Source organism: Emys orbicularis, chromosome 7, assembly GCF_028017835.1.
Source record: "Emys orbicularis isolate rEmyOrb1 chromosome 7, rEmyOrb1.hap1, whole genome shotgun sequence".
NCBI classification, from domain to species: domain Eukaryota; kingdom Metazoa; phylum Chordata; order Testudines; family Emydidae; genus Emys; species Emys orbicularis.
The window spans coordinates 46,270,201-46,378,531 of record NC_088689.1 but is presented as its reverse complement, the minus strand read 5'-3'; the positions used below and the strand labels follow the sequence as shown (position 1 = coordinate 46,378,531).

The 108,331-nt window shown below is 40.1% G+C and overlaps 2 protein-coding genes, 1 long non-coding RNA gene and 1 other non-coding gene across 5 annotated transcripts; 2 read left to right on the top strand and 2 right to left on the bottom strand.

Annotated features, from left to right (window-relative positions):
- Positions 1 to 34,981: 34,981 nt before the first annotated feature.
- TRNAS-UGA (transfer RNA serine (anticodon UGA)) lies at positions 34,982 to 35,063 on the top strand. The gene has a single exon. It is a non-coding gene; the product is annotated as a tRNA-Ser (tRNA).
- Positions 35,064 to 43,000: 7,937 nt separating this feature from the next.
- DNAJC12 (DnaJ heat shock protein family (Hsp40) member C12) lies at positions 43,001 to 61,483 on the bottom strand. The gene is given in 7 exon segments (XM_065408115.1): positions 43,001 to 43,405; positions 46,530 to 46,731; positions 53,699 to 53,800; positions 53,802 to 53,822; positions 55,664 to 55,803; positions 58,691 to 58,769; positions 61,406 to 61,483. Coding segments are annotated over 7 exon segments (717 nt in total). The 3' UTR covers positions 43,001 to 43,310.
- A 6,177-nt stretch (positions 61,484 to 67,660) lies between these two features.
- LOC135881454 (uncharacterized) lies at positions 67,661 to 76,500 on the bottom strand. Of its 2 annotated transcripts, none has more exons than XR_010561543.1 (3): positions 76,373 to 76,500; positions 69,319 to 69,350; positions 67,661 to 68,947 (listed from the first exon to the last, which is right to left on the bottom strand). It is a non-coding gene; the product is annotated as an uncharacterized LOC135881454 (long non-coding RNA). The 2 variants fall into 2 exon arrangements; XR_010561544.1 differs by having other exon boundaries at positions 76,380 to 76,500.
- A 203-nt stretch (positions 76,501 to 76,703) lies between these two features.
- On the top strand, positions 76,704 to 105,611 carry SIRT1 (sirtuin 1). Its single transcript, XM_065407801.1, has 9 exons — positions 76,704 to 77,109; positions 80,050 to 80,166; positions 80,925 to 81,166; positions 82,604 to 82,756; positions 87,765 to 87,912; positions 92,535 to 92,614; positions 97,865 to 98,051; positions 100,916 to 101,494; positions 103,433 to 105,611. Exons 1-9 carry the CDS (start codon positions 76,704 to 76,706, stop codon positions 103,747 to 103,749), a joined length of 2,229 nt encoding a protein of 742 aa, XP_065263873.1. The 3' UTR covers positions 103,750 to 105,611.
- The last annotated feature ends 2,720 nt before the right edge of the window (positions 105,612 to 108,331 follow it).

Sequence of the window (108,331 nt, the reverse complement as noted above, 5' to 3'; positions counted from 1 at the left end):
AGTTCCAAGTAATTTAACTATTCAACATTCCTACTGCGCACACACTAAACCAAAACCAAAAAAGAGTTCTAGGTGATCACTTGTTAATTTAAAATTTTTGACTGAGCTGTACAGGAGGAAGAAGAGGAAGTGGTTTCAATACACCTCACCCATTTGCACCCTTCACAGAAATTGGGCACGGTTCTCAAAAGACACGGGCACTTCCCCTGGCAAGTGCCCCCAGGGGTGATAGCTACCTAAAATGAGAAGGGGAGGGGCAGGGTAAAAGCAAAGCCATAATCCACAATAACCAATCAGCACAACTAATTGGGTGAAGTGGGGAGGGTGCATGCTCAACCCCTGGAAAGGGTGGCATAGCTCTTAGTACAACATGTGATTTCAGGATCCTCCAAGACAAGTTCTGGCTGGGTCAGGCAGAATTTTTCCTAGGGGCTCCTAGTGCAGCATGGCCCTTCAGCTCCTCTTTCAACCCAGGCAATGGCGTCAAAAAGCCTCCCTGTTTTGAGCCACATTGTGTTTTCTTTAGATACAGTAGCACTTCTTGTTTCTTCTCTTTTTTTTGAGTTAACATGATCACTGATATATATTGAAAATGGTATCACAACAACAAGCTATCACTTTACATTGTAAGTGGTTTTCTGGTCCTGCTTGCAGGCTAGTGGGTTCTGCAGGGAAGTATGTGATCTGGGTCTTCAGCAGTCAGTCTGCAAAGACCCAGCCTAAAGCAAGGGTGGGTTGAGTTGTGCCTAACTGCCTTAGGGAACTCCCTGCTTTCTGTCTGTCTTTTTTTTTGGGGGGGGGGGTCCTGGAGTCTAAGAAATAAAGGAGCATTACCTTACAGAAAGAGTATTTTATGTTTTTATCTAGCTTCTGTTTGCAGTGAACATAAATCTCTACTTCCAAATCCTGCCACACACATTTAAATAAATGATTGCTGATCATTGTTGCTTTCCATAGGAGTTGAATTGGGCCCTCACTAATTAATTGGGTCACAAAAGGAGCATTCAATCTGCTATTTCACACTTCTTCCTCTAAAAATCTAAATAAATTAAGAATATCCAAAGTGCCCAAATCTAATCCCTTCAGAGATTTTTCCTTCCCTAAATAGGAGTCTACAGGCACAATTCTTTGTTGTTGTAAGAGTTTGTGGCTTACATCAAGGGCGAATTTGGCGCTCCATCTTTTTAAAAGTACCGAAAATAGAGTAAGAAAAATATTCCAGTGCACACATTCACACTTGAACTAGAATCCATTCTGGAGAACTTTCTTAATGTGTACAAATAAGGGTGTTTTCTGAAGTATACAGATCTGCTTGTCTGCTCTTATTACTATTTTGGAAACAGTGCCTTCTATATTTAAATATCTAATGTATAAATTATCTTATAAAAGCTACCTTGTGCAATGATTCAATGTTTGAAATCCTAAACTCACAAATTTACATTTACATAAGCCTCCCCTGCACAGGAAGCAACTTCCAGCGAAGTGTCAGGAGATAAGTGCAGCCTTACTAAAGGGAACAGCATTCATGCACTATCTTATCGTCCTTGTACAATATTGTGATATGCTTTTTATAGCTGGAAAATATGTGACTGCACTGCACAACCCTGGCTAGTGGCTTCAAGTGACAAGATCATGTGATTTCTTATATCTATGGAACCAGCATGAAAATGCAGGTTTACAGGTAAGAAACATACTTTTTAGGAAGCTTGAAAAAAATTCACCTTATTTTTCCGCTGACATTTGAGGGGAGACTATTCAATTAAGTACCTGTAATTCAATTCACAACTCAATGTACTTTCAGTATAAACAAAATTCCCTTCACTCTACTTCAGTCTTACCTTTCAAATCAAGAAGCCAACTCTAAGACGACGACTAAGGGTTCCAGGAAACTGCTCTCTATAGAAGTCTTCTTGCAGAGTTCTGACTCCAGATCCACTGACAAGGACTAGCTTCTTTGGTTGCTGTCAATCACAAAGATTAGAAAAGGAAATAGGAGGGGAGAACAATGGAAAAATATAGGAAAGGGGAGGGTGGTATCCATCTGGTACCACCTTCTGAACTGAGAGTTACTGACTTCACTGACAACTTGTTACTGAAAATACCTCTTTGAAAAAGCCCAGACTAGTTCCTGTAAGACCTGAAAACACAGTCACTAAGCTTTCAGAGTCTCATTCAAAGCCCACTGAAGTCAATGGAAAGACTCCCATTGATGTTAGTGGGTTTTGGATTGGGACTTTAAGGAAGATCCTTAGAATCAGTTTTCCCTCTTCTATTTTCAAACTGCTGATCTGCATATAAATACACAAATTATAGCTGCAGGAACTACATAGCATGAGAGATCAAAGAAAAAGAGCAAAAGTGATAGATAGGAGACCCATGCCAGATATTGTAATTGAAACTCATGTTAGATATTGCAGCAATGTACAGACTAAAATTTCATCCAGATCAGGCCCTGTAATATATATTGTCCACATGCCAGACAACTCCAATAATACCTACATACGATGACAAACTGCAAAGTGGGAGATGTACACAGAAGGGCTGTTAGGAATTAATAAAGCAAATTAAACTTTTATCATTTAAATTTTGTTTATGCAAACAAATTTCAGTTTATTAATTATTTTTGTTTTCCCTGTTTTGCCCCTCTGATTCTGTGCCTTCCTCTTGTAATCTACCTTTTTCTTCCCTCCTCCAACTTCTTCACCTTCTTGGTCCTATTCTTTCTTACTGGATTCCTTCCTCTTTCTTTCATCCCCATTTATCTATTTGTCCCCTTGAGAATATGAAACAGCAGCATGTAGTCACTCCAGGAGTCAAAGATCCTATTTTTTCAATATTAGCCTTCCCACTTCATGTGCTTTAATGGTAAGTACATTTGGATGTGGTGTGATTATTTAAAAGCTTTTCTATTATTATAGGTAAGGCACAGTCTGATCCACTTAAAATGCACTTCTGATTAAGACAACTCTGAAGTTGCCTTGTTAAGCCCATACTGCAGCCCCCTGGGTTAGTGGCACATTAGAGTTGGGACTTGGGGAATCTCCATCTTCAAATTAGATCAGAACTGTTGTCGTTCAAGAAGAATGTTTAATTCTGGGCCAGGGCTGGCTCTACCATTTTTGCCGCCCAAAGCAAAATAGTGAGAGAGAAAAAAAAAAAGCCGCTCAGACTGCCACCCGAACTGCCAAAGCCAAAAAAGAAAAAAGAAAAAAAGCCACCCCAAGAATGGACGGAATGCCGCCCCAGGCATGTGCTTCCTCCGCTGGTGCCTGGAACCGGCCCTGTTCTGGGCCAGACTTGGAGACACTCTGGCCATGGAGGAATGGTTTGTTCAGCGTAAGCACACAGATAAAACCTTTTTACTGAGTTCTGGTCCAGTCACAGATGAGCACTCACACAGCAAGAGAGAGGTATCTTTCTAATGCAATCCAAAACATTTCCCGTTTACTCCACTGAATGATAGTTGTAATTGTAGGACACCGAGCCTAACTGAAGAGAATCTGAAATTCAGCAGAATACTAATTACCAATAGTTAAATTCCCACTGATTTCAATGGAGCAGGCCTTATATTTTGCTGATATGCTCAACATTTATCCTTTAATGAGTCTTACATACACAAATCAACTCTTAGTGATATAAGGCTAGAGTTATTCCCTCATTCCCTCAGGAGACAATCAACCAATGGGAATTTGTTCTCATGATATAACACTTGTAATTTTATTCCATGATGGAGTTTGAAGGAGTTGGGGATTTTTTGTGATCAGAAATTGAACCATCTACATATGTAATCTTAGGTACTGGTTCTGCAATGAACTCAACAAGGGTGGACCTATGTGACCACCAGGGATCTATCTTCCCAGAATTCATCGCAGGATCAGGGCCTTAGTTTTTTTGATGCACCACATGAGGAAAAGATTTGAGCAGTCAAAAAATGACTTTGCATATTGAAGGAACATCTGCAGTAATTTCTCCCAAAAAACTTCAAGTAGTATTTATAGGAACTAAACATATTGTTGTGGATGAACTAATTTACTGCGAGAAAGCAAAGCTGATGATTCATTAGATTATGATTTTATTCATAACTCATTCCTCTTAGAATTGGTGAGGCTCAGGGCTGAGAGATAAATGTTTGTTTTTTACTCTCTTCTAGCTCTTGAACTTAGAGGAAATGGCACAAATGACACTTCTCCATGCAGAAAATGTCTGGGCCTTGAAACATTTTGTTAGCATAGTACTATATTAGTTCCTTGCTCTGTAATTTCATACTAGATTCTGTTAATTTGTTAATTGTTTAAGAGTCTTACTTTTGATGCTCGGTTTTACTAATGTCTTCAAAGATAGTTTATAAAGTAAGAAGCAAAGAAAATGCAGTCTGTTTTACTGCACATTAAATCTTCAAGGTTGGCACGTACAACGTCCCCGAATGGACAGGCCACTGAGCCAGGGGAGCCGTGGCTTGATTTCTTTATGGCAGGGCCAAACCTAAGTGGCACTATGACCCTGCATACCAAGCTGCAACATTACTCATTCAAAATTGGAGGGGGTGGGCTGGTGTAGGAATTTACAGGCGGGGAGAGGGGGTGGTCATGCTGCTGAGGAAGGGAAGAGTGCCCGAGAGGAGAAGAGGAATGTTAGGCAGGGATGTATGGCAAACGTATGCCCCCACACACTTGAAATACTGCTCTGCAGCCCCTGCCTAAGTACTCCTTTCTATAAAACTAAAGAAATAAAAACTACAACTCTTTAAAGTTGTTTCAAAGCTATTTTTGGAAAAAATTACTACAGCTTACAAGATGACCCCGCAAATGTAATGTGTACACAGCATTTGGGAGGGGAGGGGGGGAAAGAGGCCACAGGAGGGAGAACTCCAGCCTTTTTGTATGCTTTTTTTTCCTGTTGTCTGAATTGTCTAATCCAGGGAGTGGAAAAAAAAAAATCTTAGTAATTCAAACCATGGAGTATTTAATAAGAAGATCTTCCCCTAAAGTGTCTGGTTGACAGATGATATGAACATCCAAAATTTCACCGGTAATTACAAGATAGCAACACAAAATCAGAAATTTGTCAGTTCTCTAAGTTACCACTAAAACATGCTGTACAATCAACGTCCTAAAACCTTTTTAAAACTCTATGGACTAATGTGAACTATTGTACTTTTTCACCATGATAACCTTCCAAATTTTCATGACAGCCTTCCTGTCACCTGGGCCAATCCTTCACTATTTTTAACCCCTTATCTCATGACTTTAGACTTCTCTAAATTTAAACTCATGACTCATGCTCCAAACCTCTCTTGTACATATCTCTGGATGGATTTGAGTGTTTTCACTACATTATTTACTGGTCAATCCAATTTGGTGCTATCCAAAAAAAAGGCCATTTCAGCATTTCCAATCCTTGCAAATTTATTGTGACTTGCAATAGTAGGTATTTTTCTGACAGCCCCTGCTCCTGGAATTATGTGAGAATCTCAACTTTCAATTTAAAAATTGTAAGTTTCTTCCCACGCTCATAGTTGTGAAGAAAAGCTTGAAAATATAAGACCAAAAAACTCAAATGAGAAGACAGAAAGAACTAAATATATATATATATATATATATATACACACACACACACACACACACAATCTCATGAGTTTCAACCCAGTAGCATGATATGGGGAGATGGGGCTTAACTCATAATTTTTGAAAACTTGGGGCTGGCCATACTGGCATTTCTTTCCATCAGCTTTTGGGATAAATTCTCATTGACTTTAGAGACAGTTCTGCACACAAGCTACTAGCAAGATAGGACCCTTAGAAACCATGGATACTATCCTGCCAAAGAGTTGCATGCAGAAGTACCACTATCTTTAGACTCTTTTAAAGTCTCTATGTGCAGTGTAACACATACTGGTTCCAAAACTGATTCTTGTATACTCTACAAGTGTTCCAAGGATGGTGTTCCAAGAAGAAGGATTGCTAGACAGACACAGGCTCCACCTAATGAAGAGAGGGAAGAGCATCTTCGCAAACAGGCTGGCTAACCTAATGAGGAGGGCTTTAAACTAGGTTCACCGGGGGAAGGAGACCAAAGCCCTGAGGTAAGTGCGGAAGTGGGATACCAGGAGGAAGCATGAGCAAGAGAGCGCAAGAGGGGAGGACTCCTGCCTCATATTGAGAAAGCAGGACGATCAGTGAGTTATCTTAAGTGCCTATACACAAATGCAAGAAGCCTGGGAAACAAGCAGGGAGAACTGGATGTCCTGGCACAGTCAAGGAATTATGATGTGATTGGAATAATAGAGACATGGTGGGATAACTCACATGACTGGAGTACTGTCACGGATGGATATAAACTGTTCAGGAAGGACAGACAGGGCAGAAAAGGTGGGGGAGTTGCATTGTATGTAAGAGAGCAGTATGACTGCTCAGAACTCCGGTATGAAACTGCAGAAAAACCTGATAGTCTCTGGATTAAGTTTAGAAGTGTGAGCAACAAGGGTGATGTCGTGGTGGGAGTCTGCTATAGATCACCAGACCAGAACGAGGCTTCTTTCAGGCTACTAACAGAAGTTACTAGATCACAGGCCCTGGTTCTCATGGGGGACTTCAATCACCCCGATAGCTGCTGGGAGAGCAATACAGCGGTGCACAGACAATCCAGGAAGTTTTTGGAAAGTGTAGGAGACAATTTCCTGGTGCAAGGGCTGGAAGAACCAACTGGGGGAAGAGCTCTTCTTGACCTAATTCTTCCCTGTTTGTGAGCAGCAGTAGGGGAAGCAAAAGTGGATGGGAACCTGGGAGGCAGTGACCATGAGATGGTCAAGTTCAGGATCCTGACACAAGGAAGAAAGGAGAGCAGCAGAATACGGACCCTGGACTTCAGAAAAGCAAATTGACTCCCTCAGGGAACTGATGGGCAGGGTCCCCTGGGAGAATAACATGAGGAGGAAAGGAGTCCAGGAGAGCTGGCTGTATTTTAAAGAATCCTTATTGAGGTTGCAGGAACAAACCATCACAATGTGTAGAAAGAATAGTAAATATGGCAGGCGACCAGCTTGGCTTAACAGTGAAATCCTTGCTGATCTTAAACACAAAAAAGAAGCTTACAAGAAGTGGAAGATTGGACAAATGACCAGGGAGGAGTATAAAAATATTGCTCAGGCATGCAGGAGTGAAATCAGGAAGGCCAAATCACACTTGGAGTTGCAGCTAGCAAGGGATCTTAAGAGTAACAAGAAGGGTTTCTACAGGTATGTTAGCAACAAGAAGGTGGTCAGGGAAAGTGTGGGCCCTTTACTGAATGGGGGAGGCAAACTAGTGACAGAGGATGTGGAAAAAGCTAATGTACCCAATGCTGCTTTTGCCTCTGTTTTCACAAACAAGGTCAGCTCCCAGACTGCTGCACTGGGCAGCACAGTATGGGGAGGCAGTGACCAGCCCTCCGTGGAAAAAGAAGTGGTTCAGGACTGTTTAGAAAAGCTGGATGAGCATAAGTCCATGGGGCCGAATGCACTGCATCCAAGGGTGCTAAAGGAGTTGGTGAATGTGATTGCAGAACCATTGGCCATTATCTTTGAAAACTCGATCAGGGGAGGTCCCGGATGACTGGAAAAAGGCTAATGTAGTGCCCATCTTTAAAAAAGGGAAGGAGAAGGATCCAGGGAACTACAGGCCAATCAGCCTCACCTCAATCCCTGGAAAAAATCATGGAGCAGGTCCTCAAGGAATCAATTTTGAAGCACTTCGAGGAGAGGAAAGTGATCAGGAACAGTCAGCATGGATTCACCAAGGGCAAGTCATGCCTGACTAACCTAATTGCCTTCAATGATGAGATAACTGGCTCTGTGGATGAGAGGAAAGCAGTGGACGTGTTATTCCTTGACTTTAGCAAAGCTTTTGATACGGTCTCCCACAGTATTCTTGACAGCAAGTTAAAGAAGTATGGACTGGATGAATGGACTATAAGGTGGATAGAAAGCTGGCTAGATCGTCAGGCTCAACGGGTAGTGATCAATGGCTCCATGTCTAGCTGGCAGCCAGTATCAAGCGGAGTGCCGCAAGGGTCGGTTCCGGTTTTGTTCAATAGCTTCATTAATGATCTGGAGGATGGCGTGGATTGCACCCTCAGCAAGTTTGCAGATGACACTAAACTGCGAGCAGTGGTAGATACGCTGGAGGTTAGGGATAGGATACAGAGGGACCTAGACAAATTAGAGGACTGAGCCAAAAGAAATCTGATGAGGTTCAACAAGGACAAGTGCAGAGTCCTGCACTTAGGACGGCAGAATCCCAAGCACTGCTACAGACTAGGGACCGAGCGGCTAGGCAGCAGTTCTGCAGAAAAGGACCTACGGGTTACAATGGACGAGAAGCTGGATATGAGTCAACAGTATGCCCTCGTTGCCAAGAAGGCTAACAGCATTTTGGGCTGTATAAGTAGGAGCATTGCCAGCAGATCGAGGGACATGATCATTCCCCTCTATTCGGCATTGGTGAGGCCTCATCTGGAGTACTGTGTCCAATTTTGGATGTGGAAAAATTGGAAAGAGTCCAGCAGAGGACAACAAAATTGATTAGGGGGCTGGGGCACATGAGTTATGAGGAGAGGCTGAGGGAACTGGGATTATTTAGCTTGCAGAAGAGAAGAATGAGGGGGGATTTGATAGCTGCTTTCAACTACCTGAAAGGGGGTTCCAAAGAGGATGGATCTAGGCTGTTCTCAGTGATAGCAGATGACAGAACAAGGAGTAATGGTCTCAAGTTGCAGTGGGGGAGGTTTAGGTTGGATGTTAGGAAAAACTTTTTCACTAGGAGGGTGGTGAAGCACTGGAATGGGTTACCTAGGGAGGTGGTGGAATCTCCTTCCTTAGAGATTTTTAAGGTCAGGCTTAACAAAGCCCTGGCTGGGATGATTTAGTTGGGGGTTGGTCCTGCTTTGAGCAGGGGGGTGGACTAGATGACCTCCTGAGGTCCCTTCCAACCCTGATACTCCTTGTCTGTAACTGTTGTAGAATATTTTTAGTTAGCTTATCAGTTCTCTGGCCATTCATTTTGGGTTATTCCCCTGCCCCCCATTTAGTAATGAAGTAGGTTATTGTGCAGTCTTTTTTCTTTTCTTTTTTTCTTTTTTTTTTTTTTTTGGTAGCTTTTAAAGTACAAGGAGTTTATGACCAATGTTTCATTTGGTCCCAATGATTCTGTGAGTCAAGCTGAACTTAACAGAAAGGCTGTGCACCGGTGTCCTTCAAAAAAAATTAAAAAGCCACACTGCAAACATCTTCCCAGTCTCAGGATTTTTCTTATTTCTCATAGCAAAAATATTTTAAAACAATAATATATGCATAAAGCTAACCAAACAATTTCAACAGGTTTCCACCTTTGGCTCCTAAACACAAAGTGTCATAAAAATTTAATACATTCAAAGTGTTTGCGTGGACTTGCATTTAAAATTTATTTTGGTTTAATTTTATACATTTTTCTTTTATGTTATGTTAAGTTAAAGGGACGCAGTAGTTGTTACTGTTTGGGCTTCTAAACAGTTAAGTGGAATTGGTATCACAAGCAAATTAACTCTAAAAATCTTGGTAACAATTATGTTACTCTTTTTGCTAAAAACAGTGTTCAGCAAGAGAAAGCAATACACCTTCTCATAGAAGGTTGTGAGCATTTATTTTAGCAGTTAAACATTATGTTTAGTATAAAATATTAGTAATGCACCTCAAATAAAAATAAATGTCTATACAACAATTGCAAAAGTATAGCTTGTGTTATAAGAGACTTGGTCCCTATTAGATTAACTTAATGTGTTTACAATGTATGTATTAAATCTGGGTTACTGAAAGCAAAAAGAAATGTAAAAAAAACCAACTTTATTATGTTAACTAACTAGCTGTTTAAGGCTACATCCTATGGACCAAATAAACCAGAAAATATTTTCTGGTGTTTTTGTGGTGTGATATCAGTATACAGTGAAGGAACCCCCAAGCATCAACAAAAAACAAACAAAAATGAACTGCTTTATTAATAAGAGACTGGTCAAATACATCTCAATCTACCATATATGGACAATTAAGCTGGCAATCAGCTAAAAACCACTGTCAGTTAATTTAAACTTAGCTACTATGTAAAAGCAACTGTATTATTGCTGTACTGTTGTATTATTGCTGTACATCATTTATAATGTGCATAATATTGCTAAACGGTTTAACCAAAAACAGTTTAAAAAAAACAAATAAATGGTAGCAAACAACATGAAGGCAAGGAAAAAAAGAAGTAGGAAAAAAAATTGTTACATTACCCACGAAAACTTATGCTCCCAATACTTCTGTTAGTCTTAAAGGTGCCACAGGACCCTCTGTTGCTTTTTACAGATTCAGACTAACACGGCTACCCCTCTGACACTTGTATCCTAAGTGAGGCACGTGTTATTTAAAACAATCTTGTCCAGTGTCTAAGTACCAACACTAAATCCTAACAGTAATATTTAATAAATTGGTTACTGTCCATTCAGTAGGTTATCTGGAAGACAGCATCCATAAGAAACAACTGAATCTATGTCAACTACTGGTGTATTACAGAGCAATGCAACCAATGGAAGACAGACGCTAGCCGTTCCTGTTTCCTACCCAGCAAAGCTTACCAGAGGGTAACCATCCATATGGATGGATAGTATTGGGTAATAACTAATTACAAAATATTTATATATAAAGGCCTCATTTGTAATGTCAATACTCCACATTTGTGTTTTACTTCTCATATACCTAGCACTGTGAGACACACTATAATAATGCCTATCCCAGTATTTCAAAACACTCAGACTTCTACAAATAATAATACAGGTGGCAACTGTAATTGTCCTAATAGGAATGAGTTGCTATCTGCAACACTAAAGTAAAAGGGCCAAACTGTAACACCAAATTGGAAAAGGATTATTACACTTGAATATAAGGTGGTGTCATATATACACACATATCTACCCATATACACTACGAATATATACATCATATCCATATTATTCATATGTATGGATTATCTGGGAATGCCCCCAAGGCTCAATCATAAAACTACATTCCTCAAAGTCCCAGGCCTAACATTCCCAGGCCCATCATAAGGGAACAACAACAATTGGAAAATAAAATCTGTCCATCAGTCGTATGAGGGAATGTGCAAGCAGGCAGATGGGACATGAATGAATGGATGGAAAAGTGAGGTGGCCAAATAACAGTGTTTAGCCCACTGGGTCATCTTCAGTCCATGCATTATGCTTTTCTGGGACGATGGTAAACATCCTTGCCATAAAAAGACAAAAAGTGGGGGAATGTAGTAGAAAGAGATTCTAAAATATAAGCCCTTGTATCAGAGGCCTGGTATGAGGCCTGAGCTAAAGTAGTGGGCAGGCTTTGCTGATACAAAGCAAAGTTAGCAAGAGTCAGGCTGTGAGCAAACATCAGGCTCTGCCTGCTTGCAAATTCACAGAATCTGGCAGGAACAGGGCTGATATTGCAAAAAACACACATTACTAAGAGTACACAGAGTACTCACACAAAAACATTCCAGAAAAATGGTGCCAGAAAATCCTGATATCAAGGATGGTACAAAAACATTCCTCAAAGATAACAGGAACACACTGACCCCTCCTAAAGATAAGGTCAGAATGACAGTATGATGAATAGAAATATATAAGGTGATGGGTGGTAACCGGCTACGTCAGAGGGTATCAACTAACCATGTCAGAGAGGCAATATGTAACTTGTTTATGTTGATGTAGAAAATGGAGTCTCAGATGGAGGGTCTTTGGCCAGCCTAGGGGGCAGTGGAAAGTCCCGCCACTGACTGAGTTGCGTCCATTGTCATGGGCATACTTGTCTTAGTATCCTCGTAGAGTCAGCCAGGTGCTATTACTGTGCTTCATCGACAACAAACCTGGCTGGGTGCCTTCATACCTTAACAGATTTTGAGGTCATTGGGTGGTTTGCTCGAGGTCTGCTGTGCCAGCTGTCTGCACAGGGCTGGGACAGCACAGGGAGCACACACACACATGCAGCCGAACATCTAACAACACTAACAACAAAGCAGAAGCACAGAAGCTTTGAACTTTAAAAGGAATTGTCTAATCTTATAAACATAATAGCAAGAGTTGCAATTTCTCAGCCGCTTTTTTCCCAAAAAATGAGCTTGTCTTACAGAAAGTCAACTACACATGGCTCCAAGAAAAGAGAAGACACAAACTTCAAGAGTGGACGTCTTTCCCTCTTTGGAATTGAGGCTGGATTATTCAGGTCCAAGACATTGCACCTTTAGAATTTTCATCTAGAACATTTTCCTTTAATAGGAAGTGGAATCTATAGATGGAAATGACCCATGATCTGTCAGAGCAGAAATGTAAAAATTCATGGAGATTTCCCTGCCTCCAAGAGGAACAAAGTATTCAAAGAAAGATCCATTCCCGCACTACCATATTCCTCCAAATCTGATATATATAACCCAAAGGGAGAAGTCAAACATCAGCAATGTAGCCTTGTAAATGCAAACATTTAGCATAACTGATGCTAGGCCTAGATTATGAGCTATGGGTGTGATTCCCAGTTTACGTACGTATGCTTATGCCAGCTTTTGAAAGCTAGCACAAGTATAAATAATAGTGTAGCCATAACAACACAGGCAGCATGTCCATGGGATTCAGGCATGTTTGTACTCAAATGGCTAAGCCATGCTGCTGCTGCCCATATTATCACAATTATACTATTTGTACTCATCGAGCTAGTGCAAGTATGTGTACGCAAACTAAGAATCACACCCCTAGCTCATAGCACAGGCATAGCTGTCCATTGCCCCTTCATGGCCTAGGAAGGTGGTGCTGCATCATGTCTCAATTTCCCCTTTTAAGACAAAAACTGACCAAACTCTCCCGTTATACTGGAGCCTGCATTCTCCTCTCCTCCATACACAGGATGCTGGGTTCCTCAGCAGCCTGGGGAATTATCAGCCACACCAAATTAGTCGTTAGCCCTTGGTTCAGGTCTCCATTTACTGTCCAAATGACCACACATTCACAAAAACAAACCAAAACTTCCAGCTGGGGTTTTCTACCCAGCCACTACTTTTCAGGTCTTCCTACATGCAGGGATAGAGGATGTCTTAGAGACTATTGCAGAAAACTATCCCTTCCTACAGCTTCTCCGGGCAGTTCCCCGCCTCCCGCCTCCTGCCCTCAATCATGCCACTTATTGGCTTTTATAACTACTTCTGCCTTCCCAGCTGGGTCTGATAACTGACCAAGGCTGGCTAGCCTTAGGGTTCTGACCTTTAAAGGGGTAGATCACCCTGTTTTATTAGCTATGGCCTCTAATTGTCTGCATCGATTAACAAACACAAAATCTACATATAATAGCTAGGGTGACCAGACAGCAAATGTGAAAAATCAGGACGGGGTGGGGGGTAATAGGAGCCTATATAAGAAAAAGACCCAAAAATCAGGACTGTCCCTATAAAATCGGGACATCTAGTCACCCTAATAGTAGCAGAAATAAAAATCAGCACACTGGCAGCAGTAAATGCCCAGTTGCCTGATTTGCGTGCACACAAACTTTGCATTCGTGTATAGACAAGTTTTGCGGGTGCAAAAGCTTGGTTCTAGACTAAGTGAAATTTGGCCCATAGAGACCTACTGTAGCTTTAGTTTAAGGACAATCAAAATTACATCCATTAACAGAAAAATTCTGCTAAAATGAATCTTTTCATGCTGTTCATTCATGAAATCCAGTATCTTCAGTGTTGAGCAACAGAGCTGAGAGAAAATTCAGAATTTCCATCCTTGAGGAAATTCTGACATTTCTGAATTTGTTTTCATCCCGAATCAGGATTGAACATTGAAATATCAACATTTGAGAACAAAAAGTTCCAAAATAAAAGATTTTGGAAATGTTTAAAAATTGTAGACATTCCTGAATCAAAACCTTTCAGTTTGTTGAACCCAATCAAAACATTTTATTTTGCATCAATTCAACATTAAACTGTATCTGCCAATGGTACCTCGTAGGAGATGTAGGTTAGGTTCCTCTCACTCCCATTCACCTCTATGGGCTGGGCAGGCTCCCTAGCTTGACTACATCTCTCACGATGCACCACATAGCTAAATCAGAGGGGCAACCATGGCGCTCCATGGAAGATAGGTCCAGCAAAGAAGCCTAGCCAATAGGAAGAATGGGAGCATGAGACACCCAAACTGCAGCTTCTATGAGATACCATAGCATCATAGGCAAGTAAAGAAATAAATAATGCCACCTAGCTCCTACATTGAGATCTACTGATGAAAAGCACTAAGTACTTTATAAAGGATGCCAGTAGCCTTATCCCCATTTTATAGGTGGGGAAATGGAGGCACAGAGAATGACTTACTCAATGTCACATAGGGAGACACTGGTGGAGCTGGAAATAAAATTCAGGTCTCCTGAGTCCCAATCCAGTACCATGTCCACTAGAGCATACAGTTTAGTGTTAATCTAACTCAAAACAAAAACATTTTCACTTAGTTCAACAAACCAAAAAAAGTGTTTCTAATTGGGCTGAATCAACTCCAAACACAATATCTTGTTTTGATTTTCTTGACAGAATATTGAATTATCTCAGCAGAACTGAAATTTTCCCACAGTGGGGATTTCAATTTTGCTGAAACTGCATTTTTCACCATAAAATCATTTCAAGCAAGAATTCCCAACTAGCTCTACTGATCAGGCAACACAATTTTAGGCATTTTGAAGAACTCCCCGCTCCCAGTATTAACTATTCTCACAAACCCAAACTACTGTGATTGTAATAACTTGTCTCCATTTTTCCATGCTACTGTTTTATGAGGTAAGATTTGCCTTACTCAGAAATGTGGTATTGACCCCAAAATTCTAACAAATCTTATTTGACATACTCTAGTGCAGCAGTTCTCAAACTTTAGCAACCCAAAGACCTCCATTTTTATTTAAAATGTTTCATGAGCCCCCAAGCTTCCCGCTCAGCCCCAGGCCCTGCCCCCACTCCACTCCTTCCCCAAGACCCCACCCCACCTCTTCCCACCCCCACTCCGCCCCTGCCCCTCCTCTTCCCCACCTCTTTACACACCCTCCCATGAGCGCACCCCATTCCCACTCCTCCCCCTCCCTTCCAGCACCTCCTGCACGCCACAGAACAGCTGTTCCCTGGTGTGCAGGAGGCACTGGGAGGGAGGGGGAGGAGTTGATCAGCGGGGTTAGCAGTCCTGGACATGATTCCGCCCCCTCCCCTTACCGCGCCCCGTCCCCACTCCTCCCCCTCCCTCCCAGCGCATCCTGCACATCGGGGAATTGTATGTCCACCCAAAAAGATCCACTCCAATGGGAGCAAGTTATTACTGGAATGTTGTTGGGGGTTTTTTTGTTTGTTTGTTTGTTTGTTTGTTTGTTTTTAAAAAGAGACTTTTTTAAAAAGACTTTCTGCTTTTCTGGGGTCTTCTGCAGTAAAGAAGTTGGAGGAAATATGCACTTTACAGTGAAGATGGATGGGGAAAGAATAATTATAAGAATGTAAATTTGTATAAGTTTGCCTGAGCCACAGCATATTTTATGTTATCTGATTTATTTTCTTTCCCCGTATTCACTGAGTTTTATTTTTACTTAAGGTTAACAAATTTAAAGCTTATCAAATGAAACATTTTATACAATGCATAATCTACTTGTGGAACTCATTACTATGAAATATCATTGAGGATTAACAGGGGTCAAAACAAGGTAATACATTTATCAGGAACAATTAGAATATACACCATTACAATAGTCAGACTTTTTAAAAGGGATATAGACTCATGTTTCAGGTACAAGCCAACCACTAATTTACAGGGGTTAGGAAGAAAACTTCTCTGTAAGAGAAGTTATTCTATGATTGTCCATTACAAGGTCTCTTATACCTTCCTCTGAAGCACCTGGTGCTACTGGCAGAGACAGGATACGGGACTAGATGGACCACTGGTCTGATCCAGTGTAACAATTCCTATTTCCTGTATTGATAGTAGTTGGGAAAATAGCCAATAAAAGCATCCATTTGGTGAAATGCAAGTTATTAAACTGTTAAGTAATTAATAGGTTCTGCATTATTCCACAAACTCTAGCAAAATTCTATCAGAATGGAGAAGTGTGATGCTGAAGAAATCTCAAATGCAAATGTTTGCAATATTGTATTATGTGTGGCTGCCAGATTTTCTGAAAATTCTGGTTCTCTGTGTCTTTTTTAAGAAAAAAAGAACATGATCAATGCAATTTTATGGATGAAATTTTAAGGACACAAAAGGCTCTGACACCCCACCCCACCCCAAACAAAGAAAACCAAAGGGACTCCACGTACATGGAAGAGTTGGCCCACGAAGATCCTTTTACAGGATGGGGACAATAACAAAATCAGAAATTCAAGGTATATGCCTCTTGGGCATATATTTTATTTTCTTCTATATGATAAGTATTATGCCTTAATCTATATTTCCAATGCAGCAGATATACAGTGGAAGGCCTAATTGATGTCCCTAGCATGAGCTAGTTCTCTGGCACTTACAGATACATTTTCATTTGGCCTCTAATTCACACACTCAAGTTTTAGATTTTGCATGCCCATCTGCTAGCATATAACACAGGTATCTGCATAATCAGTTACCTAGTTTGTGCTTTTAAATTCCCATGTAGGCATAAAAATTCAGTAAGTGTGTTTACAAGTGGAAATTTAGAGGCCACTTTTTGAGAAGTTGGCACAAACTGGTAAAATTGAATAAACACCCACTATTTAGGAGTTAAGGCCTTAATCCAGCAAAGCACTTAAACATAACTAAAATTTAGTGGGTCTATTCACTTGCTTAAAATTAAGCATGTGTTAAGTGTTTTGCTGGATTGGTGCCTATATTAATTCAGTGATACCCTTTAATTCGTTGGTTCCAAGAAACTGATAGAACTAAAGTCTGTTTTTTCCCCCTCAAAGAATGTGCTCTTTGAAATTAAGTTTGCCAAATAGAAATACATACAAGTTTTAAAGAAAGGTCCTTTACTAAGTACGTGTGGTGGAACACAGGGAGAAACATCTTGCTTCTGAATTTTTTTTTAATTTATGGGTCATATTTTCAAATAGCAAAGCACAATACGATATACAATGCATCCCTCTGTTTGTGTATGCAGGTCCCATGACTGCATGCACAAATGGATATTTCAGCACCTAAACGGTAATTTAGCAGCACAAACAACTGGTACCTAGCTGCACATACATTTTTGTCCACAGAAATCAGGCCTCCTTGTTTTAAAATTTTGCCATAAGACTTAACTATGTTAATTTAGTGTTTGTGAACAGTGCCAGATTGCATGCACAGATGGCTTCAGCCTCCAGTGCAGTCGAAGAATACATATGGCAGTCAGTCAGAAGCATCAGAAGCTTTATACACACTACCCTACCAAGAAACCAAATCTTTGAACACCAGGGACCAGCTCTCGAGGTAAAGAATAGTTTAGACTATATGCTCTTTCAGTTTTTGGCTTTTCTAGAGACTTCTTGCAAAAGTTCAGCTGGCATTCATGATGAAGAGGTCTTTCTTTTTAAATGGTGAACCCCTGTTTACTAGAAACTGAACTGAGGCACCAACTCATTTCACAGAAGCTGCCCAGCAACCATCCGAATGCAATAATTTAAACTGGTGAAAGGCTCCATATGTCACTGAAATCCCTGAGTCACCTTATCCTACACTTCTTGGCATTGTATGGTTTTGGTCGATGCCCAGGATAAACATAAAATATTCACAAAAATTGCAGCTATCCACCTTAGAGAAAGAACATCACGAAAAGCTTACATCCCATGATATATTATGTCAAGGATGAACAGGTTTAATTAGATATGTAGCTTTGAGAACCTATTGGTATTCTCTCTTCTTTTCTGATCTGGGGGGGGAGGGGGAAGAGAGAGAGAGGCAGAGGGAGGAAGATGCCAGAGCAGAGACATGAGATTGAGTAATAAAGACACTAAAATATTTAGAAGTGTTATCCCTCCCAACCCCCTCCCCAAAATCAATCTAAATATCTATAAGTGAACTTTTTATCTCTCTTCCTTTGCCCCTATAAAACATCTATAAAAATCCATTAAATGGCTTTTTGGTCTAATATATTGGGATTCCACTTTAACATTTCTAGTACCACTGCACAATTAGATCAATTCATGTCATGTTTTAAGTGCTTTGGTTGATTAAATTGATCCAAAAACATTCTCTGGGGTTTTATCCAGTACAAATACCATGACAGGCACATTTTTAGTAATAGGATTTGGTGTTCTAAATGCAGAGTCCAGTAAATAAAGCTGAACAAATAAAAACATTCCTCACCTTTGGAAACCCTTGATCTGGAATTTTAGTATGAGTGCTTTTTAGCAAGGGCAAAGGAAATTAGGGCAGCATGGTATCCTGTTTAGCAAAGGACTATATAAGAGCCACAAAACAGAGAGTAACACAAAAAGTTAAATTACGGGAAGTGCCAGAACATGCCTACTGGTGAACATGCCTACTGGTGAACATTGCGGTGGAGTGGGGAAATGTATCTGATTTTTTTTAAGAATAAAAAGAGCATTTTTAAAAAAAAGAAATTTTGGACCATTCCAAAGTACAGTATTACGAAATACAAAATATTTGGGTGTTAACCACTCTGTTGACCACTTAATCGTGCCGTATTCTCATGGAGTTTTTCATGCTAAATTAGTAACTTTCACAGTTGACAAGCGTTCACATCGCACTCTCCCTCAGTACTTGCCCAAGCTAGGGAAGCTAACGATCCAACCAGCGGACCAAGTTCAGTGATGAATCCTGGTCATGTGCCACCTGAGGCACATTACACATATGCCAAGAAGATTATAAAGGAAGAATAATAGGCTTTCATTTAATTAAGCAATCATAACTCGTGGCCCCTAAATGCCTTAATAAAAAAAAACTAAAAATAAAGATTATTGAAAGATAAACCCTTGAAAGGGAAAAAAAAGTATACAATGTAGCAAACAAAAACATTGCACCCCAAAGCAAGGCACTTCTAACCCACCACCCTTAGCCATAAATAATCCCCATCACCCCTAGACAAAATAAAACATATCTTTAGTCTTCCCCAGAATGTGACAGATGAAAACTCTTTTCTATTGAGAAGGAGGCAAATTTTCAGGCCTTCAATAGAGATCTGCCTGCCATCCTATCAAGGTTATAAGGGTCAGTGAATAGTTACACCTCCTCAAATCTCAAGTGCCATGATTGATGAAAGCAACAAATGGTCTGTTAGGTAAAGTCAGCATTTGCCAATAGTTATTTGTGGTATCTCAGATATCTCTGTGTGGTAACTCCCTATACTGTACTTAGAATACATTGAAGCCAACGTTTTCAAATATGAATGCATATTGCTGACAACTAACTCCATTTTTACACACTTCAATAAGCATGGCCTAATTTTCAGGCTTGCTCAGCAAGGCACGAACTAACAGATGGAGATTATGAAGAAGCTTCCCCTATGGGCAAGTTACTCAGTAATTGTACAGCACTGCTGAAATCAAGCCACTTTTATTTCAGTCCCTAAAGTCTGAATTTAGGTGCCCTATTTTAAGCACTCCCATTTAAAAGTGTTGGCCAAAGCAAAACAAAAAAACCCCACTACATGATCCACAGAAATGGCAGGTGGAATGTTTTTACAGAAACATTTAAAGCATTCAATGATTTTATACATTATCTTTCCACCAATAAACTGTAAATCAAGGCCTAGCATGATACAGTAATAGTCCATTGCAATGTGTGTGAGGTTCATTAATTCCTCATTCAGCCCTTACACTCTTCAAGGGAGATGTGGAATTTAGTACTGAATCCTCTAAGTTCCATATCAGTGCAGCATTATTTGTTCTACCAGCATCACTGTAAATGCTTGTTAACTTAGCAGACAAAATCTAAATTAAATTGTTTATTGAAATATTATAAAGGTTCGATGTATTGATAGCTGCTGTTAATAATGGTGTCTTTATGAAAATCAAGCATTCAAGGAGGAATAAGGCTGCCACTCTTTCATTATTAAAACTGTTAGCGACCTCTGAACTGCAATAAAGGGCCTGGTGTGTACATGTGAGTTGGGTGGGATAGGCATAGCAAATTAATCTTTAGCTTCAAATCCAAAGAAGAGACATAAGACAATTGAAAGTGTTATCACATTACGGCCCAATTCTGTGTTTCTCAATCGGGCAAAATTCTTACTGAAGTCTAAGGAAATATTGCCTGCACAATCTTAGGCCCTGAGAATTGTATCATCAGTGCGGGAGCATACATTTTCATTCTAATTATTATGTTTGTGTATCTTTCATAATGGTTGGCTATAATTAATCATCTCACAGAGGCATTAGAGCAAGGACATTGAAATTACATTTTCTCCTTACTTGCATAAGTTATTAAATAATAAATGGAAATGGGGAAAAAAATCTATTAGCTAGCCATTATTTTATTCAACTCTCCTGCTAATGCAGGATTTCTCTCTCCAATATTTATTCCAGTGCCCAGTTCTGTCTGGTTATAAATAAATCAAGGAATAGAACTTTAGCATTTTCCTTCTGAGACTATTCCAAATTCAGGTAGACTTACCCATTGGAAAATTATTCCCCATATTCAGCCTAAACTGTCCTTTGCTCATTTTCATCCTGTTGATTCTAGTTATAATCCAGTGAACTACCCCAAACTTCTCTTCCTCGTTTGTAATACCCTGAAGAAAAGTTCTGTGCAGCAGATAGTTTTAGTTACATTTCTAAAACAAGTATATTAAAAAAGCATTTGCAGCTCTTGACTTCAGCTACTGAAACTTTTGAAGCTTCTCATGATCCTGCCTGAAGGCTGCCAGCTGTCATCTTTATTCCCAGTTAAAGAGACAACCAAAACCCAGCCGTTGTAGTGTAAAAACAGGATAAAGGATGTTAAAATTACAGACTGACTATTTTCATGGTGCTGTGTTAAGTGCATTAAGTGCTGTTAATAAACTGACCAACAAATACTGTAGTCATACTGAAGTGAATATATAACACTGGTGAAATTCAAACAGCTAGTTAGCCTCTAAAATTCCCAAACTGCCTTGGACCAGATTTTTTGCAACCTCCCTTCCCCATGCATCATCTCGACACCAAAGATCAGATAGATTACTTGTGCTGTAAAATCTTAAAGTTAAATTCTAGGACAGATGGAAGATATATTCATTCAAGGGCCCTCATCTGTAAAACTCACACTCTGATAGTCATCAGAAATACACTTGGATAGGTTTTAAACTGTGTGTGCGCCAGCAGAGTTTTAATTAAGGCTAGTATTAGAGGCTTTAAATGATTTTAGAGGTCACTGAAGAGTTCCTTAGCTGCTAGCAAGGCAACTACTCAACTGCAGAATTTGACATTACTGCACAGTTTTTAGCTGAGACTTTTATTAGAAGGGTTTAATTGAATTTTATGCTGCAGTTAGGTAGCAGGTATTTTTTTTAGCAGTGTAGTAGCAGCACAGCTACATACTAGAATTCAATAGTATTCTGTAGATAATATTACTCCTCCCTACTCCTCTTACTATCCCAGAATGCTGGCTCCATATCTACAAAGATCAGTGTGTGAAATAAGGGCTTAGTACTGTACTTTTTGCAATGTAATACTTCCTTCCATGCCATGTTTTATCTACAGTTTTATGAAGACACACCAGAGGGCACTCAAGCATTGTACAAATTATTGTACAGCTAATTGAATTTGTTAGAGCTACATATCCTAGGCTGATTTTAAAAACATAATGTGGTCTGGTAGGCCTGTTTACCAACTTGGGGAAAAAACAGTCAGCCATGCCCAACTCTGATTTACCTTTCTACACTGGTTCTTTTATTGCTCTCCCACACAAATGCGGGGGGGAAAATGGAAAAGTGACAAAAAAGTTATAGTCCTAAATTGGACTGATACTATAGGGTCCTCTATCCCCCAGTAGCTAAGTTCAAGGGTCACAGCCCTCCCACTGCCTCAGTAGGATCACAAGACCTACCTGCTCTGATATATATGAATGAATGAATGAGTGAGTGAGTGAGTTCCTCCTTTCCCCCTCTTCCCCTTCTTATATGCCTGGGTGCCCATTTACATCTTCCAGCAGGGAATCAGAGCCAATCATTAGCTGCTGCTTAGCTAGATCAGCTGGCTCCCAGCATGTGCCTGCCTGACCTCTCTTTAGGCCAGGGCTTTCTGCTCCCTGGCAATGCAGGCACCCTACTACACATACTACAACTTGTTTATTACTGGTGAAATGAGACAGTTTGTGACAGTGTCGCCAATTCCCATGATTTTTGTCATAAGACTTAACAATATTTGGTGTGTGTCTTGAAGCCCCAGCTCCTGGATTCATGTGAATTCATGATAATCTCAGCTTTCATAAAAAAAAAAAAAACAGAAAATTTCTAGCTCTCTGTGTTGTGTGAATAACCTTGAAAACATAAATCAAGTGCTCCCTAAAGGATCAAAAACCAGAATAGAATTAAAAGAAACCCAAAATGTTAGGGTTGGGGGTTTGATCTCATTTTTAAAACAATTTGTGTATGTCTGACTCATGATTTTTGAATGCTTGGGGTTGTTAATGCTGCTTACTCTGCTCTTTGCTCTTTCCAACAATGGCTTTTGTAGACAAGGGGGTAAAATATAGAGGGGCACTGTCACCTATTAGAACTGCATATTATAAACAAGTTTTATTACTTTTGCTAATAATGCCAGTTTGGCTTAATAAACCTGAGCAAGTTTTAAAACTCCAATATGCTCTTCACTATGTAATGTTTATTTGTTGCATTTCTCACAGCTTGACCAGTCAGTTAAATCAGTTTAACTTTTGTTTATAGTCCATTTCACTTCCATGTTTCCAGTGGAACAATAGTTGGGTAGCAATATTTGGGCTGAAAACACTGGATGGAAAGTTTTGTTTTAAAGGCATGGGTTCCATTGTAATTAAAAATACTGTTACAGAAATCTTTCTATTGTATTGATTTTACATTTTGTAAATGTTTGTTTTTACAAAAAAATAGTAATGTACTTCTTTGGAATCTGTGTTATGAACTGCCTGGGTCCCATTTCCAAAAAAGATTCAAAAGGTTGGTTGGTGTTTCTTAGAATCATAGAATCATCATTCTGTTTTAGAATCATAGAACTGGATGGGACCTCGAGAGGTCATCTACTCCAGTCCCCTGCACTCAAGGCAGGACTAAGTATTATCTAGACCAGAGGTAGGCAACCTATGGCACGTGTGCCGAAGGCGGCACACGAGCTGGTTTTCAGTGGCACTCACACTGCCCGGGTCCTGGCCACTGGTCCGGGGGGCTCTGCATTTTAATTTAATTTTAAATGAAGCTGCTTAAACATTTTAAAAACGTTATTTACTTTACATACAACAATAGTTTAGTTATATATTATAGACTTATAGAAAGAGACCTGCTAAAAACATTAAAATGTATTACTGGCACGCAAATCCTTAAATTAGACTGAATAAATGAAGACTCGGCACACTACTTCTGAAAGGTTGCCGACCCCTGATCTACACCATCTCTGACAGGTGTTTGTCCAACCTGCTCTTAAAAATCCCTGATGATGGAGATTCCATAACCTCCCTAGGCAATTTATTCCAGTGCTTAACCACTCTGACAATTAGGAAGTTTTTCCTAATGTCCAACCTAAACCGCCCTTGCTGCAATTTAAGCCCATTGCTTCTTGTCCTATCCTCAGAGGTTAAGAAGAACAATTTTTCTCCCTCCTCCTTGTAACAACCTTTTATGTACTTGAAAACTGTTATCATGTCCCTTCTCAGTCTTCTCTTCTCCAGACTAAACAAACCCAATTTTTTTCAATCTTCCCTGATAGGTCATGTTTTCTAGACCTTTAATCATTTTTGTTGTTCTTCTCTGGACGTTCTCCAGTTTGTCCACATCTTTCCTGAAAATGTGGCACCCAGAACTGGACACAATACTCCAGTTGAGGCCTAATCAGCGCGGAGTAGAGTGGAAGAATTACTTCTCATGTCTTGCTTACAATACTCCTGCTAATACATCCCAGAATGACGTTTGCTTTTTTTTGCAACAGTGTTACACTGTTGACTCATATTTAGCTTGTGATCCACTATGACCCTCAGATCCCTTTCCGCAGGACTCCTTCCTAGGCAGTCATTTCCCATTTTGTATGTGTGCAACTGATTGTTCCTTCCTAAGTGGAGTTCTTTGCATTTGTCCTTATTGAATTTCATCCTATTTATTTCAGACCATTTCTCCAGTTTGTCCAGATCATTTTGAATTTTAATCCTATCCTCCAAAGCGCTTGCAACCCCTCCCAGCTTGGTATCGTCTGCAAACTTTATAATTGTACTCTCTATGCCATTATCTAAATCACTGATGAAGATATTGAACAGAACCGGACCCAGAACCAGTCCCTGCGGGACCCCACTCGTTATGCCCTTCCAGCATGACTGTGAACCACTACTCTCTGGGAATGATTTTCCAACCAGTTATGCACTCACCTTATAGCAGCTTCATCTAGGTTGTATTTCCCTAGTTTGTTTATGAGCAAGTCATGCGAAACTGTATCAAAAGCCTTACTAAAGTCAAGATATAACACATCTACCGCTTTCCCCCATCCACAAGGCTTGTTACCCCATCAAAGAAAGCTATCAGGTTGGTTTGACATGATTTGTTCTTGATAAATCCATGCTGACTGTTATTTATCACCTTATTATCTTCTAGGTGTTTGCCAATTGATTGCTTAATTATTTGCTCCATTATCTTTCCGGGTACAGAAGTTAAGTTGACTGGTCTGTAATTCCCCGGGTTATCCTTATTTCCCTTTTTATAGGTGGGCACTATATTTGCCCTTTTCCAGTCTTCTGGAATTTCTCCCGTCTTCCATGATTTTTCAAAGATAACACTGCTCTACAGCCAAAATGCTTCTGAAATAAATGTAGTCAAACTTTACTAATTCTGGGTCACTGAGAACGAAAATGATGCTTAAAATTGTTGATTGGCTCTAGTTTTCAAAATATGCTATTGGGTCAGTATATACGACCCTTGACGTGGGAATGGCGGAGGATAAGTGAGTTATAAAGGGAAGGGATCTCAATTTAAACCAGAAATGACTAAAATACATCTTTGACTGGATCTATGAATAAATCTACGACTGGGTTTGGACAGTACTTGCTTTTTAGGCAAAACAATGAATGATGCAATCTGAAGCTGGTATTGCGTCATACATGATATGAATTGCATCATGTTATTCCTAGAAGTCATGGATGATGCAATCATAACGAAGCTTATATCACTCTGCTGAACAAATTGCCCTATATCAGCTCTAGAAATCATACAATGTCGTGCTCTCTTATTTGTCAGTGTTTGATTTTGCAAAGGGACACATTTCTGTTTAGCCAAAGTGAGCAGAGATGCCTCGTACTTGTGTGAACAGTGCAGATAACTTCTGCTATGTTTGTGGTGAAGTGACTTTTGCATCACAAAAGCACAGTATAACCACTATGGTTAAGAAAGCCTATCACCTTTATTTTGGCTGCAAAATTGGAGATCAGGACAAGAGGTGGGCCCCACACATATGCTGCAACACTTGTGCAACAAATCTTCGCCAGTGGTTGAACAGGAAAAGGAAATCTATGCCTTTTGCAGTGCCAATGATTTGGAGAGAGCCAACAGATCATACCAGCAATTGTTACTTCTGCATGGTACCTCCAGTTGGGAAAGGTGTGTCAAAGAAGAAAAAGTGGACTGTGCATTATCCAAACATTCCATCAGCTATACGCTCAGTACCCCACGGAGAAGGACTGCCGGTTCCTGATGCACCAGAATCATTCTCACTTGAGTCAGACGAGGAAGAGGAAGAGGATGAAACTTCTGGTCCTGAACCATCAATGTCACAGGACCCACATATTCTCCCATCCTCCTCCTCTGAACCACACCTCATAACACAAGGTGAACTGAATGACCTTGTCAGGGATTTGGAACTACCCAAGAGTAAGGCAGAGCTGTTGGGCTCCAGACTACAGCAGTGGAATCTCCTGGCAGGTGATGTTAGGGTTTCCATGTTCCGTGACCGTCAAAAGGATCTTGTCCCATTCTTCTTCATGGAAGGTGATCTTGTAGCCTGCAACAACATCGGTGGTGTGATGGCAGCCCTCAACATCGTTCACGATCCAGATGAGTGGAGACTGTTCATTGATTCATCGAAGACGAGTCTTAAAGCTGTTTTACTGCATAATGGCAATGTTTTGCCATCAATTCCAGTTGGTCATGCAGTCCATATGAAGGAAACCTATGACAACGTGAAACAACTTTTGAGGTGCATAAACTATGACCAACATCAGTGGCAGCTTTGTGGCGATTTGAAGGTTGTTGCTCTCTTGCTTGGTCTGCAGACTGGATACACAAAGTACTGCTGTTTTCTCTGCGAATGGGATAGTCGTGCAAGAGATTCCCACTACATCAAGAAAGATTGGCCACTCCGACAGTCATTGGAGCCTGGGAGGAAAAGTGTTCAGCATCTACCACTTGTTGAATCAAGGAAGATTTTGTTACCACCCTTACACATCAAGCTGGGTCTGATGAAGAACTTTGTCAAGGCCATTGACAAAACACAAGCAGCTTTCAAATACCTCCGTGGAAAATTTCCAAGGTTAAGTCAAGCTAAGATAAAGGAAGGTGTCTTTGTTGGTCCTCAGATTCGTGAACTTCTTCGAGATGATGCATTTGACCATGCACTGCGTGGCAAGGAAAAGACGGCATGGAAAGCATTCCAGTTAGTGGCAATAAATTTTCTCGGAAACAACAAGGCAGACAACTACAGGTTGTTGGTGGAAAACCTCCTCAAGGCATACAAAAGCCTTGGTTGCAACATGTCACTAAAGATACATTTTTTGCACTCTCATCTAGATTTTTTTCCACCAAACTGCGGAGCAGTGAGCGATGAGCACGGCGAGCGATTTCACCAGGACATTGCAACAATGGAGAAACGCTATCAGGGCAAATGGAGCCCATCAATGCTTGCAGACTATTGCTGGACAGTGACAAGAGATGCTCCATTTAATGAATATAAGAGACAAGCCAAGAAGCGCCGAGTAGACACTGAATAGGATTAAACTATGTACATAATAGTTTTTTGCCTTTTGTTTCATAATAAATTGTATTTATATAACCCTTTTGCTGATTTTTAAAGTGTTACATAAACAGGACAGGTGAAATATTATCATGTAAAGCAACCATAAACACATGAAAAGACCTAGGTTTACAATTTATGATTAAAACTCTACTATCTACACAATATACATAGAGATAAAATGTAAAAACTTAAATATCTTAGAAACAGTAGCCAATCAGTTGTTTTAATTGTCATATTTGAATTCAGCACATCAAAATACATAATAAATAGCACATTTTATCTCTGAAGCAGACGACTTCTCAAAAATTGTAGACCAGTGTAATTGCTAACGGCTCAGATATCTCCTCAGTCACCTCCTTGAGTATTGTAGGATGCATTTCATCAGGCCCTGGTGACTAAGTAATTCTTGACTTGTTCTTTCTCTATTTTAGACTCTGATCCTACCTCATTTTCACTGTCATTCACTTGTTAGACGTCCAATCGCCACAACCCTCTTGGTGAAAACCGAAACAAAGAAATCATTAAGTACCTCCGCTATTTCCACTTTTTCTGTTATTGTCTTTCCTTACTCATTGAGTAACAGGCCTACTCTGTCCTTGGTCTTCCTCTTGCTTCTAATGTATTTGTAGAATGTTTTCTTGTCTCCTTTTATGTCCCTAGCTAGTTTGATCTCATTTTGTGCCTTGGCTTTTCTAATTTTGTCCCTACATACTTGTGTTATTTGTTTATATTCATCCTTTGTAATTTAACCGAGTTTCTCACATATCTTAGGCCAGATGGCAATTTCTCATTACATGTGGGATTTGATGTCATGCATTGGGGTTACTGTCATCCAATACTGCAAACTGGAACATGATGTGGTATAAAAATGCTATTGACATAAAAGCAGCTTATTTGTTAACTGGAAAATAGGGGTTTTTTTTATAAAGTTTTGTTTCTTCTTCTGAAACATCTGTTTCAGCACATTTAAAAGCATACCAGAGTATAAAATGTTAATCTGGATGTTACTTTTCTCTGCTATAGTTTGTAAGGAATCCTGCTAAAGAATGAAAGTTCCCTAGATTCAAATCTAAAGGTGAATCTTTATACATTGTCAAAAGTATGTAACACTGAGACTCTTCTAGTTTCCAGCTACTCGTGGGAAAGACCAGCACCAACTTAAATATTTAATCTCAAAAATATATTCAATATTATTTATTTAATATTTAAACCATATAATTTAGATATTCTTGGGCAGCCCTGCTATCATGTCTGCTGCGTACTGAATTACCATTCACAGTTCTAGATTCAAGTTTAGGTTCTTGGATATTAATTTATCTGATATGCAGAATGAAATATAATACTTTTGCACTCCTTGGGTTTTAGTACTGCCATAAAAGAGGAAAGAATGACCAATCATGGTTAGTGCATATACTATATGTTGTTCCTTGGGTTTGCTTCATTTTTGTAGTCTAGTCAATTGATTTACCTGGAAACATCCTACCACAATACCGCATGTTACTTGTCTCCCTGTTCCAAAGGTTTATGGTAATTAGTGTGTATGTGCAGCCCTGTTCTGGTTGAAAATAAACTAGTTTTGTTGAAAGCAAATAGAAGTAGTAGGCCGCAGTAACCACTTCAGGCAGAGTTTTTGCAGGCAGGTAATCCCAGAAGAGGTAGAAGGAACAGGCAGCCCCCACTGCTTAATTTATTTTTCCCCTCAATCAAGTTGGCTTTTGTGACAGTTTGGGGAACGTTTGTGTCAACCTATGAATTTCTTTGTTTTATGACCAGCATTTATGATTGTAACCTTCAATGAGGATTAGAACTTCCCTTTTGTAGCAGAAACAGCCTATCTCTGGGAAGCTGAAACACGGCCATCATGGGAACATCAACACTGGTGAGACAATGGAGTTGCTCTTACAAGAACCATTGATTTGTAATGACTCTCTGCCCAGCAACCAGCAGGGAGATTGGAGCATGGAAAATCCCTACCAGAAGAAGAGAAACAAAAAAGGTGTCAGAACCTGCTTTTAAAAGTGATATGCTCTCTAAGCAAGTGTGCCAGCCATCACCAGAAATAGAAGATACTGCTGGAGGAGTGAGGGCAAACGGGGCTTTGTCTTCCCCCCAAGGATACTGACCAAAACCCAGGGACTCTCAGAAGAGGAGAGGATTCTGAGGTGGGGATCATTCATGCATTTATTGTTTTGCAAAGATCTGTAACATGTGTGTGCATAATAAGTTTGTTTGAAAAGCCTGCGTTCCTTGCTTTAACTATCACATGGTTCCTGAGAGGTTAAACTGCAAGGGAATGTGCAAAACAACTGGAGAGTCTTGGGAAGTTTCTGCACTTTTCTTGGGGTCTAGGAAAGTTGGACTGCAGGGTCCTATGTTCCAAGGACATGTTTCAGACTGAGAGTCTGCACCACAGGAATGTGCCTTAGGGGCCCAGAGCTAGACAATGTCTGAATTCTGCCCAGACCCAGCTGGCTCGAACCACATGGGATCAAAAAGTTGAGCCTGATTAACACAAGCTGGTGACTGTCCACCACGGGGCTCAGCCAGGTCTGTGACATCTCCTCTCACTCCTCCCCTTCCTTCCACGTAAATGAAAATAATTTCTGATTGAGACCATATTGTAACTATCTTGTTCTGGATGTTGTTACACTTCCAATGGTTCCTGAATGTGACTTTTTTGTAATATAAATTTTCAAAAGATTTGAAACATGTGTCTTGGCACAGCAATCAAATATAAAATATAAGACCCAAAACATGGTTTTATAATGTAGTAATGATGGCAATTAACTTCATTCTTGAACTGCACGAACCCTGCTAGTCTAATGTGGGCTTTAACACAGTACTGTACGTGCTAATGTGGGCTCTCCCTAGAGCAGAGACCAAATAGCGTGCAGTGCTTTTGTGATCTGGGTATTTGTCTATTAGGAACTATAGCAGAACCTCAGAGTTACGAACACCTTGGGAATGGAGGCTGTTCATAACTCTAAAATGTTCATAACTCTGAACAAGATGTTATGGTTGTTCTTTCAAAAGTTGACAACAGAACATTGACTTAATACAGCTTTGAAACTTTACTACACAGAAGAAAAATGCTGCTTTTAACCATCTTAATTTAAATGAAACAAGCACAGAAACAGTTTCCTTACCTTGTCAAATCTTGTTTTTTAAACTGTCCCTTTATTTTTTTAGTAGTTTACGTTTAACACAGTACTGTACGTGCCTTAGCTCCATGTTCTTGGAGAAATTAAACAAAGTTGGTTCCTTACTTCAAAGAGTAAATAGTTCTTCTTGGATCCTAGCTGTAGAAACCAAGTCCTTTTCCTGTTCATAGCTGAGAAGTTATTTATTTCCTCATTAGCTGATGTGGTCTAACTGTGTGTATCCCTCTTCCTTAACAAGCTCCATCTGGATGGCCTTGGTAACTCCAGACAGTTTTTTTCAAGATGGGGCTGGTTCTCTTACTTGTTCCTCATGCAGGCTTTCTGCTCCTTCTTTGCCAGGTTGAGCATGTAGTAGATACAAACCCTCACGTAAGAATTTGATATAATAATAGGTTTTTCCCTTTTTCTAATATATGTAAAACAATGAGCAATGAACAATGTGGATTTATAAAGAATCCTGACAGACACATTATTATGACAGACTTACAAAGATACCCAGAAAGCAGAAACTATAATATATATGGATTTTAGTAAAGGTAATCTAAAGCACCTTGGATATGAGAATGTGCATGTGGAAGGAAAAACTGGCTGAAGAACTAAACAAAGACTATGATAAAGTATTAAGCTGGGTGAAATTCCTAGTAGGGTACTGCCAAAGACCTCTATTAGGTCCATTCTCACGAAATATCTTCACTAATTATCCACAACTGAGAGTAAACAGCACAGTAATGAATTCTTCAAAAAATACTAAATTGGGAGGAGTTGTGAATACCAATGAAGACAACAAAATAAGTCAAAGGGACATACTGTAGAGAGAGAAGAAACATGGGCAGAAGGAAAAATGAGATCCAACCCCATAAAATGCTAATACATCTGGGGGGAAATAACCCGACACATACAGCTAAATCTCCACATAATTCCCAATCCCTCATACCACTGCTCTAAGGAGATAACTGAAGTTTTATCTACCATGTGATGCCCCATGCAATTAAGAGTCCATAGCTGTTTTTCAAATAGTTAGGCCTTGTCTACACTAAGGGGGAGATCGATCTAAGTTATGCAACTTCAGCTACGTGAATAACGTAGCTGAAGTCGACGTACTTAGATCTACTTACCACGGGGTCCACACTACGCTATGTTGACTGGAGATGCTCTCCCGTCGACTCCCCTTGCACTTCTCGTTCAGGTGGAGTACAGGAGTCGATGGGAGAGAGATCTGCGGTCGATTTAGCGGATCTTTACTAGACCCACTAAATCGATTGCCGATGTATCAATTGCCGCACTTGATCCTGTAGTAAGTGTAGACAAGCCCTTAGTAACCCATTTAGGTCCCAATCCTGCTCCCACTTACATCAGTGACAAAACTCACATTTACTTCAATAATGCAGGATTGGACTCCAAGGGCATAGCAAAGATTCAAAAACATACTCCAACTTACTCACACTAATGACTGAGGGACATCTGAATAATAACTCCAATATTTCAGAAATGAAATACACTCAAATGAATTTTAATTTTAATAGTTTAAATTATATTAAAAGGATATGTGCATTTTAATGTCTCTCTTCCTTTTTAGTTCATTTTTTCCCTCCATTCAAGGTTCCCAAAGAACCTTCTTAAAGACTATGTTTATTAGGCTACTTTACCAGCTTTATTAATCCACTAATATTTTTGTTGCTGAGGAGAGTGTGAGATCATTCAAAAGACTTCTTGACAGATAGTTCTTAGGAATGAGGAAAAAAAGATAACTAATTAATCAGCACTACTTTAGCTGGAGTTGAAGAAGCAGGAAAAAAATATAGGAACAACTGGGAAGGAAGATAAGATTAAATTCCACCATCTCATAGTATATATCTCATAGTATATATAAACATGCCAGACAAGGTGAAAGCAAAAAAGAATGTATTACCCATTGCAAGGTGTATACAAGGCCAAGTAAATTTATCATATCAACTGTATTATAAAAGGGATTAAATCAACATACATGGATCTAAAAATGTCAAAAGTGTGTTAATTCACATTTAGCAGTCATGTAATAGCTGAGATTATTTTATTGCCAAAAAACAAAATTAAGAATCAGAAAATAATTAAGGCAGAGCCATTGCAAAAAATGAGTACATCTCCAAACAGACATATAGCTTATATATTTGGATCTATTTCTTGCCTTGTCTTAACCTCGATAAATCTAGACACTTAGAACTAAGTGCTTATTAGTCTTAAATTGGCTAAAACTCTAATATTCAAACACAATTTACTTGGGTTACTCTGCAAGGAAACAGAGTTACCTGTACCATTTATATTTTCAACAGTTAAAACATGTAGACCTATAAACACAGAATAGCATAGCATAAAATGCAAATCCTGTTTTACATGTAGTGAAATAAGTACAGTATTTAAATCACAAAAGTCCTTACTTTGTTGCCTGGATGGCTATTGACAGACAGCACTGGGAATGACTCTTGTGCCAATTGAACATTTTAATGAAAATAAAAACAAAACAAAAAATCACAAAACACAAAACCCATTAGACACATCCTGGTTTACAATTACTACTTGGTCAAAAAGAAAATGAGAAATAAACTTCATTTTGGCCAGGGCCGGCTCCAGCATTTCTGCCGCCCCAAGCAAAAAAAAAAAAAAAGCCGCGATCGTGATCGGCGGCAGCAATTGGGGAAAAAAAAAAAAAGCCACGATCGGCGGCGGCAATTGGAAAAAAAAAAAAAAGCTGCGATCGGCGGCGGCAGTTCAGCGGCAGGTCCTTCGCTCCTAGAGGGAGTGAGGGACCTGCCGCCCCCGAATTGCCGCACATGCCACCCCTCTCCCTTGGCCGCCCCAAGCACCTGCTTGTTAAGCTGGTGCCTGGAGCCGGCCCTGATTTTGGCTGTCATCTATGTAAGATGTTGTGTGATTGTGCGTGGGTAGGTAAGCAATAATTGTGGCGGATGGGTGCAAATTGTTATTTGTGATGGTGTACTATAGTTATGGCAGGGGTTTTGTGACGCACAATGTTAGTTGCAGCAAGGAGTGCAGTTTTGTAACTGATGTAGTTGTAGGAATGCTGCAATTAAAATAAAATAATAATAAATAATAATAATAATAATACCTAGCTACTTCTTATATAGGGTCTTTCATCTGTACAACTCAAAGCAATTTCCAAAGAAGGTCAGTATCTTTAGGTTGGGGGGCGGGGGTGGTGAGGAAAGGGTAGGGGGTGCTGTGAGTGTTGTAGTTGTCATGACACCAGGGAAGTGTAGTAGTAAGGGGATGTACCTGGTAAAGATGGGGATGTGTATGGTAGAGAAGTGCAGCAGTATATTGCTGTGGTGCAAGAAAGGTGTCAGGAAAGGACAAAGGTCTGGGTAGGGAACTGTTGTGGTTCTGTTTAGGGAGCAAATGTATCTGTGAGGAGGGTGTGCTGCCCTGATCTTGTGTGTGGGCCTATAGTTGTGGAGGCTGTTGTGATTGAATGGAGGGGGGAGGGGGAGTTGTGGGAATGGTGGCTCTGGGGAGCAGCGATTTTTTTAGTTGGACAGGAGTAGTGTGAGGGAGCTGATGGGGGGGTGTCAAGACAGTGTGGGGATGTAGTTGTATGAAGGTTAAGTGTTCCTAGGGGACAGGAGGCTATGATGGGTGTAGTTGTGTTGGTGGGAGAGGGAGCTATGATAGGGTGTTGCTGTGCTAGAAGCTGTGTGGGTGTAGCTATGCTGTGGGAGAGAGGCTGTGGGGGTGTAGTTATGTTGTGGGACAGAGGCTGTGATAGGTGTAGTGCTGTGGGGTGTAGCTGTGCTGAGGTAAAGGGGCTATAAGGGTGTAACAGTGTGTGGGGTTAGTGTTGAGGGAAAGGGGCTTTGATAGGTGTAGTGCTGGGGACTGTAACTGTGCTGGGGAGAGGGTGGGGGTGTAGCTGTGCTGAGGGAAAGGGGCTGTGACAGGTGTAATGGTGGGGGCTGTAACTGTGCTAGGGGAGAGGGTGGGGGTGTAGCTGTGCTGAGGGAAAGGAGCTGTGACAGCTGTAGTGGTGGGGCTGTAATGTAACTGTGCTGGGGAGAGGGTGGTGGGGTGTAGCTGTGCTGAGGGCAAGGGGCTGTGGTGGGGGCTGTAATTGCATTGAGGGCGGTGAGCGGTGTAGTAGTGCTCGGGGCTGTGAGTGTAGTTGTTGCTGGGGGTGGGGGGATCTTCTGGGATAGTGGTGCGTTGGGAGGCTGTTGGGGGCAGCCGGGCAGGTGTTTGTGTCTGTGTCAGACTCTCTGGTAACAGCTCCGGGGGCCCCCGCACCTGTCTCGCTGCCTCTGCTGCAGCACGAGGCGGGCGGGCGGCTTTCGTCTTTGTGGTTCTTCTGTGCTCGGCTCTTCCTCGGCAGCGTCCCCCCCTTTAGCCATGGCCCCTGCTCCCACAGCCTGCCGCGGAACAGCTGCACCCAGCTCTCTACTCGGACCAGGCCAACAGCAAAGCACGAGAAGAAGAAAAAGTCCTAGGCCGCTCTGTCTCCAACTCTGGACGGGGGCGGCTATGGGGCCCGCCCGCTCCTCTTTGGCTGTGGGAAGGCGGTGTGGCGCGTTTCTCATTGGTCTGTGGCCACACGACAAACGGAAGGAGGAAACCGCAGGCAAAGCTGTTGTTGCTAAAGTATCGTACCGGCGCATTGTGCTTTCAGTAGCAGCGATGGCCGAGTGGTTAAGGCGTTGGACTTGAAATCCAATGGGGTCTCCCCGCGCAGGTTCGAACCCTGCTCGCTGCGAAACTGAAGGGATCAAAATTTTCTTTTCATTTAAAACCCTTTCCCGTAGCTGAATAGGATTTTGTATCAACAGATAAGTGGCGGATCGTTACTCAGATGTTAGCACTGCCCCAACTCCTCCACCCGCCTCCTGCCCTGAATTAAGGGGTTTACAAATATTAAAATTAAGTAGACGAAGGAAGCTGAAATATGTCCCAGATGGAAAGGAAAGGTACCATCAAGCCAGGTGCACTTGGCTACCTTGATGACCATGGATCTAAATCAGGTGTGGGCAAACTTTTTAGCCCGAGGCCGAGGGCCACATCTGGGTGGGGAAATTGCATGCAGGGCCATGAATGTAGGGCTCAGGCAGGGGGTTGGGGTGTAGGAGGGGTACGGCAGGGGGCTCAGGGCAGGGGGTTGGGATGCAGGAGGGGTGCAAGGTGTGGCAGGAGGCTCAAGGCAAGGGGTTGGAGGCTCAGGGCAGGGGATTGGGGTGCAGAAGGGGTGTGTGGAGTGTGGTAGGGGGTTGGGGTGCAGCAGGGGGATGGGTTGCAGGAGGGGGCTCAGGGCAGGGGGTTGGGATGCAGGAGGGGTGCGGCAGGGAGCTCAAGGCAGGGGTTTGGGGTGCAGGGTGCAGGAGGTGTTCGGGGTGCAAGCTCCGGCACGGCACCGCTTACCTCGAGTGGCTCTGGGGTGGCAGCGGTGCACAGTGGGGCTAGCCGCGCGCCACTCCCAGAAGAGGCTAGTACATCCAGCAGTGGCTCCTGGGGGTGGGGAGCAGGCAGCTCTGCCACATGCTGCCCTCACCTGCGGGTACCACCCCCGAAGCTCTCATTGGCCGCCGTTTCCTGTTCCCGGCCAATGGGAGCTGCGGGTGCAGTGGTACCTGCAGATGAAGCAGACGAGGGCAGCGCACAGAGCCCTCTGCCCACCCCCCACCCCCCGCCCCAGGAGCTGCAGGGACGTGGTGTTGGCCACTTCCAGGTGCGTTGCAGGGCCAGGGTAGGCAGGGAGCCTGCCTTAGACCTGCTGCACCATGGGGCGGGCAATCCTGCGGGCCGCATTGAAAGCCCTGACATGCTGGATCCGGCCCGTGGGCCATAGTTTGCCCTCCCCTGATATAAATGCTTGGATACATAGGTGCCAACTCCGTGGGTGCTCTGGGGCTGGAGCACCCATGGGGAAAAATTGGTGGGTGCTCAGCACCCACCGGCAGCTCCCCGACCCCGCCCAGCTCACCTCCATTCCGCCTCCGCCTTCCACCTCCGCCTCCTCCCCAAGTGCGCCACGTGCCCGCTTTCCCCCCCCTAGCTCCTAGTGCTTGCGCCGCGAAACAGCTGTTTCGCGCGGGCTGGGAGGGATGGGGGAGGAGAGAGAAAGCAGCGCACTGGGGGAAGAGGCGGGGCTGGGGCGGGGATTTGGGGAAGGGGTCCGATAGGGGCAGGGAGGGGGCGGAGTTGGGGTGGAGACTTTGGGGAAGGGGTTGAAATGGGGGTTGGGCAGGGGTGGGGAAAGGGTGGAGTCGGGGCAGGGGTGGGGAGGTGCCAGCACCCACTGGCGCCAGGGAAAGTTTGCGCCTATGCTTGGATATGTTAGATGGGGGTGATAGAGCACTAGAGCTGGACAGAAAACCTGTGGGGATACTGCATTTTCCAAGTTTTTCAAAATGCAGTTCTGTTGAAATCCAAATGCTTTGCAAACGCCCTTGAATTTGGCCAAAATTTCATCTTGGAGGGAACAAAAGATGACGGGGGAGTTCCAACAATACTAGTGTCTCCATGCTCTGGAGCACACACCCTGCTATGAGCTTACTAACCTGTTGATATTTGTGTAACAAACAATGAGATTTTTCAGGTTGTTTAAAGTCATCAAAGGAAGAAATACGTTTGAGACTCCAAGACAGACAAACGGTTCAAAACATCCTTTATTTGAATTCTGCAGCCCAAACAGAGGCTTGGTCTACACTAATTATATCAGGGCTGGTCTACACTAAGGGGGGGATCGATCCAAGATACGCAACTTCAGCTACGTGAATAACGTAGCTGAAGTCGAAGTATCTTGGATCGAATTACCTGGGGTCGACACGGCGCAGGATCGACGGCCGCGGCTCCCCTGTCGACTGCGCTACTGCCGCTCGCTCTGGTGGAGTTCCGGAGTCGACGGTGAGCGCGTTCGGGGATCGATATATCGCATCTGAACGAGACACAATATATCAATCCCAGATAAATCGATTGCTACCCGCCGATATGGCGGGTAGTGAAGACGTATCCACACTAGAATGCTGCTTCCACCTAAGTGGCCTGCTACACCAACATAACTCCACCTCCACAAGAAGTGTAGCGCTTATGTTGGTGTAATTAAAGGAGGGTGACCAGACAGCAGGTGTGAAAAATCGGGACACAGGGTGGGGTGTAATAGGAGCCTATATAAGAATAAGACTGTCTCTATAAAATCAGGACATCTGGTCACCCTAAATTAAAGTGATGCAGTGTTCATGTAGATACTGCATTACTTACATTGGCTGTTGGCTGTCATTCTTATCAGTTTCAGGGCTGCCTCTGTCTCAGAGCAGCAGGGGGCTCACAGCTAGAGCCATGACACTGACAAGAAAGTCAATTTCACGGCTGGTAGGCTAGATGCTGTGAAATTGAGCCTGCCCTGGACTCAGCTTGGGCTATCACCCAGGATGGGTGGGGGGCTCCAGCTGTTAGCCCTATGTGGCTGTCAGTGTCCCACACTCAGCTGTCAGTTCCCCACAATGCCCCATTTAAGTTGGTACTAGGGTGACCAGATGTCCCGATTTTATAGGGACAGTCCCGACATTCGGGGCTTTTTCTTACATAGGCTCCTATTACCTCCCACCCCGTCCCGATTTTTCACACTTGCTGTCTGGTCACCCTAGTTGGTACAAGTGTTCCTGGTGAAGACACACCACCGGCAGCAGGGTTGTGGGGACACCAACAGCTGATTGAATTACTGCGGTGGCTGTAGGTCAACCTAAATTAAGTTGACCAATTTTGTACTGTAAACAAGTCCTGACTATAGTGTCTCTTTCACTATAGAGTGAGGTCCAAGTAACAGAAGCTTTGATTTTTTTTTTTTAAATGCATGGTATAACTTTAACAACTAACAGTGCAGCACTGAGAACTCAAGCATACTAAATTTAGCAAATTGAAAAGTTAGAGTTTTTAAAGCAATGTGATCTTAGCTCTATTGCACAGTCTCTGTCTCTTACAAAATGATTTTAACAAACTATTCATTATTAAGGTGTACATTAAGAAAGAAAACAAGAATAAAATTGTCGGAGAATAACAGAGTTCTCACTTTTTGTTTGGGTACAGCAAGTCAGATGCTTTATTAACTTTTACAATTGCGCAGAGGGAGAGAGCTAAGCAGGTCTCTCTACAGGTAAACAATTACAGCAAACCTTTATACCTTTTATTACAGACAATAACAAGCAACAGCTGCATTTTGTTTATACATAGGCCATCTTGATATTTTATTTTTTTCACTTGTTTTGACTTTAGCCTACATACAATATTTTCTACACATTATCTACACAAGGTCGCAACAACTTCTTACACAGTTTTTTCCCACTTGCCTCACACAATCCTCCCTTTTACAAATCTCGCGTTATTAGGGTTACAGTTAGCCTGACTTTTGCTAACGAACTGTCATGCATTGCAGGTTTTTTTTCTCAGTTTTTTTTCTGCTTCCACAACATGTAAGAGCAACATGACTCATTGTTCTTTTAGAAATCCTAACATATCAGTTTATTGATTTTTTTGTGTGCATTTATCTCACCCTTAAAATAATGACGTGTGTGTGCGTGAGAGAGAAAGAAAGAAATCAGACAATTAGCTGCTAAAGCACTTTAAGGTGCCTCACTGCTGATACAACTCTTCAGGAGCATCTCAGGGCTGCTAAATCCCTTTAGGACTGTTTTAATGCTTCTAAATTACTTTATATTAGTAACATACACATAAGTGACAGATCCTGAACTGCTTAAGTGGCGGTAAGGAAGAAACTGTTAAATAAGATATACTTAAACCAGGAAGTCTTAATTGATGCCTCTTTAAATGTGGAGGCCTTAGCCAAGCAAAGCTTAATTTGGAAGATTTACCTCAGCCAAGACATTCTTTTAACTCAGGAGCCTTAAATAAGGCCTTCATCTGGATGTCCTTTACTGAGGCATTATTTGTGCAATTTCTATTTGTGTCAACCTAACATTCTAAGGCTATATCTACACTACAGTGGCTACAGCAGACAGCTACAAGGCTGCAAGTGTGCCACTATAGCATAGACAGTTCCTAGAGAGGGAAGAGGTTTTTCCATTGAGGTAAGTTACCCACCTCTCCAAGAGGTGGTAGCTATGTCGACAGAAGAGTTCTTCCATCAACCTAGCTGCATCTACAGTGAGGGTCAAGTCAACATAATTACATCATGGTGGACACATTTTTCATAGCCCTGAGCAATGTAGCTAGGTAGATCTAATTTTTAGGTGTAGACCAGGCATAAGGCCTTGATGCTACAAGAATTTAAGCAGATACATAAATCTTTCTAGGACTGAGATCTAAATCACAGTGAGTATTGCAAGAAACCCAATAGAAAATATTTCAATGAACATTTTTAAAACAAATATGTGGATTGATTTTGCTTCCACTGTCAGAACTATAAATTAAGTCAAGGCTAGAGTTTCTAACTTCAGTCATTTTGAGTTATGTAACCACAAAATTTCAGCTGGAACATATGAGAAAACTGTAATTTGTGTAGTACTGTAATCATACAAAATTAATAAAACAATTTTTGAATTTTTTATTATGGACAAACTTTGCTATAAATCCTCATTTTCCACTGTGTGTGTGTGTGTGTGTGTATATATATATATATATATATATAAATAAAAGCAATTTTCTACTGACCACCTTACAGTCTGTATTTCAGAAAGGTATGTTTCATTGCTTTAATAAACCTGAAAAGAAAGCATCAAGTTGATAAGAGTTTTAAAATAAATATTATCACTGACATGTCACTTCCACTGTGGCGCTTATGGAGGATGTGAGGGGGAAAATAGCTCTCTCGGACAGAAGACGATGTTGAAAGCCAGAGTGCATCACAAAAACTGCTGAAGTCTTAATACATTCTCCTGTTTATTCCAGTAGATATTGGTACTCAGTGCAGATTTTCTCCCTGTAACTGATTTTTTTTTCCTTTCAAGCCTTCAACAGACAAGTGAAAGGGAAGTGAGTACCCAGGTACTTTTGTGGCCGAACAAATTTAAATGCTCCCCGCCACAGGTCTATAGTATAAGAAGAATCTCGTTTTACTTTTGATTATTCAAATGCAAAGGAAAAAGCAATTAAAGAGGGCCACTAAATTGAATTTAATAATGCTAATGTATCAATTTAGCAAACTGAAGACCTCTCTAGGCTGATTCTCTGCTGCTTTTGCTGTCATTATTTTCACTTGTGCAGTTAAGTATAAAATGATACCATTCTCATTTGGTAGTCTTTACATCTGTTTTGCAGAGGTGTAAATAATGACACAAAGTGCAAGACAGTGGAGAATCTGGCCAAATGTGTCCATAGAAGAGATATAAGCATAGAGAGTCCAAGATTCCTCACCCTACCCATTCCCCTCCACAAAGTTCCTTCAACTACCTCTAGGACTGAGGGTTCTACAGCAACTCTCTGATGAAGCAGTTCTGGCAAATAAGTAAGCAAACCATTCTTTGAAAAGCACTGATAGTCCTATTGTAGATCAAGCAGGACTGGAGGTCTGGTAAGCCCTGGCAGCAATTAGAGGTAGTACTACCCAAAATAAATATACTATTAGAAAAAAGCTATAGAGAAGAAATTATTAGATCCAAGGAGCTGTAGCCCCTCTAGGCTCCAACTGTAAGAAACTGGCCTTCTCAAACTACTGATTCATTATTTAACAACTCTGACACAGAAAGAGGCTATATGGCCCAACTAAATCTACCCTTTATTCATCTACTTGTGGAAATAAGATGCCATTGGTTGTGTACTGTAATTTTTGGTGAAAACAATGCTATACCTGCTCTTGCTGGCACTGCTCAAACACTTTGCAGTTGAACCCCTATTGCAGTAGTGCTATAAATCTGCCACCTGGACTGCTACAGATCACTCGTCAGTTCATCAGGAATGAAAATCAACATAGCTCCATTTACTTCAGTGGAGTGATGCCAAAGTACATCAGTCTTGCAGATTGCAGTCCTGATTCTCTGTTGACTTACTCCTTCTGTAGTCATTAACATGTTGTTGATGTGGTGGTAAATAGCTACACAGGGTGTAAGGCAGTGAAAAATCAGGCCCAGGAATGTCAGGAAGCAGTGGAGGGAGGAGGACTCAGCCAGTTGGTCACCACTGCAGTAGCCCAGAGACACACCCCCATGAACTGAGAGGGGAAAAACAGAGCAGCTGGTCTGGTCCATGTCAACACAGAAGAGGTAACAAACAAGGAAGAAGAGGAAATGGGCCAAATTTATGCCACTCCTGCTGCAGGTGAGACTCTTAATGGCTCTGATGACACCGATAGTATCGATACTGAGAAGCAATAATAATACCCAACACAGAACTAACTGATGCATATCGCAGCATCTGAAACTGAAAGACTGAAGCCTTTATTGTGAGTCATTTTATCATTTGCTATGTCATCGCATCAGCTTTATAACAGCTTCACTCACTGCATCCCCAGCAATCTTGGTTTCTCCTCATTTGTGGATATGAAAGTGGAAGGTAACAGTGTTTGCCTTCAGGAAATTAAAGCTTCTCAATAACCGTATTAGTCATCAGTGCCACTTTCTACTATTATTGAACATGTAGCTATCATCATATTCTGAGAACAAAATGAGCAAAAAGGAAACAATTGTGCTCACCCTTCAATTTTACTGAGACTGGAATTTTTAATGATATTATTTGCATTCAGCTTTAATCTGTTCATCAGATGACATTTTTTAACTATTAACTTGCCATTTATATCTAACAAGCTTTGGGACTATCAGCACGTTCCCAGTTCCATATATGTTTTTTCATCTGTGCCAAGACTACAGAGCTACAATGTGAATGGCATTAATGGTATTTTATTTTGCATAACACAAAAATAACTCCACAGTTGTATTGCAACTATTGGCCAAAGAATTATCTGATACAATAATCATAATATTTAGATAAGATTTCCTTGGCAGCTGCTAACCACAGGGTGGCTGAGCTAGCTGGTTTCCCTGTACAAGCACAGATATAGGAGACATCTTTGTCTCTGTTGATCTGGGGTTACCCTTCCCTGAAGCTCCCAAAGATTCATGAGTTTTGGGGAGGCTTCACACTTTCTCTTCCATTTGGCCCCCCGCAAACTTCCCTCCATTTGAAGAGATGGTAGGCAGAAAACTCCAGGGTATGATCTGGAGTCAATATTTATGTCTATATCCTACAGTAACTTAACTTTGTTGCTGTAAAGTTAGCTGGTCATCCAACAGACAAAACACCTTCAATCCACAAATCCATTTTAGCGCTATCATTATATCCTATATATAGGTCAGGTTATGACAAGGAAGTAAATAATGCAAAATAAATAAATACAGTCTTAAAAATTTGCAACATTGCCCAAAGAATCAAAGTGTTTCATGTTAATTGTTGCTCATGTTAAAACTGAATGGGCCTGATTTTCCACTATCTCATTTAGTCATTAACACCAGTGCAAAACATTACCAAGTCGGAACTCTCCAATTATTTACACTAGTTTTACATCCACTGTGCATAGGTCTGAATGACTGCACAATGTGCAAGGCAATGGAGTAAAATATCTAATTTAGAAATACACACAGCTATATTTAAAATTCATTGGCATTCAGGTTTGGGAGATTATTTTTTAATACCATGAGTTCTTCATCCTGCAAGAAGTATATACGCACAATACATTCTATATGTTTAATATGGACAGAAAAGCCTTCTGATTGTATACTAAAGAAGAACACAGGAAACTGATATAAAACACTGGACCACTTTATGCATATAATTGTTACTTATGCTACTACTGAATAAAGATAGTGCCTCACCCTCTCAAAAATTCTTCCACCTAAAATACTTATACAAAGTGTGATAACAGATCAGTATTACAAAGCCACATAATTGAACATTCAAATAATGATGAACAGGCACAAGATACAAACAAGTTTTAACCATGGACAAAAAATACTGCACTGTTGAGCAGATGATTCCATGCTCTCACGTATCTTGGGTTCATACTTTATATTTCATAGTTTCTGAACTTCCTCAGAAGCTCTGAAGGGGCATCACCTGACCAGCGGAAACGCAAGTGCGAGCAATTTGCATCTAATAATCCTATGAAAAAAGAAAAAAAGGGGAGAGGAAATTAATTATTAAAAGAAACATTTAAAACTGACGAGGCTAAAGTAGTTATAGTGTAGTTGTAGCCGTGTCAGTCCCAGAATATTAGAGAGAAAATGTGGGTAAGGTAATATCTTTTATTGGACTCTCTCTCACCAACAAAAGTTGGTCCAATAAAAGATATTACCTCACCCACTTAGGCTAAAGTAGGTCTTGATTACTGTGACTAAAATATAAGTCAAATGTAGGTCTTTAGCATGAAGTTTCAGTCCTTGATCGGGGGAGGGGGGAAGAGAGAGAGAGAGAACAAAGGTGTCATCTGAACAAAAACTATTAACAAACTGAGCAAATATGGGCAATGAGTCTGTTCTGTTCATTCCCTCTGAAGCATCTAGCACTGGCCACTGTAAGAAGACAGGATACTGTGCTAGATGGACCAATGGTCTGAGCCAGTATAGCCATTCTTATGTTCTCAGCTATATGAAAATAACTTGTGTGTATCAATATATATGGAAAACAAAAAACATGAGCCCTTTGACACTCCACAAGCATGTTACAGAGGAAGTCTTTCAGATATGCTTAACAATCCAAGTAAGTTCTAAAACATAACTGATGTGAAAAGAAAGCCTCATAGAAATTTATTATAGCATAATACTCCTCGATGAAAGAAAGCCGTGCAACTTATTTAAATCCATCTAATCAGAGCTTTTGTCAGAGACTACCTAATACAGGGGTTCTCAAACTGGGGGGTTGGGACCCCTCGGGGGGTTGCGAGGTTATTACATGGGGGGTCGCGAGCTGTCAGCCTCCACCCCAAACCCCGCTTTGCATCCAGCATTTATAATGGTGTTAAATATATAAAAAAGTGTTTTTAATTTATAAGGGGGGGGTCGCACTCATAGGCTTGCTATTTGAAAGGGGTCACTAGTACAAAAGTTTGAGAATCACTGACCTAGTACATCAGAAAAAGACAAACCTGAAATTATTTCAAAAAAATAAAAAAACCCAAAATTTGGAAATCAAAACATCTTTGCACAGTAATATATTAGCTTATTAAAGTCCAACAGCAAAATGGCAATGCAGACTTAATATGACTTAAAATGGCAAATATTTTAGTCTGCTAAACTTTTAAAGAGCATCATTTGTCTAATGTTAAAATGTAACTCCAGTTATACTTCATGTGTATAAAATTTTCTTATCATATTTGCTACATTCCAAAGATGTCTGGTTTTAAACAAGGGTTTAATCCCTCACAGCTCCACCTCACTTCCTATTTGATCAGGCAGTACTTCGTTACATTATAATCACTTGCTGTTCTATGATGGCCTAAACCCAGAATTATGAAACCACTGCAGGATCAAACAAAAAGTGAAGAGTCTGTATTGATCTAGCATGGAAGAGCCCCTCTAACAAAATAAACTCTTTGAGACAAGGAATAGGTCATCTTCTGTGTTTTTATACAGAACCAAGCACAGTCAGTATTTTAATAACTAAAAGATGTATTAAGTTTTGCAGTGGAGGAATTAATGGGGCTCAGAATAAGTTCAGAGTTGCCTAGCTCCAATTTATGCCTTTAGGTTTTTTTAAAAGTTTACAGACTGAGTTTTTTCTTTACACTAAGACCCCCTGTATACTTCTTCAGAAGTGTAAAAGGTCCTTGTAAAATGTCATTTATACCCACTTTAACACTCATGTACATTGCGAGAGCAGTGTAAAAGGGCCTTAGTGTAAATGAGAAATAGTTAGCCCCTAAATGTTTAGAGCAGAAAATACCACAAAACTAGATTATTAATTTATATTGCATGTAGCACTGAGGAGCCCTAGTCATGGACCACGACCCCACTGCTCTGTACAAAACACACAAGATGTCCTTGCTCCAAAGAGTTTACAATCTAAGGGTACGTCTATACTTACCTCTGGGTTCGGCGGTAAGCAATCGATCTTCTGGGATCGATTTATCGCGTCTTGTCTAGACGCGATAAATCGATCCCAGAAGTGCTCGCTGTCGACACCGGTACTCCTGCTCCGCGAGAGGAGTACGCGGAGTCGACGGGGGAGCCTGCCTGCCGCGTGTGGACCCGCGGTAAGTACCTTGTAGTTTGAACTAAGATACTTCGACTTCAGCTACGTTATTCACGTAGCTGAAGTTGCATATCTTAGTTCGAACTGGGGGGTTAGTGTGGACCAGCCCTAAGTATCTGACAAGAGACAACAGATAGATACAGACAGGGAAGAACAAGGAAACAATAAGACAATACTGATCAGCATGATAGGCAGTGATCTCAGAATACCAGCAGTCTAACTGCGGTCAAGTTTTTTTTGTAGCCATGACAGAAAAAGAGAGTTTAAAGGAGGGTTTTGAAGGAGAATTGTGAAGCAGCTTTGCAGATATTTGCCGGAAGCTCCTTCCAAGCCAGAGGGGCAGCATGAGAGAAAGCACAAAAGGTGCTTGTTTGAAAATTTAACAAGTGGGCAGTGGAGGCTGAAATAATGGGCCACCTTGAGAGAGACATAACTTGAACTTGGTCTGGGATTTGTAATATTTTATAGACAGAAGAATACCGAAATCTGCCTCTTTTGGATGAAAAAGTTGTTACACAGTTTTGTAATAAATTACATCAAAATCCAGGACACAAGTGGTATAAAACTGGGCCCTAACTGAGATAGCTAGTTAAATTAAGAGCTTGCAGCAATTGGAATCCTTAGTATTGCAATTTGCACCTCTCAGGCCCTAATTTTCAAAATTGTACATATGCAGTTACTTGAATGTGAAGTCATCTTAGTTATGCTTTATGCATACAAGTGGCCAACTGCATGAGCGATCACATTAATTGTACTCACAGTTCTGAAAATCACGTTCTCTGTCTAATATTCTTACAGGTGCACACCAAGTAATAAGACATATGCAAATGTACAGGAAAGTAAGGGAATGGGAATTACTGAAAAAATTATGTAGTCACCCATTTCTTATTCAGTTTATCCTATAAGGCCCAGTCCTGAACATCATACTCAAGCAAAACTCCCACTTAATTAGATGGGAGTTTTCCATGAGTAAAAACTTCAGTATCAGGTAAAATGCCTGGACACTGAAATCTGTCACATCACTGGTTCCACTTACTTGGAGAGTCTGGACTCTTTGGTGATTGTGGCTTCTCATCAGAAGTCTCAGCATCGTCTTGCTCCCTTCTCTTATCGGACAATCCATCTTTATTGTTTTCAGTCTGTTGGGCCCAAGTGTCATTAGTTATGTTGTTGCTATTATTTAGCTCAGGTGCTTCCAGCATTGGCTCTTTTTTACTTCTGATAGCCCAGTGCATTGACTAAAAAAAATTAAAAATAACAAATGGACAAATCTAAGTTGTATATTAGAGTTTAAACATAACATAGGCTAATTTTCTACTTTAAAGGATTCAGTGTGCAGTTACACAGATTTCTTCTTTTTAACTAACGGAAGTATGCTCTAGAACACGGATTCTCAACCTTTTTCTTTCGGAGGCCCCCCCAACATGCTATAAAAACTCCACGGCCCACCTGTGCCACAATAACTGGTTTTCTGCATATAAAAGCCAGGGCCAGTGTTAGGGGGTAGCAAGCAGGACAATTGCTTGGGGCCCCATGCCACAGGGCCCCCCGCGAAGCTATGTTGCTCAGGCTTCAGCTTCAGCCCCAGGTGGCAGGGCTCAGGGCCCCGGGATTCAGACTCATGTGGTGGGGTTTTGGCTTTCTACCCTGGGTCCCAGTGAGTCTAATGCTGGCCCTGCTTGGCGGACCCCCTGAAACCTGCTCGCGGCCCCTCAGGGGTTCCTGGACCCCTGGTAGAGAACCACTGCTCTAGAATGCTATAAAAAGGCTTTCTGGAAATTACAGATCATTAGGAAAATGAAACTGAATTTTGGAATTAGCAGTTGAGTAGCTTGGGTGATTGTGACGTTATTTACATAATCTGTAACCGTATAGATCATTGTTGCAACCACTGTTATATATTTGCAGCAAATATTATTCAAAGGTTGTCGTGTGAGATGTCTATGGGAAGGTTATGATTTGCTGGTTATGAGTATGCTCTCTGTATGTGTGTATCATTTTTGTAGTTGAAGTTATGAATATCGGTTCTATACTGTCTGTATTTCAAACTTATGCTATGCTTCTGGGTGACACCCTAGCCAAGTTGGTGTCAGCTCTGCCTAGCCTGCTTGATGGCCCATTAAGGACAATCAGTTATACAACTTACCCATTGAGAGAAGGCAGATACACCTTGTGACTCAGCAAAGTATGCAGGGACTTACCCATGTGACTCCAAACTCCATTTTGCTGTAATTTTCCACAGTAAGAACAAAGAGGTGTTCTTACACCTGGAAGCAACTATAAAAGGCTGAGGCCTCATCTCCATCTGGTCTTCAATCCTGCTTTTTACCTCTGGAGGGACTTTGCTACAAACGGAAGCTCTACACAAAGGACTGATGACCCATCCCAGCTGTGGATGTACTCCAGAGACTTGAGTTGAACCTGCAGTTTATTCTATCACTGCTTACAAGCCTGAACCAAGAACTTTGCCATTACTGTGTGTAATTGATTCCATTTAACCAATTCTAGCTTTCATCTATATCTTTTTCCTTCTGTGAATAAACCTTTAGATTTTAGATTCTAAAGGACTGGCAACAGCGTGATTTGTGGGTAAGATCTGATTTGTATATTGACCTGGGTCTGGGGCTTGGTCCTCTGGGATCGAGAGAACCTTTTTTTTTCTTTTATTGGGGTATTGGTTTTCATAACCATTCATCCCCATAACGAGGGGCATTGGTGGTGATACTGGGAAACTGGAATGTCTAAGGGAATTGCTTATGTGACTTGTAATTAGCCAGTGGGGTAAAGCCAAAGTCCTCTCTGTTTGGCTGGTTTGGTTTGCCTTGGAGGTGAAAAAACCCCAGCCTTAGGCTTTAACTGCCCTGCTTTAAGCAATTTGTCCTGAATTGGCACTCTCAGTTGGGTCCTGCCAGAACCAGCATTGTTACAGTGATGTTCATCTAGATTCTATAGTTAAATTTGGATAGGGATAAAGGAGGACGAGTGGAGATGCAGCAAATAATTCTAAGGTATTAATATATTTTGGCCACCATCTGCTCAGTAAAATTTTCAAGAGCACCTATGAGATTTAGAATCTTAGTCCCATTTTCAAAAGTAACATAGGCATTTCAGAGCTTAGTCACTTTTGAAAATGGGACTTAGGCATTTCTGGAAGCGTTACTTCCATCTAACTCCCACTGTAGTCACTGGAAATACTCCTACTGACTTTAACTGGAATTGAATCAAGCTTGGAGGGACTGATCCTCCAATCCTTATATACTTATGTATGGTGCTTTATAGGAAAATGGTCTCGGACATTTTTTCACAACATTTGTTTGCAGGACAATTTGTTTGCTCACCTCTAGTAGGACCCAATCGTGCATGGTACTATATATTTTCACATTCATGTTAATTAAATTGAGGGTGATCATGATATTGCACGACTGGGACCTAGTAGATGTATGCAAAAAAAATATCCCACCAGCAAAATTAGTGGAAAAATCCTGAGAATGTCTGTCTGCAAAGCACCAAGCATATCAATAGCTTTATATACATATATACATTCAAACATACATAATTTTTAAAAAAGTGTAGGTTTTCCTCAACTTACAAGGAAAACTTAAAGACAGTCTTTCATGGATACAGTTTTCTTTCCAGAGGTCAGGGCAGAGGGGGTGTCTACATAAGACCTTTCAAGGAAAATGGTGATATTTTGCTCTTCTGCTTCGTTAAAAAAAGAGAAAACGCAGATGAAATCCTAGACCCACTGAAGTCAATGATAAAATTTCCTCCTCTTGGTGGATCTAAATCCTGGTTTTCTTCTGGCCCTTTCAGACACTCCACCAAGTCTCTGATGGATGAGTAACGTAACTTGTGCTGTTTCCTGAGCCAACTGGTCTTCCTAGGATGGAGCTGAATTACAACTCCTGACAATCTGTGTGGCAATATGAAGCTTTGAGAGCTTAAAAGCTCTTAGGAGTTGTAGTTGGCTGACCAGGAATTTTGTTCTTTAAGAGTTAATCTATTGCTGTTACCTATCCCATACGTGAAGCAATATTCCCCTGGTTTGACATAACTATTAGGGAAATTATCGTGTAGAGAAGGAGAGTGGTGGTTTAATTTATTTTTATAATGAGATTTTAACATTGTGTATTCAGGGGAATTCTCTCCTTTATTTCTCTGAGAAAAAGGTTTCCAAAAAGTATTCATTAGAAAACTGCCATGTCTAGATCACTACCAAAAATACAAAGCACAAGAAGTGTCAGAAATAACCTCTGGATGATGCTGCTGATGTGGTTTTCAGACAAGAGGATACAGATTCACAGGGAGGCCTGCAGTGATTTTTTTAAGTGTCATCTCACACATCCAAACTAAATGTTCAAATAAATAAAATTTAAATTTGAGGTAGCAAATGCACCTGAAAAGTTTTTGTGTTCATATATCACTGTTGTTGTTGTTAAAATAATCTAAGTACCAATGGAAAATAATTCTCTCTCTCTTCTTTTCTGAAACTATGGACTGTTGATGGTTTCATAAGGGTCAGAAATGAAAACAGTGGTCACTTGGCAGCTGTATAATATATAAGATTTCAGGCCAAAGAGGCACCCCAAAGGATTTAAAATTTATCTCTGATTCTATGGTATGTAGAGGAGCAGAAAGGCAAGTAAACAGGCAGGAAGAGAACAACACTTCTTCTGATCTGTGAGTGATACCCACTTGGACTGATCCAATATCAGAGTCAAGTTGAAACAAACAGTCTATTTAGTAAAGCTCTCCATATGCTGGATTTAGAATTTTGGTCCATTTGTAAAGATGGGAATACGCTACTAGTTTACTTTGTTTTTGATTCTATCTCATCATGTTACTCTGTTGCCATTAAATATTTCCCCTTGTTTGACCTAAAAAGGCTGGTAACAGTTGGCATATGTCAACTATTTTAATGTCTTTCACTGTAAAACCAAGAAGGTGTTGAGGGGGTTGATAGGACCACTATATAATTTGTGGAAAGAAACCTTTCAAGGACCAATGAATTTGTTACATTAAGTAAATGCAGCACAAGACTGGAGGATAACTTAGAATGGGTGCCCTTAAAAACATGACATTTACCTCCTTATCATAATTTGTACTGCTTATTTTAGATCTTGCAGTAATAGAGAGTCTACTGCTGAAATGTGTTAATATTTCTGCATCTCAACTTATCTGTATCTTCCAAATAATGTATTCTTTACAATCCTTTCAAGGGATAGATGCTATGCCAAGCCCTGAATGTTGCACATTTTTTAATACTTTGCACTTGATAACTATAAGACATCTTCTGACATTTCATCATCATCATGTTCCTATTACGTTTAGGGCAGTGACGAAGCTCCTCCACTCCTGTCTGTTTCTGGCAAGTCTTTAATGGTTCCCCAGCTGTGCCCCAGGTTTTTCAGCTCGGCTTCCACAGCTCTTTGCCATGTTGTTTTCGGGTGGCCTTGTTTTTGCTTGCCTTCAGGTGTCCATCTTATTGCTACTCTGGTGATGAAATCAGTTTTCATCCAAAGCACATGACCCATCCATCTCTAACGCCTCCTGGCAATGATGGTGCTCAGATCCTCTTGGCTGCACTGTGTCAGTAGATCTTGGTTTGAGATTGTTCTGGGTCAAAAGATATGGAGGATTTTTCTGAGTCAGGTTGTATGGAATGAAGACAGTTTGGATGTGTCATACTTTCTCATTCCCAAGCATTCTGCACTATAAAGTAGTGTTGAAAGTACGTAACTCTGATAAATCTTGAGTTTGGTTTAGGTGCTGTATTTTGATGATTTCCAAACTGTATTTAAGCTCCTGAAGGTGTTCCTGGCTTTATTGATTTTGTTCCGGATGTCCTGGCTGATGGTGCTGCCCAGTATGTAAATGTTTCTACATTGGTGAGAACATAATCTCTATCCATACTGGTGATGGTGAGGCAATACTAAAGGTCATGATATCTGTTTTATTGCGGTTGATTTTCAGTCCAATTTGCTGGCTGAATGCGTTGAGTCGAGTTGTTTTTTCTTGTAGATGGTGTTGGTTATGTGATAGGAGAACGACATCATCTGCGAAGTCCAGATCTTCAAGGGATGAGAAGAGTGTCCCTTTAATGCCTCTTGGCATGTCTTCTGTTGTACACCACAGTCAATGGTAATGTTGAAAAGGATTGCAGACATGACACACCCCTCACATACTCCTGTTTTGACTTCAAAACTCAGCTCACTGTGATCAGCACTGCATGTAAAGTTGAAACAGAAGCTTTTGATGACGTTGATTATTTAAATGCAATGGAAAAAGCAATTAAAGAGGGCCACTAAATTGAATTTAATAATGCTAATGTGTCAATTTAGCAAACTGAAGACTTCTCTAGGCTGATTCTCTGCTGCTTTTGCTGTCATTATTTTCACTTGTGCAGTTAAGTATAAAATGATACCATTCTCATTTGGTAGTCTTTACATCTGTTTTGCAGAGGTGTAAATAATGACACAAAGTGCAAGACAGTGGAGAATCTGGCCAAATGTGTCCATAGAAGAGATAAAGCAATGAGAGTCCAAGATTCCTCACCCTACCCATTCCCCTCCACAAAGTTCCTTCAACTACCTCTAGGACTGAGGGTTCTACAGCAACTCTCTGATGAAGCAGTTCTGGCAAATAAGTAAGCAAACCATTCTTTGAAAAGCACTGATAGTCCTATTGTAGATCAAGCAGGACTGGAGGTCTGGTAAGCCCTGGCAGCAATTAGAGGTAGTACTACCCAAAATAAATATACTATTAGAAAAAAGCTATAGAGAAGAAATTATTAGATCCAAGGAGCTGTAGCCCCTCTAGGCTCCAACTGTAAGAAACTGGCCTTCTCAAACTACTGATTCATTATTTAACAACTCTGACACAGAAAGAGGCTTATGGCCCAACTAAATCTACCCATTATTCATCTACTTGTGGAAATAAAATGCCATTGGTTGTGTACTGTAATTTTTGGTGAAAACAATGCTATACCTGCTCTTGCTGGCACTGCTCAAACACTTTGCAGTTGAACCCCTATTGCAGTAGTGCTATAAATCTGCCACCTGGACTGCTACAGACCACTCGCCAGTTCATCAGGAATGAAAATCAACATAGCTCCATTTACTTCAGTGGAGTGATGCCAAAGTACATAAGTCTTGCAGATTGCAGTCCTGATTCTCTGTTGACTTACTCCTTCTGTAGTCATTAACATGTTGTTGATGTGGTGGTAAATGGCTACACAGGGTGTAAGGCCCAGGAATGTCAGGAAGCAGTGGAGGGAGGAGGACTCAGCCAGTTGGTCACCACTGCAGTAGCCCAGAGACACACCCCCATGAACTGAGAAGGGAAAAACAGAGCAGCTGGTCTGGTCAACACAGAAGAGGTAACAAACAAGGAAGAAGAGGAAATGGGCCAAATTTATGCCACTCCTGCTGCATGTGAGACTCTTAATGGCTCTGATGACACAGATAGTATCGATGCTGAGAAGCAATAATAATACCCAACACAGAACTAACTGATGCATATCGCAGCATCTGAAACCGAAAGACGGAAGCCTTTATTGTGAGTCATTTTATCATTTGCTATGTCATTGCATCAGCTTTATAACATCTTCACTCACTGCATCCCCAGCAACCTTGGTTTCTCCTCATTTATGGATATGAAAGTGGAAGGTAACAGTGTTTGCCTTCAGGAAATTACAGCTTCTCAATAACCGTATTAGTCATCAGTGCCACTTTCTACTATTATTGAACATGTAGCTATCATCATATTCTGAGAACAAAATGAGCAAAAAGGAAACAATTGTGCTCACCCTTCAATTTTACTGAGACTGGAATTTTTAATGACATTATTTGCATTCAGCTTTAATCTGTTCATCAGATGACATTTTTTAACTATTAACTTGCCATTTATATCTAACAAGGTTTGGGACTATCAGCATGTTCCCAGTTCCATATAAGTTTTTTCATTTGTGCCAAGACTACAGAGCTACAATGTGAATGGCATTAATGGTATTTTATTTTGCATAACACAAAAATAACTCCACAGTTGTATTGCAACTATTGGCCAAAGAATTATCTGATACAATAATCATAATATTTAGATAAGATTTCCTTGGCAGCTGCTAACCACAGGGTGGCTGAGCTAGCTGGTTTCCCTGTACAAGCACAGATATAGGAGACATCTTTGTCTCTGTTGATCTGGGGTTACCCTTCCCTGAAGCTCCCAAAGATTCATGAGTTTTGGGGAGGCTTCACACTTTCTCTTCCATTTGGCCCCCCGCAAACTTCCCTCCATTTGAAGAGATGGTAGGCAGAAAACTCCAGGGTATGATCTGGAGTCAATATTTATGTCTATATCCTACAGTAACTTAACTTTGTTGCTGTAAAGTTAGCTGGTCATCCAACAGACAAAACACCTTCAATCCACAAATCCATTTTAGCGCTATCATTATATCCTATATATAGGTCAGGTTATGACAAGGAAGTAAATAATGCAAAATAAATAAATACAGTCTTAAAAATTTGCAACATTGCCCAAAGAATCAAAGTGTTTCATGTTAATTGTTGCTCATGTTAAAACTGAATGGGCCTGATTTTCCACTATCTCATTTAGTCACTAACACCAGTGCAAAACATTACCAAGTCGGAACTCTCCAATTATTTACACTAGTTTTACATCCACTGTGCATAGGTCTGAATGACTGCACAATGTGCACGGCAATGGAGTATCAGGCCCAAAATGTCTAATTTAGAAATACACACAGCTATATTTAAAATTCATTGGCATTCAGGTTTGGGAGATTATTTTTTAATACCATGAGTTCTTCATCCTGCAAGAAGTATATACGCACAATACATTCTATATGTTTAGCTACAAGTATAGCTACATATAATTAGCCTGAAATAAAGTTTGTGGAAAAAACATCTAAGGTGCCTGACCAGAACAAATTAATACCTCTGATATCTGGCAGTCACATCAAAGACAAAATATCAAAACTTCTGCATAGTTTGGTTTGCTCAGACATAATTAGCACCTTCCAGATTATTTATCTTCATAGAGTATTTCTTCTCAAAATGAATTGTAGTACTCAGTGTTCAGGGCAGTGGTGACATCAACAGAATTAATACACAGCAATGACTCACTCATTTTCACAAGCATCAATAAAAAATATAAATCAGCAGCAGTTGATATAGACTAGAAAATAAACAAAAATCTGTTCTGAAAAGTAAAGAAATGACCAGAAAGGATCATTTGTTTATGAACTAGAAAAATATTAATTTAAATATCATTTGTCATATTATTTATTAGGTCAGAATCTATCAATTGTTAGGAAAAACAACTGGTTATACTAGAGATATGCAGTTTTTTCCAGTTTGTCATATTAAATCCTCGCAGCCAACAGGAAAAAAACCATAACAACTTCAGATACTACGGTATTACATTTTTTGTTGGTATGCTGGTTACTCCAAAAATCTATTCAATATTTTCATTAAAGAAATTACTGAAGATTTATTTTCCTAGGGTGAAATCCTGGCCCCAATGAAGTCAATGACAGTATGCTATTGACTTTAATGAGGCCAGGATTTCACCCCCAGTAATCATTCTGAAAACTAACTTAAAATATACGACGAGTCTTTTATCATAGTACATTTCTTTGGTTAACCAAGATCATATAGCCACTTCCAACCCCAAATACATTATTTTTAAATGACTGAAGTGTTTTGAAATGCTGAGAAAGTTGCTATGGGACTGACAGAAATACAAGATAAAACCTACCGCTATATTGTCCCTGAGAACAAAAAACAGCTATGAGAGTTTCATCACATATGTGTTCATAGATGTCTATATCATCTGACTGCCTTCCAGTTTGTGGCATTTGTTTTTTTAATGAATTCTGGGGTATTTTTCTGCACTATTGTTACATATTGCTATGCAGCAATTTTGGTGGAGTATTTTTGGTCACATAGCAGCACTGTTTCTAATTAGTGTCCTTTCCTCCATCAGATCAACACTGGGAAACTGATTAAAAAACAATAGAAGGCTGTTATAATGAACATTCCTTAATCTCTGACCCATCCAGTTTTGCCCAAGGGAGAATTTCCTTTCCCATAGACCTACCTAATCTCCTAATGCTAATGTATACCCAGGAAATTTAGGTAAACAAAAACCAACCGTTTTTATGGAGTTGCTCAGAGCCTCCCACTGCTGGAATGGAATGGTAATTTTGCTTCGTCGCCAGTAATCATAACAAGCTCGACTTTCTTCGTTAGTAAGAATCTCTTTAGCCTGCTGCAGCTTCTGAAAATTCTCCACTAAAACACAAACCAAAGGATGTTACATCAAATACTTATTTTTAAATAAATTAATTCCCTTGTGGAACAGGAATGATCAATAAATAGCTATGTAACAGCAACACAGGTTGGGGCAGAAAAAGAGAAAAAAAGAGTGATGAAGAGCTGTGGCAGTTCTGCTCACTGCTTTGAGGAAGTCTTAGCTGACTCAACAGCTAACACCTTTAGTGGACAATTGATGCCCTCTTTCAGATGAACAATTCAATGCAAATGTGGAGCCTTTTTGTCTCTTGGTTTAGAAGCTTTATAAACTTGAGGGCTATCAAAATTATGTGGTATTCAAAGCAAAACACATGAGGTGTCACCCTGTTTAAACACCAACATTGCAATAGCATGACAGCATTTCACAAGGAACATAGCATGATCCGAAGCAGCAAGGAAGTTAGAACAGAACACACCACCAAGGGACAGTAAGAAAGAAGCATAATGACATTATGTGAGCAGCAAGCAGAAGAATCTTAACATAGCATAGTACAGGTTAGCTAACGGCATTGCTTAACCTTGTGTAATAAGATATTAACTTACATTCCAGATTGTGTGAATAAGATCTCTTATTTCTCTTGAAGGAGCAAAAATTCTTTATAAAATGGTTGTTAAGGATGCAGCTGTGTGTTACTATTTGTGTAAAGGTTACAAAGATTTACATTTTATCTATGAGTCATCCTTATTAGAGTGGCTTATTATTATTATTTATTTATTCCGGTTTATAGTAGAGACTTCTTTTGAAATATGCTGAACTCAAACACTAACCAAAGCTGATAAGCATAAATCAAACAACACACAGGATTTTTTTTTCTTATTTCTGTTTCTTTTTTCCAGTGTGACCAGTTTTGGGGGTATAAAAAGCAGTCTAGTTTGATAGTTATTTTTTAATATGCTGGTATTGAAATGAATCAATGAGTCAATGTTTACTGCACTGTGAAAATGTAAGACATTTAGTAGACTGTTCAAGTAAATGAAGCATAAACTGTTTGCTCTTAATACACAAGACTGCTCCACTATTTGGGTCTTAGGCTCCCCCTTTTTTTTTAAATGATTTATTTTTACTTCAATTTAACACTAAAAATTCCAAGCAATGGACCAGATTTGGGTCTCACTTATGCCTCTGCCTCCTCACTGAAGTCAATGGGGTAGCCTCCGTTTATTTACGGAAGAATTTGGTCCTCTTATCCAGTTGCTCTTTCAAGTATGTTTAAATATATTTTGGAAAGTAGGATTTAAGATCATTTTGTAAAAGGTGGACTCTTCAACAAATTTTGGAGGGATCCCTCTCAGGCTCTCTCAGAATGAAGAATCACACCCCATTTTATTTTTTATTCCCCCATCAATCTACTAGGCCTCAACTCACATTTCAGAAAGCCAAGAAGAGCTAAGTGCAACTTAATACCACTCTCAAGACATCTGAAGGTGTCAGTAGACAGTGAGTACTCTTTCATCCTCTTGAGTGTAGTGCCTCTACTATTCTGGGAGAAGGGTGCAAGCAAGAATCCCAAACTGTGTGGTTGCTACCACTATGTTTGTCAGTGTGCCTCCAATTAAACTGAGAGAAAATCTGAATAGGCATTTTTGTGCATTAACCAAAATGGAACATTTTATTTAGTTATTCTGCAATAATGCTTTCAAAGGGCTTTAAGAACTCAGCAGTCTATAGCTGAGAATATTTTAAACTGGAAGAAGAGGTCCTGCTTCTGCTCCCTTTAGTCATATGGGCTGGAATTTTCAAAGGGGCCTAAGGGAGTTGGAATTTCAAAAAGATTTGGATGTCTAATTTCCTTAAATCACTTTGAAAATCCCAGTCATCATGTAGTTCCTCACTCTAAGAATAGTCCCATTGATTTCAATATGAGTAGCAGGAGGCAGAATCAGCTTCAAAGTTTTTGGGTGGAGTATCAGAAATGTGCATCACAGAGCACTGTCTTGTTATAACTGGTTTAATACAAACATGTCCAATATTAAGTGTTGCACTCTGTCATCAAATTAATCTTTGTTTTGGGAGTTTTCCATGTACTATAATTTCCATGATCTGGGCCTATGATGTTTGTATACATAGATGAACTAATTTGGTGTCCAACAACACATTTGGCAATACGTGGAAACTTAATGAAGAGTAGGGAATGATCGCCTTCAATATACTGTTTATCTTATTTTTTTTCTGTGCATTTTGTATAGACATAAAGAAGGCCAGAGCAGGCATTCAAAATGTTTGTGGTCATTGATGACAGTGACCCTGTTGATTATGGATAGATAAACCTGTCTCAGAGTATCCGGTTTTTCCTCAAGGCACTGTTATGGGGGCAAGCTTAAGATTATTTGCGTGACTGACAGCATTTCCACAATTTCTAATGTTTGTTGTTGGTCTGTGGAGAGCTGGCCTGTCACATGGTGCTGGGTCCTCCTTATTTCCAGCTGCTAACTTACATTAAAAGAAGCTAAAATACATTAAATATTTTCCTAATGTTACTTTTCATATGAGCAATTATTGTAGTTAACCCAAATATGTCATTTGATTCCCAGTGGGAGAGGAGATAGTCCATGCAATCATGCATGGGAGGGGATGTCGGCCACAAGACAATCTCTGGTTTTAAATGTGCATCATCCTATAAAAAATTTTTGACAACTCCTGGACTAGATAATCAAACAAGTGTCTTCCTGTTCTAATATCCATGATTGTGTAAGCGTTACAGCAAAATATTAAGGCTTGATATTTAAGAGAGTACATTCCATATATGTAAAAATTATAGAATATTAAAATGGGAACCAATATTTACTGATGGCTTTTAGGCTGCATTCAATGCCTTAATTATAATTTAAGGCAATAGATTGTTTTTAAATAGGAAAGACTACATACCAGCTTTAGGGTTTCCAGGATGTTTGTCAGGGTGACACTCAAGGGCTTTAACCTTAAACTCTGCAAGAATTTGTTCAACCTAAATAGAATATCAACATTTAAAATACATAAATACATACACACACACACAAAGGTTTTGGGGATTGGGCTTTTGGGCGGGGGAAGACTCGGGGAGGGGTGGTGTTTTGCTCCCTTGATTTTACAAGATCCTGTATAATCAAAATATATAACAAGAACCATCTGACAGCTGTGTCACTAATTTAATTTTGTTCTCTGTACTCCCGTCTTTACCCTTTTCTTCATGAACATGTATTTTTCCATAGCTGTACGCTTTGGTTTTAAGAAAACTGTAAGTAAAGGTTCACACTTACATACAGATTGTTGGAACTAGGTACTCAGCAGAGAGACTAGTTACCAATACATCTCTAAAAACTATTGATATGCAGGGATTTTAAATGACAAGGTTTACAGTAACATTACTTTTTGAAAATGTAATCTCATTTCTTTTCAGACCTAAATATAACATGAATTATTAATATATAAATAAGATAATAAAAATAAGCTAAGGAAAAATATTAAGATATATAGAGAGAGTAATAGATTTTACCAAGTAAGGAGTCTGGGACTCTCCTAAACTGAAACAACACTTCCTGATGTAGGAGGCTATAGATTTGACCATCCCTCTCTCTCTCAAACCTGCAGATTCAGGAGATGCAAGGGGCTTCTTTATGGAAGCACTTTGCTGCACTGCCCTGTCATGCCTCTGCCCCCTTCAGTTCCTCCACTCCCTTGAGGATTGATGCTGCAAGGGGCTGAGTACGCTGGCCCTGATCCAGCAAAGTACATAATCAACTTTAACTACATGAGCAATTCCACTGAAATGAATGGAACTACTCGTGCTCAAGTGCTTTGCAAAATTGGAATCAGAGGACTCAGCATCTTTCAGGATCAAGGCCCAAGCTGGGATCTGCAGGAGTAGGCTTGCCACTGAACATGCATGGAAGAGAAAGCACGGGAGCCTATGTTGCTATAAATATTTAAACCATATTTTCAATGTTTTCATTAGATGACAATTTTATTATACAAATTATATTTTAAATGTTGAAAATATTGCCGTTTTAAAAATACAACAAAATATGTTTTTTCTATAGGCATGTAATAGTGGTACTCAGAAGAGTCACAATCTCACATATACAATTCCTACTCACAGGGCAGCAGTAAACAAAGAGTATTGGTTGCGTCTCTGAATCAATAATGTGTAACAGATTACTTTTCAGAATCAGTAAGCAGTTATTACAACACATTATTTTTCACTTCAAAGTAACTTTAAAAAAGGCTTACAGTATGTGCTTGAAGTCTCTTCCCAAGACTATAAAACAGAATTATTGAATTAACCTTTTTCATCTGTTAAAAAAAGCTGAAATAAAGCTAAAATAAAAAAATTAGTACTGCCACCTGCTGGGATGTCTTAAAACTCCTCTCCGAAAATGCTTAAACTTGTTTTCAATAATAGATTAAGAATTCTATATTTTTCTAACTATATTTACATATGTATTTGGGCGCACATCAAGGACTTTTGTCTATATTAGTGATAAAATATTGGTAGAGTATTAAATTACATTTGCAGAACAAAGCATTTAACCCATATATAATATTAACAATTATAGCAGAAATGTTAGAAAGCAAAAAGCCTAACACCCAGTACTACTTCAATTGACACAGAAGCTAGTTTTAAAATTTTAGCATGTTCCTGAATTTGCATAATTAGAAAATGTAATTTAGGACAATTTTAGTAAGTAGAGGAACTCTTGTTTTAGTTACAGTCATCCAACAGGTTTTGAGATAGATTTTATCCTAAGGTATGAGATGACATGTAACGGCTACCAAAGTGAGTCTAGAAAACTAGCATTTGAACATCAGTATTTGGGGGTAGGAAAGGAGGGGCTAGGGTGGGGTTTGTTTGAAACACATTTTTTTCTTCCAAGCAATGGCTATATTTTTCCAAAAGTGATACACCTCTACCCCGATATAATGCGACCCGATATAACATGAATTTGGATATAACGCGGTAAAGCAGCACTCCCGGGGGGGGGGGGGGGGGAGGCTACGCACTCCAGTGGATCAAAGCAAGTTCGATATAACGCAGTTTCACCTATAACGTGGTAAGATTTTTTGGCTCCCGAGGACAGCATTATATTGGAGTAGAGGTGTATATTATTATCTTAGAAACTGAATATCATTACTAATTATTGACAAAGAGGAGAACATTTTTACATTTCTTATATTAGTTGCACTGACAATACTTATCTGCTGCCACCTTTTAAGTACATCAATATATTGTATAACAGCCTACAAATAATATTTTACAAGTGTTTCAAAGTGCATTCTGACATCACACATGGAACTAACTTAATAAACAAATTATTTACATTAAAAATAAGCTATTCAAGATGTTACAATACAGCTTTGTATTACAGAGTATCTTTACTATGAACTATATTCTAAAAGCTTCATTGTGTCAAAGAAATCAGTTACTGAGATTAATAGAGGAAGAGAAATTAAAAGATATTATGTAGGTAAGAGAGCAGGTACATGTTGCATTTCAAATAATCATACATTCACAGATAAACATTAACTTCAAACTCCCCTTGAAAGCATACAAAGCCAAAACAAGCTATCATTAACATGGCAAAGAAAACAGAATTACTCTTTTACCGTGGATAGTTCATCACATCCTAGCAAGATGTAATAATCTTCCATATCATCCAGATTGCAGTTCAAAATTGCATCCATTTGGACTAGCCAAACAGCTTTTTTCCCCAACAGCTGATGCGCACCAAGAGGAAAGTATAAACTGTCAATAGAAAGCTTATAGGATTGTCTAAATGTATCCCAGGGAAAACTGCTTTTTGCAGTCTGGTTTAGGGCTCCCTACAGCGCTTTTTAATACACTGAGATGTCATCCGAGATTCCTGAATTCTCTGTTTGTCATTGGTTCTTTACAGGAGGACTGTAACATTGCACAAGCCTGGTGTCTGCAATGCTCTCTGGGATTTGTAGTTTTCAAGGTAATTTAAGTATTATTCAACTGTATGATCTGCCTCTTCAGACTGAAAAGCATTCAGGATACCAAATAAAATCTCACCATCATTTTAGGCCTGGATCATGCTATGACCTATGCATAGGCTTAATTTTAAGCAGTAGTCGTCCTACTGATTTCAGTGAGACTATGTACATGCTTAAGTGTTTTGCTGGACTGGGCCCTAAATCTACTAAAACAAATTTTTCTTCTGCTATAAATTGTAATTTTTGCCTCAATTTTAGGAAGGGAAAAACATGCATCAAGTATGGAAGAGCATAGCAATTACTTTAAATTATGATCACAGGATTGCTAACTTTTTCAGAATGAAATCCGAGACCCACTGAAGTCATTAAGAGTTTTGCCACTGACTTCAGTAGAGCCAGGATTTCATCTTGATCTTTCTAGGAGCCCACAGGCTAGGAAAATTAATTAATTACCACCACATTTACTGTTTTAGGCTTTTTTGTGTCAATTCCGTATTCCATAATGTTAAGACTATTTGAAGACAATATAAAGTACTCACTCTTTGATTATGGTGACTGTTGGGACTTTGATTTCTCAAGAGTAATAAAGAGATTCTTGGTGGAGATCTTTAAACCTCTAATTGAGAATCCCTTGCAAGTTGTGTTTCTTGGGAATTACATGCATATACTTTTCTTTTAACCCATTTTACTGTCAAGTGTTATTAAATTATTCAGGTTTAAAATATCATTAATGATTAAGGCCTCCATCTGACAAAGACTCATAGATGTGTGCTCAACTTTATACATGTAATAAGGCCCATTGATTTCATATGTAAAATTAAGCATGTCATAGAATCATAGAATATTAGGGTTGGAAGAGACCTCAGGAGGTCATCTAGTCCAACCCCCTGCTCAAAGCAGGACCAACCCCAACTAAATCATTCAAGCTGGGCCTTAAAAACCTCTAAAGACAGAGATTCCACCACCTCTCTAGGTAACCCATTCCACTGCTTCACCACCCTCCCAGTGAAATAGTTTTTCCTAATATCCATCCTAGACCTCCCCCACTGCAACTTGAGACCATTGCTCCTTGTTCTGTCATCTGCCACCACTGAGAACAGCCTAGCTCCATTCTCTTTGGAACCCCCCTTCAGGTAGCTGAAGGCTGCTATCAAATCCCCCCTCAGTCTTATTTTCTGCAAACTAAATAAGCCCAGTTCCCTCAGCCTCTCCTCATAAATCATGTGCCCCAACCCCCTAATCATTTTCGTTGCCCTCCACTGGACTCTATATTTGCATGAGTCTTTGCAGGATTGGATGAACTAAGCAGCTCATTTTTCTTTTTTTTTTTGTTCCATTTATCCCTTTTTCTGTAAGAACTTTGTAGCCCAAGATGTTTAATGGCATTAAATATTGCTGATAGTTTTTAAAACACATAATTTCTGTGAAATAAATTAATGTAGTCACTATTTTATGTACTTTGTTTCTGCATATGGTTACTTAGTAGGCTTAGCAGCCCATGCTAGAAATGTAAATATAAATGTTTAGGTAGAGGATGGCAAAGGATCCAGAGGCAGATTTAGTGTTGTTTATGAAACCTTAACTATGATTTCTACCCTTGCAAATGGTATTTTATAACTACAGAAGTAAAACTGTCATACTATAAATTAACAGATGTTCTTCCACAACCATAACTGACTAAAGGTGGTTTCTTGTTAGAGTTTCCTTAGTTTTTTATTGTATATTCATAAAGTTTATTAGGACAGGGAATTGTAGATATAGTATAGAGAGAAGGAAATATTAATTCAATTACAAGACAACATTAATTTAATGAATCAGTACTGAAAACATTTTAGTGTGTTAAAATCACAAATATAGCTCCTCAGGAGAAGTCTGAAAACTCTATCTGCTCTTTTGGGTTTTTTTGTTTTTTTTTAAGTAGTTGGAAGAAATCAACAAAGTTCTGAAAAATTGCTTTCCAGTTCCCAACTGAAGGACGTAGATCAGGGGTTCTCAACCTTTTTATTTCTGAGGCTCCCCAACATGCTATAAAACCTCCACTCCCCACCTATGCCACAACAACTGTTTTTCTGAATATAAAAACCAGGGCCGGCATTAAGGGGTAGTAAGCAGGGCAATTGCCCAGGGCCATTGCCCAGGGCCCTGCATAGCTAAGCTGCTCAGGCTTCAGCTTCAGGCCTGGGTGGCAGGGCTCGGGGAGGTGGAGCTTTGGCTTTCTGTCCTGACCCAAGTGAGTCTAATGCTGGCCCTGCTTGGCGGACCCCCTGAAACCTGCTCACGGTCCACCAGGGGCCTCAGACCCCTGGTTGAGAACCGCTGATGTAGAGAACCAAACAATAATAATAAAGAAAAGGCTCTCTTGGTGAAAATCTTTATTAAATTTTTAAATATGGAATACTGCACACATTAGTAATTATTTAGGACTAAACTGTGCCATCTGTGAGGGGCAATGCATAGGTGCAGTAGCTCCCGGGAACAATCTTGCCTCAAAAAAGGCACCCTCTCTCACACTCTCTCTCAAGTTTCTACTGTGAAGAGTAATTTACAGCATCTCTTTGTTAACCTGTAGCATACTTCCCACCATCATACCAACCAATAACATTTTCAAATTAATTTAAAGGAGAGTTGTGGTAGTACTCAATTTGCTAATAAAGCCTAACGAGAGGCTGATTAAGGGCTGCAGAGAGCCATGTAAGGTGGGGAGCTATAGATTTGGCCCCTACACCTGACCCTCCTCCCATCTCAGGCACTCCCTCCCCCTGTCGTGTGATCATCAAATCTTCAAAATGTTATCCCCAGCATCCAACCTAGACCTCCCCCACTGCAACTTGATGACAGAACAAGGAGCAATGGTCTCAAGTTGCAGTGGGGGAGGTCTAGGTTGGATATTAGGAAACACTATTTCACTAGGAGGGTGGTGAAGCACTGGAATGCGTTACCTAGGGAGGTGGTGGAGTCTCCTTCCTTGGAGGTTTTTAAGGCCCGGCTTGACAAAGCCCTAGCTGGGATGGTTTAGTTGGGAATTGGTCCTGCTTTGAGCAGGGGGTTGGACTAGATGACCTCCTGAGGTCCCTTCCAACCCTGATATTCTATGATTCTATGATCCCACTGGCCCATAAGCCCCTACACCCATCCCCTTCAAATCTGAGTGAGTTGCAACTAGGTGCACAGGGTCACAGCGCCACTCAGGTTTGGCTTGGCCAAAAGTACACAATAGCTTTATGCTGGGGATAACATTTTGAAGTTGGGAGTTTTGGGTTGTAAACAGCAATCTCCCTGACATAATGGGAGACTTGATCAATATGCCCATCCTGTGACCAGTCAGTTCTGCTGCCCAGCACATTGGGGTCAGGAGACAGCTATGGCTCTACCTACTCCTGCCTGACTCACTTCTACCTTAGAAGTGTATGGGGGTGGGGGGAGAATCCTTACTCTCACCCTCTCCCCTGTATGGCTTTATCATTAGAGATAGGTATAGTCTACCCCTTTAGGATAGTTCAGCATAACATATTAACACACATACATATAGGCCAGGGGTGAGCAAACTACAGCCCGTGAGCCGTTTTAAGCCAGCCCGCAAGCTGCACCTCGCTCCTGCTCCGGCCCTCTGGCCCCACTCCGGCGCTCTGGGCGGGGCGCTGGGTCGGGGCCGGACCACATGGCTTGGCCCCACTCCAGTGCTCCAGCCAGGGTGCTGGGTTGGGGGCTGCATCACGCAACTCCCGGAAGCTGCAGCATAACCTTGCTCCAGCTCCTACACGCTCCAATGGGAGCTGCAGGGGCGGTGCCTGCGGACAGGGCACCATTCAGAGCTGCCTGGCCTGGCCTCTGCGAAGGAGGCGGAGTGGGGGACATGACACTGCTTCCAGGAGCCACTTGACGTAAGCGCCGCTCGGAGCCTGCACCCCCTGAACCTTTCCCCATACCCCAACCCCCTGCCCCAGCCCTAATCCCCCTCCCACTCTCCAAACCCCTCGATCCCAGCCTGGAGAACCCTCCTACACCCCAAACCTCTCATCTCCAGCCCCACGCCAGAGTCCGCACCCCCAGCCGGAACCTGCACTGATTCCCACACTCCTGCCCCAGCCCTGATCCCCCTCCCACCCTCTGAACTCCTCAGTCCCAGCCCAGAGCACTCTCCTACACCCCAAACTCCTCATCCCCAGCTCCACCCCAGAGCCCACACCCCAACCCCAATTTTGTGAGCATTCATGGCCCGCCATACAATTTCTATTCCCCGATGTCACCCTCGGGCGAAAAAGTTTGCCCACCCTTGATATAGGCGGAAAATTCTGCCACTCTTACTCAGTAGTATCTTACTCAACAAGTAGTCCCAGATTTCAGTAGGGCTATTCCTGGAGTAAGGTACAACTCAACATAAGTAAAGATGGCAGAATCTGTCCCAGGGATAATAAATACAAAGGATATGAAAGAGAAAAATATTGTTAAGATGTATTGAAAGTGAAATAACACAGACCAGGAAATGGCAGGATCTACATGAAGTTTTGCCATTCAGTTACAAAAGGTTACCTACAAATCTGTTTACATGATTTACACTGTTTACACTTCTAAGTAAGTGTACATAGTTAGCACAGATGACGAAGTCTCATATTTGTAATTCTGTACTAGCCAATTACAAACAGAATATTATCTCCAATATTGTTTACACAGTATTACTTATATGTGAATCAACAGGGTCCAATCCTGGTTCCAGTGAATGCAATGGAAGTTTTGCCATGATTTGGCCCTTCATGCACAAACAAGAAAATCTAGTATGTGTAATTCTGTACTTTGTAGTTTCCAAATAGTTTATTTCCATTCATTTACCAAATAAGACTGGTGCACTGAGCTCAGGAAATACTGAACTTCAGTGGCTATTTTTCTTAAAGAAGGATCAGAGGAGGAGGAGGAGGAGGACTGGAATCCTTAACTATGGATATATTTAAAAGAAAAATAACCCCCAAAAAACAAACAAACAAACAAAAACAAAACAAGGCACAAGAAGTGTGATATGAAAGAATTTTTAATTTCATGCACTGTACTTGCTAGCTTTAATTTTGTATTGCATTTATTTACATATTTTCTCTGTGTTTTGGTTGTCCTCCTATGGTAGAGAACTTCCAGTAACTGTATGAAGTTTGATCACTTCCATTGACTTCAGATAGAAGTGTTGTGTTTACAAAATATAGCCCCGATTCAGGAAAGGATATCTATTCAGGATAGTATTTAAGCACATGCTTCAAGTTAGTGATGTACTGAATAGGGATGGATTTCAGTACATTCTTTCCTGAATCAGAACCAACGACTTCTGTAGGACTACTCACACACAAATACTTAACTTTACACATACGGACTGTGACCTAAATTTGGATTTAGGAACCTAATTTTTTGCACCCATTTTTTTTTAAATGTAGCCTTAGAACCTAAGTGTCCTTGAATATGTCAGACACTTGTTCCACTTGAACACTAACGTCTTGTCTTACACACAAATATGCACCAAAATAACTGCTCTAGTTTTAATTCTTTTTGAATATACTAGGCAAGCCCTGTATAGCTATTTCACCCCTTATTATTTCAACTAAATTGAAATATGACTCTAAAACAAAACAGTACTCTCTTAATCCAAAATAAGAGTGTCCACACACAAGCATGCAGCAAAATAAAAAGGTATGAATTAAAATAGATTTAGTTATTTCAGTACATGTAACAAGTCCTTAGTCAAGGGAATGTAAAATTTTGGAAAGGACCCATTTCTCAGTTTTCTGAAAAATGACAGGGAAAAAAAATGTTTAGAGCATGAGAAACCCTTTTTCTTTCTAAGACAACTCAAATGACCAACTGGAATTTTACCTAAGTTACACACAAAAAGGTCACTTTTCAGACTAAGAAGGAACAGGAGAAATTTTGGCTTAAAGTTTATTTTTTTAAAACTGCTCTTTAACAACACCTGAAAACAAAAGGACAGATTCTAGGTGCCCAACCCAGGAGTTGTAATTGTCTTATTTAATAAAATTTAATGTTTAAATTGACAGAGATATTCTGTTAATAGCTTATGATATTAGGCAGTAATATATGTCCATGCATGTGTACATATTTTAAACAAACTATTTCTTTTTACTATCACAAAGATTATTATATCAACCTTCACCCCCCAGATTTAGCTGTTTACATGAAGACTACTGTGGGCCAATACCAGAATGGAGGGAGCCAGGCTGCTGAAAAAATGCAATGCTGCGTTTTTAAAAATTCAGAGTTAATTTTTCAAAAGCAAATGTAGTAAGAGGAGGCCCTAAGATATAAACCTTGGTATCAGAGGCCCGGTATGAGGCCTAAGGCCTGAACTAAAGTAATGGTCAAGACTTTGCTAATATAAAGCAAAGTTAAGCTGTGAGCCAGAGGCAGGCCCTGCTCACAGAAGCTGGCAGGAAAAGGGCTGATGTTGCATAAATATATATTCACCTAGCAAAGTTAAAGTACAGAACACACTATACTGGAACATTCCACAGATAACATGGAACAGGCCGACCCATCCCAATGACAGGGGCAAAAGGGTAAAATGATGGATAGAGTTGTTTTGATTGAACCAACATGTACAAGGTGAGAGGCGGCACCTTACTACGTAGAGGGGTTGTACCTTGCTGCGTAGAGGGGTTGCACCTCAATACGTCAGGAGTGATGTGTAACTTGTTTGTATCTGTGTATAAGAATGCATCCCTGAGTGGGTGTCTTTGTCCGGCCACGGGGGCAGTGGAAAGTCCCGCCACTGAGCCGGGTCCTTGCCAAGAGGCACTTTCTCGTAGTATGCCCGGTAGACTAAGTAATCTACGGGGAACTGCCATTGTGTCCAAGATTGCAATAAACCTACTCGACGTGGCTTTGCATCTTACTAGACTCTGTGGTTATTGGGGGTTCTCGTCGGGTCTGCTGTGTCAGCTATCTGCGCAGAGCTGGGACAGCACACGGAGGGAACACACGCACGCAGCCGAGTGATATTAACATAGGAGCAAGCAGAGCACCACACCGGTGGCATCTGACAACAGCAAACACTGTTTGCATCGTATCAGTCTTCAGCTCATTTCGGAAACAGCTAAACAAACTGGAAGATGACGTCAAGCCATTGATTTGGTCACCATTTGCTGACTCCTCTGTACAGGTTTTGTTTTTACATAGATTCTTATTTGTATTTTCCTCCTGAAAATGTTAAATACTTTAATTTCAGAATATATATAATACAACATTTTAAAGTAACAAATCAACAGCAGTAGAGATTTTTTCTAGGTGCCCTTCGCAGTGGTATCTCTCTTGTGCCCAAGCACTGTGCAACAATTAAAGATAGCACTGATTGTGTTTTAAATTACAATATTCTCACAGCCGCTGTTCTATTTCACCTGTGATTATCTAAACTCCAGTTGTCCAAATTTTATAAGTGTGCTCCAAACCCAAGTTTTTCCAAAATTCTGATTATCTGAATTTCAGATATTCTGAACACAGGGCACCTGTCTACGGAAATATATAAACAAAAATACACATGCACAATGCAATTTAAATCTATGCATGCTTACCCTTATAGTCTAAGAACTGAAGAGGCTTTCACCTGTAGAGACAAGAACAAAGTTAACAGACACAATATCATGTATATAATGTCCACACAAATATACAGTGTAAAGTATGTTATAATTTAATTTATAAATATTTGCATTGCAGAAGAACATAGAGATTCCAGTAAGGGATCGGGTCTCGAGTATGCTAGGTCTGTACGCACATCTTGAAAAAAAAGGTCCTGATCCAAAAAGCCTTCAAACTAAGGCTCTGATTCAGAGAAGTGTTTCTATTCAGGAAGGGCACTTAAGCACAGGCTTAACTTAAACACATGCTTAAAATCCCACTGTAGTGAAGCTAACCATAAGTGTAACCATAAGTGCTTTCCTGAATCAAAAGCACATGCTACAGTGCTGTCCTGAATTGGTGCTAAGCAAGATGGAAAAATTATTTTGCTACTGACCATACAATGGTAGTTCACAACCTAGTACCAGGAGTGATCCTCCTATGTACAGCTATCAAAAAAAAAAAAAAAAGACGACAGATCATGAAAACTCAAAACACCAACTTCTGTAACCAATGTAAGGTAGCAACCAAGTAGTGCACGTATTTTTGCATAATGGTAGGAACCAGGGTAAAGTGGCACATATCATCAGAGCAAATCCCTACTCTTACAAAATAAATTATGAGCTCTTCAGTGCACGACGTCTCCATTGTAAAGTTCTGGTCCGAAAAATTCACACAGAAAACTGCAGGGAACTCAGTTTATATATCCTATTGATGCAGGTCTGAGACATCAGATATTTGAAGATCTAATATTTTAGACCACTAAGCATCTCCTCACGCAGAAACAAAGATCCACTAATATTCTAAGTAACTTTTCTCTCATTTTCTTCTTATATCAGCTTCCCTCTCTCTCTTAATCAGAATATGTCAATTAGTAGTACCACCTCCAAGATTGGGCTGCATTATGCTAGGCACCATACCAACATAGTAAGAAACAGTTCCTGCCCTGAGGAACTCAATCTGAATAGACAAGGCAGACAAAGAGTGGCCAGGGAGATGAACAGAGAGGTGAAATAGTTTGCCCAAGGTCACAGAGCAGGTTAGTGGCAAAGCTGGGAATAGAATCCAGGTATCTTGAGCCCCAGTCCAGTGTCCTAGCTTCTGGCCTACAATTATTAGCATCAGAATCTTAATGGGACCCAACAGGTGGATAATGTAGTATGAACAACTTAGGATCATGAACATAGACATTCTGGTTGCTAACTTGCCCTTGTTAGAAAAAGTGGGCTTGTAAAACTAGTAAAAAGCAAACAAGAAGTAGATGTAAAAATGTTGTTCCCCATAGACTGCTTTGAATTCAGATAGCAGTATTTTGCACAGAATCCAATAAGTACGATAAAGGAAGTGGGTTTAGTTAGGACAGTACAGCTATTTAATAACATTCATGTCCCTAGGTGATATGGGAGTAAAATTGAAGTAAATCTGTTGTCTATGTTGCTGTCAGCATTTATTATTTGTATTATCACAGCGTCTAGGACCCCTAGTCAAGGACCAAGTCCCCATTGTGTTAGGCACTGTACAAACTGCTCCTGGGGGAATTCTGCATCAAAAAATTTAAAATTCTGTATACAGTGGGTTTAGTTAGGACAGTACAGCTATTTAATAACATTCATGTCCCTAGGTGATATGGGAGTAAAATTGAAGTAAATCTGTTGTCTATGTTGCTGTCAGCATTTATTATTTGTATTATCACAGCGTCTAGGACCCCTAGTCAAGGACCAAGTCCCCACTGTGTTAGGCACTGTACAAACTGCTCCTGGGGGAATTCTGCATCAAAAAATTTAAAATTCTGTATACAGTATTTTCAAATTCTGCATATTTTGTCAACATAACACAATATAATCAACCAGTTTAAATTATTTTGATCGTTTATTTCAAAATACCTGTTAGCAAGTATGTCTGTAACAATACAGACAACAAAAAAGATTTAGAAAATGTTTTTTGACAAACATTAATTATATTAATACAGAACTCTGAGTAATAATTCATTTAAACTACAATACAGAACCATATTTCCTACATCCTCCAAAACCAGTGCAAAGGCTGCGGGGAGGTCAGGAGTAACGGAGCAGCTGAGGGAGAGGGAAATAATTGCTGGGAAGGAGCCTGGGTATGAACTTGTAGGGTTGTTGGGTATGGGGGGGAAGTGTGGAACAGGTTTTGAGTGGAGGCGGAGAGGGATTGTTAGGGAGCTTCCCCCAGGCAGACCCTGGCTGATCCCTAGCCTCTCCCAATTCAGTCAGGCACATGTGTCTCTCCACCTCCACTCAGACACCCACTCCAGCCATACTCATGTGGCCCTGCACGCCTCCTCTAATGTGTCTCTATGCCCCCACTCAGCCACCCCCCGTCCCTATGTGGCCCTGCACCTCCCTCCCCACTGTGGCCTTGCACCTCCAGTCCCATTCAGCCCCTGCCCCAGTCTGTCCTCCCCCACTAGCCCTTATGAGCCCCTTCTGACCCCCCCCCCAGCAGCCCCATAACCCCTGTCTCCTGACCTGGCCCGACAGGCACTGTGAAGAAGGCAAGCTCTTTCTCTTCCCTAGCTGGCTGGGAGCAGCTGCTGTGTTCTATCACCACAGTGCTCTCTGGTGGGCAAAAGGTGGAACTGCAGAAGGTATTTTCTGCTGGGCGGTGCTGCTGTGTTCTAGCGCCACAGCGCACTCTGGTGGGCAAAAGGTGGAACTGAATAACTTTTCAGCAGCAGCTTTTTTCTGCACAAAAATTAAAAATGTGCAGCTCATTAATTATGTCACATGCAGAATTCCCCCAGGAGTAACAAACACAGAACAAAAGTACTGTTCCTCCCCCAAAGACCATATAATCTACGTATAGAACAAGAGACGGATATAGAAAGACCGCCGGGGGACATAAGAAAACTTCGATCAGCATGACAGGCAGTGGTCTCCAGATGTGACACTACACACTCAGTTCAAGGTGTGTATTTAGGACCCTTTATACAGAGAAGGGCATAAAATCTAAACTACTAAAAGGATTATATTAGGCACTAGGCTTGATCCTAATCACACTTGAATTAGTGGGGAAACTGCCATTGACTTCAATGGGCTTTGGATGAGGCACTAACTGGCCTATTTTATGGGAGAAGTTATAAATATATCAAACACTAAACATGGAGCTTAGGTTCTTATGCTAAAAGTAGATACTGAAAGAAATCGGAAACATTTGTCCATGTTCGTTGGCAAACTCTATCAAACCCTTATTAAAATAATTGAGAGTACATCTCCACAAACATTGGTAAGTGTCAGGAAATATTTCCCCATTGCAGTGGACGATTCTACACTACACATAGGACAAAGAACCAAGGTGTTCTACAAAAGCTTTTTTTTAAAATCCACACAATTGCAGTGTAGAATCTAGTATGCAGGCCCAATTGAGACACACTCCTTTCTAAAGTAAAATGGCTTCATTATCTGATATATTGGACAAACTGACTAAACTGAAATAAAATTAGTTTATATGAACCATGAAAATGCAGCCCACAATACGTGCATATAAAAAAAATTAATAAAACTTTAAGATACTATAAAACCAGAAAAGCAAATAGCTGACACACTAAGAAAGAATGCAGTCTCTGTTTCTTCAATCTCAAATAACATCCTCCTGTCAGTGAACAAAGCAAACTCTTCAGCAAATAGACAAGGAATAGAATAGATTAGGCTAGTTATCATTTATTGGCCACATCTAGAATTATATATAGTGAAGGGAAAAGAGGCATTTGGTAACATCATGTAAGGTGACTAGATATGCTTGTGAATGAGTATCAGAAAAGAAAAGTTAAAGGGAAAAGCATGAAGACTAAAGCCGTGTCTACACTTAAAATTAGATCGACCTACGTATGGTGCTCACACCCCATAGCACATTAGTAAAGCTGACCTAACCCCCGCGGTGGTGGTATGACCGACAGAAGAATTATTCTATCAACCTAGCTACTGCTGCTCGGGAAGGTGGATTACCTACATCAATGGAAAACCTCTTTCCATCAACATAGGAAGTGTCTACATTATGGGCATTATAGCTAAGTTCCGCCATGTAATGTAGACATGCCCAAAGTAGACTAATAGCAATGTTTGTTACTATTTGGATATGGCCATTCCAATGCCTTATGAGCAGTGTAACATTTAATAGTGTTGCCAGCTCATGATTTGATAACAGGTCTCATAATACTTGGTCATCTCCTGGAGGTATATTGTGAGAATCTTAGCTTTCATATAAAAAAATATTTAAGTGAATTTCTACCCCTAAAGAAAAAGGAGTCCAGTGGCACCTTAAAGACTAACAGATTTATTTGGGCATAAGCTTTCATGGGTAAAAAACCTCACTTCTTCAGATGCAGAGAAAAGCTTAAGAACATAAGAATGGCCGAACTGGGTCAGACCAAAGGTCCATCCAGCCCAGTATCCTGTCTACTGACAGTGGCCAATGCCAGGTGCCTCAGAGGGAGTGAACCTAACAGGTAATGATCAAGTGATCTCTCTCCTGCCATCCATCTCCACCCTCTGACAAACAGAATCTAGGGACACCATTCCTTACCCATCCTGGCTAATAGCCACTAATGGACTTAACCTCCATGAATTTATCTAGTTCTCTTTTAAACCCTGTTATAGTCCTAACCTTCACAACCTCCTCAGGCAAGGAGTTCCACAAGTTGACTGTGCGCTGTGTGAAGAAGAACTTCCTTTTATTTGTTTTAAACCTGCTGCCCATTAATTTCATTTGGTGGCCCCTAGTTCTTATATTATGGGAACAAGTAAATAACTTTTCCTTATTCACTTTCTCCACGTCACTCATGATTTTATATACATCTATTATATCCCCCCTTAGTCTCCTCTTTTCCAAGCTGAAAAGTCCTAGCCTCTTTAATCTCTCCTCATACAGGACCCGTTCCAAACCCCTAATCATTTTAGTTGCCCTTCTCTGAACCTTTTCTAGTGCCAGTATATCTTTTTTGAGATGAGGAGACCACATCTGTACGCAGTACTCAAGATGTGGGCATACCATGGTTTTATATAAGGGCAATAAGATATTCTCCATCTTATTCTCTATCCCCTTTTTAATGATTCCTAACATCCTGTTTGCTTTTTTGACTGCCGCTGCACACTGCGTGGACGTCTTCAGAGAACTATCTACGATGACTCCAAGATCTTTTTCCCTGATTAGTTGTAGCTAAATTAGCCCCCATCATATTGTATGTACTTTACATTTATCCACATTAAATTTCATTTGCCATTTTGTTGCCCAATCACTTAGTTTTGTGAGATCTTTTTGAAGTTCTTCACAGTCTGCTTTGGTCTTAACTATCTTGAGCAGTTCAGTATCGTCTGCAAACTTTGCCACCTCACTTTTTACCTCTTTCTCCAGATCATTTATGAATAAGTTGAATAGGATTGGTCCTACGACTGACCCTTTGGGGACACCACTTGTTACCCCTCTCCATTCTGAGAATTTACCATTTATTCCTACCCTTTGTTCCCTGTCTTTTAACCAGTTCTCAATCCATGAAAGGACCTTCCCTCTTATCCCATGACAATTTAATTTACGTAAGAGCCTTTGGTGAGGGACCTTGTCAAAGGCTTTCTGGAAATCTAAGTACACTATGTCCACTGGATCCCCCTTGTCCACATGTTTGTTGACCCCTTCAAAGAACTCTAATAGATTAATAAGACACGATTTCCCTTTACAGAAAACATGTTGACTTTTGCCCAACAATTTATGTTCTTCTATGTGTCTGACAATTTTATTCTTTACCATTGTTTCAACTAATTTGCTGGGTACTGACGTTAGACTTACCGGTCTGTAATTGCCGGGATCACCTCTAGAGCCCTTTTTAAATATTGGCGTTACATTAGCTATCTTCCAGTCATTGGGTACAGAAGACGATTTAAAGGACAGGTTACAAACCATAGTTAGTAGTTCCGCAATTTCACATTTGAGTTCTTTCAGAACTCTTGGGTGAATGCCATCTGGTCCCGGTGACTTGTTACTATTAAGTTTATCAATTAATTCCAAAACCTCCTCTTGTGACACTTCAGTCTGTGACAATTCCTCAGATTTGTCACCTACAAAAGCCGGCTCAGGTTTGGGAATCTCCCTAACATCCTAAGCCGTGAAGACTGAAGCAAAGAATTCATTTAGTTTCTCTGCAATGACTTTATTGTCTTTAAGTGCTCCTTTTGTATCTCGATCGTCCAGGGGCCCCACTGGTTGTTTAGCAGGCTTCCTGCTTCTGATGTAGTTAAAAATCATTTTAAAAAGCTTGAAAACATGAGGCTCAAAAGCCACAAGGCAAATTAAAAATGAATACATTTGGGCTTTTTTAAAGTCTCATTTTTAAGCCACTAAGGATTTTTGAATACGTGTGGTTAGCAATAATGTTTAATATCTCCATTTCTCTCTTCCCATCTCCAACCTGGCTGCTCAGACATGAGTGATTTCCTTTTTCTCCTACTTTGATGGGAATAAAAAAACAGGAAACCCAGTGATTTTAGGCTTGTCTACACAAACTGGTACCGGTTTAATTAAAGGTGTGCTTTTAAACTGATTTAGTTAAACCTGTGCAAGTTTGCACATGCATACATACTACTTTCTATTTAATAGTAGCTTATTTGGGGTTTAGTTTAAATCCTCCAAAACACAGAATAAGTTAAACAGAAATACTCAGTTGAACTAAGCATCTAAAATATAAACTTCCATTGATTTAACTAAATTACTTTTAACACGCACCATTAGTTAAACTGGTACAGCCCTCACCTGAGCTGAGCTCTTTGGATTGCTCCCCGTCCTTCCAAGTCACACAACCCAGCCCCTCTTACCTACCATATGTGTGACTCTTTCCATGTAACTTCTACCCATACATGCAGCTATTGCCCCATCCATGCCTTTTACTGCACTCCCTCCTTCCCCAAGCCCCGCAGCCTTCACGAAACCACAGCGCCTAGCAGCTCACCCCTCCAATAACCCCACCTCACCCCCGCCTGCGTGCGCTCCCCTTACATAACACCTTGCACGGGCAACGGGCGAAGCTTGTGGCTGGCTGGGAGATAGGTCACGTGAAGGGGAGCACCTGGGAGGACATCGACTAGGTGCGCTAGGCCCGAGTACAGGGTCACGTGACGGCGGCATTTCCTCCCCCCGCATCCCTTCCCCTCACGTGACCCGGTTTGTTGTTGCTGCGGCCTCCGCGGGGAGGGTGTCCGCGTGGGCGGTGGCGCGGTCACGTGCAGGGTTTAAATCTCTCCCTGGAGGGAGGGGGGTCGGGAAAAGGGGCCGTGTAATTGAGGTGCTGTTGTGCCGTACTGGGGGAGGCGGCGGTTGCTGCTCCAAGATGGCGGACGAGGAGACTCTGCTCCTCCAAGTTCGTAGCGGCCGCTGCGCTGCGGCCGAGGGTGCCGAGCCCCTTCCTAAGCGCCAGCGCCTGGACTCGGAAGACAGCGGCGGGCGGGGCTCGGGGAAGGGCCTAGGCCAAGAACGAGGGGTTGGGACGGCGCCCACCACAGGCTCCGCGACTAGGGCGGCGGCGGTGGTGAGGCTGCAGGGGGAGGGAGCGGCGGGCTGGAGCGGCGGGGAGAACGGGGCCGGGCTGCGGGGCCTGCCCCGCGAGGAGCCGCCTCCGCAGCAACAGGGGGAGGGGGCGGAGACGGCGCCCAGTGGAGACGCGGTGGAGACGGCCATTGGCTACAGACGGTCGCAGTGTTCACACGGGGCGGCCGAGGCGGCTGCCCCGCATCCTGGTGAGGATCGGCCCCCTTCCGGCCCCCTTCCGCCGCCTGGGGCAGTGATACCCCCGGCCCCAACCGCTGCGCACGGCCGGAGGCCGATCGCAGCACAGGGAGGCCTACCCCAGCACTGACAGCTCGGGGGGTGGCAATGCTACGAGCCTCCTCCCTTTTGTGTGACACTAGTCACCGATATCCGCCCCCCACCGAACACACACCTGGGGGGACGAGCAACCTGCCAGACCCATCTGCCACACCCACTCCGCACTGGGGAGCACAATTCGCTCTCTTCTCCGGCCTGGAGAGGTGCAATTAATTTCCATCCTCTCCTAGCCTCCAAGTGTAACACAGTCTGGGCTTGGTGAGAAGCAAATGAATTCCCCAACCCGCCACTGAATCACCTGCTACACACAGGTGTTGGGTGGCGGAAAGCTGAAGTGTCATGCACTCGCTCCGTGTTTGGAGGTACAGAGAGGAACCAGCCGCGCTTAGCATCCTATCCTCTTGCATCGCTTATTCAGTTGTGTAATTGCTACCAAACAGCAGTACCTTATTAAGGACCGTGGTGCTAAGCTCTTGTTGACTAACCGTTCTACATCTTTTTGCAGTCATGCTCAATGGGCTCTTGCCCAGTTTCACCTCTTTGCACATATATGCTTGCCAAATGCCCTTTGAGTGTGTTCATTGTTACACACTGATCCCCAGATGCTGCTGCTCTTGTACTTGCATGGACGTTTTGCACATGCTTTTTATATGATTAAGTGTGTGCTGAGCATGTGTATTATTACACAAACGTTTTCTGCTCCATCCTTGCTCTTAGGCTTGCAGGTGTAGAAAAGTGGTGTATTTGGCCTCTGGTTTGTACTCCTGTGTGAAAGGGACACTTACCATATGTGGGGATTGTGAAAGATTATCTTTTTTCAACTTCTATAATTTTTATGTTCTGTACAATAAACAAAGCTCAATAGACATACAAATTACTACATTGCTTGTGGACCTGTTAAATTATATATATCAAACTTACTAGTAATTCTCTACATTACTACAGTAATGCTATATTAATTTCTATGATACTTATTGCTAGACAATTTTGCATGTATTGTGTATAGTTTGCATCCATTATTCCCAATTTACCAATTTCCGTTTACCCTCTTAATTTCACATCATAATTTTATCAGTTTTATTTCCTGAACTTCTAAAAGGAGATTGATTCAAGTCTTGTTGTAAACAAATTTCTTAGTAACACCATCTTTAGTTATTAAAAGTGAAAGTTTTAAAAATTCAGTTTTCTTGTCACTATTTTTATTTTCTTTCCTTTTTGTAATTGGTTTACTTTCAATAACTTTTGTTTCTTGAAAATAAATTTCATATGAGATATTCTTCATTAAGCATGTGTCATGCCAGCTCCTTCCGTAATTAGCCCCAGTGCTGAGAGCTATGGATGAGAATCCATGATTCAATAGGCATACTTATCTTTCTGGAAACTGCACTGCTTGAGTAATCCTCTGACTATGAAAGGGGTGGCATAGTTAAACAGTTGTTTAAACTGCCTATGATGAGAAGTATTGTTGAGGATCTTCAGAGGGTCCAAACTGTTAACAATGTAGGCCCTGATCCTTCAAACACTTCCTTAACTTTATTCATGTGAAACACCTTATTTAAATTAATCAGCCCCTTGGTGGACATTAAGGAGCGTGTACCAAATCCTACATCTTGTGTACGCTAATGTATACCAACTATCAATTCTTCTGTTTCTTTATGGGATTTGTACTCTGATTTATGCATAAAGATTTGAGGTGAGAGTGAAAACCGTCCAAACAGCTAAGAAAACACACTGTGAGTGGAGAGATTACCAAAATAGCACTCATACCTTTTAAAACCTTTACAAGTTAAAATTTGAAATTTTGTCTCTTCTCCCCTTCCTTGTTCCTATTCACAATAGAGCTTTAAATATCTGCCAAGGGGGATGGGGTTAGGGTTTTTACTACTTTTTTCTGTATAAAGGGTACCTGCTGTGTTTTCTGCTTGATTTTTTTTACATAAGAAAATGAGGATTTACCTAGCTTGGAAGAATATGGCCTTATCCAGAATAGGATAAAGAAACTGAAAAGTTTTTGGTTTTCCTTCTTTTAAGGAATGAGTAGTGAGGAGTGACTTCCACTTATCTTCCCTTGTTCTTCAACTTAATAATCAGACATATTAGATGTGGTTTCCCCTGGTTTTGTTGGAGATCTGAGGTTCTAACGTATTTGGAAAGGCTAGTCACCCCCTTAGGTTTTAACTCATCCCAGTTAGCACTATTAAAGTCAGCATGCTTGTCTTCCCTGAACTGTTCTTACATGTTTGCTAAAGCATTCTGACATACTTTTAAATCCTAGTCAAGATAAGGAACTAATGGTTAACTAATGCAATGTTGACCTCTTCGGATTCAAGAAAACAAAAGTTGAGCAGTTGAAGTGGGAGTTGAGAGAGGAAGGGATTTTTAGTATGAGTGTTCTAAAACTCCACATCTTTGTTTTTGGTGTGTGGTGGTGGGTGGTTGTTGTTGTTGTTTTGTTTTTGAGGGTTGAGAATTAACACCAATTAACCAGTGATTAACATTTTATAAAAAGGAAACTGCATTAGATTCGCCACCCATCACCACCCCATGGAGATCTGAAATTTAACAAAATAAATCCTCTGAAATATCCAGTAAAACTAGGGAAGACCAAACTTGATATTTCAAAGCTTTAAAAAAAAGGCAAGTGGGAACTTAGCCCCTGCACCTCCCCCCCCCCCTCCCCCCAACTAGCAAAACCTTTCTCAACTTCTCTGTAAAAGGCCGGATTAAAAAAACAAATCCTTTTGCAGGTCATTGCTAAAGCTATAGTAACATTTCAACCTTTTATAATGATATTTCTGCTTAAAATGGAGTCTTGTGACTTAAGAATAATACGTTGTTGTACTGTCTTGCAGATGACATCCTTTTTAGTGATGAAATCATAGCCAATGGTTTCCATTCCTGTGATAGTGATGAAGATGACAGAGCCTCACGTGCAAGCTCTAGTGACTGGACTCCAAGACCACGTATAGGTAGAAGTTTATATAATGTATCATTTCCAAGGTTCTTTAATTTTAACTGTTTTTTAATGTCTGACCTTTAATATTGATTATCCTCTTCCTGTTGCAAAAGTCCACTAGGCTATTTTGACACTACTGTATTATACTTTTCTGGAGGTTGCAGTTGTGGGCAGTATATTGTATCAAGTCTGGATGGCTAAAGGTGAACAGAAGAAATTCCTTAGCCTTCTTACTGTAAAGCAGCTAAAATATATTATATGGCATCTTTCAAACATCTCACCACTATATAAAAATATGCACTTCACCAAATTTAGATTTATTGCCAAATACTCTCTACCAGCACTTCCAAATCAAGATTTTAGTACATCTTTCCTGAAAACATGGTCCAAAATGTTGGAAGCATTACACAGAATGAGAGTTCTTAAAAGAAAACATAATTTGGGAATTAGGGTTCTACTATGTGATTATGTACAGTCTTCAAGCATAATAAGAGATGGGATCTTATGTCAACAGAAACCCTGCCCTGGCAAATCTGTCTGGTTGGATTTTCTAGATAACTCACTAAGAATTTATCTATCTTTAGTGAACAAACAGCACCAGTACATTTGAGTCTAATAGTCTGTTTTATATAGATAAGGGCTGTTGATGAAAAGGCTCTTAATTGGGTTAGTAAGATAGAGAAGTAGTAACAGTCAGCTAAAATGTCTAAAGAATTTTCCTTGATTCAGAATGTTATGTCATATTTTATATACTTTGTTTTTCTATAATAGGTCCCTACACTTTTGTTCAACAACATCTAATGATAGGCACAGACCCACGGACAATTCTGAAGGATTTGCTTCCAGAAACAATCCCTCCTCCTGAACTGGATGATATGACTCTGTGGCAGATTGTTATAAACATTCTTTCAGAACCACCAAAAAGGAAAAAACGAAAAGATATTAATACTATTGAGGATGCTGTGAAACTTTTACAAGAGTGCAAAAAAATAATTGTCTTGACTGGAGCTGGGGTATGTATGTCTAAAATACGTTAGTGTGAAAATAAATGGATAACTACTTAGGTTCCGATCCAACAATTTACTGCAGGCTGCATTCATGCAGAGCCACACTGAAGTCAGTGGTGCTCTGAATGGGTGCAGCAGTCCACCTGGACATTAAATCGCAGGCTCAGGGCCTAAACTTAGAATTGATCAGCTAAATTTAATTTTACAGATCTTATATACTGGAGAAATAAAATTTGCTTGATATTGTTATGCCTTAGCTTAGACAACTGTATATCTTTTTTTTCTAACTTGTCTAGCATCTAAAGGCAACAGATGTAATTTTTTTTTTTATCCCTAGTTACCTGTTCCACAATACTAATTTTCTATCCCCATCTTTGTGTTGCTGAAACAGATACTGAGATTTTTCTATTGCATTAGTTTGGGCCTGCTATAACTTCCACTGGATGAAAAACTACTGTTAACTTGGATGGGAGTTGGATTGAGCTTCCTTTGATAGAACATTGTATCTGGTCATTTGGTTGCACTCTAAGAAGTAATCAAACACAGTACATATTGCTACAGTCAAAAGTTCTTACATTTGTGTCTTTCTGCATACCAACCATGTCATGGCGCAGAAGTCAAGGAATATTGCTTGCTTTGTTTTGTTTTGTTCCTGTTGTAACATGACTGGCTCGAGAGAACAGATGTGATTGTTACCTCTTCACCCCTAAAATGGAGTGCGATAAGAAGTAGAGATGAGCAATTTGAGACAAACCAGTGTGCCCATAAGAGAAGGAAGCAGCCCTGGTACTGCCTTGTTTCATTCAGACTGTAATTGCTATTAAGCCCTCAAATTGAAAATTTTTGGCTAGAGAAATCATGATTATACTTATTAAAGTAATAGCATACATAATATCTTAATTTGGTGCTCAATTTTTTTAAAAAAACCTACTTTATTTACACTAGGCAAATAAATGTTAATGTTAATAAGCTGATCTGCTACTATAGTAATACATTTAAAAAGGATGAATCTTCTTGTTTACAACTGGTACGGTAAATCAATGAATTTCATTTTAGGAAACCAAATTCAGTGTTCTTGTTTTAGGTCTCTGGGTACTTGTATTTACAAAAGTTTTAATGCAGTACTATATATTTTCAATGGTGGTCTATTAAACTGCTGGTCCCTGACATGTAGATTGCTGTACAGCTTTTTGTGACCTCAAAGCTAAATTAATGTTCCCCCTCCCTTTTCCTGCACATTCATGGGGAAACTTTACATTGCTCTGTCAAAAAGGAGTCTATAAAGTAGACCTGGGTTATTCAAATTGCCTTTGTTCTCATTCTTTGATATTAAAAGTTGGTAGCACACACAAGTTGAGTTCTCAAATATAGCATATGCTAGCAAGCCATCATATCCAAATATACAGTTGATTTCAGGCTACAAATTGTAAACCTGTATTTCAGGTGTCTGTTTCTTGTGGAATACCTGACTTTCGATCAAGAGATGGCATCTATGCACGCCTTGCAGTAGATTTTCCAGACCTTCCAGATCCTCAAGCAATGTTTGATATAGAATACTTCAGAAAGGATCCAAGACCGTTTTTTAAATTTGCAAAGGTACTGTGTTCCAACTGCTTTTATTATTTTGGACAGTAAAGATATGCCTCTGTCAGAGACACAAGATCGTTCTGCCTTTGCTTTTTCTTCATGAACGAGGACAAATCCTAAAGCTACTGAATTTATCTTAATGAGGAATGGCCTTAGTCACCAGTAATGAAGTGAAACTGAGTAAGGCCATCCCTCATTAAGATAAAGTAAGAGGCCAGAATTACAGAGTTAACAAATTTAACTATTCTCAGTATTCTGTATCTCATACTAGGTAAAGCCATATCTTGGCTTCAATAGGAATATTTATTATTAAAAAATAAAAGGGTAAAATGTTGCTAATTTTATGATACTTTGTTTTTGTAATAGGGATGCTAACACAGCCTTTCTAATTTGGGCTCTTATTTCAGGGAAGGTATTGGAAAATGTTTGCCAAGGATGCGATTATCTAGGTGGCATGGTGTTTCATTATCAAGTAATGGCACAAAAACTCTTAGTAGGTGTTGTCCTCTGAAGAGAAACGAGGAACATGAGGGACTCTTGGCAGCACATGAGTGTAATTAACATGTATTCAGAGACCTATTTGACATGCTTATTACACCTGGCAACTTAACAAGTTCATAGCATACATTCAGACTTAACCAGGGGACATAAAATCCAGTAGAGGAGGAAGTCTTCATATACTGACAGACTTGTTAGTTTGGGTTTTTTATGTAACTCCTTCTGCAAGCATAAAGATGTCTTAAAGAATTAAACAATACAAACTGTATATAGGGATCACTTCTGTCTCCCATTGGATGGGATGCAGTAGCTTTTTAGAACAATGCCAGTGAAGCTAAATGGTTTTAGGAAAAAGGGAGGATATCTAATTGAGATCATATGAAAAGTCAGATGCAGAAGCAAAATGCAATTATATCCAATTTGGAATTTCTTCAGAACATTAATTACTCCATCAAAAACAAAATGAAATACCATGGGATCTCTAGGGGAGTGGTAAGGACCTTTGAAACCTAGCACCAGAATTAACATGGTGCATCCCACTCATTAAAGCACTGTTTAGTACTAACTCAGAGGTTGGAGAAGAAACATCACATCCTGCAGCATCTTGGTTTTCCTGGAAGTCACTAATCCAATCATGTCCTTTAGATACCTAGGAGCTTACTGATTCCTTCAGTATCTACAAAATTCACCCATGCCCCACTGCTAAAACCCTTGTCTGTGCATCTCTCAGAACAATTACTGTAATTTTTTCCCTTTTTTCTTCATTGCCTCTTTATCTCCAGTCAGCTCAATACTTTGCTACCAAAATAATCACTCCCTACTTCTGCCACACTGTTGCCTGTGTCACCCTTCTCTCCCCTCCCCCCCCCTCCCCCCCTCTATCCATGGGCTTTCTATATTGTATCAAATTCTTTATTCCTATCATTAGGGCCTTGTATAGTCTTGCACCAACCTACATTTCTGGTCTTACTGTGCTCTTCTCACCCTACTTTTTCCTATATTCATTCTAATACGCTCACCCCTAGTTTTCTTCCTTTTCTACTTTATCTCCTTCTGCCTATTGGCTTTGTGCCTTTATATACCATGCTGCTTCTGTTCCTCTCTCCTCTTATACCGCTCCTTTTAAAATCATTTCAAACTTATTCCTCTTTTCTTCTCATTAATAATCTCAACATGCTCCTTTCCCCTAAACTGTTTCTGTATCTTATTTTATTTGGATTATAAATATTTGGGGGCAGGGGATAGATCTCATCTAAGCTTGTAAAGAGCGATGTAAATTAACTGCACTAGATAAATGTTTAATAGCAGCTATCATAGCCTGATCGTAATCTGTGATGTAATTTAAGGTCATAGTGCCCATTGCTGCAATTTAGATGCAGATGTCCTTTCTAATGGGTATCAACTTTATGAATCACGTTCCCTGCTTACTAATTTGCCTCTGGTGGTATGGAAGGTTACACAGCAGTCAAAGGTAGAACTGACACAAGGAGAAGTTAAACCAACAGTTTACTGATGTGTATGTACAGAACTTCTGGTTTTCTGTTTAAACTAATTTCTTTTAGTAAAAATCTGAAATTATGGTCTGTGTTTACCATTAAATAGATCTTCCTTGTTTTTTGAGGGAAAAGACTACCTTTTCTCTTAAGTATATATGGGGATGTTCCAGTGGACATGGTTTGATTAAAGTAACTTTTTAAACATTTACATAGCTGTGTTACTAATAACACTTTAGCCTATTAAAACTGGACACTTTAAAAATCTATTTAATTGGTGCTGCTGTTTTTATTCAGATTTCATTCAGCTTGGAGAATGAAAATAGACAATGAAAAAACCTCTCAATAAAATTTAAATGTAGAATACAAACTACCTGGCAGGGTCTGTTTAATTATTTTTCTTTGTCTTCTCAAACTTATGTAAGAAACCATTATGGTGACAAAATCAACTATCAGTGAAAACTGGGCATATTATATGTAGATCGCTTGTATAGTTTTCAGTACTACAGTACAAAATCATAGAATGAGACTTTAGACACTAGGAATGGAAGGGAAATTCTAAAAAGCATAGAATCATAGGACTGGAAGGGACCTTGAGAGGTCTAGTTCAGTCCCCTGCTCTCATGGCAGGACTAAATATTATCTAGACCATCCCTGGCAGGTGTTTGTCTAACCTGCTCTTAAAAATCTCCAGTGATGGAGATTCCACAACCCACCTAGGCAATTCATTCCAGTGCTTAATCACCCTGACAATTGAGAAGTTTTTCCTAATGTCCAACCTAAATCTCCCTTGCTGCAATTTAAGCCCATTTCTTCCTGTCCTATCCTCAGAGGTTAAGAAGAACAATTCTTCTCCTTCCTCCTTGTAACAACCTTTTATGTACTTGAAAACTGTTATGTCCCCTCTGTCTTCTCTTTTCCAGACTAAACAAACCCAATTTTTTTTTTCACTCTTCCCTTCAAGGTCATGTTTTCTAGACCTTGAATCATTTTTGTTGCTCTTCTCTGGACTCTCTCCAATTTGTTCACATCTTTCCTGAAATGTGGCGCCCAGAACTGCACACAGTACTCCAATTGAGGCCTAATCAGCGCAGAATTACTTCTCATGTCTTGTATTAGCAGGAGGTGTTGTAACCATCTCAGAATTATGTTTGCTTTTTTTCAACAGCGTCACACTGTTGACTCATATTTAGCTTGTGGTCCACTGTGACCCCCAGATCCCTTTCCACAGTACTTCTTCCTAGGCTGTAATTTCCCTTATTATATGTGTGCAACTGATTGTTCCTTCCTAAGTGGAATACTTTGCATTTGTCCTTATTGAATTTCATCCTATTTACTTCAGACCATTTATCTAGTTTGTCCAGGTAATTTTGAATTATAATCCTATCCTCCAAGGCACTTGCAACCCTTCCCAGCTTGGTATCCTTCTCAAACTTTAAGTGTACTCTCTTTGCCATTATCGAAGTTGTTGGCAAAGATATTGAACAGAATCGGACCCAGAACTGATCCCTGCAGGACCCCACTTGTTATGCCCTTCCAGCATGACTGTGAACCACTGATAACTACTCTCTGGGAATGGTTTTCCAACCAGTTATACACCCACCTTATAGTAGCTCCATCTAGGTTGCATTTCCCTAGTTTATGAGAAGGTCATGCGAGACCGTAGCAAAAGCTTTACTACAGTCAAGATCTACCGCTTCTCCCTATCCACAAGGCTTGTTACCCTGCCAAAGAAAGCTATCAGGTTGGTTTGCCATGATTTGTTCCTGACAAATCCATGCTGACTGTTACTTATCACCTTATTATTTTCTAGATGTTTGCAAAGATCTTTCATAGAATAGAATATCAGGGTTGGAAGGGACCTCAGGAGGTCATCTAGTGGAACCCCCTACTCAAAGCAGGACCAATCCCCAGACACATTTTTGCCCCAAATCCCTAAATGGCCCCCTCAAGAATTGAACTCACAACCCTGGGTTTAGCAGGTCAATGCTCAAACCACTGAGCTGTGATCTTTCCTGTCCTTCAAGATAAGAGATTTTAGGAGACAGAGCTTAACCCATCTTTCATTGACCGTATTCTAAGAGTCAAACTTTATAGTTACATGCATTATAAATAGCTATTTTCATAGGAATGATATAAATAGAAAATAGCTTTCTTGGTTTCTTCACCTGTAAATGCTTGGTCTTGAAGAATTTTACACTGTATTTACTATTTCAAGATTACAGCCTCCATTCCAATTCAGCAGTGATAGTGGTTGACTAGAATTTGAAGTAACTTAAATAGATTAAGCATTTGAAAGATCTTGAGAAGCTGTTGCAACTAAGGCAGCTTCCTGCTTTCCAGTGTTACAATGACTTAGAGGCATATGGCAAAACTAAAGAATGAATACAAGTTGAGAGCAGGATGCTGATATTCTGTATTTTTATACAAGGAGGCTCCACAAACCCACTCAATATCCAGCAGATAGCTGGTGCTTTCCTGGTATTAATTTTTCAAGAATCACTGATCTTCTCATTCACATTACTGATGTGTCAGAACTACTGTTTGTCCCAAGCCTAAGATTCAACTCCAGTTTCCTTATCAAACTTTTGGTCAGAGTTCTGATCCTTAAACAATCTGATAACATTTACTACCACAAATGCTATCGTTAAGGTTATGTTACATTTCAAAAGCCATGTTTTCCCTTCATAATTTTTAAAAAAAAACAAAAAATCCACCCCATATCTCCTTTTGGTCTGTATCAGAAATAGTATTCCAGATTTTAGCAGAAACCTTGGAGTGGTGAACAATGGTCAAAATGCAGCAATTGAAATAAGGGTTGGATTTGAAAGAAATGGGACCATGGGAAGGGAATAATTACAATAACTGCTCTACTAACTGGCACTGATATTTTGCTCTCCAAATAAGAGGAGTCTCCGTGCTTGAAATGGTTTATTGTATATCTTTCTATATGATGCTGGATCAGGAACTGAAAATGTTGCTCTAGCATTTATTTACTCATCCTAATGTAATTCTCAATTCTGCAGGAAATATATCCTGGACAGTTCCAACCATCTCTCTGTCATAAGTTCATAGCTTTGATGGACAAAGAAGGAAAACTACTTCGCAACTATACTCAGAACATAGACACACTGGAACAGGTTGCAGGAATCCAAAGGATAATTCAGTGTCATGGTCAGTGAAACTTTAAAACGACTGCATTTTTCTAGAAATGTACACTCATAGAAGATATAATATAAGTAATCTCTCAGAATGTTTTCCTTTCCTACTTGAAGTAATACATTAGATGTTTCAATTATCCCAAAACCACATGTGTTAAACTCACGAAATTCAGAGTAAAGGTTAAACTTAAAAGAAATCCAACTATGTTAAAGTATTGAAATGCTTAGTTGATGCACCCACACTATCTTAGCACTGCCCTGTAATGACTCCATGCTGTAATGCCCATATGATTATGTTAAAGGCATTTTAGTGTTTGTGGTCCCATATTAGATTAAACTGATTTTTAAAGATGCTAAGTTTTTTGGGGGGGGGTGGGGGGTTTCTTCATTGTGACACTACAGGGCAAAGTTAAGGTTGTGAGAAAACAGCTGAATGATATGATTAACTTGTCTGTTGTATTGCAAGCCTAGCTTGAACAATATAGTGGCTAAATCCGTATAAAAATACAAAGTAAAAATACACAAGGCCATCATAAGAGGTTATCAACAACAACAACAAAATGGTGAACCATAAAACTGATAGTGTCCTGTGTGGCTTCCCTAAATGGTAAGAGAAGTGTCATATGGTCTTTTCTAGCTTGGATGGTTCTGCATCTTAAAATCTTGAATAAAAAAAAAAATTCATAGTTACTAGAAGGCATAATTCTGAAAAACAGAGCAAAATGTCTGGAAGAAAAATGAAAACTTATACATAAGATCTATGATTTCAAGCTGTAGCCAGTACCATTTTATATTCTGTTTCATAAGATGTATACAATCTTCCCCCTTTTTTTTTTATTAAACCCCGGACTATTGGCTAAGAAAAATGCATATAGTTTTTTTTTTTTTTTTTTTTATAAATCTGTTAGTAAATTTTAACTGCCACTTTCCCCTGCTAAGCCCAAAAAATGAATGAAAACTTTTTGGGACAAAAAACAGTGGGGAAACTGTAGGGATCTTTCACTTACCAGCTAAACCCAGATTTGAATCTTTCAGATGCCGAACTGTTTTTGATGAAGGTGCACATCAATGTTAAGGAAAAAAATACAGCAACTTTTCATTGTTTAAACAGATTAAATCTTTTAAATTAATATTTACTATTTAATCTCCTACTCTTTTCTTTTTACTGTTTTCTATTTGAAAATATTTTGCACTAAATATTTGACTAAAACCTACTGGTAAATTATCATTTATACATGTGCCATAGGTTGTAGAAGTGAATAAACTAATCCAGTTTGGATTTTGGTAAAGAGGAAACTTGTTTCTTTTCTACCTATTCACTGTACTCTCACACCCACCAAAATGGGGGGTGGGTGGGGGAAAGCTGTGTACGGATTCTAACTTCACAGGTTAGATTCACCCAAGCTACCACATGGAGGTTTAAATTGCATCTCTCTGCACAAACCTGACCCCCGGTTTCTCACTGGAGATTCGCTTTTAGGAAGGGCAGCTGCTATATCTGCTGCCTGCCTTCCCTTTGGATTTCTGCTTGATCTAAGGAGGGAGCAGCTGTAAATTGCTGTCAGGATCTCTGCCAATGGAAGTTAAGTTAATGTGTGAATTCCTTACCTCACTTCCCTCAGCAGAAGAGAAATTAAAGCAGTCTTCTGACACCATAACCTTAATAAAGGAACAACTCAATTTCTAATAAAGGCCGTGAGCCCCTTTACTCTTTTCAGAGGTCATACATAAATTACAAACAGTTTCCAGATCCTGGTCTTTCTCCTAGTCTGAGACAGTAGGCCTATGCCTCTCTTCTAATAGAATTGGCAGTTCAGACTCATCCATAAGGCTTCTGTCCTCCAGCCAGATAGACTTTGCTAGTGCAAACAAAATAACAGTTCAGTACTATATATTGCAGTCTGAACTTCTAAAGCTAAAGTTTGGAGGAGTGGGTAGCAACAACTTCCCCTACTCTTCTCTTCCCTAAGTGGCAGAAATTTCAAGGGCATTGTTCCTTTCAGATCCCCTGACAAACTTTTGCCTGTACTTGTTCCACCCTCCTTTCTTATGGTGGCTCAAGGAAAATAGTTGCAAAAAGGTGCTCTGCCTTCATCAAGATGCTCAAGAACTATGAGGTGTGCCACAGTAGTTCCATTTCCCAGACCCTTACGCTGCTGGAGGAAGGGGCTGAGAATCTGGATGGCTTCTTAGGATCTGTGCTTTTCCCCCTGCACCAGTACTACTATAAGCACCTCCGCTAGGGCAGCTCTCTTTAGCTGTCAGGATTCAGTAAACTGAATGACCCGTGCTTGCCAATAAAAAAAAACTTCAGGAGTATGTCCAAAAATCCCCCCGATTCCCTAGGCTAAGCTCTAAAGGGAAATGTTTCAGCTTCTTAACTGAGTCACTTGGCAAGGAGTCTGGCACCCTTTCTATTCTTACTCTATCTAAGAGCAAGATTTTGGTTCTCCTGGGGATATTACATTGCACTTGCACTCCTGCTTTTTATCATGTGAGGAGGAGAGCTGGAGTTAAACATTCAGCTTTCCTCCCTTCTTGCTCCTAAGAAGGCTAAGACCAAAACATTATATAAGAAAAGAGGACACATGACCATCTTTCCTTCAAAGGAAATATTTCAGCTGATATCCAGGGAACTAGGTCACATTGAAGTGGATCTTATTGCACCCAGTCAACAAAAAGGGAAGGGAACTAGTACAGAGAAGCAGACTAAAGATCACTATATGCCTTTTCCCCTCTCACTGCATCCTCCTTGCACTATGAAGAGTGATTCAGAAAATGGAGGCAGCAGTCATAATTACTGTCCACCTCCAACTGGCCAAGAAGACTGTGGTAGTTGGACATAATATAGGTGGCACACTGCCACTTCATCTTCCAAGAAAACAGAATCTTCTGTCCCAGAAACCACTACTGGAGCCTGACAGCCTGGCTAAATTCAAAACAAGATGAGATACTTGTTCAAAATAATAAGCTCTCCTACACTCATTCAAGCTTTCTACCCCTTTGACCTATGGAAGAGTTTGGAGAAAGGTTTCATACTAGTGTCAAGGTAAAAACATCATCACAAAACTAAGCATTTTACTTCTTACAAGAAGGTCTAGAGTTAGTCCTAAAACATCTTGCAACCCAGTGTTGTAAACATGGGTTCACAAAAGTCTGGTAGATTACCTAGGTTCCTAGACCAGCATGCCTACCCAAATCAGCAGTTAGGTATATCTGTCCTTCTGTATTATAAGCTCTCGCAACCCATACATTTGAACCTATGGAATCCAATTCCCTGTATTTCCTCTTCATAAAGACAAGCTTGCAGGCCACAATTAGGATGACAGAAGAGTCTCAGAAATCTTTTGAATGCATTAAGACTCAATCAAAATTGATTTCTGTGAGTTGCAAAAGGAAGAGTTATTCTTCCATCATTCTTCCCAAAGTGTCAACAGCTATAAGAAAAAGCATGGCATGTGCTAAATGCATAAAGTCTAGTTGAAATATACTGTAGTAGAATTTTTCAATGAAGTTGAACATTGGCTTGTATCTTCAACTGGTGTAAATTGATGTAGCTCCAGCAAAGACAATGGGGCCACGTCAGTTTACACCAGCTGAGGATCTGGGCCACAAGTAAGGGTGGCAATACCACAGCTCCCCTACAATAACCTTGCAACCCCCCTACAGCCTCCTTTTGGGTTGGGATCCTCACTTTGAGAAATGTTGGTTTCCCCCGTGAAATCTGTATAGTATAGAGTAAAAGTATACAAAAGACCAGATTTCACGGTCCGTGACGTGTTTTTTCAAGGCCATGAATTTGGTAGGGCCCTATTTATAACTACTACTTTGCGGGGAAAATGAACACTTTATTCTCCTTACTGACTGCTTGCTGCATCCCAAGTATTTCGGTCTAGAAAAAAGAGATTCAAAATGGAAAACTAGTTTCCTGATTACTTTTCAGTAACTAATCCTTGTGCACATACCTTAGTCTGAACTACAAGAAATTCTCCAGCTATCTATATGACGGCATCTTCAGGTTTCCTGTATATAGTTAGCTCTGCTTAAATAAAGTAGTAGTACACCTCTACCTCGATATAACGCTGTTCTCGGGAGCCAAAAAATCTTACCGCGTTATAGGTGAAAGCACGTTATATCGAACTTGCTTTGATCCGCTGGAGTGCGCAGCCCCGCCTCCCCCCCCCCCCCCCCCCCGAGCACTGTTTTACCGCGTTCTATCCGAATGTCTGTTATATCGGGTCGCATTATATCGGGGTAGAGGTGTATTAAGTTATATTCTAATCTACTAAAAAAATTAGTTTTTTCCCCTAACACTTTGGAAATACTCACCTGACACAAGAGTGGAAGGGGCATAACGTGACCAAGCCTGAACTGCTCTTGGCCTTTATAGGAAGAGAGGCATAGCCCAAATGCCTCAAATTGGGGGTTTGTGTCAGAAAGTATATTCCCAAATAAGTGTTTCCATCTTTCAGTTCAGTTAACTGACTTTTGTGTGTGTGACATTAGTGAACTTTGTTAGGACTTTTTAGCATTGTTCCACATGCAAGTCATCATTTGAGACCATATAATATTCTTGTCAAATTGTCACTATTGCATAGTTTAACACACATCACCTTCACCCATATTTTTTTTCAGGTTCCTTTGCAACAGCTTCCTGCCTCATCTGTAAATACAAAGTTGACTGTGAAGCTGTTCGAGGAGACATTTTTAATCAGGTAAAAAAAAAAAAAATACTTAACTTCTTGAAAGACTATGACCAGTTATTACAGAAACCTCCCCAATTACTTCAAGGACAATTGTCAGCTTCTGCTTTTTAAATATATGTATTAAATGTGCACCTGAAATGTTTCATTAAATTCAAAACGCTTACATTTATATTTCAAGATTTTCCTGCCGTACTTGCAATCCAAATACTATTATATGGGAACCAGATAAATTTCTAATTAATTTCACTATCTAGTTTCACTGCATAATTAGTTGAACGTAATACAAATGTTTAAAAAATAAAGTGGATTTAACACGGTCTTGGTTTTATTAATGTAAGATTATAGTAATTCAGGTAAGGAACTCTTCAAATATTTTTAACGGTTCCTTTACAGGGCCGGCTCCAGCATTTTTGCCACCCCAAGTGGCAAAAAAAAAAAAAAAAAGCCACGATTGGCGGCACTTCGGCGGCAGCTCTGCCACCGCTGCATCGTTCTTCAGCGGCAGGTCCTTCCCTCCGAGAGGGAGAGAGGGACCCACTGCCAAATTGCCGCCAAAGAGCCGGGCGTGCCACCCCTCTCTGTTGGCCGCTCCAAGCACCTGCTTGCTGAGCTGGTGCCCTGTTCCTTTAAATGTTCCAAGGAAGTTTTGTTCAGTCTGGGTAAAATTTGATAAACAGCACATGACATATGTAAGGAAAGTTGATAAAATTATTAAGCTGTTCTTGAGTCCTTTGTCAAAAAGATGGGGAATCAAATTGGCCCTTTGACACACATTTTCAAAGGCTTGTTTGAAGCTATTGTCATATCTCTCTAGCCCTCTGTTTTGTGTGACATGCTCCAGATTTAGGCCAAGTAGTTCCTACTACTCTTCCTAATGTAGAGCAATACTATATTGGACAGACCTTACCCCCAGCCCCACTCTTTATCCCCTCCCCTTCAAGGAGCAGAGGAGTTTCTAAGAAGGTGCTTAGCTGGCCAGGAGGATCTGGGAGGGGAAAAGAACTTGTTTACACAAGTAGAGTCCTAGTCTCGGAGGTGGGTCTCTGCCTGTCTAATTAAAGGCCACTTCTCAGATGGTTCTGCCACAAATGCTTAGCATATCCACAGTTGCTCTTTTAAATGAGAAACTAAGACGAAGGGCCATAAACATTCAAACTCAGTCTCAAATATAATGGTATAAGAGGAAGAAGGTTATTTGAAAAATAGGAGGTTTACTGTAAAGTTTAAATTGAAAAATAGAACTATAGTTGAGATGTGACAGACCTTTTTGAGGTGACTGCAGCACTGAGGGTTATTTGTAATATTTGAAGTGTGCAATAATGCCCGTGAATAAAATCTGATTTGTATTGCTATTAGGAATGTTATATATAAGCACCATTTCTCCTGCCTGGGTACCTCAGCTCTGAACCTGTGGGTTTTCAGCTTCGAATCTGACATCACTGAGGCTTCTCATGGCTGTGTTTGTTTGTTAGTTGCCAGCTCTCCCTCTGCTGACACACTTGGATCACTGCACTGATATGCAGAGCCTTGTCTTCTGCCTTTGTACCAGAAAAACAGAGACTTCTCTTTGGGCTCTCCCTATTCTATCCAGTCAGGATTATTATTATTTTAGCTATTGCCACCACTTCCCCTCCCTGCAACATCTCCTTGTATTCTAGCAGTAGTTCTGGTAGATAGTGTCCTAGAAAACTTTAGGGAAGACAGGCATTTTCTTTGCTTGGGAATTTTACGCATGTTTAGAAGTGCAGTGCCTAGCAGTAAGATCAAAAGGGCTTCTCTTTCTGGCTCACCTCCATGCACTTGCAGTTCCTTCTATTTGCAGCAGTGCAGTAAGACTATTTGGAACCAATTAGGACTATCTTCCTGTGGCAGGACCTGACTTTTTAAATAATCCCAGACAGTTGGGGGGGGGGGGGGGGTTTCTATTGCAGTTTAATGTGTCCACTGCTGAACATGGCTTCCGAGAGCAAGGAATAGGTCAATCAGAGGAAAAGAAAATGCTCAAAATTTGGTTTTACCCCCCTCCCATTCTTCAAACTGCTCCAATAGCAGGCTTCTTCCCAGGGAGGAACAATATCTTCAGTCCCCAATCCTGTCTGCTTCTGTATCTTAATTCTCCACTGCCTCCCCAAAGTGTTTGTTTTAGGGGCCAGTTAATGGCTCCCTCCATAGAGGAGACTCTCACCTAGCTCAGAAACCCCAGGTGGTTCTCTACTTCAGCAGCCCCTTTGCCTCTAACAAGGATTTCCCTCCCCATTCCTTCAGATAAATAGCTTTCAGTACTAAGTCCTTATAGAAGACTGTTTCCCCTCGTTCCAGCTTCCTGCTAGATACAAACTTGGAAGTTGCCAGTTTCCTGGGTCCTTTAATTCTTCACAGAAATTTTGCCTTTTTTTAGCCTTGCTCCTTTTCCAGCCAGATTTCATTCTAAATCAAAGGGGGATGTTCGGAAAGGAAATGAAAATTCCAGACAGCTTCTTATCAGCAGAGACCTCCTTTTAACCTATGATAGGATTGTAAAAGACCTCTTAATTCTGTTGCTTTACTTCATTCTTCTGCCCCTGCTTCTCTGCCTCTCCTAAAACAGACAGAGTGGTGTTGTCCACCTTTAACATCACCAGTGGCATTGTGTTCTTTGCTGGCCAGTATCCATGACCACCTTATCTGGATAAGAGGAAGAAGGGGCTATAGACCTGGAATGAACTCTTGAGCAAGAAGATATTGTTTTCTCTTCAACTTCTCCTGAGGACATCATTTCTGTTTTACTTCTAATTACTTCAGGCCGTTTCAAGAGTTACTAGGACATGTGGCAGAGGTTCTAGAATTAGAAATAAGTCCAGAAAAAAAGCACCAATTTTTGTACATTCTTTAAAAAAAAAAAAAAAAGGAATTTTTCTTTACTCATCTTATCCCTGGTCCATTGGTAATGTCAAGGGCCAGTGAAAAGCTCCAAGTCAGGTTGGACCTTCCTTCCCAACAGCAAGGATGCCAGCAGGAATAATTTTGGGGGATGGGTGTATGGAGAAGTTTACTCTGAGGTACCCTGGGAATTTGAGTGACAAGCTATCTATTCTAGTTTTAACTTCTCAGTATCAAATGTCAGCTTTTGAAACAGATGCTCCCCCTTAATAATCATCTTGCTGAGAATTAGCAGAGAAGTTCGTAACTGGAAGATGTAGAACACTGAAGCATGGCTACTTATAATGCTTCAGACACTTTGGACTGGATAGTGGCATCAGCTGTTTCACTGAGAGAATATTTTTGTCACAATTCATTGAGCCTTTTGTCTGAGATTCAGGCCCATGTGAATGGGTTTTTTAGCCTTAAGATGAATGAGATCTCGAGAAAATGAAGGATACTATTACTTGGTCTCTGGGACTCCTTAATGTAGATCAAAAGAGGGAATGCCTCCATGTCATTTTCCTTCTTATACTGAAGACTTTACTTTACACATCCTTAAGTTTCCAACCGCAGTTCCAGAGAGTTGTTATTGGCATCAACAGAAGAGGCAGAGAACAGCTAAATGCTCTGTCGTCGTCTTTTATCAGCAGTACATCAGATCTGAAGTTTTTTGTGAGAGCCCAGAGCAAGTTTCAACTTCATCCTCCTCCTCTGTCCCCTTTGGGGAGCACTTGGTTAATTTCCCTTTGGCTTGGGATACTAGAGATCATTTAGTGTGGATGTGTGATCCAACTTCACTCCATACCATCTTCCAGCCCTCCTGCCATCTGGCTTCTCTGGGATCCCTCTTGTGAGAATCTGTTCAGAGCAGGATTGGATTCCTTGTGTAAAGACTGGAATTGCGGAGAAAGTGCCTCAATACAAAGGGGGAAAAATCTATTTTTGGTTTTTCAGAGATGGCTTTTGTCCTATTGTGGACCTCCAGAAACCAACCAGCTTAATCAGAAAATTCAAGTTCCACATACTGACACTGGCTTCCATTATTTCTGCCTCTCACCCACAGTACTAGTTCATGGTTCTCTACTTAAAAGATGTCTTTTTTCCATATAGCTTTCAGATTGGCTCTCAGAAAGTTTTTGGCTTAAAAGTCTGCAGATGCTGCCTGGAGATCTCTTCACACCTTTATGCAGCACTAGTCTCTTGATCCATTGAGATCTAATGCTTGCTATGGGAGGGCAGTTCTGCAGTCTTTGTTTAATGAGAACACTTCAGCCCTCCTTCCTAGGAGTTGTACTGCGTGCAAGACTACAAATGGGAACCTGCAGCAACCACCTCAAAGAAAGATTATTCAGCAGTAAGTAGTTTTTTGAGAGTGTTGCCTCTGTATATTCACATTCCTGACCCTCCTTCCCCTCTTTTCCTAAATTCAAGTCTTAGCACTCTGTAGTTTAGCAGAAAGAACTGAGGCAGTTAGGGCTGCATCAGCCTTCTATAAACTCCATTCAGAGCTGAGAGAGAGGATACTTGTGCATCCTTAACAGGCACTGCTTTCCAGAAGGCTCCCAAAGCTCAGTGGCTGCAGGGGAGTGGGCATTACACAAGTGTAGATAGATATAGAGACAACACCCTCAAAGAATTAGTTTCCAGTGAGCAGCATTTTTCTGTCCTGTGCAGGAGTGGAAAATTTATGATGGGAGTCCACCCTGGTGTTAAAATGCAAAATTTATCTTTCCTGTCCTATTATGCAGCATGTGGTTAATTGGCTATCTGCTAGAGTTCAGTGGTACTATATGCATGTAATTTGTGAAATCTTCAGGATGAAAGGTTCTATAAATGTAAAACTATTACAGTATACACTTTGGTTGGGAAGGCTGTTTTATACTGGGACATCTTCCAGGAATTGGCAGTTAATAACTCTTGTTTAGTCAGAACAATATTAGTATAAATTCTGCTTGATGGTAATATATTTAGCTAGTGCTGGGTAGTAGTAGACTAAACCCATGTTAGAGAAGTGTGAAATTAAGTTCTGGACTTCAGTAAAGAAGTTGCCAAATAAAGATTGTGGGTTATATTTTCTTGGGTACTTCCTTTGATTTAAAATTACCTGAAAGCACAAAGTGAGCCGTAATACCCTGTCACTCACATGCTACTGTGTGTGCAGAGCAGCAGAGTTTGGGATGCACAAGAGGTCTGCATAGAGCAGAAAAAAAGACTGAGGAGACTGCATAAATTACTGAAGCTACTTTTAATACCTTTCACAGTATACATTTTGACAATAAATGATGAATTGTTCAGACTTGAGATTTTCTCTTTAAAAAGTTGGATCCGTGATCATTAATAAAATATTTTATAATGCAGGTTGTTCCAAGATGTCCCAGGTGTCCACCTGATGAACCACTTGCCATCATGAAGCCAGAGATAGTGTTCTTTGGAGAAAACTTACCTGAGCAGTTCCATAGGGCCATGAAGTATGACAAAGATGAAGTTGATCTCCTTATTGTTATTGGGTCTTCACTGAAAGTAAGACCAGTAGCATTGATTCCAAGTAAGTGGCTATTGCTAATAATTTTGGGGAATAACAGAGGAAGCATTCTGATGCAAAAGTTTCTGGTGAAGACAAATTTAAAAATGTAAGGTAATGCACATCATCTAGCTTCTGTTCCACACAATCCCAACAAATGTTTGAGATCTTCCTTGGTTTTGGTTCAGTGTGGAAGCTGGGCTGATTATCTTCTTTTTTCTAATTCAAGCATATAATTAGGGAAAGTTGCCTATACAAATCTGATAAGAGGGACAAAACAAATCTAAATGTATTTATTTTTTTAAACAAGTGACAAGGAATGTATCAAAGCAACAAAAATAATCTAAAATATTAAATTTCTTCACAAAAATACTTAATGGTTGGTTTGTCTGACTTCATTGTATGTTTTAGTTCTCCATCTTTGCTTCTCACAAATGTTTCCTCTCCCCTTGCACTTGGATTTTTTTTTTTTTTTTTTTTTTTTTTTTAAATCTCTCAAAGGTTTAATAGGGAGTGCTGGCTTGGGGGAAAAAAAGACAAAATATATTTTTCAAGGTCCTCTTTAAATGTAATCTTTATTTTCAAGCCTTTGTTTTTAAGCACTGTGCAAAACTAGGTAATGTGTATGGTGGTTGTTTAGAAGTTTTTTAGTATCATTGAGTCCCCAGAACTGGTGTGGAAAACTGTTTTATGTGCTGGTGTAGACTGGACAAAACTAGCCCCTCACTGTTTCAGAAAGTACTGAAAATCATTGTCAGTAATGGTTTATTTGCCTGGTGTACACTGGGTTTACCAATAGCGTCTGTTCATTAGTATCTCTTCACAAATTTGTACGAACGCCTTATCAAGTTAAAAAATGTTAGTTCAGAACAGTTGCTGGTCAGTTGTTCATTGTTATAGTGTCTGTTTTTGCTTTATCTGTGGGCCTTCTTTCCTCCATAGGTAAGTTGTCATTTAGGCTGAATGGGGAGCATGAAATTATGACCGTAGAGAAAAGCTTTGCTTCACAGATCATTTCTCTCCTTACTTCATCTTTGGATAAAGTTGGATGTCTTTAGTCAGCTATCTGAAGAACCAAAGATGGGTTAGCAAGTTTTTTGTTCCAAATATGAAAAGGCAGGCAGGTTAAGCAATCCTTTGCATGCAATGTGGTTTGCAGTCTCAGAACATTTATTTTGCTCTAGTTAAAGGGATATCATTAACTGAAAGTCACACTATCTGAAAATTTTTGCATTGTTTCAAGTAATTCATAAAATTACTGTAACTTTTCCAAGAGATTAGAGAAGTCTCTTTTCTATTTGTTTACTTTGATCATTTGACAGTAACTTGTTTCACTGTAATCAGTTTCTTCTGTTTGCATAGGTTTTTTACATAGTAACAGAGTAGAGGAACACTTGTTTAAAAAATAAAAGGAAATGACTGACGGGTTGGATCACAGAAACCCCCTTGGGAACTGCCACCTGATGTGCTGAAACTACCTCTAAGCCTGTTTTCCCTGGCAGCTTGGGACTTCAGTGCCTTGCCTGGTTTGAGCCAGACACTCTTGCCTGCTACAAACACAGACCCAGGTTTGAACCACGTCCCCTGAAAGCTGCAGGCTTAACTGAAAATAGCTTAAGAAGTGTTCCGGTCTCCAACACTCAGGTACCCAGCTTCCAATGGGGTCCAAACCCCAAATAAATCCATTTTACCCTGTATAAAGCTTATACAGGATAAACTCATAAATTGTTCACCCTCTATAACACTGATAGAGAGAAATGCACAGCTGTTTGCACCCCCTCCTCCCCCCCCATACATACTCTGGGTTAATTAATAAGTAAAAGGTGATTTTATAAAATACAAAAAAGTAGGATTTAAGTGGTTCCAAGTAATAACGGACAGAACAAAGTGAATTGCCAAGCAAAATCAAACAAAACACGCAAGTCTAAGCCTAATACAGTAAGAAAACTGAATACAGATAAAATCTCACCCTCAGAGATGTTTCAATAAGCTTCTATCACAGACTGGATGCTTTCCTAGTCTGGGCACAATCCTTTCCCCTGGTACAGTCCTTGTTCCAGCTCAGGTGGTAGCTAGGGGATTTCTCATGACTGCAGCTCCCTTTGTTCTGTTCCACCCCCTTATATATCTTTTGCTCAAGGCGGGAATCCTTTGTCCCACTCTGGGTTCCCACCCCTCCTTCTAAATGGAAAAGCACCAGGTTAAAGATGGATTCCAGTTCAGATGACATGATCACGTCACTATAAGACTTCATTACCCACTTGCCAACACACAGGTATACAGGAAGACTTACAAGTAAACAGAGCCATTTATAGTCAATTGTCCTGATTAATGGGAGCCATCAAAATTCCAAACCACCATTAATGGCCCACACTTTGCATAATTACAATAGGACCTCTGAGTTATATTTCATATTTCTAGTTTGATACAAGAATGATACATACATACAAATAGGATGAAGAACAGGAGTATTTGTGGCACCTTAGAGATTATAAGCTTTGTAATGATACCTTACTAGAGACCTTTTGCATGAAGCATATTCCACTTACATTATAGTCACTCATTAGCATATTTTCATAAAATCATATAGAGTGCAATATCACAATGACTATAAAGCCACAAAATTGTTGGTAGACTAACGGCAGGTATAGCATCTGAAATTACTATTTTTTAATTAACTAGACTTTAAGTTAATTGTTTACTTCTCAAACTTCTCTGTTTTAGTCTCTCATAAGTGGGTATATGTAGAGAACTTGGAGAACTCCAACTAACAAACTTTTGTTTTATCAGTAATGTTAGTGCATTCTAACTGCTGTTAAATAATTTAACCTTTACTAGAAAAATAAGTATTTTAAAGTTTTGTGGTGACTGATCTTTTCTGTGTGTAGGTTCCATCCCCCATGAAGTGCCTCAGATCTTAATTAATAGGGAACCTTTGCCTCATCTACACTTTGATGTGGAACTTCTTGGAGACTGTGATGTCATTATTAATGAATTATGTCAAAGGCTAGGTGGTGAATATACAAAACTTTGCTATAACTCTGTAAAACTTTCAGAAATAACAGAAAAGCCCTCACGAATGCACAAGGAATTTGAAATGCATTCAGCTGAGTTACCACCTACCCCTTTAAAAATTTCTGAAGACTCTAGTTCACCGAACAGTATGACACCACCAGATCCTTTAGTGGTACTTTCAGAGCATCCAACTGAAGGTAAGGCAGAAAATGTTGATCCTCCCTCAGAATCTAAAGAGAATTGCATGGAGGATAAATTGCAAGAAGTTCAAGCATGCTCAGAAAACTCTGAAAGTATTACTGGCCAGCTAATGAACTCAGAACATCTGAAGGATAATAGATCTAACAAGGAGGAAAATAAAGAGAAAAATGAAATAACTTCATCAGTTGAAACATTGAGAAAATGTTTGGCAAACAGATTTGCAAAAGAACAAATTAGCAAGCGGCTTGATGGTAAGTATAAACTCACATTCTGTAACCATCTTGATTTTCATATGTAGGATATGAAATCTTGAATTTTAAAGCAATAAAATGTTAATGTGTTTGAGGCGGTAGAGAACATTGTTTCAGGAGACACTTCAGCAATATATAAAGTAAAGTCTATTTTAGAGAAGCAAGCAGGAATAAGTCTATGTGTAGTGACAATGAAAAACGTACAGTTTGACTAGAGACATGGAAAGAATCTGAAGAAAAACTAAAGAATCCTTTCTTCTCTTTCCTGCATGAAATAAACAACTAAGTTATTAAAGCGTGTTATGGGGAAAAAGTAAGATTCAGGGAGTTGGAGATTATCAAAAACCAAAGTTTTTAATTGCTCTGCCAAAGTTACTTTTGGTGAAGCATTAATTTGTTAATCCTTTCACACTCTAAATTATAAAAACATCGAACAGAAGTTTTATTTACATTTCAGCATAATGGCCATATTGCAATATTTTGGGTGACAAAAGCATGATAGAGTGGGAAGCAAATCTCGTAAGTGACATTTAATTTTCTCAAACTGTCACTGTAATTACACACAGTAATAGTGATGCTGTGAGATATTAATACCAGCACTTCATCCTACTAATTTTCAGTCGTAATAGTTTGAAGAAACTTTGGAGTTCCTGCAAACCTCTATGGTAATTCTGTTGCATAGCCCGTTGAATGTTCTGGTGACATGAAATATATATAGAAGTTACCATTTCACTGTTAAAAAATGAATTGGCATTGACAAGCTTTTAGGTTGTCAATTCTCCACAGCAAAGACTGTCTTTATCTCTCTTTGTACATCACCCAGTATAATGGGGACCCAGTCTGGATTTTGTGCTATTGTAACATTTAATATAATGCATAAGAGTCTAGGAAAACATCTATAGATCTGGGAGATAACTGCTTGTGTAAGAAAGTAATGAAAAAAGCTGGGCTATAAACACACCGCCATTCGTGTGTTAGTGAACTTTTTTCTTTTGTTTTTAAACTATGCAGTATAGTATGCATACATGATTTACCTCATTAAAACCAACACTCCTTATTTTAAAGAGTTCAGAATCTAATCCTTGCTTCTCAGAGTGGAGAAAAGGTACTCCAGTGAGTCAATATGGAAGTGGTGGTCAGTATGCCAAAGCAAGAGAACTGATGAGATTAACACTCTCTACAGGAATATGAAACTTCAGTTGGATTAAAACAGATTAGATAGAAAGCTGGCAAACAAGATGTCTGAAACAGAAAAAAGTACACATTTAAGAAATTTCCTAAATATGCCTATCTTCTCTGAATGGAGAGAAGAGATCTAGGGGGATAGTCAAGAATAATTTGTAAAGAATGCATATGGTGCTGCTTCAATAAAAGTGAATAAAATGCATTGGTGCCCTAAAAGGAATAGACTACAAGAACAGAGGCATTGAAATGAAGGGGTAGTAAGTTTAGAACGCAACATTATAGAGAGAGCGAGCATTTTTTTCGTTATCTGTAGAATTTGTTACTGCAAGTGTGTGAGATGGTTCTTTTTAAAAAAACTGGGTGATCATGAATATTAATATTGAAAGCCTTGAAAACCAATACTGTTCTGAGTAACTCAGCCTCATGCTTTAGGGCTGAAATTGATCACAAGTGGGAATTAAGAAAGCGTTATCCCTTTCTTCTACAGTAATGCATAATTTGTATTTAACAAGTATATATTATGGGAAGACGGAGGAAAGGAATGCCTTGCTTTCCTCTGAAGTATCTGGTATTTGTCACTGCTAGATGCAGGATACTGGACTATAATGGTCTTATAACTTGTTCTTGTTAGATTTCTGCATAATACTACACATTTGGAAATGGTTTTGTGGTTAGAAAGTTTGCACTGCAGCATAATTTATTTTTACTTAACAATTAAGCAGATTACTCTTCATTGATTAAATGTATTTCCAGGTACTCAATACTTATTTTTACCACCAAATCGCTACATTTTCCATGGGGCTGAGGTTTACTCAGACTCTGAAGATGATGTCCTATCTTCTAGTTCTTGTGGAAGTAGTAGTGATAGTGGTTCTTGTCATAGTCCAAGCTTAGATGTTGAAGATGAAAGTGAGATTGAAGAATTCTATAATGGCATGGAGGAGGAGGATGCTCCAGAGAGAGAAGAGGAGACTGGATTTGGGGAAGATGGAGTTGTTCAAGATGCAGTTGGTGAACCAGCTTATATAAATGAAGCTGCAGGAATTGATCGTCCATCAAACAAATTGTAAAGTAATCATTGACTGGTTACAGGAACTTTCCCACCAGCATTAGGAGCTTTGGCATGTTGGAATGAATGTTTACTTCTGAACTTAGAGCAAGGAATCCATACGGATGTAACGTTTATAAACAACTAAAACAGATTTTCATGCAGTTTTTTTTTAACTTTTTTCAATAAAATTTTGTAACTGCATTCAACACTAATTTTTTTTATTTTAAAAAGGTACTAAGAGTATCTTTAAGCAATTGTCACTATGTTCACTTTTATTAAGTTCATTTGTGTGATCAGGCATCTGTGTGTATGGGTGTATATATATATAAACAGTATTTTTGCTTAATGAATTTCAACATATATTATTTTTAAACAGTTTTGAAAAAGCCATTGGAATGTTAAACTAATATAAAGGGAACAGCTAATCTAGACCAAAGAATGGTATTTTTACACCTCGTGGTTTATAACAGTTTGGTTTATTTATAAGCTCTTTATGCTTCTGCTAAATCTTTCGTTCTTTTACAATCTGTCATTAAACACTGGCATTTTCCAAGACTTTCTGTGGCAGCTACTTTTTGCTTTGTTACTTTGTATATTTGAGACAGTGTCAGTAGATAGTTAAAAATAAAACAAGACAGAGAGCACTTGAAAATGTTTTTGCCTTTCTGAGACTTATATAAAGTGCTCTGAAGAGGATCATGCTTAATTAGCGTTTTTGAAGGATGACTGATATTTCCTGTGGACATGAAGCATTTTCTATATTGGCTCATAAAACTATAACAAGACAGTAAGAAATGTTATGAAAATATTTGTTTCTATTAAAGAAACAAATTGGATCCTCTAACTGCAGAAGTTTTTCAAGTTAATGTATAAAAGGTCTATCCGTGTAGTACTGCTTGCATAAATCCTTTCTGATAAACTGCCAAGATGTTAAAATGCAAGCTATTATGAAATTGTAAATCTCTTACTTCCAGGAGAATGTAAGTAGGGGAAGATCTTTTCCCAAATATTTGAGTGCTTATCATTTAAACTAGTTTCTCCCCTTCCTATTACACAAAAAGCTGGCAATTAGCTGCTTACACTTCTAAAGTAATTGGTAAAATGCAGTGTAACCATAACTCAACCAGAAAGTGTGCCTCTTTGAGGTTCTGTCTCTTGTTTGGAGAATGATACCTTATTACCTACTAGTTCGGTGTTTTTGTACTAGAAAGCAAAGCAGCTACTGAAATTGGCTCCTACAGCGTATCTTCAAATGCTAGGTCACCATTTTTTTTCAACTGCAGATTTGTTTCCATGCTTTTAGAATTAAATATTTTGTAAAATTGCACAGTATAGTAGTAAGTGAAGCATTTGTTTTCTATAAACCACTTCCATGCAACACTGACCCAAAAGAACTCTACAGACATAGATTATTCATACTTTGCTTGAATATTTATTACATTTTGGAATATATATATAGTAGCTGTTCTTTAAACATAAAATTTGTTAAGTAATTCAGAGACTTTCAAATGTATTAAGAATGGCCTTCTGTGTTCATCTAAAAAATGTTCACATGTTGTCTCATGGTCCAAATTTTAAGACAGATTTCATTTGGCTACATTAAAGAATGCAGTATGTTTAGTTTTCACTTGCATGTCACAATGTATTAGTTTGTGCTATAGGAGATATTTTAAATTGAAAGATTTTGTTTTAAATTATTTTTACAGTGAGGATTGTTTTCTGCTTTTATATTGTATATAGCGTCTTTTATGTAATCTACTGACATACATTTTGTAGAAGACTGTTTAAAATGACTGGCTCTCTTCCTGCAACTTTTGAAATACAAACCCGTGTTTTATACTTGTACACTCTGTTCTAAAGTCTATTAAAATTGTCATTTGACTTTATTCCTGTTAAGAATTTGTGTACAAAGCTTTAAGATGTCTTATAAAAGTTATAAATTTGTCAACAGCTGTCATATGAAATATTTACAGGTGCAGGCTATGAAACACATTTATTGTGGCTCTTTTTTTCCCTTACAGTTTATTTTAGTGACTCTGAAAAGATAGCCACGTGCTGGTGCTAGAGCTTCTCTGTGTAGGATGGACACAGTAGGGCCTAAGAGGTGTTTTTTTTTGTTTTTTTTTGTTTTTTCCCATTACCCATTGAGTGGCCCCCTGAAAAAGAAAGCAGGAGTGGTGATTGAACAGCCAACTCTCAATTTCCATGAAATCTTCAACCTCTTAAACAGTGAAGAACCATCCTCCCTGTGCCTTATTTCACATATAGCAAGCTATGAAAACCTTTAGTTGAAGGTGGGCAGCAATAAATTAACACACATACATTTGTAGACATCTGTTTTGGTCACTACATTCAGCACAGTACCCAAGACCAGCTCTTTGCAAAGTAACTGCTCTAAAGGTATGTAACTGTGTGTAGACTAGCAATCTAGCCAATTAGAAGTTAGCAATAATTCACCCCAGCTTTATGGTGCTGGGTTGTTGTTTTTTAAGTTACAGAATGGTAAGATCCAGTGTTTCACTCTTCCTTTAAAGGGCTTTTTTACTTCTGTCTACCCCAAGACATGTGTTAACATATTGGATGACGTCTAAAAGCATGTAACCTCTTGGTACTTTGTCCAAGTGCTTGTGTGAGACTTGCTATCCGGAGACCAAATAAAAAAGGGGTAAGAAAATCAAATATAGAGGCACATTGTATAGAGGGGGGAGGGATAGCTCAGTGGTTGGAGCATTGGCCTGCTAAACCCAGGGTTGTGAGTTCAATCCTTGAGGGGGCCACTTAGGGATCTGGGGCAAAATCAGTACTTGGTCCTGCTAGTGAAGGCAGGGGGCTGGACTCGATGACCTTTCAAGGTCCCTTCCAGTTCTAGGAGATGGGATATCTCCATTAATTTATTTAATTTATAATTGTTCCTTAAAAGTACTGTAAAGTCAGAGCATTTAAAGTGACAAGCCTGAACTGACTGTGCCTGGCTCAGGGTTGCTATCTGAATTCAGAGCCTTTCATTTCACGATTAGCATTTCACTCTACCTTCATGACTATTCTCTACACTAGCAAATTACAGTATATTACTAGAACACAGTCTTGTGTACTTTTATTTGAAATGAACAGTGTGTGTCATTCTTGAACTAAGGCTTGCACTTTCTGGAGGGTGGGAAAAGCATAAGCAGCAGTTTGAAAATTAGGATGCTGAATAAGTGTCATTGGTTTATGCTGAGTGCTCTTGTGATCTCAGATAGGGAATTTGAACACCTTGATTCATCCATCATATGAAATATAGTCTGAAACTTGATGCCAAGTGCATGTGTATATTATATGGGTAAATAAACATGAGGGGGGGGAATTTTCTTCCTTGAACCATCCCATCCTATCCTATCTGAGCTTAATTATGGCATCCTGAAATTCTATAACCACCATTTATTGCAAACCAGATTAATTAAATAACATTAATCTGAAAGTGTAGCAATAAAAGCATAAGATAGCACTCAGATTTTTACACATCAATCATACAATTCTGAAAGTGCTTTACAGGTGGGGGTGAGAACTAATTATAAATGTGGGGGGATTTAAGTTAGAGTTATCATATCTGTTTTTATCTCTGACTCAGTAGCAAGAGCTGCTTCTGCTCCTTAATGGCTCTGTTCCCAGGGCCGGTGCAAGGAAGTTTCGCGCCCTAGGCGAAACTTCCACCTTGTGCCCCCCCCCCCCCCAGCCCTGCAGCAGCTCCCTGCCCCCCCTCCACCCTGAGGCGCCCCCCCCCACGGCAGTTTCACCCCCTGTCCTGAGGCACCCCCCCCCGGCCCGGGGAGCTGTGCGGCAGCTCCCCCCTTTGCCCTGAGGCAGCTCCCCACCCCCTGGCTCGGGGATCCATGCGGCAGTTCTGACCCAGGGGTCCCCCGGGCTGCCAGCGGCGCGCTGACCCGGGGAACCCCTGGGATGCCGGGGGCGGCTCAGACTCCCTCTCCCTCTCAGCACAGCGGCCACTGTTAAAAAAAAATGGGGGTGCTGCTTTTTGGCGCCCCCAAATCTTGGCGCCCTAGGCAACTGCCTAGTTGGCCTAAATGGTAGCACCGGCCCTGTCTGTTCCAGCAATATTTTGGCAGAAGCAGAGTCCCAAAACAAATCATGCCCTCTCCCTCCATTTTGCACACTGTACTTTTCTATAGCATGTGACTACATTATTAAACATTTTTATCAATGGAATTAAGTTCACATATTTTAGCTAGTTACAGGATAAATTTCCAGGAAAAAAATATTGACCCTCATAGTTCTTCGTTTGCCGACTGATCAGCATTCTACACTGACTCTGTCTAGAAATCCAAAAGATATTGCTAATTGTCATTTACTGTCCTCTACCATTTTAAGATTTAAAACCCACTCTGTGAAGAACTATTTTCCAAATCCATTTTAAGGATCTTCATTATCCTTTCACAACATGCAAATGAAAAACAGAATATTTATCTATACATTTGGGACCAGAACTGTAACTTTTAGCAACAATTTAAACTCTTAGATTTAACTCAGCCATTACCCATTGTCTGTCTATTAGGAATTTAGTTGAGCCCTATAACATAATTTGGATTGGGTCCTTAATGTGTATA

Bases quoted from the DNA above. Each gene is read 5' to 3' on its own strand.
- SIRT1 (XM_065407801.1), top strand. From the start codon at position 76,704: ATGGCGGACGAGGAGACTCTGCTCCTCCAAGTTCGTAGCGGCCGCTGC. The intron at 80,167-80,924 runs GTAGAAGTTTAT...TTTCTATAATAG, and splicing joins GACTCCAAGACCACGTATAG to GTCCCTACACTTTTGTTCAA. The intron at 98,052-100,915 runs GTAAGTGGCTAT...TTCTGTGTGTAG, and splicing joins ACCAGTAGCATTGATTCCAA to GTTCCATCCCCCATGAAGTG.